The 144,179-nt window shown below is 39.6% G+C and overlaps 3 protein-coding genes and 1 pseudogene across 3 annotated transcripts in view; 1 reads left to right on the top strand and 3 right to left on the bottom strand.

Annotated features, from left to right (window-relative positions):
* Positions 1-36,809: 36,809 nt before the first annotated feature.
* LOC126473310 (protein disulfide-isomerase) lies at positions 36,810-67,000 on the bottom strand. Its single transcript, XM_050100287.1, has 10 exons — positions 66,754-67,000; positions 66,334-66,531; positions 59,154-59,287; positions 58,840-58,977; positions 49,600-49,830; positions 45,570-45,770; positions 39,627-39,797; positions 39,416-39,544; positions 39,044-39,133; positions 36,810-37,588 (listed from the first exon to the last, which is right to left on the bottom strand). Exons 1-10 carry the CDS (start codon positions 66,896-66,898, stop codon positions 37,538-37,540), a joined length of 1,488 nt encoding a protein of 495 aa, XP_049956244.1. The 5' UTR covers positions 66,899-67,000; the 3' UTR covers positions 36,810-37,537.
* Positions 67,001-67,045: 45 nt separating this feature from the next.
* On the top strand, positions 67,046-118,019 carry LOC126473311 (methyltransferase-like protein 22). The gene is made up of 6 exons (XM_050100289.1): positions 67,046-67,574; positions 67,726-67,866; positions 85,933-86,121; positions 102,849-103,016; positions 112,570-112,669; positions 113,384-118,019. Exons 1-6 carry the CDS (start codon positions 67,487-67,489, stop codon positions 113,571-113,573), a joined length of 876 nt encoding a protein of 291 aa, XP_049956246.1. The 5' UTR covers positions 67,046-67,486; the 3' UTR covers positions 113,574-118,019.
* Positions 118,020-126,833: 8,814 nt separating this feature from the next.
* Positions 126,834-144,179, bottom strand: part of LOC126473309 (polycomb protein suz12-B) — a 308,357-nt gene continuing 291,011 nt past the window's right edge. The window contains exons 11-12 of the mRNA XM_050100286.1: positions 143,363-143,756; positions 126,834-130,831 (exon numbers count right to left, since the gene is read on the bottom strand). Of these exons, the coding sequence (XP_049956243.1) occupies positions 130,280-130,831; positions 143,363-143,756 (946 nt within the window). The 3' untranslated portion in view covers positions 126,834-130,279. The remainder of the gene's footprint in view (positions 130,832-143,362; positions 143,757-144,179) is intronic.
* Positions 141,118-141,235, bottom strand: LOC126476228 (5S ribosomal RNA; annotated as a pseudogene).

Raw genomic sequence — 144,179 nt, 5'->3', positions numbered from 1 at the left:
TTCAGCAAATCACTCTCTAATTAATCAAGGTATTGTTTCTGACACTGGTGTGCAATCATAATTATCTTTACGAATAATTTCATTTTGATCTATTATGGATTTTTTATGGTATTAATCTACCTTACATGTTTCAAATCTTGCCATCTTGGGGCATTGTAACAAAGAACAAAATGAGAAATATTTTTACACACTGCTAGCTAATAGTGAACCCTCACACTTGTGGAATGATTTGAAGCAAAAAATGAATAATTATGAAAGACCAGATTTATTTTTAATATGCAAGATGCTGTGTACATTATCAGAAGAATATTCTTTGTCTAAAGCCTTTCAGATACATATGTCTAAAAGTGATAGAACAAATGGTACTCTGACAACACTACTGTGTGCTGGAAGAGTGTTTAATCAAATAAAGGGAAAAAAATGAGCAAGTCAAGCAGCACTTGTATTATGTTCAAAATCACAGAAGAAACATTATACAGAGTTCAAACAGAAGAAGAAAGTAATCTGCAGTTATTGCATGTGGTCAACACTGTCTAAAGTGGATAGCAGATGCAAGGCCACAAAAATCACTAGTAAGCTGTAATTCTCAAGTTGTCAATGTTTCTAATTAAAGAGGTGCTTTCTATGACATCAGCTGTATGTATTCAGACTCCAATACAGAAGGCTGGTGTGTGGAAACAGGAAATGGAACTGCAGATGTGGCAATTGGAAAAAGAACTGTGGTTACTAAAGAAGCAGTAAAATGGACATCGCCAGAAACTGACATGGTCTGTATCAAAAATTCAAATACTGCACTTATTGGTTCAAATACTGCAATATCACTATGAACCTTATGTGAAGGCAATTATCCACAAGAAGTTAAATCTATGTAGATCTGGACTGATATACATGTGAAGGTTTGTGTTCAAGGAAAAGCTCACAGGCTCCCTTTTGGCAGAAGAGAAGAAGCTACCCAAATGTCCAATAAGCTTGGAATATCTTGTAGTTGTTGCTCTAACAGACTGTAAACAGCCAGAAACATTCGAAGAAGCAACAAGATCAAATCAAATGATGAGCAGAAGGACATAATAGATAAAGAAATAAAAGCATTGCAAGATAATCATACTTGACTTTTAAAGGTCATCCTCCAGGAAACACACACATTCTTTGGGTTTAAAAATAGAAATGGTTTGGTTGATAAATTTAAGAGCTGACAATGAAGTTGCTGTGAAATTTAAAACTTTCCTGTTGCGTAGATGGAACAATAAGAGGGCTGCTTGACTTACTCAGAATCAGGGATTTCACTGATGAAGAAAACATTTCTTTGTTCATGAAGTAGTCACTACAGGTGAAATCAGTATATCAAGAGTGGATACAAAGAAACAGTTGGCATTGTTGGCAGTTAAGATTTAAGCTGTCACTCAGTAACATAGGATTTTGCAAGTTATTAACAACTGGAAGACTATTTATGTATAAAGACAGTAATTACTTTTGGATTAAAGGAGACCACTCAGTGAAAAGCAGATGTGATGAGTCATCAATAAGCACACCCAAAAAGAAAATAACTTTCTAACTCTCAAAGCAATACTTTTTTGAGCTAGTTTTCTTTCTTTTTGTGTGAGCTTATTGATGACCCAACATTTCTGCTTTCTGATGAGTGGTCCCCTTTTATCCAAAAGTATTTACTTTCAACCAGAACTTTCATACAACATTTATGTTTTAAGGCATGTATTTTATTTAATAACTAATAAAATTACAAATTATGTGCCTGTTGTTTACTTTGAGGTCCACAACTACTTTTTTTCTTGTTTTCCTTGTTATTATGTGCCTTGCTAAAAGAGTTTCAATTAAAGAGTTGCTGTTCACAAAAAGAAACGGAGTTCACTGTGGAAACACCTCCACAATCTCCATGTCATTTTTCATGTATATATGACCAAAAAACCAGCCTCCTTAGCCGAGGTTGCTAATGCATAATGCATAGCAGTGTGGTCACGTTTGACTCAGTGGTAAGCTTCTTTGAATCCTGATGGTGCATGAAATTTTCACTGCCAGTATTTGGCCAACAAGGGGAGGAGAGGCACTGGTGTGAAGTTCCTGGTTACCAGCCTTTGTGCCAATGTCCTGGATTCATTTCCAAACTTCTCTGCACTGGCTCAAAAAGTGAGGGTATGTGACACTGTTGATATTGATCCATCCATCAGACAGGCTGGTTAAGCTCAGTGGCCCCTTGGTGCTATTCACGAGGAGTAGGCTATGTGTTGGCACTGGGTTTCACGCTCTCCCTCCCTTCACTGTAACAATACAAACCCAACCCTACACTGTCTAAAACACTCATCACAGTCATATACACGACACAGATGCACACACAGGTCAGAGGAAGGCAACAGCTAATCATCTCCACTAGCACCTAGCCACAAGTGGCAGCTCAGGATTCCTGCATCTGCTCTCCTATGCTCTTGAGTATGGAACTTTGCATTGCATGACCAATTAGCACTGTCTTACAGTTATCACATCTACTTAAGTAAACTATGGAACCAAATTGGTAATTCACACCTTGCTCTAGAATATATTAACATTTAACTTAGCTTTGGAAGTTCAGGGTCTAAGGGGTGAACTTTTGCCACTGTTAGGCAGTTCTGTTTACATAATACTCATTTTTATATTTTGTTCTTAATTAATGTGTCCAGTGTTGCCAACAGTTGAAACATTTTATGTGGAGTAATGTAATAAAAAATCCTTAGGCAATCCAGACAGATTCACAAAAATTTCACACTTTGCTTTTTTTCATGTATGTTTAAGGTTACTAATGAGCATCTGAATGACTGCACTTTACATCCTATTCCATATATATTAAGACAAAAGCATGAGCACTGGAGCATGCAGACATTTGTTAAAGCAAATAATTTATGATAAAGGCTGCAGTTAAGTTTTTTCATCTGATGACTGTTTACATCCGAAATTTAAAGTTCTCCTTCAAATTAAGAGGGTTTTTTGCAGAATCACCTCTCTATTACCTATACATAAAATAATGGAATAATCAAAGCAAAAAAGTTTCAGAAATATTTTATAATTACATTCTTGTATTTCTTCTCCACAAATGTGATGTGACTTACCAAACGAAAGCGCTGGCACGTCGATAGACACACAAACAAACACAAACATACACACAAAATTCAAGCTTTCACAACAAACTGTTGCCTCATCAGGAAAGAGGGAAGGAGAGGGAAAGACGAAAGGATGTGGGTTTTAAGGGAGAGGGTAAGGAGTCATTCCAATCCCGGGAGCGGAAAGACTTACCTTAGGGGGAAAAAAGGACGGGTATACACTCGCACACACACACACATATCCATCCACACATATACAGACACAAGCAGACATATTTAAAGACAAAGAGTTTGGGCAGAGATGTCAGTCGAGGCGGAAGTGCAGAGGCAAAGATGTTGTTGAATGACAGGTGAGGTATGAGTGGCGGCAACTTGAAATTAGCGGAGATTGAGGCCTGGTGGATAACGGGAAGAGAGGATATATTGAAAAGCAAGTTCCCATCTCCGGAGTTCGGATAGGTTGGTGTTAGTGGGAAGTATCCAGATAACCCGGACGGTGTAACACTGTGCCAAGATGTGCTGGCCGTGCACCAAGGCATGTTTAGCCACAGGGTGATCCTCATTACCAACAAACACTGTCTGCCTGTGTCCATTCATGCGAATGGACAGTTTGTTGCTGGTCATTCCCACATAGAATGCGTCACAGTGTAGGCAGGTATTAGAAAAATCTTATAATTACACCCATATATTACTTCTCCACCCCATGAAACACAGGCCATAATGTAGGTGCCACCACACTGAAGGGGTGCCTGTGGAGAGGCCAGTCAAAGAAGGGCAGCAGCCTTTCCAGTAGTTTCAGGGACAACAGTCTGGATGATTGATTGATCTGTCCTTGTAACATCAGCCAACATGGCCTTGCTGTTCTGGTACTGTGAACATCTGAAAGCATGAGGGAACTACAGCCATTACTTTCTCCGAAGACGTGCAGCTTTGTTGTGCGGTTAAAAAATGGCATTGTCTTGGGTTAATATTCCATAGGTAAAATAGTCCCCCATTTGGATCTCCAGGTGGGAACTCCTCAAAAAGATGTAATCACCAGGAAAAACAAAACTGGCATTTCATGTATCAGAGCATGGAATGTTAGGTCCCTTAATCAGGTAAGTAGGTTAGAAAATTTAAAAAGGGAAATGGACAGGCTGAAGTCAGATTCAGTGGAAATTAGTAAAGTTACGTGGCAAGATGAACAAGGCTTCTGGTCACACGAGTACAGGGCTATAAACACAAACCCTAATAGAGGTAATGCAGAAATAAGTCTAATAATGAAATAAGAAAATAGGAATGCAGGTAAATTATTTGAACAGAAGAGTGAACACATTATTGTTGCCAAGATAGACACAAATCCAACACCCACCACACTCGTGCAAGTTTATATGCCAACTAGCTCCGCAGATTATAAAGAGATTGAAAGAATGTATGACAAGATAAAAGAAATTATTCAGATAGTTAAGGGAGAGGAAATTTTCATTATAATGGGCTACTGGAATTCGGTAATAGGAAGAGAAGGGACAACAGTATATGAACTGGTGAAAGAAATGAAAGAGGAAGCAGTTTGGCACAATTTTGCACAGAGGGTACCAACAACTGGTTTAAGGATGATGAAAGAAAATTGTATATGTGGAAGACACTTGGAGATACTGGAAGGTTTCAGATTTATTTATGATGGTACAGACTGAAATTTCAGAACCAGATTTTAACTGTAAGACATTTTCAGGGGCAGATCTTGACTCTGTCCATAATATATTGGTTATGAACTGTAGATTAAAACTTAAGAATCTGCAAAAAGGTAGCAAATTAAGGATATGGGACCTGGATAAGTTGAAAGAGCCAGATGTTGTTGAGAGTTTCAAAGGGAGCAGTAGGTAATTATTGAGTGAAACAGGGGAAAAGAATACAGTAGGTGACAAATTTGTAGCTTTGAGAGATGCAATAATGAAGGGAGCACAGTATCAAATAGGTAAAAAGATCAGGCCTAGTATGTCACGGGATATCATAGCAAACATTGAATTTAATTGATGTAAGGAGAAAATATAAAATGCAGCAAATGAAGCAGATGAAAGGGAATACAACCATCAAAAAATTACTGACAAAGTGCAAAATGACTAAGCAGAAATGGCTAGAGGACGAACGTAAGTCGATACAAGGATGAATAACTAGGGGACAAATAGATACTGCTACAGGAAAATAGAGGCCCTTGGAGAAAAGAGAAGCAGCTGTATGAACATCAAGAGCTCAGATGGAAAACAGTACTAAGCAAAGAAAGGAAAGATAAAAGGTGGAAGGAATATATATAGAGGGGCTATACAGGGGAAATGAACTTAAAAGTAATATTATAGAAAGGGAAGAGGTGGTAGATGAAGATGAAATGGGAGATAACTTTACAGTTCAGAAAGTCTTTTCTGGAGGCATTTGTCTGGAGTGCAACCTTGTACAGAAGTGGCTAGAAGCTCTAGGCATGTGGTGCAACACAAGAATGCTGGATGTATTAGTTGGGCACATTGCATGACTAATATGAAGGTACTTAACGGAATTGGAGAGAAAAGAAATTTGAGGCATAACTTGACTAAAAGAAGGGATCAGTTGATAGAATATTAGGAATCATCAATTTAGTATTGGAGGGAAGTGTGTGTGTGTGTGTGGAAGGGAGGGGGAGGGGGGGGGGGGGGAGGAAGTGCAGAGTGAGACCAAAAGATGAATACTGTAAGCAGGTGCAAATGGATGTGGGTTGTATTGTTTGAAAATGATGAGGCTTGCACAGGATAGAACTGCATCAAACCAGTCTTCGGACTAAAGAGAACAACAAGAACAACTACATTACGTCTCTACATAATCAATATTCAGATAAAAACATTTATTTCTCTTTAATGTGTAGACAAGTTCCCCTGTAAACATTCTGCCATCTGTGATTGTCACCAGCATCATAAGTTTATTGGAACCAAAGTATTGGCAGCCAAGCCATTTTTTACATGTGTAAAGAGGAGGGGCCTCACTCTAAACCAAGCCTGCGCTGCAGGCCAGATGTTCAAAAAGTTCAGATGAAACTGACACTAATTCTCATTTTGCTATGTTGTTGTTGTTGTGGTCTTCAGTCCAGAGACTGGTTTGATGCAGCACTCCATGCTACTCTATCCTGTGCAAGCTTCTTCATCTCCCAGTACTAACTGCAACCTACATCCTTCTGAATCTGCTTAGTGTATTCATCTCTTGGTCTCCCTCTACGATTTTTACCCTCCACGCTGCCCTCCAATGCTAAATTTGTGATCCCTTGATGCCTCAAAACATGTCCTACCAACCGATCCCTTCTTCTAGTCAAGTTGTGCCACAAACTTCTCTTCTCCCCAATCCTATTCAATACCTCCTCATTAGTTACGTGATCTACCCACCTTATCTTCAGCTTTCTTCTGTAGCACCACATTTCAAAAGCTTCTATTCTCTTCTTGTCCAAACTAGTTATTGTCCATGTTTCACTTCCATACATGGCTACACTCCATACAAATACTTTCAGAAACGACTTCCTGACACTTAAATCTATAGTCGACGTTAACAAATTTCTCTTCTTCAGAAACGATTTCCTTGCCATTGCCAGTCTACATTTTATATCCTCTCTACTTCGACCATCATGTTATTTTACTCCCTAAATAGCAAAACTCCTTTACTACTTTAAGTGTCTCATTTCCTAATCTAATTCCCCCAGCATCACCCGACTTAATTCGACTACATTCCATTATCCTCGTTTTGCTTTTGTTGATGTTCATCTTATACCCTCCTTTTCAAGACACTGTCCATTCCGTTCAACTGCTCTTCCAAGTCCTTTGCTGTCTCTGACAGAACTACAATGTCATCGGCGAACCTCAAAGTTTTTACTTCTTCTCCATGAATTTTAATACCTACTCCGAATTTTTCTTTTGTTTCCTTTACTGCTTGCTCAATATACAGATTGAATAACATCGGGGAGAGGCTACAACCCTGTCTCACTCCTTTCCCAACCACTGCTTCCCTTTCATGCCCCTCGACTCTTATAACTGCCTTCTGGTTTGTGTACAAATTGTAAATAGCCTTTCGCTCCCTGTATTTTACCCCTGCCACCTTCAGAATTTGAAAGAGAGTATTCCAGTTAACATTGTCAAAAGCTTTCTCTAAGTCTGAGTATAATACGGCACTGTTGTGCCAAAACAAGATACCGGTAGTCAAGGGACAGCAAGGGGCAGCATCACTTGTTCTGGATGATGGTTCTTGGTTTTCTTAGTATCTCTCAGTGGCTTTAGAAAATCAAAGATTGCTTCACTGCCCCCCCCCCTTCAAAAAAAAAAAAAAAAAAAAAAAAAAAAAAAAAAAAAAAAAAAAAAAATATAGTAGCCATAAATTTCTGGCTGAGGGTGGCACATTTTATTTGGTTTGTTAGGTGAGGCAATAAGACCCCCACATAACTTACTTTTTTGTGTTTACATTTGCATAAAAAACTATGCCTCATCACCATTCACATTTCTCTTCAGTTGATCTGCACTCTAATAGTACCACAGTACTGGTAACAGTCATCTGTCGAGTGTTGTGGTTCTAAGAAATGAATTTTGGAATCCAATGAAGACATGCAAAACACTCCATGAAATCTATGGAAAGTGGCCCTGCAAGCCGAGCGCCCCCCCCCTCCCCCCTCCCCCTGTTGAGGATTTTATTATGTAGATCCAAAGGATTCAATTATACTATTTATCTATTACAATTATAAAAAGGTTGTTTGTGTTGTTACCCCCGGATGATAATTACACGAAATATTTGTCAGGATTCATAAGCAGTGGGTCCTTGAGGTACAGAATACGTGAACACTGAGAAGTAAGTTTAAACAGTTTATTAAAAAAAGACTGATTATAAAACACACATGCTACATGCACCCATCATCACTGTGTCTGACATCCTAACACTGGCTAATTACAGTCGTATCAAAAGACTCCATGGTGAGCTGAGAAAAGAGACAAATTCACGCCCAAGGCCACGCTAGTTGTATGGTGTGCTGCGGACAGCACCCAGTGGCTTACTCCCTTGTGGCGTACTGTGGCTGGACACGCGTCTACTGACCAAGCAAATTGTCAGCATTCCAAGATAGGTCAGCTGGCGAGTGCGTGGTACGTATTGTACGGCTACGTGCAAACCTGTAGACCCTTACATGACTCTCCCCAGAGAAAAAGAGCAACCATGGGTTGCTCAAAATGACCTCCTGGGCATTATGAATTTATTTCACCATTCGTGGCATCAGACGGCATTGCAACATGTATTTCATTTGCAGACACAGTAATGTTCCGCACAGAGAAGTGAGCTTTCAGGATGACAGTTTCATACATGACAAATGCTGTTGACAAAAGACAAATTAATAAAAGCAATAAAAACACAATACTGACAATCAAGTATGCGTTAACATTACTGGATGAATCGAAGGACTTAATTCTATTTCCTGCTTCAATGAAGTGTAACTCATTATTGGAAGAAATTACATTTTCATGGATATGCTTAATTAGATTATTGTCTTCAGAAAAACTTGATAAAGAATGCTTTCCATATGTTAATATGTATGAATCATTGTAATAAACAAATAACATTCTCGTTAATGGCAAATGTCCAGTTGCATGAAATGTAGTTGGTGATACACTGGGCATGTCAAACAGTTCACATGATAAATCACAATCTGTGGCATTCAAGAATAATCCACTATTATTCAATTTGAGTGTAAAGGGTAGCTCAGGTGTATAACAATTTTTACATGTAAATGTGACATCAAGGGTGGAGTTAAATGAGAAAATTATACCTTCAGAATATCGTTTAAGAAATGGATGATAAAGATGCGTTAAAATTCTAGGGCAATCATCTCTTGGGGGATGATTCTTAAACAAATCTTTCTCACAGGTGTACACTTACTATCTAAGAATACTGCCAATTCAGGGCAAATTAACTTATGACTATGTTTACACATATTCAAATCATTTTCATTTAGGGACACAAAATATCTTCAATCCTTGCTGATCAGTAGATAATCATTTAGTACGTACTTTACATGAATACCTGCCTGTCTCCATTTCATGGGGTAAGTAAAAATCTTATACATTTCAAAATTATGCTTTGATCTAGCAATGGGTGAAGAAACAATAACAGTTAATTCATCTTCAATCATTAAAGAGTGTGTGGTCATTGACTTGTAGTAAGCATATAAATTGTAAGAGTTCACAGGGTAACTCACAGTATATGTCGCATCTATCTTTTGTTCAATTCATAGTAGGATCTATAAAAATTGTTCTGGGTGCAGTGGTACACTGCTCACACTATCATTTGAACTACTTTTCTAAGGCTGTTCTTAAGTTAAGGGCATCAGTCCCGCATTTGATAAACTATCAGTAATCCTTAACAAAAGAATGTGTAAACCTAAGTGTGCACTCACAGCATTTAATCCTTGGAATAGTTCTTGGATATTTGCATTTGTTTCATTACGAATTACATGGAAATGTGAGATAAATTACTTTACAATCTGTTCAATAACTGTGTGGTTAGTAATGGTTCTTTGCACATTCTTTAATATGATAATTTCATTAGAGAGGTTACTTGAATTTGTACTAGACTGTTGTACAAGACCTAATATTTTGCCTTTAACTTCCAGTAGATCTCGACTAGTTAAAGTACCAAATACAGTATGAAGGACACTCTCTCCAAAATCAAACCAGGCACATTTACACCTAATTAAAGTTTTGTGTGGCAAAAGCTTTAAAAATGCAGTAAATCTCTTTTTCATAATTAGCAAATGTAGGCTCTACCTGCATTTTGGCTGCGATCCAGTTATTATACCAGGATGTACCCATTTCCAGAATTGTATCATTACCCTTAACAAAACGAATTATATCAATTAGCTTCTTTACAGAATCGAACTGTTGCTGGCTTTCACTCAGATTGTACTTGATTACAAGTTTTGCAATACTTGTTGAAACTACAATCTCTAATTGTGGTTCAAACAAAACACCTGTACTCTGTGGTACTATTACTACAGCATTAGTAGAATAAAAATGAACATGGTTAATTAGTTCTAAATACTAGAGTTAACAATGACCATAAACTAAATGAACTGCTTGTGGTAACCTGTGGAATAAACGGTTTAGCTTCACTTGTGCACTCGTGTAATAGCCTCAGTACTAAATTTTCACAACACATTCACATAAGCACATGGCTGAAATAAACACACACATTGCACTCTCACACACTACACACGTTTATGCAGATTGTAGGGGTGTCTGGAACAGGATCGCTGGGAATGTGGCAATGCCTTGGCCTCAAGGTCTTGACTGCAACCTTGCGATTCTCACTGATTGGCTTTGAGAACAGCAGATTTGCCTCTTGATCAGTCCTCGTCGTCTTGCGATGCTACAGGAAATCTACCCAGAAATGGCTTTACATGATTGAAATGAACGACAATCAATGAAAGGGCAGTTGAAGCTTAAGAGTGCCTGGTGACACCACCTCCAAGATTGGATATGGTCCTTTCCAAAACTTCTTAAACTTTTTGACTTGACTCTTCTTTAACACCACATTGCTCAGATACACAAGATCTCCAACTCGATACTGTGGCACTGCTGCTTGGCGGTCATGTTGTCTTCCTTGCTGAAGAAAGGATTGATGATTTTGCTGTTTCACTCCCCTCTATGCTTCCTTTAGTTTGCGTGCTAGATCCCTTACGTGTTCATTGCTGATTCCAGCAGTCGATCGTGCTAAGTCCAAGGGTGAATGCATTCTTCTTCCATAGACGATCTCATATGGACTTAGGACAGCTGTGCATTTTGGCGTTGTAACAACTTACCAAGTACGGTAAACAGACGTCCCAATTGTCGTGTTTGCTGCCCATATAATGGCTAATCATTTTAATAATTGTGCTGTGGACTCGCTCGACTCTTCCATTTCCTTCAGGGTGTGCTGGAGTAGTCCTTAACTGAGTTATTTGCATGTCTGTTTAAGTAATTCACTCATAAAAATCGTTCCTTGGTCACTAATTATACTTAACGGTGATCCAAACTTAAGAATCCATTCTTTTACAAAAACTTTAGCTATAGTCTCAGCACTCTGATCAGATATTGGTATCATGAAAAGGTATCTAGAGAAATGATCTAATATTGTCAATATGTATTTGTTTTCATCTTTAGTCTTAGGCAACAGTCCTACAACATCTAGTCCTACTCTTTCAAATGATTCACTTGTCTCTGGCAGTTCCTGCAATGGTGCTCTACTTTTTCCTACATTATTCCGTCTGTTACAGGAATCACATTGTAAAACAAACTCAAAAATGTCAGCTTTATGATTTGGCCACCAAAACATTTGAACTCTTTTAATGTTGGTTGCCTTTTTAGCGCAATATCCTGATAATAAAGAATTGTGTTGTTCTCTCATGATTTGGTCTTTCATGCTTCCTGGAATAACTAGGCAGTTTCCTTTACTACTGATTTTGTACAATAATCCATCTATTTTGACAAAATTTTAATTATTTTTCCATAATTTGCATTGTGGATCTTCTTCTTGAGCTGCCTTTAACTCTTCTTCTCGACTTATTGTAACACAAACATTGACTTTTCGACTCACTGCATCAGCATTCCCATGTTGTTTACCAGGTCAGTGAATAACCTTAAATTGGTACTCACTCAGTCTTAATGCCCATCTTGTTAATCTCGAACTTGGATCCTTTAAGTTCAATAACCATTTAAGTGGGGCATGATCTGTAATAACTGTAAATTCTCTTCCTGTTAAGAAACATCTGTTATGCGTTATACCAAAAACCAAAGCACATAGCTCCTTCTCAGTAGTTCATTCTGCTTTGTTTGATTGTCTGGAAGCAAATGAGGTTGGATGTTCATGACCATCAACTTCTTGAGACAATATTGCACCTATGCCAAAATTAGATGCATCTGTCGAAAGAATAAAAGGTTTACTGAAATCTGGATAGGCTAATACTGGAGCCGTGGTTAGAGCAGTTTTAAGTTCTTCCATTGCCTTTTTTGCATTCTGTTGACCAATTAAATGTGGCTCCTTTCTTCAGTACGGTAACTGTGTCATTGGATATGCTATATTCGCATAACCGGCTATAAATTGTCTGTAGAAATTTGACAATCCCAAGAATGATTGTAGTTCTTTCAAATTCTGTGGTTCAGGAAAATTCTTTACATCTTCAATTAATTTTAGATCAGGTTGAACACCTTCACTAGTTATAACACAACCAAGATAGTTAACCTTACTTTGTGCAAAATGACATTTATCTATTGACAAAGACAGGTTTGCACTTCTTATACGCTCAAAAACAGCTTGTAGTCTCTCAGTATGCTGTTTCATGTTTTCACCAAAAATTATTACATCGTCAAAGTAAACAAGTGCTTGTGCCGGGGTGAACCCTCATAAAACTGAATGCATCAGGCGCTGAAATGTAGCTGGAGCATTACAAAGTCCAAATGGCATACAAAGATACTTGTATACTCCTGTTGCAGTTGCAATTGAAGTTTTTGCTTGATCATCTGGATGCACTGTCAACTGGTGATAACCACTTGTTAAATCACATTCTGAAAAGATTCTACATCTGCCCAAGTAATCCAAGATTTCCACTAAATTTGGTAAGGAGTAAATGTCGGGTGTGGTCACAGCATTCAAAGATCGGTAATCAACACAAAAACGGAACTGTAATTCTCCAGAAATTGGTTTCTTCTTTACAATTACAACAGGCGAACACCACTGAGGGTCTGAAGGATTGCTTGGTTTTATAAAGCCAGTTTCTAATTGTTCATTAACCATGTCTTCTACCAACTCTCTTTGACTAAATGGCATTTGGTAACATTTCTGTGTGACTGGGGCTGCATTCCCTGTATGAATACGATGCTGAACTAAATGAGTGACTGGTAAATTTGCACGTTCTCAGAATAAATCTGCATATTCCAACAAAACAGGTGCTACAATCTTCTGTTCATCAGCTGTCAAATGTTCTTCCAAATCTTGCGCTTCAGTTCATTATTCGTCACCTCGTTGCAATTTTGCGGTACAGTTAGCAAAATCTGTGTTTATAACTGCAGCGTTTGTTACTTCATTTGGAATACGTATTACGTCATTTTTACTTACGCTCGACATTTCAGCAACTTTCGTTCCTCGTGGCAAAACAACATCCTCATTGCATGTTTTGCCATGAATCGGATGGTTTGTATAAACACTTCTCACGAATAGTATATACGAAATGCTTGTAAGTAACTTCATAAAAAAATACTTTAATTTTGAATCTACTTTGCCAGAATGTACTAATGTCAAAAGAAGACATTGTAATCAAACCATGAAACGACGCGACGTAGTCATGTTTCAATTCATGAGGGTCAGCAACTTATAAAAAAAATCTGTCACCCGGGGTCCCAAGGTCGCGATGGCGGCGTCACTGTCCCGCCGAGATAATTTGTCCTTTTAGGACACGTGCTGTTTGATAACGTAATGTATATAAAAGGTGGTAATAATTTATTTAGTGCAGTCAGCAAAATGTCTTGGGTAAATCAGTATTTAAGCATGGGCAACCATGGCTCTATACAGTACGACAGAGGTGTTTTATATCCGGGACCTGAGGAAGACATTGAAATGGCGGAAAGAATTCCATTAACAAATGTTCATTATTGTCTTTCCTGCTCCCTTGGGAATTTGCTGAGACTGATCAATTTGAACATCAACTTGGACAGTTTGAACTGATGCATCGTTTGGGCTTTCCATTCCCACAACGTCAGTATTGCCGCTCCTTTGAGTACGATCTGAAGAACGATTTCCTAGGTTGTAGTTGCTACAGCCTAGTCTGATCTTTATGCAACAAATATCTCTGCCGCATGAGTGGACAAGAAATCAAAACCAAGTACACCGCTATAACGCACTTCATTGTTTGAAACTACTTGCACTCTTGCTGTGCATTTATCTTTATTTTCACCTTCATCTTGGCCTTGACCAAGAGTTAATTCTACATCAACTTCTCCGTAGTTACGTAGTTTTCCTCCATTTAACCCTCGCACTTTTAATAGCGGCAGTTTCAGTTTATCCCGTTTATCTATGCAACACCACATTAATGAGGTCCGTGTTCCTGTGTCAATAAGTAATTCAATTTTTCTCTCACGATATACAGCACCTATCACAAAGTCATTTGTGGTCTGATTTTCGCTAGAACTAACCGAACTAACCGGAATCACTGTCTCTGGCACGTGGCGAACCGAGTGGTACGGCCCCGTACTCGTTTAAAGATCTGGCAGATTGTCTGTTGTTCGCATTACCTTTCTTCTTGTTGCGACAATCTCTCGAAACGTGACCCTGCATCCCACAGTGATAGCAGATTCGATTCTCTTTACAATCCTTACGCTTGTGACTCAGCTTATTGCATCTGTAGCATTGTACTGTTATGTTGAAAACTCTGTGTTCTTGTTTCTGCATCTCATTCACCCCATCGACGCGCAAGTCGCCGAAGTGGCGTCAAATCGAAAGATTTGCACCAGGCGAACGGTCTACCCGACGGGAGGCCCTCGTCACACGACATTTCATTTCATCTCATTCAGCCGTCATAGTGCTTCAACGAAACCAACAGCTGATCCTATTGCTTCCTGAAACGTTTTACATCATGCCAATCTAACAAATGTTCAAATGCCTCTGAGCACTATGGGACTTAACTTCTGAGGTCATAAGTCCCCTAGAACTTAGAACTACTTAAACCTAACCAACCTAAGGACATCACACACATCCATGCCCGAGGCAGGATTCGAACCTGCGACCGTAGCGGTCGCGCGGTTCCAGACTGTAGCACCTAGAACCGCTCGGCCACGCCAATCTAACAGCTATGCTTACTTCCTCTCCGCACAACCCATGAATAAATGTGTTCAAAGCTCTTTGGTCGGCTTCGAACAACTGAATGCGATTTTCATTTTCATCTTCTACTAACTTGTACGTTTGAGCATTGATGTTTCGGATTCTGTCGGCAAACTGCTCGATAGATTCGTTTCGTCGCATTCGCAAACTGTAAAGCTGTAGGTTATTCAAAAGCCATAATAAGAATTGAGCTACAGGAATTGCTATAAGGTGATGTATGTGTAAGAAATATCTCGTTTCAATAAATTAGTCCGCAATGTAAAATCAAACAATGCCTTGATGCGTTTCCTCTGCTAGTCACCTTTGTAAGAATCACATATGCAACAGTTCAGCGGTCGATACAAACTGCCTCTAATTCAGTGCAATGATACACAACATTTTTTGTATTGTTTAGGCGCTTCAAATTTCGCTTGGTCACTCCAGATACTAAGTTCTCGTTAGGGCTGATCGCGCAAAAGGCAGGAAGGGCTGCACAAACCAGTGATATAAGTGATTAGTTCTACGTGCGACAAAAACGACTAACTTAAACAATTCAAAAAATAAATGCACTGAAGAAAGAAAGAAACTGGTATAGGCCTGCGTATTCAAACACAGATACGTAAACAGGCAGAATACGGCGCTGCGGTCGGCATCGCCTCTATATAAGACAACTAGTGTCTGGCGCAGTTGTTAGGTCGGTTACTGCTGCTACAATGGCATGTTATCAAGATTTCAGTGAGTTTGCACGAGCAATAGGACACAGCATCTCCGAGGTAGTGATGAAGGGGGATTTTCCCGTACGACCATTTCACGAGTGTACCGTGAATATAAGGAATCCGAAAAAAACATAAGATCTCCGACATTGCCGTGGCCAGATAAAGATCTTGCAAGAGTGGGACCAACGACAACTAAAGAGAACCGCTCAATGTGACGGAAGTGCAACCCTTCCCCAAACTGCCACAGTTCGCAATGCTGGGCCATTAACAAGTGTCATTGTGTGAGCCATTCAACGAAACATCATCGATATGGGTATTCAGCGCCGAAGGCCCACTCGTGTACCGTACCCTTGATGACTGCACAACACAAAGCTTTATGCTTCGCCCGGGCCCATCAACACCGACATTGGATTGTTGTTGATTGGAAATATGTTGCATGGTCGGACGAGTCTTGTTTCAAATTGTATCGAATGGATGGACTTGTACAGGTATGGAGACAACCTCATGCATCCATGGACACTGCACGTCAGCAAGGGACTGTTAAAGCTGGTGGAGGTTCTGTAATGGTGTGGTGGAAGTGCAGCTGGAGTGATACGGGACCCCTGATATGTCTAGATACGACAAGTGACACGTACGTAAGCATCCTGTCTGATCACCTGTAGCCATTCATGTCCATTGTGCATTCCGACGGACTTGGGCAATTCCAGCAGGACAGTGCGACACCCCACACGTCCACAATTGCTATACGGTGGCTCCATTCTGAGTTCAAACACTTCTGCTGGCCACCAAACTCCCCAGACATGAACATTATTGAGCATATCTGGGATGCCTTGAAACGTGCTGTTCAGAAGAGATCTCCACCCCCTCATAGTCTTACAGATTTATGGATGGCCCTGCAGGATTCATGGTGTTAAGTCCTCCTGCACTACTTCATATATTAGTGAAGTCCATGTTATGTTGCGTTGCAGCACTTCTGCATGTTCGTGGGGACACTATACGATATTAGGCAGGTGTACCAGTTTCTTTGGCTCTTCAGTGTATTTCCAGTGTGCCTTAGCAGCTAAAATTTTAATAGCGCATTTCTTTCATTATATTCTTCCAACATAAAAAAATTTCAGGGTGTGTTTCTACATCTACATCTATTCTCTGCATGGCAGAGGGCATGTTCTATTGTACCAGTTGTTAGGATTTCATCCTGTTCCATGCACGTATGGGGTGTGGGAAGAAAGATTGTTTCAAAGACTCTGTGTGTGCAGCAGTTCTTTCTAATTTTATCCTCGCGGTCCCTGTGTGAGCGACATGAAGGGTGTAGTAGTATGTCCGTAGAGTAATCATTTAAAGCCAGTTCTTGAAACTTTGTTAATAGCCTTTCTCAGGTTAGTTTGCGTCTGTCTTCAAGAATCTGCCATATCAATTTCTTCAGTATCTCTGTGACACTCTCTCTTGGATTAAACAATCCTGTGACCATTCATGCTGCCCTGCTCTGTATAAGTTCAATACCCCAATAGTCCTATCTGGTACAGGACACACACACTTGAGCAATGTTCTAAGATGGGTCACGCAAGTGATTTGTAAGCAATCTTTTTAGTAGACTGATTGCACTTCTCCAGTATTCTATCAATAAACTGAAGTCTACCACCTGCTTTACTTACAACTGAACCTATGTGATCATTACATTTCATATCCCTACAAAGTGTTACACCCAGGTATTTATATGAGTTGGCCAATTCCAACATTGACTCATTGATATTATAGTCATAGGATACTACATTTTTTTGTTTTGTGAAGTGCACAATTTTACATATCTGTACATTTAGAACAAGTTGCCAACCTCTGCACCATGTTCAAATCTTATCAAGATCTGACTGAATATTTATGCAGTTTCCCTCAGATAGTACTACATTACAGATGACTGCATTGTGTGCAAAATGCCTGATTTTATTATCAACATTTTCTGTAAGGTCATTAGTATACACCATAAACTGTAATGGTCTCAACACATTTCCCTGGGGCACACCCAAAGTTACTTCTACATCTGTCGACTCTTCATCCAAGATAACATGCTGCATCCTCCCTAATAAAAAGTCCTCAATCCAGTCGCAAATTTCTCTTAATACTCCATACGATTGTACTTTTGACAATGAGCATAGGTGTGGTACTGAGTCAAATGCTTTTTGGAAGTCAAGAAACACTGTATCTATCTGGTAGCCTTAATCCAAAGCTTCAATATGTCATGTGAGGAAAGTGCGAGTTGCATTTCATGTGACAGATGTTTTCAAAAACCATGCTGGTTGGCATTGAGCAAGTCATTCTGTTCAAGATACCTCATTATGTTTGAGCTCTGAATATGTCCTAAGATTCTACAACAAATTGATGTCAAGAACGTTGGACGGTAGTTTTGCGAATCACTTCTAGTACTTTTCTCATAGACAGGTGTGACCTGTGCCTTTTCCCAAGAACAGTGCATGGTTTTTTGTTCAAGGGATCTATGACAGACTGTAGTGAGAAGGAGAGCTAACTCAGCTACAAATTCAGTACAGAATCTGAAAGGGATTCCATCAGGGCCTTGAGCTTTGTGACATTTTAATGATTTCAGCTGTTTCTCAACGCCACTGACACTAATACTTAATTCTTCATCTTTTCAGTGCTATGATAATTAAATTTGTTCAATTCTTCTAGGTTTCCTTTGTAAAGGAACAATTCAAAATGGAGCTAAGCATTTCAGCTTTTGTTTTGCTACCCTCAATTTCAGTTCCTGTCTCATTCACTAAGGACTGGACACTACCTTTGGTGCCACTAACAGCCTTTACGTATGACCAGAATTTCTTTGGATTTTTGACGATATTCTGTTACGGTAGTTACTGAAGGCATCAAGCATCGCTCTCTTGGCAGCCAAATGTGTTTCATTTAGCATCTCTCTATCTATGGCTCTACACTTTGTTTTACACTTATGCAGTAATCTCCATCTCTTTAGAAGTTTCCTTACAGTAACTGTATACTATGGAGGCTTCCTCCTATTATGAACTGTTCTGCAGGCTACATATACTACACTCCTGGAAATGGAAAAAAGAACACATTGACACCGGTGTGTCAGACCCACCATACTTGCTCTGGACACTGCGAGAGGGCTGTACAAGCAATGATCACACGCACGGCACAGCGGACACACCAGGAACCGCGGTGTTGGCCGTCGAATGGCGCTAGCTGCGCAGCATTTGTGCACCGCCGCCGTCAGTGTCAGCCAGTTTGCCGTGGCATACGGAGCTCCATCGCAGTCTTTAACACTGGTAGCATGCCGCGACAGCGTGGACGTGAACCGTATGTGCAGTTGACGGACTTTGAGCGAGGGCGTATAGTGGGCATGCGGGAGGCCGGGTGGACGTACCGCCGAATTGCTCAACACGTGGGGCGTGAGGTCTCCACAGTACATCGATGTTGTCGCCAGTGGTCGGCGGAAGGTGCACGTGCCCGTCGACCTGGGACCGGACCGCAGCGACGCACGGATGCACGCCAAGACCGTAGGATCCTACGCAGTGCCGTAGGGGACCGCACCGCCACTTCCCAGCAAATTAGGGACACTGTTGCTCCTGGGGTATCGGCGAGGACCATTCACAACCGTCTCCATGAAGCTGGGCTACGGTCCCGCACACCGTTAGGCCGTCTTCCGCTCACGCCCCAACATCGTGCAGCCCGCCTCCAGTGGTGTCGCGACAGGCGTGAATGGAGGGACGAATGGAGACGTGTCGTCTTCAGCGATGAGAGTCGCTTCTGCCTTGGTGCCAATGATGGTCGTATGCGTGTTTGGCGCCGTGCAGGTGAGCGCCACAATCAGGACTGCATACGACCGAGGCACACAGGGCCAACACCCGGCATCATGGTGTGGGAAGCGATCTCCTACACTGGCCGTACACCACTGGTGATCGTCGAGGGGACACTGAATAGTGCACGGTACATCCAAACCGTCATCGAACCCATCGTTCTACCATTCCTAGACCGGCAAGGGAACTTGCTGTTCCAACAGGACAATGCACGTCCGCATGTATCCCGTGCCACCCAACGTGCTCTAGAAGGTGTAAGTCAACTACCCTGGCCAGCAAGATCTCCGGATCTGTCCCCCATTGAGCATGTTTGGGACTGGATGAAGCGTCGTCTCACGCGGTCTGCACGTCCAGCACGAACGCTGGTCCAACTGAGGCGCCAGGTGGAAATGGCATGGCAAGCCGTTCCACAGGACTACATCCAGCATCTCTACGATCGTCTCTATGGGAGAATAGCAGCCTGCATTGCTGCGAAAGGTGGATATACACTGTACTAGTGCCGACATTGTGCATGCTCTGTTGCCTGTGTCTATGTGCCTGTGGTTCTGTCAGTGTGATCATGTGATGTATCTGACCCCAGGAATGTGTCAATAAAGTTTCCCCTTCCTGGGACAATGAATTCACGGTGTTCTTATTTCAATTTCCAGGAGTGTATGTGATCAAAAGTATCTGGACACCTGGCTGCAAATAACTTATGAGTTCGTGGCGCCCCCCATCGGTAATGCTGGAGTTCAATACGGTGTTGGTGCACCCTTAGTCTTGATGACAGCTTCCACTCTCGCAGGCATACGTTCAATCAGGTGCTGGAAGGTTTCTTGGGGAATGGCAGCCCATTCTACACGGAGTCCTGCACTGAGGGAGGTATCGATGTCGGTCAGTGAGGCCTGGCATGAAGTCGGCGTTCCAAAACACCCCAAAGGTGTTCTATAAGATTCAGGTCAGAACTCTGTGCAGGTTAGTCCATTACAGGGATGTTACTGTCGTGTAACCACTCTGCCACAGGCCGTGCATTATGAACAGGTGCCCGATCAACAGTGGAAAGCAAGGTCTTTACTTTAAATCATCAGTGTATGCCTGTGCTATGATAATGCCATGCAAAACAACAATGGGTACAAGCCGACTCCATGAAAAACACGATCACACTATAACACCACCACCTCCGAATTTTACTGTTGGCACTACACACGCTCGCAGATGACATTCACCGGGCACTTGCCACACCCTGCCATCGGATAGCGACATCGTCTACCGTGATTCGTCACTCCGCACAATGTTTTTCTGCAGTTGAATCGTCCAAAGTTTACGCTTCTTACACCAAGCGAGGGGCATTGTTTGGCGTTTACCGGCGTGATGTGTGGCTTACGAGCAGCCGCTCGACCATGAAACCCAAGTTTTCTCACCTCCTGCCTGACTGTCATAGTACTCGCAGTGGATCCCGATGCAGTTTGGAGTTCCCATGCAATGGTCTGGGTAGATGTCTGCCTATTACACATTACGACCCTCTTCAACTGTCGGTGGTCTCTGTCAGTCAACAGACAAGGTCGGCCTGTATGCTTTTGTGCTGTACGTATCCCTTCATGTTTCAACTTCACTACCACATCGGAAACAATGAACCTAGGGATGTTTAGGAGTGTAGAAATGACACGTACAGATGTATGACACAGGTGACATCCAATCACTTGACCACGTTCAAAGTCCGTGAGTTCCACGGAGCGTCCCATTCAGCTCTCTCACGATGTCTAATGACTACTGAGGTCGCTGATATGGTTTATCTGGCAGTAGGTGGCAGCACAATGCACTTAATATGAAAAATTTATGTTTTTGGTGGTGTCCGGATACTTTTGGTCACATAGTGTATCTGTCCAGTGCGTGGTCAACTACTGTTTTAAACTTGAGCCAGAGATCCTCTACATGCTCCTGACCTGTGCTGAAAGTTTGAAGTTCCTCATTGAGATATGACATTGCTAATTTTTTATTTAGGTTACCCAACATATATATATTTTTCTGCTTGTTTTATTCACCCTTTGTACTTTTGTAATCAGTTGCCACAACCAGTTGTGATCTCTGATACCAATTTTGATGTAGACGTCCTCAAAGAGGTGAGGTTTATTTGTTGCCATTAGATTAAAAATATTTTCATTATGATTGGGGTTCCAATCTGTTCTAGGTAGTTTTCAGATAAGGCATTTAATAAAGTTTCACATGATGTCTCATCACATCCACCACTAATGAAATTATTTTCCCATTTAATTGGTGGATGATTAAAGTCTCCACCAATGATTATAGTATGATTTGGAACTTACGTATAAGTGAACTAAGGCTTTCTCTCAACTTTTCAGTTACGTCAGGAGAAGAGTCTGGTAAGTGATGGAAGGATCCAGTTATCATTTTATGCCCACCGTGATACCGAGTCTTGCCGAAACAATCTCACATACATCTTCAATTTCTATCTTGGAGGATTTGAGTTTCTCATCTACTGCAACAAATACACCACCCTCATTTCCCATATGCCTATCCTTTCGACATGCACTTAAATTTCCCCAAAAATGTCACTGCTGTTAATTTCAGGTTTTCACCAGCTTTCTGTACCTAGTATTATGTCAGCTTCACTGCATGAGCACCTCAAATTCTGGCACTTTGTTACGAATGCTTCAACAGTTTACCATTAGGATTTTAATACTCTCACCTGTGGGAGTCATTTCTTTTAATCTTACACTGATACTTATCGGTCTCCTACAAACATTGTTATTGGGATTGGATGGAGGTCACCTAATCTAAAAAACCCTTGTGTGCACCCCACACACAGTCAGCTACCTGAGTACCAGCTGCTGATGTGTAGTGAAACCTGACCTACTTAGTGGACCCTACAGTTGAGAACTGTAGCCTGTGCCTAGCTTGGCACAGAACTTTCAAAATCTCTGGTTGAGTCCCTCTACTCAACTCAGAACCAAAGAGCCACAATCAGTTCTGAGAAAAAGTTGCAAATTGTGAGCTTCATCGAAATGCCAAGCACAAGGCTGGTCTTCTCAACTTCTCTGGAAGTTGTTGGAATGAGTGAAGAATAATTTTGGAGCCCAAACGACAGGCATCACGCGTTCCAACATACGCCACAATCTGCAGTTGGTTGCACCCTATTCCCTCAAGGGATGCTGGATAGTCTCTTCAACATGTTGAATGAGGCCCCCAGGCATACACAATGGCTGCACCTGGTGTCCTTTCCTGTTATTTCCCTAGGTGAAAGATGTTGGACTGGACCACTCACTTGTCAGTACACCACAATGAAGAGTAAAACTAAGTAATGTTATTGATGTAAGGCCATAATGGTAGCTAAACCAGAAAAAGAGTATTTGATCTCTCATTCATGTTTAATTAAAGCATAAAACACAGTCCACAAACAATATCCTTAGTCTGGATTTCTTTTTTTTTTTCCTTTCTTTTTGTGTATGCAAACATGATAGTGGACACTGAATTCAAAATTGATGTATCTTATAGTTACAGAAGTTCTCAACGGCACACAAGACATCTATTTAATGCTGATGTGTGTTTCTAGACTGGCAGTTTCCTTCTTGCACCTGCAAAAGGTCACTGATTTGTGCTGACAAACACTGAATACGTTTGTAGATGGTAATTCCATGTCTATCCAACGTAGCACTTAACCCAACCCACTCAGATTTATTTCAAATTTGGTGCACCTAATGATACAGATGGTGGAAAACTATCAGCTGCACAGGTGTACAGCAGTTGGAAAGAAAGTTATAGGTCTGCAAAGTTTGGAAATTGTGTGAAATTTACAGGCCTCTATCTCAACATAAACGACTATAATTCTGGTTCTAACCCAGGTAAAGCAATGAAATTTGTTATCATTGAAAAAATTATGAGTAGAGCTTTACACTGGTACGCAACATGACGGGTTTCTAAGAATTTACATGTTCAAGATCTTGACCTTAATCTTTGACCTTGTGTATCTCAAAGCACCCCATCTTAATTTTTTTTTTAAATATTGTATTGCTCCAATATGTTACTATGCACATGGTAAATATCAGTACGGTACACCAAAGGCATCATGCACAAAATTTATTTGCTCTACATCAATACACTAACAAAATGCAGTACGCAGCTATATATATATGTATTTTCCAGAATAGCATTCAATAACAGTCACAATTATTCTGTCCAATTGGTGAACATTTCTTGCTGTGAACAGCCAGTCAGATTTTTTTCTTTCAACCAATCAGTAGCTTGTCTCATGGGTGTACTCAACCTGCAGTGTAAATTGCTGCAGTATTTAGTATAGTTTAAGTCAAAATTGTGTTGTTGCAAATCCATTTAAGAGGAATGTTCAGGAGTGGATAGCAAAAAAGTGTCCTGATGTACTGCTAGGTGGAAAAATTTGCAGCAAATGCAAAAAGCAAATGTCACAAAACCCATCAATCCCTGCAGGTGTTGGCTCAGTTGTGGTTGGTACTTCCAAGAAAATTTAAGTGAAGATGAAATAGCATCAGATCTGGCACTTGATTGTTTAAATAGTAGCCTTCAGTATTTAGGTGAAACTCCAGTGAAGAGAGAGGGGCCTCAGAGTGATAGAAAGCACCCAAAGCGAAAATTGAAGAAGGTTGCCTCAGTGTTGGAGGATATTTATGTGGCACAACTGGGAAAAGAAGTGTGTGAAACGGATGGAGAAAGAGAAGCTATAGCCCAGTTGAATGATAAGCTTCATAATTCAGACCGTATGTGTGACAAAACAAAAAATTTTGGCTGTACTTTCGAAGAGCTGGAGGGTAAGGAGAACTATGAAAGGATTTTCCACTTCAGATGACATGGTTCGAAGAACTAAACAGTTAGTAGCAGAACATGGTATACTAGTGACACCATACCCAATGCAAGGTGAGACATTCTTTGAGAAAACTGTTCAATGTGCAGGTGATTTTTACTGTGATGATCATGTGAGCTGTGTGATGCCAGACAGAAAAGACTACATGTTTGTTAAAGAAAATGTAATTAGAGTACATAAGCAGAAGCAGCTAGGGCACACAATCTTAAGAAATTATATGCATATTTCAGACACAGAGTGTTTCAAAAATGACCGGTATATTTGAAACGGCAATAAAAACTAAACGAGCAGCGATAGAAATACACCGTTTGTTGCAATATGCTTGGGACAACAGTACATTTTCAGGCGGACAAACTTTCGAAATTACAGTAGTTACAATTTTCAACAACAGATGGCGCTGCAAGTGATGTGAAAGATATAGAAGACAACGCAGTCTGTGGGTGCGCCATTCTGTACGTCGTCTTTCTGCTGTAAGCGTGTGCTGTTCACAACGTGCAAGTGTGCTGTAGACAACATGGTTTATTCCTTAGAACAGAGGATTTTTCTGGTGTTGGAATTCCACCGCCTAGAACACAGTGTTGTTGCAACAAGACGAAGTTTTCAACGGAGGTTTAATGTAACCAAAGGACCGAAAAGCGATACAATAAAGGATCTGTTTGAAAAATTTCAACGGACTGGGAATGTGACGGATGAACGTGCTGGAAAGGTAGGGCGACCGCGTACGGCAACCACAGAGGGCACCGCGGAGCTAGTGCAGCAGGTGATCCAACAGCGGCCTCGGGTTTCCGTTCGCCGTGTTGCAGCTGCGGTCCAAATGACGCCAACATCCACGTATCGTCTCATGCGCCAGAGTTTACACCTCTATCTATACAAAATTCAAACGCGGCAACCCCTCAGCGCCGCTACCATTGCTGCACAAGAGACATTCGCTAACGATATAGTGCACAGGATTGATGACGGCGATATGCATGTGGGCAGCATTTGGTTTACTGACGAAGCTTATTTTTACCTGGACGGCTTCGTCAAACAGAACTGGCGCATATGGGGAACCGAAAAGCCCCATGTTGCAGTCCCATCGTCCCTGCATCCTCAAAAAGTACTGGTTTGGGCCGCCATTTCTTCCAAAGGAATCATTGGCCCATTTTTCAGATCCGAAACGATTACCGCATCACGCTATCTGGACATTCTTCGTGAATTTGTGGCGGTACAAACTGCCTTAGATGACACTGCGAACACCTCGTGGTTTATGCAAGATGGTGCCCGGCCACATTGCACGGCCGACGTCTTTAATTTCCTGAATGAATATTTCGATGATCGTGTGATTGCTTTGGGCTATCTGAAACATACAGGAGGCGGCGTGGATTGGCCTCCCTATTCGCCAGACATGAACCCCTGTGACTTCTTTCTGTGGGGACACTTGAAAGACCAGGTGTACCGCCAGAATCCAGAAACAATTGAACAGCTGAAGCAGTACATCTCATCTGCATGTGAAGCCATTCCGCCAGACACGTTGTCAAAGGTTTCGGGTAATTTCATTCAGAGACTACGCCATATTATTGCTACGCATGGTGGATATGTGGAAAATATCGTACTATAGAGTTTCCCAGACCGCAGCGCCATCTGTTGTTGAAAATTGTAACTACTGTAATTTTGAAAGTTTGTCTGCCTGAAAATGTACTGTTGTCCCAAGCATATTGCAACAAACCGTGTATTTCTATCGCTGCTCGTTTAGTTTTTATTGCCGTTTCAAATATACCGGTCATTTTTGAAACACCCTGTACATACGAGGTAAGTATTGAATTCTCAAAATTTGAGTTGCAAACAAAACACTGTTCTTGCGAATGCCGGTGGAGCCCATGCTGTTTGTGTATTCCACACCAGAATTTTAAGTTAATGATTGAAGGGTGTAAATCAAAAGAACTAACAAAGTGTGAACACACATTATCATTATACAACATGTCTCTTAGGTGCATGTTGCTATCATCCAAGTGAGATCGGACTACTGATTACCTGCTTGAACTGTTTGGTACGAATTGCAATGGTGAAATTACATGCAAGTATTGGTTATAACAGGCATGGTAGTTCTAGAGACGGCAACAAAGTCAATGGATGATTTCATTAAGTTGTTTGTATCTCAAGTTTACAACAGCTCCTACACACATTGATTTATCATGCAGCAGCAGTCACAGCTGTTTTTAAGAACACTATGAAAGAAATCCAGTAAATGGATATCTCGTTTGTGATTTTGCAGATTGGTTGATTTGCAGGAGGGGACCGAACAGCGAGGTCATAGGTCCCATCAGATTAGGGAAGGAAATCAGTCATGGCCTTTCAGAGGAACCATCCCAGCATTTGCCTGAAGCAATTTAGTGAAATCACAGAAAACCTAAATCAGGATGGCCAGAGGCAGGTTTGAACTGTCGTCCTTTCAGATTTTGCAGAGAATTACTTCTTCACCAGTCATGATGAAGTTCAGGGATTTCACTGGAATAATTCACAGGTTACAATTCACTAATATGTTACTTAGTACCCACACAAAAATACTATGTGGAAATATCTGACTCCCTACAGCTTGTATTCTTTCCAGCAAAATTTTACATATTTCATAAAATCTCACTTTCCAACTCAAGCACACTTATTACTTTTGGTTGTGCTGCCCAATACAAAAATTAGAGTTTCAAGTACTATCATACCATCAGGAAGATTTTGATGTTAAAGCATAATGGCACTTTTTGCTAAATGACCTTGTGATGGGGTCTGCAGGGACTGTAGAGAGAGTAGCCACAATTGCCAGCCTCAACCAACCTCATGAAAACTATATTTTGACTCACAGTTGTTTCAGTGATGCAAAGAAAATGTTCCTTTGTGTGTCTTCCACTATACATCAACTCACCTTCGCGGTGAAGATGTTGACAAGCTAAAGCAATGTTTCAAGAATACAAGGACAATTCCAAATACCCAGAGGCTTCATTATGTAAGACCTATTAAAAAAAAAAATATAGTAAAAACAGACATTCTGCTTCTTTAGAAAGGACAGGAAAGTAGCTGAATTCTGTTCACAGCATGCACATTGCCTATATGCAGTCACTGGTGGGTTGCAAACGTGTGAAGTAACAAATAAGTACAGGTCAGCCTCTCGTATCCACTTGGACCACCTCCATTATTTGTTTTTTTTGCTAAACCTGACTTATGTTACGACAAGATGAGACATTCTTGCAATACTGGATCCAGTGACACCAGCTGGAAGGGCATACAGTCTCTCTGCATCAGATCTGGTGAATATTAACTATTCGATTGGAGTATGAGATTTTTCCATGTTTTATTGCCTTTTTTTTCAAGCAACACAGTAAATTGTAAACAATAAGGGTGTTTTTTTTTGTTTTTTTTTTGTTTTTTACAACACTTGTTATGAATAGCACTTTTCAATGATCTGTTTCATATTTATGTGCTGCCTTCTGCATTTTGGTGCTGTACTTACACACAGAAATTTGAGAATGATACCTTCGACATGCCATCTTGATATTTACCACATTTATAGCAATGCAATATTTGAAAAATTAAAAAGAATTAAAGATGGTGTTTTGAGATACATGATGTCAAAGGTGGCCAATGACCCTGAATGTGATAATTCTTAGAAACCAGACATATTGTACATCAATGTGAAGCTCTACTAATTAGCTTTTCAATTACACAAGTTTCATTGTTGTATCTCTATTAGAACCATAATTCTAGACCTTTATGTTCAGACATATTTAAATTTAACACAATTTCCTAACTTCACAGACTTGCAACTCTCCTCACAGTTGTCATATACCTCTGCGAAATGATAGTTTTCCCTCTTACATGTATCACTGGATACACCAAATTTGAAAGAAATCAGATGGTCAGTTTGAAAATGTCACTGTTCGGCACTGAATTGACATGAAATTACCCAGATATTGTCCACATAGCACTATCTTACAAACCAGATGAAGTTTGAGTTATCTAAACTGGTATTTCACACAGCAAACATGCCACAAATCAGTGTATACAAGACAACAGTATAACCCCAATTTCATGTCCCTGGAACTAACATTTTTCCACTGTTTACAACATTTTTTATCAGTTGCTTAAAATTCTCAAAGTTCAGAATGTTAATTCTCACTAACTTCTGCATTATAAATTTTCAACCACTTGCACTCAATAAAATGAAGTTGAGGGATAGTGAGATGGAGAGTAGCAACGTATTGCCTTTCAAATAATGTTCACAAACTTTTTCGATCCCTGGTCAACTTAGTTCTAAATCTGTTCAACCTGTTAAAAGTGGGACAATTTGTGCCTCTAGTTCTTGTGCCTCCTAACACTGGCAGACTAACAACTGCATGTGTTTAGTATTGTTCACAGTTGCATTATTGATTTACAGGTTTGCCATGATCAGTTTAGTCTGAACAAAGGGAAAGCTGGCAACGAACAGTAACAATGGTACCACCTCTTCCCAGTTATATACCCAGTAACTTCACAGATGTGATGGCTGTTGTGAAGAATGTATGAACTATATGCTAACTATTGGCATATTCTGTAAAGAAATTAGTTAATATGATTTTCAGGGATATGTTATCAAGTGGTGAATGGTACACAGTGTTCTGTAATATATAGAAATACCCGAGGTGTTGGTTAGAATGAGACCAACATATCTAAATTTTAGTGGCACATTAAGCTCTACCATGTCAAAGAATTATACTGGGTGTATCAAAAAGAATCATACGATTTGGCAGGTCTACATTTCTGAAACTAATAAACATATACACTAAATTTTGTTTTTTGATGAATGAGAAACTCCAAGTTTATTTTCATACCTGTTCACAGGCGTTCAATATGCCCCCTTGAGATCCACAGAATATGTCAATGTGGCATTCAAAGTTTCTCCACACTGGAGCGAGCATGTCTTGAGTGACAGCTTCCACAGCTGCTGTTATGCCATGTCTCAGTTCATTCATTGTTAATGGAGGCACAGTCTTTTACAAACCCCCAAACGAAATAATCACCTACAGTTAGGTCTGGTGACCTTTGAGGCCAGTAACGTAAGGCTGAATCATTTGGTCATGTGCGACCAATCCAGCAATCAGAAATCCTTTGATTTAAATACCCCCGCACTTCCAAATGCCAGTGTAGCAGTGCCCCATCCTGTTGGTAAATTAAGTCGCTTTGAGTCAGTCTCCAACTGTGGGAAAAGAAATTTCTCAAGCATATTGAGATATGTGCTCCATGTAAGTGTTCTCAGCAACAAAAAATGGACCATACACCTTTTCCTGTGAAACTGCACAAAACACAAATTTTGGAGACTCCCTCTCATGTTTTACAACATTATGTAACTGTTCTGTACCCCATATTCTCACATTCACTGTTCACATTTCCATGGAATGTTGCCTTATCACTAAATTTGGAAGAAAACTGTCATCCTCCAGTTTGCTGAGAATGAAATTACAGAACTCCACATGTTTGTCACCTTCATGAAGAGCTTGCAGTAGCTCAATTTTGTATCGTTTTGTGTGTAAATGTCGACAACACACGCCAAACTGACATTGGGGGCATGTTGAGCTGCAGATTTTTGGAGACTCCTTGTAGAACTATGGTGGATTCATTCAACGTCCGTGTCAGACACTCTGGGATGGCCCAGGGATTTGCTTTTACACAAACAACCAGTTTCTCTGAATTTTTCATACCTTTGTTTTTTTTTTTTTTTTTTTTTTTTTTGTGGTTTTAGGGCGCACAACTTCAATGGTCATTAGCACCCTGACTACTCTAAGAATGCACCGCGAGGCACAAGTTGACCACAACTAAAAGGGAAAACACGATAAAAGACAGACTGACAGGCATAGGATTAAAAAAACAGCATCATCAAATGTCCTTAGCGAGGTTTGTCAAATTGATAAAACGAAGAACACGAGCAGCTGCTCGTGGGTCATCCGCTAAAATGGCATCGAAAGTATTTGGCAGGTTAAAATCGAGGCGCAGTGTGTTAAGATCTGGACAGGACATTAAAATGTGTCTGACCGTCAGCAAGTGCCCACATGGGCAGAACAGCGCCGGCGCAGCCGTCAGCAGATGGCGTTGGCTGAATCGGCAGTGTCCAATTCTTAACCGGGCTAAAACGACCTCCTCCCGCCGAGAAGGGCGGGAGGAGGACGTCCAAGCCACGGGAAGAGGTTTTAAGGCCCGAAGCTTGTTGTCGGTAAGTGCAGCCCAATCGGCATGCCACAGAGATAAGATGCGCCGACATATCACCCTGCTAAAATCGGACGAGGGGACGCAACAAGAAGCTGTCCGAGGCTGGAGGACCGCAGCCTTGGCCGCGGCATCTGCAGCTTCGTTCCCAGGGATACCGACATGGCCAGGAACCCACATAAAGCTAACCGGAGAACCGACGTCCACCAGCTGCTGAAGAGAGCGTTGGATCCGGTGTACGAAAGGGTGAACCGGGTACGGATCACTGAGGCTCTGGATGGCGCTCAGGGAATCTGAGCAGATGACATAAGCAGAATGTCGGTGGCAGCAGATGTAAAGAACAGCCTGGTAGAGGGCAAAGAGCTCAGCTGTGAAGACCGAACAATGGCCATGGAGCCGGTATTTGAAACTTTGTGCCTCGACAATAAAGGAACACCCGACCCCGTCATTGGTCTTAGAGCCATCTGTATAAATGAAAGTCATGTCGATGAACTTCGAACGAAGATCCAAAAAACGGGAGTGGTAGACCGAACCGGGGGTGACCTCTTTTGGGAGCGAGCTGAGGTCAAGGTGAACGCGGACCTGAGCCTGGAGCCAAGGTGGCGTGCGGCTCTCGCCCACTCGAAAGGTTGCAGGGAGTGAAAAATTAAGGTGTTGAAGGAGGCGACGAAAGCGAACTCCAGGGGGTAGCAGGGCAGAGACATACAACCCGTATTGACGGTCAAGAGAGTCGTCAAAAAAGGAACGATAAGACGGATGGTCGGGCATTGACAGTAGCCGACAGGCATACCGACAAAGCAGTATATCGCGCCGGTAGGTGAGTGGCAATTCGCCAGCGTCAGCATGAAGACTCTCTACGGGACTGGTATAAAATGCTCCGATCGCAAGTCGTAAACCCCGATGTTGTATGGAGTTGAGGCGGCGTAAGATGGATGGCCGTGCAGAGGAGTATACGAAGCTCCCATAATCCAGCTTGGAGCGGACGATCGACCGATATAGACGAAGTAGGACGGTTCGATCCGCTCCCCACGACAGACCACTGAGAACACGGAGGACATTTAAAGAACGGGTACAACGGGCGGCCAAATATGACACATGTGGAGACCAGCTAAGTTTCCTGTCAAATGTAAGGCCTAAAAATTTGGTTGTCTCCACGATTGAGAGAGCAACGGGACCGAGTCGTAAGGACAGTGGGAGAAACTCTTTGTATCGCCAGAAGTTAATACAGACCGTCTTTTCGGCAGAAAAACGGAAGCCATTGGCGACACTCCAGGAGTAAAGACGGTCAAGAGAACGCTGAAGACAGCGCTCCAGGACATGTGTACACTGCGCGCTGCAATAGATGGTAAAATCGTCCACGAAAAGGGAGCCTGATACATCAGCTGGGAGGCAATCCATTATTGGATTGATCGCGATGGCGAAGAGAGCGACGCTCAAAACTGAGCCCTGTGGCACCCCATTCTCCTGGCGAAAGGTGTCTGACAGGACAGAACCCACACGTACCCTGAACTGTCGATCCATTAAAAAGGAACGAATAAAAAGAGGGAGGCGACCGCGAAGACCCCATGCATGCATGGTGCGGAGAATGCCCGCCTTCCAACAGGTGTCGTAAGCCTTCTCCAAATCAAAGAACACAGCCGCGGTCGGGCGCTTCCGCAAGAAGTTATTCATAATGAAGGTCAACAAGGTAACCAGATGGTCAACAGCAGAGCGGCGCCTACGAAATCCACATTGTACATTGGTAAGTAGGCGTCGAGACTCGAGCAGCCAAACCAATCGAGAGTTAACCATTCGCTCCATCACTTTACAGACACAGCTGGTAAGCGAGATAGGTCGATAACTGGAAGGCAAGTGCTTGTCCTTCCCCGGCTTAGGAATCGGGACAACAATAGACTCGCGCCAGCATGCGGGAACATGTCCCTCAATCCAGATGCGATTGTAAGTACGAAGAAGAAAACCTTTACCCGCAGGAGAAAGGTTCTTCAGCATCTGAATATGAATAGAATCTGGCCCTGGAGCAGAGGACCGTGATCGGCCAAGTGCGTTTTCGAGTTCCCGCATGGTGAATGGGGCATTATAACTTTCACAATTCGAGGAGCGGAAGTTAGGTGGCCTAGCCTCCTCTGCCTGTTTGCGGGGGAGGAAGGCAGGGTGGTAATGAGCGGAGCTCGAAACCTCTGCGAAAAAGCGGCCGAAGGCATTGGAGACAGCCTCAGGGGCCACAAGGACGTCATTCGCGACCTTCAAGCCAGAAACTGGTGAGTGGACCTTAGTGCCAGATAGCCGGCGCAGGCTACCCCAGACAACAGAAGAAGGAGTAAAACTGTTGAAGGTGCTTGTGAAAGCAGCCCAGCTGGCTTTCTTGCTTTCTTTGATAATACGACGACACTGAGCACGTAATCGTTTATAATTGATACAATTCGCCACTGTAGGGTGGCGTTTAAATGTGCGTAAAGCACGTCGACGAGCACGTAAAGCGTCTCTACATGCTGCGGTCCACCAGGGGACCGGTACGCGACGTGGAGAAGGAGGGTGAGGGATGGAATATTCAGCAGCAGCGAGAATGACTTCCGTGAGGTGTGCGACCCGACGATCGCAGCTTGTAAAGGTTTGATCCTGAAAGGTCGCCCTGGAAGAGAAGAGCCCCCAGTCTGCCTTGGAGATGGTCCAATTAGAGAAGCACGGAGAGGGGGTATGCTGCAGGAGATGGATAACACACGGGAAGTGGTCGCTCGAATATGTATCAGAAAGTGCATACCACTCAAACCGGCGTGCAAGTTGGGGAGTACATATAGAGAGGTCTAAATGGGAATAGGTGTGAGATGTGTCCGAAAGAAAAGTAGGGGCGCCAGTATTGAGGCAGACAAGATCGAGCTGGTTGAAAAGGTCTGCTAACAAGGAGCCCCTCGGGCAGGATGCTGGAGAGCCCCAAAGGGGATGGTGGGCATTGAAGTCTCCAGTTAACAAAAATGGTGCAGGTAGCTGAGCAATAAGTTGCATCACGTCTGCCCTGGTAACGGCAGATGACGATGGAGTGTAAACGGTACAAAAGGAAAACGTAAAAGTGGGGAGAGTAATGCGGATGGCAACTGCCTGCAGGACGGTGTGCAACGTGATGGGATCGTAGTAAATATCATCCCGGACCAGCAACATAACCCCTCCATGAGCTGGGATACCTACCACAGGGGGTAGGTCAAAACGCACAGAGGTGTAGTGTGCCAAGGCAATTTGATCGCATGGGCGTAGCTTCGTTTCCTGGAGGGTTACAACGAGCGGACGGTGCAAGCGGAGCAGCAACTTCAAGTCCTCTCGGTTGGAGCGAATGCTGCGAATATTCCAGTGAATAAGTGCCATCGTAAGAAAAGGAAGATGAGAGAAGTGGTCACCTCGAAGGCCGCTTAGGGCCTGGCTTCGAGCGAGCACTGCCGCCGCTATCAGTAGGCGGACAGTCATCGTCCATTGGGTCTATAGGGTCATCGGCCATCTCGGGAGGATGGCCGGGAGTGGGAGCTTCCTCCGCCAGTGAACGGCCAGATGTACGGCTACCAGCGGTGCGGCCAGGCGAAACGGATGACGGCCTGGGGCGGCAACCGCTGGGTGGCGCAGGAGAAGAAATGCGCTGTGGCGTAGAAGGAGAACTGTGCTTCCTATGCGCCTTTTTGGAAGGACGTGTAGTGGAAGTACCGGTCGAAGGCTGGGAGGTCGAGGTACGGAGGAAGTCTGCACGGGATGGTTCCTTCTTGAAGGCCCGTGCATCTGACTTCTGGGTCTTCGTCTTAGCAGAAGCTGAGGAAGGTGCTCGTGTCTGTGGGGTGATGGGAGGAAGAGGAGACGTCGACCGCGCGATCTTAGCACTGGCCGAACGGACGACCGTGGTGCTGAAGGTCAGATCGCATGTTTGGGTTGCTACCTCCCGGGTAGTCCGAGGAGAGGCGAGGCGAGGACAGTACTGTATTTCCCCGCTGGGAGCAGCGTGGGCTTCCTACTAGCCAATAGCTTGCGAGCAGCCGAGGTGGACACTTTCTCTTTGACCCGAATTTCTTGGATACAGCGTTCTTCCTTATAGACAGGACAGTCGCGGGAGGATGCGGCATGGTCACCCTGACAGTTCACACAACGAGGAGACGGAGGTGGACAGTTACCCTCATGGGCATCCCTGCCACAAATGACACATTTAGCCGCATTGGAACAAGACTGTCGAGTGTGATTGAAACGCTGACACTGGTAGCAGCGCGTAGGTGTCGGGACATAGGGGCGAACAGAAATAACCTCGTAGCCCGCCTTGATGCGCGATGGCAGCTTAACACTATCGAAGGTCAAGAAAATTGTCCGGGTCGGTACAAGGTCATTGTTGACCTTTTTCATGACCCTATGGACAGCCGTCACGCCCTGCTCAGCGAGGAATGATTGAAGCTCCTCGTCAGTCAATCCGTCGAGGGAGCTAGTATAGACTACACCACGAGACGAATTCAAAGTTCGGTGGGCCTCCACCCGGACAGGGAACGTGTACAGGAGGGTGGCCCGAAGCAGTTTTTGTGCCTGAAAGGCACTCTCAGTTTCTAGTAATAAGGTGCCGTTACGCAACCTAGTACAAGATTTGACAGATCCGGCTATGGCATCTACGCCCTTCTGAATAACGAAAGGGTTGACAGAGGAAAAATCCTTTCCGTCCTCAGATCGAGAAACTATGAGGAACTGTGGGGCAGGCGGTAGTACTTTTGTCACTGTTGGCTGGTCACGTTTCCGTTTTTGGGTCGAAGTCGAAAGAGATGGAGTAGAATCCATTGCGGAGGAATCCCCCATGATTGCCAGCGTCTCCGATGGCGCGCTCCTTCCTTGTGGGGACCCTCTCAGAGGGCGCTCCCGCCTTAGGTGAATGTTTACACCTCAGGTCACACCTCCCGAGAAACAGACGGAGGGACCAATCGGCATGGTCAGAAGGTATCAGCTCAGGCAATCACCCCTCCCCGGGCCTGGCCTTTACCAGGGGGTACGCGCGTGCCTTACATGTCTACCCAGGGCGGGGAATTACGCGTTACCCCGTCACCGGCTACGCGTGCGAACGCGTGGGTCGGCCTTCAGGCACGCACAGGGAGGAAGGAAGAAGAGGAAAAAGAAGAGAGAGAGGGAGAAAGAGGACAGACTGTCTCAAACGCCGAGGCGGAGACCAGAGAAGGCAAGGAGAAGAAGGCAATGAGAAAGCAAGGAGAAGAAGGCAATGACAAGGCAAGGAGAAGAAGGCAATGAGAAAAAGGCAATGAGAAAAAGGCAATGAGAAGGCAAGGAGAAGTCAAGGGAAAGAGTAAGGAAGACAGTGAGGTGTAGAAGAGCAAAGAAAGGAACCAACAAAAGGAAGGAAGAAACGAGAAGTGAAAAACCAAAAAGACCACGATGATAGGTCGTGGAACCGTCCGTCTCCGGACGCAGGCGCTAACTACCCCCGTGAGGGGGATGGACTCCTTTTAGTCGCCTCTTACGACAGGCAGGAATACCGCGGGCCTATTCTAATCCCCGGACCCGCAGGGGGGCCATACCTTTGTCTAATGCTCTGTGCTGTAGGAGGACCCACACCATACCTAGAACGTAAGTCACACTTAACAGTTATTATTGACCCACACAGCGCAAAACTGAAAAAACAAAACCCTTTCTGTTGTTCCGACACTATTTTTACTAGAACTGAAGTGGGCACACACTGCTGCTACCCAGCAGGGACCCTGTAACACACTTTAAAAATTTGCTCTTTCCAACAGTATGTTGTTCATGCACGTATCTTAAATAACATAGTTACGATTCTTTTGGATAAACCCTGTATTTAATTACCATCGCATAGCTACATACATTTTATAGAAAATAATTTGTCACTGTGTCTTACCTAATGTTGCCAGTCAACATCACCCATTGCCAACTGCTTTCTTATTCCACATTTTTCTTAATTAGTATATGACGGCACAAGTTTTACGATTTTGATGCAAATATACATAACCTACGTGCACATATATAATTGCTTTCAAATGTATTGTCAGAACTACAGGAAGTTCATTAGTAAAAACTTAAAAACTAATCCTGACCTTTTTGTGTGGAACTGTGGACTAAAAATGTTTTCATGAAATGTAAAACTTAAGAAATTACTGTCATTCGCATTTTCCTACTGTTCACACCATTTTTGTGAAGTCCCCTGAAAAGTGTAGAAGGGGGTTCCACTGTAAATTCCATCCATTGAAAGTGTAAAACAGATTTGGATATTTCTAAAAACAGTATATTTAAGTTAAATTGTGGACAGGTATTGCACAAAAAATAGATACAGCAATTCTCTGAAATTTCTTTTACTTGCATCATCAGTAACATGGAGCAATGGAAGAAATGAGTTAAGTATCTTAACAAATGTCCCATTTTCCAGCACGGCAAAGCACTATACTGGTTCATAGAATTTTTGCTGTATTAGAAATTTTTTTTTTGGCAAACTCATTTGTAACAAAAAATACTTTTCTTTAGTAATATCAAATAAATAACTGCATTCACTACACTACAAGATATAAAAATGTGAGCATTCTTACAAAGCAACAAGATAAATGCAATAAACAATAAATTAAACATTAAAAACAATGTTTATAAAACTTGGATGGAGCAAATTACTACAGAATTAGAAACTTTTGGCTTAAAAATAACACCAAAAGCATAAAATTTTGAAAAACTATTTCAGTGAATTGAGTCTTATGATCCAAATATTTGTGCTAAGTAGATCTGGAACCTTTTGTACATCATAGGAATGCTTGCAGCAACATAATGGAAGGCATACAACAGCTTTTATAGGGATGCTCCAACATTACCAACAAACTCATGAGAACTTTATAAAATATAATTAATTACTGTTAATTTGTTAGGAACATCCCAAAAGCTTATCCTCACAAAACTATTTTACAGAAAATATCAGAATATATCAGTCTCTTTTTAATCTTACACTGGAACAGAACTATTACAGATGCACATATCACATCCACTCAGTCATTCACAACACAAAAATATGCAGACTCATTTCTACAATTCATCTTTGCGTGGTAAATCGTCATCTTCATCCTCTTCTTCAGCCTGTAAGGAGTGAAAAGAAAAAAATATTAGAAACAATAAAAGGAAACCATACAGAAAAAATTTCCAACCTCAGCACCATCCAAAATTAAACAACTGGATGACATGTACAGATCCAGCCCATTATTTGAAGGCAACGAATTTTCTTAGAGAAGCAGAACTTTATTCTCATAAGGTAAGTCTTTCCGCTCCCGGGATTGGAATGACTCTTTACCCTCTCCCTTAAAACCCACATCCTTTCGTCTTTCCCTCTCCTTCCCTCTTTCCTGATGAGGCAACAGTTTGTTGCGAAAGCTTGGATTTTGTGTGTATGTTTGCGTGTCTGTCGACCTGCCAGCACTTTCATTTGGTAAGCCACATCATCTTTGTTTTTAGATATATTTTTCCTACGTGGAATGTTTCCCTCTATTATAACCAACAATTTTATCAGTCGCACCACAATTTACACACACTACTGTACCCTTCTGTTGATCATCACAAAAACAGTCAATTTTAACATTATGAATTTAATTCCATCACAAATTCACAACAGCTGCACATCTAGAATGGGGAAAGAACAAATCATATTGTCTCACTCTTGGAGGTTCTGATCACAGCTTTTGGAAAATGAAGTATTAAAAATTGTGGCATGAAGGTAATGCCCTACGTAAAAATAACGCAATCTCAACTGCCCGAGAGCAAATTTGGGTAAGAAATGGAAGTCTTCACGAATGCCTTGCTGAAGGTTTCGTTCAAGAAGTCATAAGGAGAAATTTAATATATGACAGTAAAGGGTTCTGGACTCCAAATTCTGATTTAACCCACAATTAGCAGGATGTTTACTGACAATCCAGATTACAGTAAATCTGTTAGTACCTTATATGTTTAGTCGTCCATATTTTTGATCTGCACATGCCAGTCATATTGAAATGTCAAGATTGATGAGCTTACAACTATTTAATATTTTTAACGTGTTCCTGTGGAATAACTTTCAAGTCATTCCTTCCCTTACATGCAAATTTTGCATGTGTACATAAGGTAGCATTAGACAACAACCATCTTTTACAATGATACACCCTGGGCATTAATTCTAGTACCCCTCTGACCAGTTCACACGGCGAAGATTACATTCACTTAATTAGCTGATCAGATTATTCTCAACTCATTTATCTAATATGTTATGTGACTATAGTAAAATAGATTTGCAATATTTCTGACATTTCATGTCAAACTAGATGCTGGTTTTTAATGGTTCACAAAGAAAGAGGGGGTTAATTCTAATAATACAGGTCAATATCAACCAAATATACAGCTCCGTTTAAAAGAACCTTTTATATTCAGCATATTTTCAGTCTATCATTCGAGATTTTTTCCAATTACATATAAAAATCAAATTATTTTTAAAAAAGACACCAAAACAAAAGAGTAAGTCATCTAAAAAAGTAATCACATGACGTACAACACAAATGGTAAGTTTACCTCATCAGGAGCAGCTTGTCCATAGGTACCGCCAGATTCCAAAAACTTTGTGAGTCCTTCCAGAGTTCTTTCACCGTTGTACTCTATGACCTACAAACAAAATCCAAACAGAATGAAATAAACTCATCACAATTATTTGATTTTGTGTGTGTGTGTGTGTGTGTGTGTGTGTGTGTGTGTGTGTGTGTGTGTGTATCAAATTACCCATTTAACCATTTCTTCAACTACAATATACAAAATATTTCAGTAGACAGATATGAATGAAGTTTCCTGCATTAAGTTGTTCAGCTTTGCTCTACATATGTCTTCTATTAATAACTGAAATCATTCTGTATGATTTTGTTAAATTTAAGAGATTGCACAAATAATTACCTTGTTTTCACCTTTCGTGTAAAGTTTCAGTGTAGGAAAACTCGTTATCTTCGTATGCTCTAGTTCATTTGCTGTAGCATCCATTTTTGCTATCACAACACTGTCACTGTCTTTAAATTTCTCACCAAGCTGCAAAGAAACATTAGATGTTGAGTCATCAACATTTTAATTTATTTTTAAAGAGTAAAAAATTTTCATAAACAAAGGTTACCTGATCATAAATAGGAGCAAGCTGTTTGCAGTGACCACACCATGGTGCATAGAATTCCACCAAGACATCTTTGGATTTATCAAATGCTATTTCATCAAAATTTGTAGAGACAAGAACCTTGACAGGTGTCTTGTCCCAATCATCAGGCAGTGTTTGAGAAAGCAGGTGTTGCTACAAACAAAACAAAATAAAATAATTACAAAAAAGAAAATAGATACATAAACACAGTTTGTGTTAACATTTTCCCAGATAGACCAAACTATTCATGTTTCTGTACATAAGCAGCTCAAACATTATCTGACTGACTAGCACAGATGTAAATCACATTTCTGTGGGACTGGACATTATGCCCCCGATAAGAGGCGAAGTCCCACAGTATTGGCTGTATTGCCATGGGAACTTTTTAGTTCCACTTGGATAATAGTTCATGGATTGCATCCATCCAAGGGACAGTATCATATGAACAGAAGCTCAAGTATTGCATACCTTGGTAATCCGCACTTGAGCCTCTTATTTCCAAAATTTGTAAATCTCTTAAAGTTGCAATGGTCAAACATTGTTTTTAGACAACACACCCTTTTTATATACAGGAAAAAAAGTTTTTCAAATCAGTTCATAAATGAGACGGATGAAGAACAGTACAATACAAACAAAAATTAACAACAGGAAAACAGCAAATGTTACACAGTAAAACTTCATCGAAGTGTAACGTGCATACTTCCGATGTCTGACCGAACTGTACATTTATTTTAGTCCCAAAGCATTCAATACATCTTTATATGCTAATTTTTTGTATAAAACAGAATTGCTGAACACAGAAACAGAATGCAAATTTTAAGATGATCTGTTAGATAATGGTTGTACCCGACAAGGTCAAGTATTCCAAATAAATGCTTTACTTGCATTACTTTCTACCAGTTTCAGTTGACTATTAGCACTTTAAGGGATAACATGATGTTGAACAAAAAGTGTGTGTCACTAACACTCAACAACAATTTAAGGTCATTGGGGAGAACAAGAAAGAAACACCCTGTGCACAAAATAAAGCTGCATTAAAAATTTAGTAAAACACAGACTTCTGATACCTTATGAAACAAGGATAAGATACAGGACAAGGAGAGAAAAGAATGGGCAAACAAAAAAGGCAAAGGTGAGATATGAAGAAACTAACAAGATAGTGCGGTAATGGTTCGTTAAGCGCCCGGGGGGGAGGGGGGGGGGGGGGGCTACTTTGCCTGGACCCATGTTACACAGTGAAGTTCCGGAAGTCACTACAGAGCTCGGAAATACAGTGTTTAAGGCATCTACAGGATAACTTGACAGTTACGAAGTGGGGGATAACTCTGTGTGGAATGAGATGTGTGGGGAAGCTAAAGATGTGCAGGAAAGCTTAGCAATAGAATGGAAGACAACACTGTAAACGCCAACTGCGAATGACCCAAAAGATGTGTTCAATACTGATAAAACAGGACTTTTATTGCAGATTGCCTTCAAAATCTCTAGCAATTTGGGATGAAAAGTATACTGGCAGAAAAACATCCACAGAAAGGCTTACTGTAACATTGTGTGGAAACACACTAGGTGAAATGGAGAAGCTACTGGTGACTGGTAAGGCAGCAAAATCACATTGTTTCAAAAACTTAAGATGGTAGTAAGCTTCCAGTAATATGGTAAAGAAATAAAAAGTCTGGATGGTGAGTGGTCTTACGGAAGAATTGCTGAGCTCTTTCAGTGGCAAAATGAAAACTGCAAAGTTCTCCTTTTCCTGGACAATGCAATCTGCCAACTAAGTTATCAACATGAGATTGGCTTGGTTCCATGTTCAACCAGCCACACACAACCCATGGACCAGAGGGTTAGTTACACATTCAAGTTCCATTATAGGCAATTGTTGATGCAGTCTCTTATACTTAGTGTTGAAGAAGCCAAATGTGCATTATGCTCTTGCATGGTAATTTTCTGTCCTGGATGCTGTAAATTAGATTGGCTTGGCAGTAAGAGAAATAAAGCCCAAAACCTACCAAGTGCTTCAACAAAGTGGGGTTTGGAGGTCAAGAACATGTTTCTGTGTCCACTGGAGCTCAAGAAAATGCAGTAGCAACTGCTGAATTAAAATGTGAAACATTACATTTAGTGCAGATGACTACAGTCTAAGAGATGACTTTCTGTCAACTTACTCCACTTTTACTTCAGCAACAGATTTAATAGAAACCCACAACACAGAAGATGATCAGGAAGAAATAAAGGATGAAGAGGAGAAAAATAATGTCCCTAGCAAAATTACTATGCCAGAAGAAGCTACTGCACGCATAAACAATATTACCCCAAGCTGTATGAACTATTGCATAGTGCAAAAGGAACTGCGAAGAAAAAAATCTGAATGGTAAATCCAAACAGGTTTCCATCCTTGATATGTGGTGGAAAAACTGAACTGTAAAAGAAATAAACATGGCAATAATATGTACATACATACAACAATAAATGAATTTAAAGTTATAGAGAAACTACAGAAATGCTGTATTATTTATCAATTAGTGTTCAGTTGTACAATACACTGTACAAGAACACCTACTGTGCATGAGTGGAAGTACTTAAATAAATGCATAATTAAAATTTGTACTTTTGTGCATGATACCTGACAAATTTTTATGTAGCCTAGTGGGTTTTGTGTAATCCAGAAACTTGTCCAATTTGGAAAATTATTTTAGTTCCATGCAATTCCAATTGGAGCACTTACTCTATAATCTTTATGACATTGGTCTTTCACTGGCAATAAAGGTTTTGTGAAACTTCTGTTTTGTTATGAACTGCTAGTTCATCTGCCAAGCACACATTGTACATGTGCCTGTGTCCTACATCAGACAGTTTAAGAAACTAACCAAATAGTATACAGGGTTTCTCAAAACCTACACTGCAACTTCAATTGGTAATAGCATCCAAACTCGTTAAAATAGTCACGCCACATATGGCTTATGTGACTAAGTTTTGATTGTATGTTTGCCAGGTTGTGAGTGAAGCATAATGACAATGGGCCAAGAAAAGGCTCAGTGTGTGGAACAGTTTATTATGACCAAATCAGGCACACAGGTTGAAAGGAACTTGGGAACACAGTACAGAAAGCAATGACCATTGTGGACATTGATACACCAGATGTAAAGGTACTTTATGCAGACAGGAAATGATGTGAAGCATCATACCAGATGACAAGCAACAACTGAAGCTGACACACAACAGACTGGCAGGTGTGGTCCAATAACCTGGCTTCCTAGGTCAGGTGACATTACACTGATGGACTTCTTTCTACGGGATTATGTCAAGGTCAGGGTCAGGGTCTACTGAACACCTGTCAAACCCACCAATGTTTTACAGATATAGATCATTATTGCCACTGCCAGAGCTGATGTTCCGTTGCACCAAGTGTGGATACAGCTCTATTACAGACTGGGTGTTCAGTGTGGCAAGGAAGACACACATGTTGAAATCAATTGAATGCCATAAAAACTGAGATATTGTATAACATAAGCCAGACTGTATCAATATCTTAATTAGTTTGGACACTATAACACAAAAGCACCATACCTTTTGAAAAATCTTACGTCAACTGTGAAATCACAAAAGTTACGGGCAACAGCTATGGAGTAATCCAGCGTGATACTAGTACAGGGGAATGCAGTTACAACTTCCAACCACTATGACCAATCTTTATACAGCTAAGAGTTATGATAGCCCATATTGGCTTCAGCTGTATCATTATGTAGATAATGTAGAACACCTTTGATATCACTTGTGGGCTCCAAACAATTGTAAAAAAATTAAACTAGACATCAAAGTTTCCTATTATCTACGAAACAGTACAGTTTCCCTGCAGTGTCATTGGAAATTTATTCCAGTAAGAAATATTAGGCAGCCACTGCCACTGGAAACTTTTAGGCTAAAGATTTAGAATGCCTAATTTTTTCTTCAATGATTTATCTTCTCAAGAGTAAAGCCATCAGGTTCTTCCTTACCATTAAATGGGCATTACATATAGTTCACATTACATTACATTATATTACATTACATTACACTACACTACAAAGAAGTCTTGCATTTAATATGGAATCCTTTACTCTAAAGTAACTATGAGGAATAGTGGAATAAGTAGTATGCATAGCACGAAAGAAACACGTTTGGAAATATGTTCAAATTATGGACGACAGAAACAAGTGAAAAAACTTTTCTGCAAATGGCATCAGTATTATATGTCCAATTAAAGAGATTATCCAAAATTATACCCAAGTTCTTTGAGAAGAACAGGAGAGACTGTTTGTGCAATTCTGAACTAATCCAAGTTTGACAGGATAGTTTACTTGGTACCTTTTGCATTTAGTTTAAGCCCCAGTTTCTGAACCCAGAAGACAGATGGCATTTAAATTGGAGGTCATAAATAGTCTCAATGTGACCTCACTGCTATCTACAGCATATTTCTGGCCATCATTTATCTTAAGTAGTGGAGTGTGAGGTGTGGTGTTGTGTTTACAACACATCTTTCCCGCTGAATTTGTATAATTATTCAGCCAGCTGATCATGAATATAACCAAGGGCTTTGAAAACAGTGAAGACAATGCTGATTGATGATTAATCACCAGATGATTTAGGGTTTCCACCCAAAAAGATAAATTTGCTTTTCCACCAAATGGGCTATGTCCTGTGCAGAATAAACGTTAAATAGGTTTGTGCTCTAGTATAAGCAGTGTGCCATGTCTGCCCACTCTACTTCCAACAGGATATTCGCTATCACTATCTGTATTTGGTCTATAACATCATAGACGACAACCACATCATTTGTATCACTATTTTAGAATTACCCAGCAAAATTAAGATATTCTTAGAACGAAAACCGTCTTAACACATTAAATTATATATAAAAACAAAGATGAGGTGACTTACTGAACGAAAGCGCTGGCAGGTCGATAGACACACAAACAAACACAACATACACACAAAATTCAAGCTTTCGTAACAAACTGTTGCCTCATCAGGAAAGAGGGAAGGAGGGAAGGAGAGGGGAAGACGAAAGGAAGTGGGTTTTAAGGGAGAGGGTAAGGAGTCATTCCAATCCCGGGAGCGGAAAGACTTACCTTATGGGACACGCACATATCCATGTGTGGATGGATATGTGCGTGTGTATACCTGTCCTTTTTTCCCCATAAGGTAAGTCTTTCCGCTCCCGGGATTGGAATGACTCCTTACCCTCTCCCTTAAAACCCACTTCCTTTCGTCTTCCCCTCTCCTTCCCTCTTTCCTGATGAGGCAACAGTTTGTTGCGAAAGCTTGAATTTTGTGTGTATGTTTGTGTTTGTTTGTGTGTCTATCGACCTGCCAGCGCTTTCGTTCGGTAAGTCACCTCATCTTTGTTTTTACATATAATTTTTCCCACGTGGAATGTTTCCTTCTATTATTTTAACACGTTAAATGTGTGATAAAACAATGGAAGGATCAGGTTGGAATATCTACAATATTACAAAAAGGATACATTGCTCCTCACCATAAAGACAACCCATTGAGTTTAAACAAGCAAACAAAAAGACTGTTACACATGTAGCTTTCATCCAGAGCCTTCATCAGAAAAGAAAATGCACATGTTCACAAAAGCAGGTACACCTCACACACAGAACCACTATCTCTGGCAGGCAGCCAAGCCACCAGAAAGGGTGCTTGAGATGTGCCTGTTTGTGCGAATGTGTGTGTTTTCTGACAGACTTTAGCTGAAAGCTAAACGTATAACAATATGCCTGTCTGGTACTCTGTGTGCCATCCTTACAGTGAGTATTCGTCCATCCTTTTCCTAAGACTGTAAATGTGTAATAATACAGCACACATGATTTTGTTTAAACATTAAAATTACAGTATTACCCTCACCAAAGAGGACATTTGACAAATTTTCATACTTAGCTAACTCACCTTCAGATTACCATCAAGGAAGCCCTGTACAAAGTTCTTTATGTTATCTGCAGTTATTTCTGGGTTTTCTGGCTTATATTTGGCCATGTCTTCCTCCAAACGGATAAGACGCATAGCAGGTACCTCTTCCTTCTTCATACCAAAAAATTCTAGGATTCTCTGATGATCTTCGTCATCAGAATTAATGGAAACAAACAGCAACTGGAAACAAGGAATATTTTATTAATGACATGGATTACATGTTTATCTTTCATTCTAAATTTTTTTCCCTTTACACAAGTTTAATGTTACAATGCATCACTTACAAAAAATAAATTTTGGTTATGCAGTAGCATTTATGTTTAGAAAACCTTTGTTCTCATTCCCAGAAACACTGCTAGAAGATACATTAACTTCAATCAAATTGGACTAACTGTATCACTGATGTAAATATGGTCAGGAGTAAACAACAATGACAAACACACATTCTCAGTGTTAGTGCTCCTATTAGGAACATACGGACAATAGCACAAAAGTAGAGTGGGCCCTTTTTTTAGTTATGTCTTGCTTCTTTCAATCATGACAGATCTGCCAGAGGAGGAACAGATAAATCCCTCAAGTTAGTTTGTCCCTGCCATCTGTTGATGGATCTGTGTACTTATAAAATAAGTGTTCTCCCTACTTGGTAAAATAGTAGGTCATGTCAACAACATAGAAAGTGCCAGATTCAGTTGGAGTATCAGCTTTTCCATTATTCTCGTGACCATAAAGATTAAAACTTAAATGTTACTTATTTGTATACCTACTTTTTGCAATAAAGTTCATGTGCAGGGGGGACAAGTGTACTTTAAGCATGCCACTTCATACTGAAATATTACTTGTACACTCCAGCAGAGGGCCATGGTGATAATGGAATATTTGAAATTGTGTTCATGCAGTGTTACTAAAGTGTCGACAGTAAGTATTTAGTGTCTTAGGTATGTCCCAGAAACGACACCATGAATAATATTTCCATTTAAAATTCATGTGACATTCACGTAGAAATAACTGAGCTCTTACATCTTGCCTCTTTCACTACAGAGAAGTGAGATAATACACAGCCAGGAGATACTGAGAGGCATAAAACACAAAAGAAAAAACAATATCTTGGGAAAGGCACTTACAACGAAGTGGCTTGACACAGTTCTCAAATGGGTTGGTGTAGAAACGAAACTGCATGGAAGGGGTCATCACAATTTTCACATTTAAGTTGAAAGGTATAAAGTCATTACTTTAAACCAACATATGGCACCAAGAATAAAAAAGTGTCTTTCACAAAGATTAAATAATTATGCATGATCTGTACTTAAGAAGTACAATTTGCAGAAGAATTTCATGCCATTATGAAATGAGCCTATAGACCATGTTTTAATGTAATTGGGTTCTAATCCTATCCAGCAAGTCTCACATGATCTAGGGTTCTGGGTGACCTTTCCAATTCCCTACATTTCCTAAACCTCACCAGTCATTTTCCTTCATCCTCTTCCTTCCCCTTCAACTCTTTTGCAAGAATGGAGCCAGCAGCTCCGAAAGCTTTCACATTTCTGTAATTTTTATGCATTATCTCCTCCCACCATGTGATGAGCAGATTCTTTTTATCAATCCAATGATATTATATTTTCAAAAACAGATTATTTTCTTTAGGACAATCTTGTAATGAGATTTTAACCTGGCTTTCCATATTCAATAACATCTGCTAAATGCGAAAAATAGAAAGTTTATAATTTTATTTTAAAAGATGGACAATGGAAAACACTGACATATGCTCATGAACAGCATTAGCAGAAGGCACAGCCAGAAAGTTTGCCTCTAAAATTAAGGTTCTCCGGAACTACTACTCTCCACTTTTTATTTGGAATTCACATTAACTTCCCATAGTATTGCAGTAAACGTGTGTATGATCTTTGAATCCATAACTGTGATTAGAAAACAGAAAATTCAAAATAGCTACAGTAGGGTGTTATTTTGTTATCAAAAAAGGTAAGGACTTTTGAACAACTACATGTGAGAATACACCATAGCCAAACGCTGCCATTAAAAAATAAAAAAAAATAAGAAACACACAATTCATATACTGGTAAGGCAAAACAGTGGGTTGAACTAACGTCAAAAGTGAAGCATTAACCATTTTTAATGGCAAGAATGGAGTTAACTTTCAGAGTTTTCTGTTCACAGGAAGCGAGTTACAGATTGACAAGTAAAATAGCTGCAAATTCAAAGGCTTCACGTAGAACATCCAGACACAATGGTAAAGAAATTCAAATACCATCAGGTTAATACTGAAAAGTATTGACTTTACTAGATGGATCACCGGGGACATGTGTTCATGTGTTTTGTCTGAGTCTATGGTGGTGTATCAAAGAAAGCTAAAAGAATCCTTTTATGCCCGGGAAGTATCATGCTTTCTAAGTGAATCTAATCTAACAGAATCAGGGTATATATGCGGACAACGAAAAAAATTCCCAGATTTTTCCCGGATTTCCCGGTTAAAAATACTCTTTCTCCCAGGGGAAAACAAACTTTTTTGTGTTAAGTGACAGTGTGTGTTCCCTTGGAACAACAAAACTTATCAATCCTTTGAATGGTTATTGATTTATACATGGGCGTAGAATTTCCTGGCACTTTAGAAAACTAAAGTCGGGGAAAAAGACGTTTTGGAAATATCTTTGATGTGCAGCAACTTGTACGCTGTATATTTTTGTATTATGAAAGTATACATTGTAATTCCACAAAATACCGCATGTTACTTTCCGAATCATTGAAATCAAGATTTCAATGCGCTTTTGTAAGCCACTCATAGCTCATGTCATGTAATCTCGCCAGCCGATGACAGCGGCTATTCAGAGCATAGGACATGTGATGTAGTCAGCCAATAGCAACATCACTTAAGCAGCACAAACACACAAACAGGGAAAGTTAATACTTTAACATACATAGTGTTGCTACAAGAAAAGCAAAGCTTTTACATATAATATTTGTCTCTAAGGTTAATAAGCTGCAACAGAAGCTAAGCTTTCACATATAATGTTTATCTTTTTTGCACATGTACTTTAAGATACATCACACAAATGTACCAGTAAAGTTTTTAATAATTAAATAAATGTCTCCTTCAGGGTTTGAAATTCTTCTAAATGGCTTGTCATCAAAGAGTTTATTTTTAAATGAGAGTCAAATGCTCTAATTTAAGAAAGTCATGGCACATTCTCGCACATAGTTCAACTTGGGAAATAGGAAATTTACTTTGAAAGTAACACTTTTCAAAGCACCATTCGCAATATTTTCCTGCGACCTGTTAGAAACAGGCTCGTTTCAGCAGATGCCAGAGAGCGCAGGTAACAGGTATCATTTCACTTGGGCAGCTACCATGACGTAAGAAGCCTGTATGTACATTCATGTAAAAAATTAAAAGATAACTGGCTATGGCAAGGAAAGAGTTTCTGAAGAGAAATTTGTTAATATCAAGTATAGATTTAAGTGTCAAAGTCACTTCTGAATTTATTTGTACGGAGAGTAGCCATGTATGGTAGTGAAACATGGATGATAACTAGTTAAGACAAGAAGAGAATAGAAGCTTTCTGTAACGAATAGAATTAGGGAGAAGAGGAATTTTTAGCACAACTTGACTAGAAGAAGGCATCAGTTGGTAGGACATGTTGTGAGGTATCAAGGGATCACCAATTTAGTATTGGAGGGAAGCGTGTAGGGAGACCGTGGGATGAATGCACTACGCAGATTCAGAAGGATGTAGGTTGCAGTAGTTATTCGGAGATGAGGCTTGCACAGGATAGAGCAGCATGGAGAGCTGCATTAAACCAGTCTCTGGACTGAAAACAACAACAACAAATATAATTAACTGATGTTTTTGTATGTACTATTTTATTTTTTCCAACAAAGTGAAGCACAAAAGGGCATTTTTCTCAGAAATCAGAATAAGGCGATAGCCCACGTTATTACTCAAGTATCTGTAAATAAGTAAGAAAATTTAGTTCAGTATAAGATATGCAGAAATTACCTTTTCCCGGAAGTCCTTGGCAGATTCACGAGCAGCATCCAAGTATTTATCAAAATGTCCAGCCTCCTTCGATAAGAATATGAGAAGATGGCTCTTAATTTCACCACCAAAAATTTTCTGGGCAGTATCATGATTGAATTCCACTACTAGTGGAAGAGACTGAGCTGCCACAAATTTCTTTATGGCTTGTTCTGTTACCTCACCATCCATGACAGCTTTGCCTTCATCAAACTGAAAAAGGTACGATTTTTCATTAGCGAACAATGAAAACTTTCTTTTACCATAGGTGAAAACTGACAATTGCTACAACAGAAGTTGTCACACGTACTTCAAGTCAAACACGTAAATTGTTGAGAAGAAATGTATTTTGCTTTATCAACTTTAAAGGAAAAAACTGCTTTAAAGAGCTTTTCAATGAGTAGTTTGAAGAAACATCTTACATATTTTTAACAGCACATCTATAATAAAAATATACCTTTTATTTTTTATAATATTGTCATCAATTGCACTGTATTCGGAAAATACCTCGGAAGATCTACATCTATGTACATACTCTGCAAGCCACAATATGGGGTATGGCAAAGGCACTCTCAAACAGAGCAAGGGAAAAATGTCAATATGCTTCCGTACATGCCCTGATTTCTTACCTTGTCTTCGCAGTGCTTACACAAGATGTATGTTGGTAGCAGCAGAACCGTTATGTAGCCTGTCACAAATGTCAATAGTGTATCACAAAAAGAATGTCTACTCCCCTCCAGGTATTATCATTTTAGTTCATGGAGTGTTTCTTTAATACCTGCATGTTAACTGAATCTACCAGTAACAAATCTAGTAGCACACCTCTGAACTGCTTTGATTTCCTCCTATCATTTAAAGCAGAAAAGGGTCTACTACACATGGGTTCTAAAATGCACACCTTGCGAGCTATGTGCACTTGTTCAGTAGGGCTGATGTTTTTTCCAGTAGCAAAAATGAATAAGTGCTCATAGTTCTTAAGATACGAGTTTTAGAGACTAAATCTACTACACTGTTTTTGCTTCAAATAATCGTTCCAGTCACATCCTTGAATACTGATCATTCTTCAGAGAGACTCTGTAGATGAGCTACATCTGGCTAGAATCCTCCCAATAAACCAACAGCAATCTTTTGTCTTCTCTACAAAATTTCATTTCAATTTGTAATGTTACACCTAGATATTTAATCGACATGATTTGTCAAGCAGCACGTTACTAATACTGTATCCAAGTTTGCTTTCCAACTAACCTTCAATTATCTACATTTTCCCACATTCAGAGCAGCCAGCCATTCATTTCTTAAACTAGATATTCTGTCCAAGTCATCCTGCAGTCAAATGTAACACTCTTCCTGCAGTCAAATGTAGCACTGTCTCTTACATTACAGCATCACAAGTAAACAGTTGTGGACTGCTGCTCACCCTTATCTGTCAGACCATTTGTGTACAAAAACAAGAATGGTCTATCACACATCCCTGAAGCACTCTTGACTATACCCTCACCTCTGATGACCACTCAGCACCATGTACAACACACTATGTTACACTAACTTAACGAGTCTCTAAGCCACTCACATCTAAGAACCTGTCTCGTGTACTTTGATCCTTATGAACAGTCTGCAGTGTGCACTGTGTCAAACTTCTTTCCAGAAATCTAGGAATACAGAATTTGCCTCTTGCCCTTCAGAAATTGTTTGCAGGTAATCACGTGAGAAGGGGCAAGGTCAGTTTTACCAGAGTGACATTTTCTAAATCTGCGCTATTGTGGACAGAAGCTCTTCTGTATCAACGCAATCTACTAAACTGAAACTTTGAATTTGCAGTAGATTTTATGTATATTGGTCTACAACTAAACTGGCCAGAGATCTCGCTTGCAGCTGCAAATCTGCACCTGCAGTAGGCAGAGTGAGTGGGAAGTGAGTAAGTGCTCCTCTAGCCAAACAGCTGGCCTCTTCATTTCCCAGGACACCCATATGACTTGGGACCCAGATTAAAACCAATGAGAAGGCAGCATAACAATGGTCAGCAGAAAGGTCATGAACAGCTAAGACCGAAGTGAAGCAAGAGTATCATTGGTCAGCAGCCTGCAGACTGCTCACTGAATCAGTACATATTAAAACATCATCATAGGAGACAGGTTTAATACAATGGAGGGCTCTGGTAACAGCTATTAACTCTAACACACTGCAAATGGCATTAGAACTGTTGGTGCAAAAACATCCTGGAACTCTTAAGAACTAAGGTCAGAGAGGCTGAAAGGTCACGAGATGGGTAGTTGGGTTGGGGGGCCGACAGCTTAGGACCTTCGAAGAGAGTAGTGCTAATCCATGGCCTGGGCACCATCCAAGGGGAAGAGCGTGAGGAAACACAGGGAATACAGTCCATGGAAGGGAGATGGAGATCTGGGCAGGGGGAAGCAAAGTGCATTCCAACTAGTACCCCCCCCCCCCTCCCCCCAAGGGCAGGGGTATGTGGTATGTTCAAGGAATTGTCAAATGGTGATTGAATAGGAGACCAAGAGGTGGTACCATCAAATCTCGAGAGGGAAGATCCCCACTTTGGCAAGGAGACTATGGGACTAGTCCAGAAAGCACCAGTGGCCAGACACATGCCTCCGTGGTGGAAAGGGTCTAACAGTTTAAAATCTGAAGGAGCTACTGAGCCATATACCTGGTAAACATAGTCCAATTGGGAAAAAAACCAGGGCTCCATAAACATGGATACAAGTAGCATGATCTGCACCCCAAGATGTTGACAACCATCAAGATGAAAACTGATGAATAAAAGTCTGTAGGGGCCTCGAATGGCCTCAGTCATGGAAGGTAAGTAAAATGTGGTGATGCCAAAGCTGTGTTGTGCATCTTACACAGGTAAAAAAAAAAAAAAAAAAAAAAAAAAAAAAAAAAAAAAAAAAAAAAAAAAAAAAAAAAATTGCAATATGATGGCATTTAGGAAAATGCCTGTCAGACTGCTGCTTCTTATCTAAGAAGCTGGATGGCCGTGGCTCGACCCTCCTAGAAACCACATTGATAGGGGTACAAAATGCCCCAAGATTCGAGAACCTAGCACAATCTACAGGCAACCATCTTACAGAGCATCTTACAGAGTACACTGGTCAGGCTAATCATCCAGTAACTGTCTAGAGATGTTGAGCTCTTGTGTAGTTTAAGGATTGGGACAACTATACATCTTGCCATTGCAAGAGGAAGACCCCTTTGAGCCAAAGGCAATTGAAGACCAAGTAGATGTTGCCGTATCTGATTGCGAACTGAATATGAATGTGGGGCTGCATCAGGGGACGAAGCAAGAACACGAAGTAGTTACTGTCAGTGAAGGTTTCATTATAGGATTCATCATGGTAGGGACTGAAACTTAAGATAATGTCTTCAACTTGTCGCTTCTACAGTAGAAAGGTATCCAGATAGGAAAAGGACACCAATACTGTCGCAAAGAGGGTCACAAAGTGTTCCGCAAGAACCAATGCATATGAACAAAGATCACTGTAGGACAACAGCTGTTTATCATTGGCAGACCATAAGACCACGAAGTTCAGCCCAATGTCTTGGTCCAACTTTTCATCAGCTGACAGTGGAAAGAGGCGGCTTTAGAAAGGGAATTGCAGTTCCAACAGTGTGAATGATCGTTTCAGATGCCTTGCACAACCTCATCAATACAACACAACAGATGTGGCAAATGTAACAACAGATGCATACAAAGGCCAACTGGTTCTGAAGTGCCCAAATGGTTGTCAGCCTGGCAGTGGCAAGGAAACTACAGTATCATCAAGAAGTGGTCACTGTCACAAAGGTTATCATTTAATGATCACTGTAGCAATGCCACAAAATTTGGGGAGATCATTCAATCTATAGCTGAAAAGATGTCATGAGGAACAATGAACTGATGAGGAGAACCATCACTGAGGAGCCACAGATAATGGTATGTGACACTACCAGATTAGATAGCCCCTGCTGAACAATGTGGTACTCTCCCCAGGGAGTGGTGTGTATTAACTCTTTCCATCCCAGTGATGCCATATGGCATTATCATATTTAACTTTTTTCCAAGGCCAAACTATTTGTCCAAAGATTAAAAACAAGTGTGCAGGGCTTTCTAAAGTTCATTGTTCTTAGGTTGGCTACCGTGAATTCGTGAAAACAGAGAGCACCAGGCTACAATGCCTTGACAAAAGTATTGTTGCATGGTGTCTACGGTACAGTGCACCCAGCTGAACTTTCAAAATATTATATTAAGGCAAAGGAAGCAAACTAATATAAAAGTTTCACTAATAAATTATTGTTGAAAGTGTAATTAACTAGTAAACACTTTGAAAATAATGCTAGTTACGGTAATTTTCTGCTTGGAAGTCACAAACCTGTGTGATTACTTTTGGCATCATTGGGCATTGGTTATGTTACCAATGTAGTACATGCAATAACTTCGACTAAAGTTTACCATAATGTGAAACTAATATTTTCAAGTTTCTTTTGAAGCTTTATTATACTAACTAATATTAATATATTAAAATTTTTACTGATATAATTTACCAGTTTTTTGCTGCTTTAGTAAAAAATTCCTGGTTTGTTTACCAGATGATTCGCAATCATAAATCATTATCAGAAGAAGAAATATTGCTGCTTCTCAAAGGTGATTTATCTGATTTGGACCTTGATACGTCTGATGTGGAGGAAGAGATTGAAAATGCTCGGCAGCATGACCCTACTACACTGGATATACAGTTTCTTCAAGGAATGGACCTTGATATGGTTGAAATTCTGGACCCTCAAGCCAATGATGAAAATGTGTTCCCTTAGCTTCAAGATTACTTGCTGAGCCAAACCTTGCACCAAGTCATTCAGCTCAGAAAATTCAGTGTGATACACACCGGGATCTTCGGTGGAGAATGAAAGACATTGAAGAACTGGACACATCATGTAATGCAGTTTTTTCTGACCCTCCAGGAGATGAACTGACCTTGGCAGTATTTCAGACCAATGTGTAGTGATGACATTATCCAAAACCTAGTCCAGTAATCTAATCTATACTGCACACAGAAAACATGTGCATCTTTAGATACAAATGTTCGTGAAATAGAAAAGTATATAGGGATAAACATCTGAGCAGGTGTTGTGAAAATGCCTAGTTACAGAATGTACTGGGCAGAGGCTACAAGATTTTCTCCAATAGCTGACTCAATGCCTAGAAATAGGTTTGATAAGCTAAGAAATTATTTACATGTGAATGACAACACTAAAACGAAACAAAGAGAGGATCCTGGTTATGACAAGCTGTTCAAGGTGAGACCATTTGTTGACAAAATCAAACAATGTTTTTCTATTATTGAACCTGAGGAATATCATTCATCCCTGAAACAGTATGTAAAAAGCAAACCACACAAGTGGTGTACGAAAGTTTTTGCCCGTGCTGGTTCTAGTGTAATTGTGTATGATTTTGAAATATACCGAGGGAAAGGAACTGTACATAATGATACTGGTCTTGGTATAAGTGGTGATATTGTGATAAGGCTTGTGGAAGGACTGCTAAAATATAAAAATTTTAAAGTGTTTACAGACAATTGGTTCACCTCTTACAATCTTATTTCTGCCCTGAAAAACTATGGCATTTTGGCTGTTGGAACTGTTAGACCCACAAGACTTCCAGGCTGCAATCTAAAAGCAGACAGTGAGCTGAAAAAGCAGGAACGAGGATCATATGATTATCGAACTGAAACAGAAAGGAATATCATAGTGCTGAAGTGGTATGATAACAAGTCTGTCATTCTTGCATCGTCATACAAAGGAGTAAGTCCAGTAGAACCAGTGAAACGTTGGTCAGTGGGAGAACAAAAACATATTGATGTTCCAAGGCCAGACATTGTTAGAGAATATAACTGTTTGATGGGAGGAGTTGATCTGCACGACATGCTGGTTGCTTTGTATAGGAGTAATATTGGTGTGGAAAGATTTTATTTAAGGATCGTATTCCACCTCCTTGACATGTGTGTTGTGAATGCGTGGCTCCTATACTGCCGACATTGCAGACAAAGAGGAATTACCTCTGATGTAGCTCATGGACTACTAAAAGCAGGAGATATTTTGGTAAGAAGAAGAGGACGGCCATCAGATGACAGTCCATCACCTACAGTTGTGAAGAAACGAGCCCCATTGGTTTCCAGCCCAGTTGATGTAAGGTACGACAACATTGGACACTGGCCACAGCATGTAGAAAACAGATGTAAATTGTGCATTACAGCATATTCTCGAACAAAATGCATCAAATTTAATAAACCTCTTTGCTTTACCAAAGACAGGAACTGTTTCTCAAATTTTCATGTAAAGTAACAATCATGCTGTAAAAAAAAACAGCAAATTGTCCTGAAATGCAAGTTGCATTATTGTATGTACTAATTTTTCTTTAATAAGCTGCATCAAATTGTGTAATTAAAATATTCATTCAAGTTCCATTACCAAGCACTGTGCCATCCCAACCACCTGACTGAAGAAAACAAATCCTGCCCAATGATGCCATATGGAGTCATCCCAAATTTCCCTCCAAAAACAAAAAATAACAAAATTTCTTATAAATATAAACTATTCCAGTCATTATGAAGGGAAATATGTAAAAAAATATTTTTTTCCCCACAAGTAAATAAAAGCTGGGCTGGAAAGGGCTAATATCCCTAAGCAGGAAAAAAGGGAAGAGTAGAAGGATGTTGGGTTAATATGGTCAATTCAAATAATTAAGTGACTTACCTGGGTATGGGTAAACATTGCAAATAATCAATTGCTGAGGTCATGTGCAGGAACACCGTTACTGCCTCCAACAAGGTACGGAGGGGAATTCAATCACTGACTTCACCTGTATGAACCAACGTACAGACCCCTCCAGATACCCTCTCAATAACAGCATGGTTCCAACAGAACATACGACGGACACAAAGCATCTGGGAATGGTCATCAGTTAAGTGCATTTCTTGGGGAGCAATGCAAACTGCAGAAGAGGAAGTAAGATGGTGTAGTTCTGGCAGGTGACAGTAGTACTCATGACACTTCCAAAATTATTTATGACTAGTGGGCAGGTTATATGTCAAGGGGCCAGGAGGACCAGTCATGCAACAGGATCATCCACTAGGATGGAAAAACATCCACAAACATCAGTTCAAAATCTGTAAATGTAGGCAGATATGGTACAGCCAGACCCACCAGAGGAGCCTTCTCTTAATTCTTATTCTTCTTTCCCTTCATACTTTGGTGGGTAAGGTTCATTCAAAGGGCTAACCACACTGAGCGATGGGACAGATGAAGAGCGGACAATCCTGGGATCCACAGGCCGCGCCTCTTGCACCCACTGTTGGTGCTGGGCCTCTGTTCCAGGTGTTGCAACTGAAAGGCATCCTGAGAGGGAGCCCTGTCACCCATACACACTAAAGAAGAACACTTCTCCACCCAGGAGCAGGAAGTGTTCTCATAGGAGGTACCATGGGAGAGGAAGGTGATGGGAGACCTGGTTTGAGGAAAGCAGATGTAGGGAGGCGATGATGATGATGATTGTGTAATTGACTGCCATATTCCAAAGGATGTACATGTTCATCTTTCTTCTGTGTTCCAGTATGTGACAAACAGCGAACAAATTTTTATTCCTGGATCTTCTGTTCTTTCTTGAAAACTGGACAAACTGGTGAATGTGGAGAGTGATGTTCCACACAGTTTACATTGAAAGGTCAGTGTCCAGAGGACTATGTGTGGGGTGATCATCCACAGTTGCCACATTTTGGGTCCGTTGTGCAGCAGGATAGCATATGCTTAATTCATAAAGTATTGTAAGCAGTTTCCTATGTTGAGGGACTGCTTCACTTCAGGATTCTACCAATAAAGTGCAATCTAGAATTCACCTTATCCGTTACTTGTGTAATCTGATCGTTCCATTTGAGATCATTTCAAATAGTCACACCCAGATACTTGACAGATGTTACTGCTTCCAAAGACTGGGCATTTATTTTGTACTCTTACATTAATGGGGATTTTCACTTTGTTATATGTAGTAGGTTGCACTTACTAATATCAAGAAATGAGTACCTGTCATTACACCACACATTTATTTTCTGCAAATCCTCATTGATTTGTTCACCACTTTCATGTGACACTACTTTCCTATAAACTACAGCATCCTTGGCGGACAGTCTAATGCCGCTGTCAATACCATCAACCAGATCATTTATGTAAATCGTAAAAAAGCAATGGATCTATTACGCTGCCCTGGAGCACACCTGATGTTACACTTGTTTCTATTAAAGTCTCCCCATTCAGGATGACCTACTGCTTTCTATCAGAAAACTTTCTATTCAACCACATATGTCATGCAGATCGACCGTAAGCAGATCCATGCACATTCGATGCCAAGAAGACCATACAATGAAAAGACAGACTGAAAAGGAATAGATGTATAGACTTGCAGCATAGCACAGAAAGAGAAGTAGCACTGCAATAGGTGACCAAGCATGTACTCACAAAAGACGACTAGAGCCCCATGGGGGTCTATAAACATCCTTGCGAACTGCAATGAATGTTGCCCACCCCCTCCCCTCCATGATGTCTCACCTGTCTTTTTTAATTACATTTCAGTCTTTGTTAAATATTTTGAAGCCTTCTGCAGTGAGTTTCATCCAGCTCTCACTTTAGGCTATAATTTGAATGCAGCAGCTTTCCTGAATGGTGGTAAAATCTTGACTTTCAAACATCATACTATTTATTTTACAATCTGAATACCGACTGGCAAACATTTATCAGATGGGCATTCGACATGTACTTTGTTATCTGAGTAGCTGCTTTGTAATTTTAGCACCTATGGTTATCAAAGGGAATGCTACAATTCTGCCAACGCCCCCCCCCCCCCCCCCCTCACCCATGCAAATACAGGTACAGAAATCTGCAGCCAAGGCCCATTGCATTGATAATTTCTGGTTGAGAATTCTGCATTAAGTGCAGAATGAGATTATACAACATTTCATTTTTATCTCCAGCAAGCTAAACGAAGGACATGAAATAATGGTTACAAATAAACAGTTGTCACATGTACTTCACATCAACATGTAATGATGACTTTAGAAGAAACACGTATTTTACTTTACCAACTTAAAAGGAAAAAACCTGCTATAAATGAACAGATTTTCAACGAGAAGTTGGAATAAAAATACTTAACGTATTTTTAACATTACGTTTTTTAAAGCTTACCTTCTTAAAAAGTATAATATTGCCATCACTTGCACTGTATTCAGAAAATACATCATCAGATGATGATATGCCAATAGGATGATCATCAATTGTTGCAGCAGCTTCCAGGAATACTTTCGCTGCTGACGAGCCCTGGTCCTGAAACAAGCAGCACTTCAGTTAACAACTATACCATGATCAGTAACATAAAATTCTTTTAATTCTTAAATCAGTTCTTCTTAGAGGACAATTTTAACCTTTTCACAGATAATCAACTAAGACTGGTCATCATTTGTGACTCAGCAAAAAATTAGAAGTAATCACCCACAATTTACCTTGAAGAATCCCACAACAACAACATTATCACCATCAATGAATGACTTTGCCTCCTCCACAGATCCAAGTTCCTTAGCTACAGGTCCAGTTTTCTTTAACAACCAATTAACAATATCATCAGATGTTCGTCCACCTAAAAAAGAAAGTAAGATTAACATACTGGCATCCAAAACAATTTGTCAGAATACTTCACATCTTGCGTAAAAATCTCTATTAGCCTGTATGTAAATGTAGTACAGGTAATATCTAATAAAACTGATCAGACTGATGTGAACAATGCATTTTAGATGTTAACAGCTACATTGAGAGTGCACTACCACAGAACAAGTACACTGTTGCCACCTGACTTTCATGAAGCGCATTTCAATATCCTGTTCAATCTCTCACAGATGACAGGGATATAACTGTCATATATATAATGTCAAATTTATACAATGTGTTCTGTGATACTTCATAGAAGTATCGCACACAATGAATTAATTTGTGATACTTTCTTAATATCTCACATTTCCAGTGAAGGGAAATTGCACAAAATAAATATGCAACTTTGTATCCAGTGCATCCTATTCCACCCATCCCAAGCTGGCATATCAATTCAGTATTAGTTTGAGAATACATCTAATGGATACTGACAAGTAATAGTTCTACTCAAAGCCATATCCCATGCAATCTTAACACTTTCACCATTTGCCTTTTCTCCTTGCAACTGAAAATGGTTGGTGCCTCAAGTTATGAAAGCTTTCAGTATTATTTGTTACCACTCAACATTTTAAAAAAAAAAAAAAAAAAAAAAAGCATGTCAATCTTTGCAACATGATAGCAAATCACTTGTACAAATAAACAGCAATTACTCTCTCTCAGTTAAGTACTTTGAAGGCGATTAGTATTTGTTATGGAGTCATACCATATAAAGTGAGTCAATTTTAGTATAGTACTCATCCTCCCTGAGCACCTCTAATTTGAGTGACATTTTCCCCATGTTTCCCTACTGAATACAAATAAGCCGTGCAATAACAAAGTTTTTAGGAGGCTTTCAGCAGAAAACTGCAACACATTATTTGCACTCTGACTTCTGAATAGTTTAGAGAAAGCTTAAAATTGAAATTAGTACAATGTAAGCACAACATTTTCATTAATGAACAACTTTTTATGCTCTTCACACAGTTACAAACCCAAGGCTGTGTCATCCCCATTTTCATGCTTCAAACAAGGTCAAATTTGGGGAAAAAACTAATCTACGTCTACAAGATTTTCTGCAATTCACAATTAGATGACCGACAGGGTTAACTGAACCATCTTCGAGCTATTTCTCTACCATTCCAAACTAACAGCACACAGGAAGGAAAGAACAAAAAATCTTTCTGTGCAAGCTCTGATTTCTCTTATTTCATTATGATGATCATTTATCCTATATAGGTGGGCACAAAGAAAATATTTTCGAACTCTGAGGAGGAAGGCTGGTGATTGAAGTTTTGTGAGATGATCCTGCCACAACACAAAACGCCTCTGCTTTAGTGACATCTGTAGATAGCACTCATAACGTTGAGAGACTAAACGGCTGGTTATGTTTCAGAGTAACACTTTTCTGTACCCATGTCACCGTTTGTCAATCTTTTTCTTTGAGGTTCATTATGAGCACTTGCTTTCATCCACTCTCTCTTTTCCATTTGGTGAGTCCTCTTTTCAATTCTCCATTTTTCTTTGTATTCTTCTTCTATCCTCCTCATACAGTGCGATTGCAGTGTCATATGCTGCTCATGAGAAGCAAAACTGAAATAAGAAAATTCCATAGAGAGGTGAATGTGGCATGGAAGCCTTTTGGTAGTAAAACAAGCTTAATAAAGATGAGACAGGGATTATAATGAGTGAAGAGAAGGGAATATGCGAAAGATGCTGCAGGTTTCTTTATAGTCTCCTCAATTCTAGAACAACAATACCAGGGAATCCAATAGAAACAAATGGGGAAGAGGACCCAGACAGTAACACTGCCCCACCAAATATGAAAACGAAAACTGCCATGAAGAAACTGAAAAACAAGGCGGCAGGGACAGATGGTATTCTACCAGAACTGTTTACGCAAGGAGGCAGAAAGCTGGAACGAAGCCTTCTGAAAATGGTCACCAGAATATGGGAGGGGGGGGTGGGGGAAAGAGGAGAAAATGCCCAACAATAGAAAGAGGGTATCCTATGTCCCATATATAAGAAAGGAGATCAGATAGAGTGTGGCAATTACAGAGGGATCACACTACTGCATCTGGGATATAAAATATTCTTTAATATACCATTGGAAAGAATCCTCCCAATCATACAGAGGGAGACGGGGCTGTACCAATGCGGATTTCTCCCCAGGAAGTCAACTATACATCAAATATTCACCTTAAGACAAATTCTGGGGGAAAGAAACGAATACGGGATTGGCCTGCATCACCTCTTTATAGATTTCAAAGCAGCTTATGATAGCATAAATAGAGAGCAGTTATATCAGGCTCTAGATGAACTGAGAATTTCAAGAAAGTTGGTATGGCTGGTGAGAATGACAATGAGCAAAACACAAGGTAGTATAAGAATAAGAGGAATAACGTCCAATACATTGCGTTTTAAAAACAGAGCAACAAGGGGATGCATTGGCATGTCTTCTCTTTAATGCCACCCTGGAGAGGGTGATAAACACAAACATTCTGAATAGGGGAACAATCTCCCATAAATCAGTGCAGATACTGGCCTATGTGGATGGCATAGATATAGCAGCAAGAACCCAAAAACCAATGGAAGAGACATTTATGGCTCTCAAACAGGCTAGTAGGAACTTGGGATTAATTATTAATGAACAAAAAACAAAATATAAATGGCAGCTGGAAAAGCACAGAGAAAATGCCAAATGCAATAACTATGGGTAATTATACGTTTGAGAAAGTTGAACATTTCAAGTATTTGGCTCAACAGTTACCCATCTAAATGATACCTCCTATGAAATTAAGCAGAGATTAATACTAGTCAACAGAGCCTGTTCTGCCCTAACAAAGACTTCTATCCTCAAGGCTCCTGACTTGTACCAGTAAACTATCTATAAATCACTTATACGACCAGTGCTTACATATGCCTCTGAAACCTGGACATTAACAACTAATGATATTGAAATACTTGATGCATTTGAAATAAAGGTACTTAGACGAATTATCGGCCCAATCTGTGAAAGAGGAAGATGGAGTAGGAGATACAACCACGAGATGTATATCATATACAAAGACCAACCCATCAAATGGATAGTGAAATCATTCAGACTGAGGTGGGCAGGACATGTGGCTCACATGAATGATACAGAAGTACCAAACAGAATAATACAAGGAAAGCTGGGGGGGGGGGGGGGGGCAGAGAGGACATGGTTGACCAAGAGCCAGACAGGAAGGTGGGCTATAGAAACTGGAGAATATTAACTGGAAAGTATTGGCAAAGGACCTCGAGCTGTAGAGCCAAGAAAGAAAAAGAATTCATAATGTTCAAACAAAGTATATGTTAAAATATGCTACAGCAAATTTGTTAGTGATGCGTCTGTAATTCATCACATTAATCCTATTTCCTTTGTTGGGTACTGGTGTGGCCTCTGCAACTTTCCATTCTTAAGGCATAGACCTTTCGACAAGCAATCAGTTGTAAATGATTGAAGTATGGAGCCATTGTATGAGCATACTCAAAGGAACACAAGTGGTATACAATCAGGACCAGAGGCCTTTGGTAACATCACCACTGTCATCGCATAGTGATGGTACAAATTGCATCTTGCCACTGGTGTACTTCACATACAACCAGAATCTCTCCAGGTTTTCTGCCAGATTTTGAAACAAAAGTTTGATTGCAAAAACAAAAGCATCTCGAATTGTAGTTCACAAGTTTTCAAATCAATTTTTGTACAAAAGTATACTGAAAGCGCCTCATTAGTTCTACAGAGAATTTACTCTATTAATTCCAGCCAAATACAACATTTATTTGTAAGTAAGTAATTAAGATGTAAATATGCCATAAAAACTTTGCATGAAATTTGTACATAAGCTTGTGTCTTATTGATACACACCATCACAACCACCACCAATTTCCTTTGGTGAAGATTTTGTTTTTTTTTTTGGAGACCATCTGGAGGTGTTTAAAATATTTGTTTGCCAAATAGTGTCAAATGTTCATAAATGTTACATTTAATATTCAATCTGTTATTTTTTGGTGTTTTAATTGTGTATATTTGCCAATATTTTTACTTTTTACCTCTCCTAATCATAACCATAAAGTCAATGTGGCACTAAATTTGGGATGAAAATAATTCAGAAAAGCCAACAGGTTACTATACATTACATGTTTTAAATTGTTTGTAGCTACAATCAGCAACTAAAACAATGTACATGTTAAATGTGTGTCTAAACAACTGTGTGGATATGTCTTAGTAAGTCAGTACAAATCATCTGAGTGCCTGTTTAATACAGCCAAGGAATTAGAAGTCCAAGGACACACTGAGTAATTTGTTTACAGGCTTTGCTGTCAAGCCTACAATAAAAATAGAACTGTTTTGTTTAGTAAGCAGCTTCAAGGTGTATTAGCATGAATATTTTTAATTAAAATTTCTTCGTGCAGGACAGATCTAGATTCGGCCCTCACCAATGCGCATGGTTCAAAATGCCTTCATGCCTTTATTAATTGTGGAGATTATAATGATGGTTATGTTTTGAACAGACTAAACTACTTTGTTATGAGTACCACAATTCACAATGAATTAATGAAAGAAATGAGATGATGAGAGGAAGTGTCAGCTACAGGATCCGTGATCATGTCACCGTGGTTGAAAATTTACTTGATAGACACAGTTAAAGTGAGAAAACCCAAGAAGCTGCAACTGTAACTGGTCACTAAAACACCAAGTTGGGCCATTATACTCAGTACAACTACAATGGTGCGAAACTAAAATGGGATGAGAAAAAGACTGTACAAACTGCAGAGCTAATTAGCTTAAACAGACAGAATTCATACCAGTTTAAAAATATACATCAGTGCATAGAAAGAAAGTAACTGAACGAATTCCAACCTGACCAACAAAGACTACTGAAACTACACCAGTTAGAACCTGAAACAGATTCAGTTGTTTATCACTAAGCCTTGTGTCCGGCAGTTCTTGCAAATGTATTGTTGCAATATGTATGGAAGGAAAAAAACCATCTCATTAAAAAGCGGCTGATGTTAAATTTATGTACTATTGCTATGTAAAGAACGTAAGTTCTAAAGATTTTTGTATAGTTTGTCACAATGGGATTCACAAAAAACCAAATAACTGGCCAAGGAGTTTCTAAGTTCTCCTGTAAACAGAAAGTCTCAATTATTTCACTGTGTTGAAGGAAAAACTTTGAGATCCTTCAGATGTCGAAATTTGCAAATGTTAACATCTGCTCCAAAGATGGTCATCACAATAGGTGGCTTTTGAATTAACAGTTTCAACCAGCATGGTAAAAAAATAGACCTAAGATGGTAGGTGATTATATTAGCAATGCAAGCTCTTTCTGATAACAAGCATAACTTTACACTGCTGCAAGGATGACACATTTAGATGGAATAAAAATGCAGTAAGTGGGCTTATCTGTAAAACCAAAAACTTTTGGGAAAGGCTATACTCGTATCAACTTCTGTGCTATACGCAGGAGTCTGTATGGGTTGAGTGGTTACCTTTCGCTTATTTTACATATAACAGATTAAAGAATTAACTACTATACACACATCTTTAGAGATCTCTTACAGAATATCCTAAAATAACCCTTTCCAAATTAACAGTATTATTTTCCAGCACATTTTTCCATATTACCTATAAGGTCACAAATACAAGACCTATTCTAGTACAAAAAGTCTGTTCCCTACAATGAAACAAAAATATACATGATTAATTTTTAAGAATATATCAAAATATGAACAAATCTGACAGAAAAATTTGATGGTCTATTTACATAGTAACAAATTCTAGAACACAAAAGTGCTGCAGATTGGTAGAATTAATAGGGAACTTATCAGTAAAATAACTACAGGCCATGTAAAGGACTTTCTTTGTCTAAAAAGTCACGGCAGTCAAAAAATGCTTGAAAGATTGCCACAATTCCCGAACTCAAACTTTGGCACAAATACAGTGAATGACAGCCTCGACATTTTAACAGTGTTGTGCATTCTTTCCTCTTCATTACATTACTAGTTTCAGTTTTAAGCTGTCTTAAATTATGCCAAAAATGTCTTGGGCCTCACAGAACTTCTCGGAGTCTCCTATTAAAACCAAACCTCTGAGCAATACTTTATTATCAGAGGTCAAGTGGGGACCACTGGTCGAGTTAATTTGGAATGACCCTATAAAGTCTTAGTGTGTCAAGTGCATTTGTTGATTAATAAATCCTGTTTTGTGATTTATTTTGTGATAAATTGCACTTTGTTTCCTTCAACCATCCTCTTCCATGTGTAAAGGAGCACCTCCCCTCTCCCAAACTCAAATACTGATGTCACACTTGCAGACATGGCCTGAAATTGATATGTAGCCTCAACACTTTCAAAGAAGGCACATTTTTATCTATTCCTACTTTCCAGCAGGTACATTGTTTGGAAAAATGTTGGACCAAGATTAGCTGTTCATTACAGTGTATGCTTTCCAAAGTCTGTGGAACATCCATTTTGCACACCCAGTTTATTGTTGTGAAGAAAATTGATACCAATTTTCATCTGCCTACACTCCTTACTTGTTTTACTGAATTCTTATTCTAACCTGCTGAATTACACATAAAAAAATCCTGTAAAACATAATCTTTGAGAAAATTTACTACTTATATTGCATCAATCCAACTTTAATATCTTCAGCTAAATTCCCTGAGACATGTTTGACTCGAGAAACGTAGATGAAAAGAATCCAAGATTAACAGCAGTTAACAAGTTTTCCCATTTTCGCTCTATTTGCCACGTGAGTCACAAACATTTATGCAAAACGGTCATGCAAAACCAAGACATTAAATTTTCTTTAGGAAAAGATGTTCGCACAACATCTCAATATGTCACACTGCTCACAAATTGTACAATTTTCTAAAACTACACATAAATAGTCTGTCAGAAAGGATATCACTGGTGATGCGAACATAAAACCCGCGTCCACGAAATAGAGTAAACTTCAATATTACTAACCTGTGTAGTCAACAGGTGATCCTTTACGGAAGAACTTCAGCGTTGGGTAGCCTCTAACACCATGTTTCTCCGCTAAATCGGTTTCTTCTGTGGCATCTACCTTAGCTAACTTGATAGCCGATTGCTTTTCTTCCAACTTCTTCGCTGCTTTTGCATATTCAGGTGCAAGAGACTTACAGTGTCCACACCACGGAGCATCTGCAACAAACATTAGTCGCATTACCCACCAATTTGTGTCGGTGCCATTTGCAGCAAACGCAAATAGACAAATGAATATGCACCCTTTTTACAAACACTAAAATTATTTTACTGATGTTGGGGGCTTACTGAAACTTGGTAGCTACTTTCAACGTTGAAATGGTTGGAACTTCCACGTAATCATTACCCCACAACACGTAAACAAGTAGCAATAATACTTACAGAATTCTACAAGTATAAATTCCGTATCAGAAATTGCCGCCTCAAAATTATCTTTATTAAGGACTAAAACGCCCTCATCAGTTTTAATATCCGCGCTGCTCCACACACTACCAACCAGGCACACAATAAAACACAGCTTCAACATCTTGCCTCCGTTTCCCACTCACGCAGTCCTAACAGTACAGTGCAGTTCTGAACTTAACAAGAGTGAGAAACGAAGATGAAACGTGGCTGCAAAGATGCTTCGGCGGCATCGACTCGTGGTGAAACGTCATTGGCCGAAGTACGCCATGTGATAACGTTTGCGTCTGGTGGTCAGAAGAAAGATTAAACCTGTTATGAATAAGCGTCAGAAATTTATTTCTGTCATTTGACGAAGAGAAAGTAGTTTTCGTTTGTTCAAACTTGCAAAACTAAGCTTACTCTTATTTTAAGCAAAATTTCACATTCCCGTTAGTTCCTGTTCCATCTGATGTAATTTCCTGTTGGCACAAATAAACATGTCAATGCCAAAAATTATTTTTAATTTGGCACAGAAACATGCTTGCCCCATTATTAAGTACAATAAAGATTCTCTTACTGTGCCATAATAGCTAAAGAAGTCTAACTTGTAATAAGCTTATCATAGTTGAGTGTACGTGTTTGTTGCGGCTGTCACTTGGAAGTTATACACCTTTTCCAAAAAAAATCTGTCATAGGAGCCTGCTAATAGTGTAGGACATAGAATTTCCAGATGTGTGACGATGAGTTCAAAATTTCGTCAGAAATTCATCTACAAAGCGAAGTGGACCGTACTGCCAATCCTTCATTGTCACAAGAAAGTTAGCGTGTTTGCGAATTAAATTATTATTAAATCAAAATAAAATTGCCCATGCAATGTATTTGAAAATTTCAAAAGTCATTGGGTGAACTGTTTTTACCTTTATGCCCATGTTACATGCCTGCCGCTAATTGTTGCAAATATTTGCACAGATGTGGTCACAAGATTCACCTTCAGACTGTCAAAAGATCTCTCATTCATTGAAGGACATAAAGATGCAGAGGTGGACGAAGACGGTGACTTCATTTTGCAAAGGCGGGATAGCACATCACAAGATGGCTTTTTATTAATTGGTAATCTGCTGTTTATAAAAGCATTTCTTTTGTTGCCAGTATGATTTCTGCAAAGGCTTATCTACATTTATGTATTTTCTATTGGCAGTGATTTTAAGTGAATACATTAGTTGCCTCATTCTGGCAGACCTGTTGTGCAATGGGTGCTGATTTTTTGTGAAGTCAACGGAACTAGTTTACTGATAACCATCTGTTACAAATTGCTTTTATTCAGCAGCTCCTAATTTTATAATTATAGTTCAAAAATAGTAAGGGGAAAACTTTTCATCCTCTGCACTAGGCCTATTATGTGCCTTCATCCATTTACCCATTGTGTACCATAAGTCCAGTCATGAAGGAGACCCTAGAGGAATGTGGAGTGAATCAAGTTATACAACAGGTAGAACCAAAGTGTGTAAAGTGTACTAACAATCAATAATACTTGTGCCAGTGTATTCAGATTTACAACCATGTCAATAATGGGTGGGTCCCTCTCATCCTTGTTTAATTGTCCCCAAAATATCCCTCTTTCCTACACAAAGAAGAAACTAGTAATCCAAAAAGGAGAGTCAGAATCTGTACTTACTTGCATGTTTACTGGGAGTACTAAACATGTCACTTCCTAGCAGTAAGTCCTGGCTAGCACCTATCTCATAATTTTGTAATGTATAATTTGATTCATTCTACATCCCTAAGGACTCTCCTTCATGATGGGATTTTCTGAGCACGATGTGTGAATGAATGTTTGTCTGCTTGAGTGATACGAGTGAAACTGATTGCTGTTAATTTTACTTAAACTTGTTTTTAGTTTTAGAAGAGTGAATTTCATTTGAAGTAATTTAGAACTCCTGAGAACAGCTGCTTATTGTAGTATGTAGAGGGGTGGAGTGGTGGAGGGAGAGGTGGGGGGGGGGGGGGGAGGGAGGGAGAGAGAGAGAGAGAGATCTGGGAAAATAATTAATTATAAAGTGTGGCTGTTGGAGACATCCAACATATAGAAGTGGATATCTTGGACATTAATGATGCAGTGTTAGCATAGATATGAGTCTTCAATCCGCCAAATGGTAATAATAGCTGGCAATATAATATGAAGGATAAGATGGCGGTTGTACAGATAGGAGACATGTCCGGTGCGACACAATTACACAAATTTATAGGAAGTGGGAGCTGATGTAGAAAGTTACTGTTAGTACTTTATATGAAATTTATTAGCTTAAAGAGAGAATGAGTCATATGAAAGTAAAGTAATTACATGAAAGCAAAGCAAACTTTTGCTAAGGGGACAGGAAATGTTCATGTAAGGATAGAATAACTGAGAGGTGTGTTCAGACTCTGGGAAAATGATATTTAACAAAAGAATATGACTGATTCTTGTAGCTAGCCACCCAGTTCAACAGAAGAAACTTATTTATAAAAATTAGTATGGATTTTGGAAACTTCGGTTACAGTAAGCTCAGCATCCTTTTTCGCTGTACTGCATTATCAAAACTGCAGATGAAGCTATTCTAGTGTGTCTTAATTTTACTAGGTGTTTTTGTGGTGCCTCCATTTTCTTTGGTAAACAATGTGTATTCCTATCAAGTAGCTGTCATTAATGTGGTTTACTGGCCAATGTATTTAGTACAACACATTCAATGAAAGTAGATATGTACACCCAGTTCACAGGTAGCCTCATATATGAAAATTTGTTGCTGTTTATGTTAGCAGAAGAGAGATTGCACTTCACCATTTAGGTGTCCTAAGTCATGATGTTGATTAGCTTATAATGATAAAGACAACTAGGGTGATAAAAGAATAGACTGAATCTTAAAAAATTAGAGAGAGACAGTGGTGGTGTATCCATTTGGATAAATATTATCAGAGAGTTACTGTTTGGCTGTAATGAGAATGTTTTATAAACTAATTAACAAAAACATTCAGACATACTGCATGTTGCGAAAACAAAAATAAATGTAATTACTTCAACAAATGCTCACACAACAACATTTTTTGTCAGTGATATCTGTTTGGAATAGTCGTGCAATGCGTTCCTTTTAAATGGTTTTTAAGTATTCATTTGTAAATCTTGTAGCTGATCAGATTGACACGGTAGATAGAATATCTGCAAGGAACTCCACCGTGACAGTGATTGTGATTTGATCAGATCATGAGAGACTATTACAATAATGCTGAATTACTGGAAATGACAGTATTTAGGAGCATATAGGATATAGGCAAAAAAAAAAAAAAACCACTGTCCGTGTTTTATATGTTGCCCAGAATGGTCATTTTAGAGGAGGGAGTCCCCTGTTCACAGATGCATAGTTTCGATAGTGTATAGCTTTAAAGTTTGAGAACAAGGCAGTGAAGTTGCTTCAGATTGTGTTTGGTATCATAATTAGTTATGTAACCCATTAGCCAACACTGGATTGCACATGCAGAGCGCTTAATATGTTGAATAAGACAGCAAATTGATCATTTTTCAAGACCGAACCTAAGTCCAGTTCGAGGACTGTAAGCTGTAGAAATTAGAGACTGTTTTGGAATGGTGATTGTGTTCCACATTTCATTAAGAAATCCACCAACAGCGTCACACTATGCAGTGCATCACAAAAGGAGTTCCAAATTTTGATCTCTGACTTGATTGCAGAGTGTGCAACAGCAGAGTAGTGACTGATGCACATGATGGAATAAATGCTGTTGTGCCCACAGTATTTCAACACAGTGCGGCTCAGATAATGAAAGTCCTCTGATGTTACAGGAGTAGTCTCCTCCTCCTCCCCCCCCCCCCCTCTACCAGTCCATCAGTTTGGGTATGTGGACTCCAACTGTATAACACATTTACATTAAAATGATCTAGACCACAATCTTTTGTGGCTACATTATCTGACAAATCAATAATGGTATCAATCCAATAGGACAGGAAGGACATTTATCTAGAAAAATTCGCTAGATCAGTCCTGTTAGTGTGGTTGGAATTAGGTATTGTCCAGTGATCTGATCACAAATTATTTCAGCCCATATGTTCACTCTGAATCTGTATTGATTACCTCTGACCACTTGTGCATGTTTTTCTCGACACACTAGCATGGTCAATACTGGTGAGTACCTGGTGAATACTGGTGGACAGTTCCTCCTTGAAGTGTTCCTAAACGTTCTCTTGAAAGGGAACCATTCAAACCAAGCATGGAGAGCCAGCATCCAGTTCTGGTACCTAATATGAGGCAGAAATGCAGAGTAACTGATACATTGATCAGAAGACAATAAGTAGTGCTGTAGAAGAATGCTGAAGATTAAATGGGTAGGACAAATGAGAAGTTACTGAATAGAATTGGAGGAAAATAGAAATTTATAGCCCAACTTGACTAAAAGACAGGATCAGTTATAGGACACATCCGAAGACATCAGGGAATTGGCAGTTTGGTAATGGAAAGAAGTGTTGGGGTAAAAATTGTAGAGGGATACCAAGGCTTGAATACAGTAAGGAAGCTCAAATGTATCTAGTTTGTGGTAGTTATGGTGAGATGAGGAGGTTTACACAGGATGAATTAGCATAGAGAGCTATATCAAACTATTTTTTTAATGGAAGACCACGACAACAACAACAATCAGGAGGTCTATTATATGTACAATTAAGTTCTTAGTACCATAAATTTTATTGTATGTACAGTAAGGTGTAAGAAACCCTGAAAATGCACTTGGCTGTACATACGTGCTACAATTTTGGAAACAACTCCAGATGGAAAAATACAATACCTACTTGCAATTTTCCAGTCTCTTGTATTTTTCTCACACTTGCTGAAAATGTCAGAGTGTTTATGGTGGGAAGCCTTTCCGAATACAACTTTACAGCAGCATTTGCCATTGATGTCAACTATGGCACTTGTAACAGCATTCTGGTCATTTCGTTACTTGGTTATACTGGTATGGTGCAGTACTGTCAACAGTGTTGCGACACTGTGGCTGTTAGATACAGGGTACATGCTCAGAATGGACAAGATTTGGGGCAGGAAATCGACTGTAGCCTTTTCAAAGCAACCACCCAACCATTCAACTTAAATGAACATCAAAAAAGTAATTCTGGATGACCAGGATCCTGGTCGTCTCCATTGGAAGTCTAGCATCTTTATTCCTGTGCCTGATTCATTCTGTGAAGACAATGGGAAGGGAATAAGTGCTGCCATGTTTTCAGGTGTATTTGCATTAAGAGGCATAAATTATGGGTGAGATGTTTTACAGACAGCACTCAACATTTATGTACTGTGCGTAAAATGTTATCCCCGATGTTATTCAATATGTGTACTGAGCAAGCGGTAAAGGAAAAAAAGTGAAATTTTGGAAAGGAATTAAAGTTCAGGAGGAAGAAATAAAGACTTTAATGACATTGTAATTCTGCCAGGGACAGAAAAGGACAAAGAGTAATTTAATGTAATGAATAGAGTCTGGAAAAGAGATTGTAAGGTGAGCATCAGTAAAAGTAAAAAAAAGGTAATTGAATGTAGTTGAATTAAATTGGGCAATGCTGTGGGTGATTAGATTAAGAAATGAGATAATAAAAATATTGTAGCAGAAGAGTTTTGCTATTTGGACAGCAAGATAGCTGATAATGACCAAAGTAGAGAGGATATAAAATACAGACTGGCTATAGCAAGGAAAGCATTTCTGAAAAAGAGGAATTTGTTAACATCTGATATAAATTTAAGTGAGAGGTCCCATTCTTCCAACATTTAGGAGAAACACAGTGGTGTTACCCCTGTTACTGCTGTTACTTGTTACTCGTGATGCGGGGAACCATCGGGTATGACTTCTGGTCTTGATTGGTTGTGATTGAGGAAACACTAACAACACAGCAGTATATCATGGGCACTCTGTGTCCTCGTATGTTACCTCTCATGCTCTCATGTGACAGTATCATTGTGTCATTTTTCAACAGGATAGTGCTTGTCCACACTGGGTACATCTCTCTATGGACTGCCTACATGATGTGAAGGTACTCCCATAGTCAGCGGGATCCTCAGGGATTTCTCTTCAACCAGATGTACCCTATACTGAACAAAATGTTTTCATGCTTCCAGCCACGTCAATCGCTTAAAAAGTCACAAGCTTTCAACCTAGCACTCCATGGCCATTGTCAAGTGGAATGACTGCTAATGGGGTGCTGGTACACCCTTATAAACTCTAGCTGCCAGCTGTGATGTCAGTGTTGCTCATGGTATCATCATATATGGGCATACGTTGACTCCAAGTTCAATGTGTCCGCTTCATCTCATATTCGCTGGATCTCTCACCAAGATGAGCTGCAGCCTGCCATCTTTATTAAGGGTGGTATAAGTGATTTTTATTTCAATGGCTTTTTTAATTGTACAGTCCGAGAAGCCTTTAGTGTGAGTTGTGACAGAGGTTTTATCAGATTTGATCCACTGATTGTTTCCTAGTGTGCTCAGCTAAAGCAGATTTTTTCAGGATACAGTATGCACTGTTTGTCCATCATAAGTTTGAGCATCACAAGAAGGAGCATGAGAGGTCTTATCTCCTATGCTATTCCAATAAATCCGCTTTAGCTTAACAAGCTCTAGAACATGGTCACAAGATCAAATTTGATGAAACCTCTGTCGTGACTGACACTGATGGGTTCTGGGTCCGTGTAATTAAAGCCATCAAAACAAAAATCACCAGTAACACACTAAATAGAGATGGTAGCCTGGAGTTCATCGTAGCATGGGATCTGGCGATCGCAAGGTTGGAGCTAGTGCATTGAACTTGGATTCAACCTATGCCCATACATGGTGATACTGTGATGTCACAACCAGCAGCTATAGTATGTAAGAGTGTACGAGCAACCCATCAGCAGTCATTCTACGTGACAGTGATCAAGGAGTGCTTGGCCGAAAGCTCATGACGTACTGCCACAAGACTCCTCTATTGATTAAAATACGCAAAGCAAAAGAAGAAACCATGATGATGAGGTAGAACTCAGGCCGTTGCTAATTAGAGTATGTATAAATCACAAGAGTGCAGTGAAAGGCTACTTCATAAAAAGCTGGGAGCAAGATGGCAGAGAATAGTAGGAATAGCAGTTGGAACTAAAAAAATTACATTACATATTGCATCTTTCACAATCACAGCCATGTCGTCAGAAAAAATATATGTATATTTTAATTATCTGTAATATTTAGTGGCATAGTATTGATATCTGAAAAGAAGAAACAGTGCAAGAGGAATAAACCTGGCAGTAACTTCTGCAATGTATGGCTTCATTAATATGAATATTTGTCCCCCTTTTTATATTAAATGGACCTTCTTCTTTTTCCTGGCCTGCATCCCACTTCGTCATGTGGTTGGCATGTTAGTTTTTGGATTTGGCAATGTTAGTGGTAGAGGATTACATGGGCAAACATTTTCTAAATGTTTGTGAGTCATGTAACCGAGGTGAGACATGGTCGGGTGTGGGAGACTGTCTAAAAACCACATCCGGACCAGGTGGTACACTGGTCTTCATTGTTAATCTACTGGGCAGATTTGATCCGGGTCCAGCACACCTTGCTGAATCCTGGAAGTTGCGTGCTAACATGCTTGGCCATCCAAGTGGGTCATTGTATCACAGGGACCATGCAATCAAATTATTTTGTTAAATGAAGAATATGCATATTGTACAAAACTACTTATTTAGTTTTGCAAGTACCTCACATACAAAAGAATAAACTGTTTTACTGATTCTTTCTTAAAACCAAACAATGATTCTGGTAGTTATCTGGTCTGAGTTGTGGTGTTATGCTTATTTTTATGTGCTAGTTTTTCAACAGCATAACCTGCGAAAGGCCTCGATGCAATACCTATCCCTGACATCCTGCCACTACCACTTATTCTAGCCCTGTCACTGTCATTTCCCACCCTTTGAAATCAGGGCCACCTGTGAAAGCAACCATGTAGTCTTCCAACTCAGCTGCAAACGCTGTGTGGCATTCTAAGTAGCCACGACTACTATCAAGCTGGTCTGTCTGCATGAATGCCCACCGCTAAACTGTGGCCAATGAGCATCAGAACCATCCAGCTGCCAAGCACGCCATGTGACAAAGAATACTTGTCTTAAGTGGCTGCTTCATAGCTCATGTCATTTGGATCCTTCCCACCAGCAGCAGCTTTTCTGACCTGCACAGGTGGGAAATCTCACAGCAACATATCACCCATTCCCAAACTGACCTGGGCTCAGCCTTCACTAGTCTCCAAGCTATCCCATTGCTCGCATGCGTTCCAGCCCTACATATGCCTCCTTCCCTCCCCCATCTCATTCCTTTCTCTAGTTTTACCCCTCCGCGCAGCACATATCTCCTGATGCTGAACCTAGCAGCCCACCATCCTATCCCTACAGGCTCCTGCACTACAACATTTTTCCCCATCCATACCTTGTGTGTGTGTGCACGTGTATGTGCATGCATGTGTGTGTTTTTAGTCTGAAGAAGGACTTTGGTACGTGGTGAATAGCAATCTACCCTAGTTTATATTCTTACTTTGAAACTAGTTGAGCTTAAAAGTTCTGCATCTTTACATGTATCCATAAATGTTTGATTTAGTGTGCATTTTGTCCCAATGCTATTTTCACAACATCTGTGTAGCTGCCATTTTCTTCTGAGTGCTCCCTACTTTTGTCATATAGTACACGATTTCAGCTACTAGAAGTTCAATTAATTTAACAATTAAATCTTGTTGGCTTCATGTCTTGTAGTAAATTCATATTCATTATTGTCCCATTTAAAAAAAAAGGGTCATGCAAAGATAGTCAAGTAAAGATATGTATTTATTTATTGATCCTCTGAATCCTTCCTGTAGAAGACATGCGCATAGTGATATATTAAAGGCGTGCTATGATTTTGGACAAGTCATGGTGTGATGTAATTTTTTTTACTTGAAACTGCAAAATGGCTAACATTTGTAAATGATAAACTATGTTTGTGTCCATAAATTAAGCTTAATCAAGAAAAGAGAGGATGCGTCCAGATTAAGATGTTGGAAGGGTTGCAGACACGACAGATATTAATTATAAAACTTGTGGCATATTACAGTGCATAAATAATGTAATTAAATGTGTTACAAAACCAAAGATACCCATTTAAAAATATAACAGAACTAATAAATCTCTTCCACAACAATGAAACAGTTAACAGTTACTCAGACTGTCATATTTCTGTGGGGTAAGAAGGCTTGCCCTTTATGAGGTAGTTGGATTACTCTATATTTGCAGTCAGATCCAATTCTGAAAAAGAGTTGCGTAAAAGTCTGGAAGAGTCCTTGATGGCACGTGGCAGGCTGCATTTTTTCTCATTGTAAAGGGGCTCTGTAAGATTTATATCCAGAAACCACACTAACCAGTCCACACAATGGTTACCGTAGCATCGTCCATAAACAACCCAGTGAAGAGACATATTATTGATAATGGGGTAAGGTAACTGACTCTGCTTTTATAAAGTTACAGTATTTCTTCTCTACTGTACATTAACAGTAATCTTCTGACCACTAGTGAAGTTTTATATGCCCATCCAACATGACACGTCCCCACACCAGGCTCCACAAGCACCAAATTTGTCTCTTTTTCTGATATTCCTGTGATTGTGCAGGCTAAAACTTTCTCAAATGTTGGTTGGTTAGCTGCTTTTTCATCCACAAATTACACATCTCAGCTTAAGAGAACTATAAAATATAATTGAAAGTTAACAAACATGCTGGCTTATACTTACTTAGAGGTATGTTAATTCCGAAAACTAATGTTATGTCATTTGTGTACATCTCATCACAGATCATTGTACACATTGCGCTCATGTAATACACTACACACACATTTCTTTGGCTGACATCAGAACCATGATGATAATGCTGCCTCATCATTACATTCATTGTACATTCTCATTTTCGGTCTGAGGAGCTCAGTCAGTATCCCTTTACATTACATCTACAGTCTGCAATTCACCATGAAGTGCATGGCAGAGGGTACGTCCCATTGTACCAGTTATTAGGGTTTCTTCTCCTTCCATTCACATATGGGGCACGTGAAGAATGATTGTTTGAATGTCTCTGAGCATGTTGTAATTATTACAATCTTGTCCTTATAGTCCCTATGTGAGCGATACATAGGAGGTTGTAGTATACTCCTAGAGTCATAATTTAAAGCTGGTTCTTGAAAATTGTAAAAGACTTTTACAGGATGGTTTACATCTATCTTCAGGAATCTGCCAGTTTAGTTTCGTTAGGATCTCTGTGACACTCTCCCGTGGGTCAAACAAACCTGAGACCATTTGTGCTGACCTTCTTTGTATACATTCAATATTCCCTGTTAGTCTTATTTGGTATGGGTCCCACACACTTCAGCAATATTCTATAATAGGTCACAAAAGTGATTTGTAAGCAATCACCTTTGTAGACTGATTACACTTCCCCAGTATTCTTCCAATAAAATGAAGTCTGCACCTGCTTTATCCATGACTGAGCCTGTGCGCTCATTCCATTTCATATCTCTATAAAGTGTTACACGAGATATTTGTACGAGTGGCCAATTCCAGCTGTGACTCATTGATATTATAGTTACAGGATACTATGTTATTTCATTTTGTGGAGTGCACAGTTTTATATTTCTGAACATTTAAGGCAAGCAGCCTATCTTTGCACCACTTTGAAGTCTTATCAAGATCTGACTTAATATTTATGCATATTCATTCAGACAGTACTTCATTATAGATAACTGCATCATCTGCAAAAAGATTCAGGGTACTATTAATATTGTCCACAAGATTATTAATACACAACATGAGCAACAAGAGTCCCAACATACTTTTCTGAAGCCCACTTGAAGTTACTTCTACATCTGATGATGACTTTCCATCCAAGATAAAATTCTGAGTCCTGCCTACCAAAAAGTCATCAATCCAGTCACAAATTTCACTGATACACCATATGATTGTAATATCAATGAGTCAAATGCTTTTCGGTAATGAAATGCCACTTCAGCCAGACTGCCTTGACCCAAAGCTTTCAGTATGTCCTATGAGAAAAGTGTGAGTTGGGTTTCATATGATCAGTGTTTTCAGAATCCTTGCTGGTTTACATGGAAGAGGTCATTCTGTTCTAGATACCTCATTATGTTTCAGCTCAGAACATGTTCTAAGATTCTACGACAAATAAATGTCAGATATTGGACGGTGGTTTTGTGGATCACTTCTACTATTCTTCTTGTAGACATGTGTGACCTGTCCTTTCTTCCTACTGCTGGGCACAGTTTTTTGTTCGAGGGATCTACATGGCAGATTATAGCTAGAAGAGCAGCTAACTCAGCGACAAATTCAGTATAGAATGTGATAGAGATTCCATTGGGCCCTTGTCATGAAATACATGTTGAGCTTAGGGAGATGAAAGAGTGTTAGCATTTTCAATCACAGATCTAGAGCATAAAATTTACCATTAACATGCATTATATTGTGGAGTTACAAAGGTGTTTTATTTTTGAATTTTTACCAGGCTTAACATGTTTCTGCCGACCTAAATTGTGTTATTGTGTAATCCTTTGCTGTATAGTATATATTATTTAAGCACTGTGCATTAACTGCCCTTTTGCATATTGATTTCAGTTATCTGTTTTTTTTCCTTGCGAAATTTATTGTACTGTTTGATTCCCTGATATAAAATGCTATTTTGAGATTTTTCTTTAATTTTTCCTGAAATGAGTGAATTAAGTTTGGATTTTATTAATGGATTAGTGGATATACTCAGAGAGTGCAGGTAGACTTCTTAAACAGGTTTTTACGATGAACCTGGTTATTATTTCGTTATTAAGTTACAAGGTCACAATGGTCTAGGGGCTCTGGCACAGTAGCTCAGCATGTTCGGCAAGGGGACTGGCTACGCACTGTAATAAAAAAAACTGAGTGAAGTTTGCATTGATGTTGTTTGAGAGGTGTTATGTGGCATCCGCACAGAACTGGTGACAAAATATGATGAACACACAGGTAGATAGGTGGGGGTGGGGGTGGGGGGGGGATGGAAGAGGGGAAGAATTTATAATCTTTGAGTGTTAAAGAAAATGACCTGAGTTTGATCCCAGGTACTGTTTAAATTCTGGATTAAAATCGTCAGCAATGGCAACTGAAGCTTATGGTATTAGGAGTCATGATGATCACTCAATTGGCAAAAGATTCTTGATTAGTCCCTCATTTTGATCTCCTGGAGGGTCTGCCAAGGGAGAGGTGACCATGAGAAAAAGACTTAATAACCAACCAAAGTAGTTTAAATAAAGAAGTAACATACAACTATTGTGCCGAAACATATTTTTCAAACATATTTAAAATCTGTAAATCATTGGCACCTTAAATTACCTTACATACACACATGCTTACAAATAAACTACTGCTTGGTAAAAACTCTTGCCTTTCACTTATGTTTAGTGTCTTTTGAAGTGTGTTGGTAGTTCATTGCTCTTTTGCCACAGCCATTTTGTTGCAGTTGTCGTCAGTTTTTCACGTATATTGCGAAACTTTAGATTGGGTGTCTCTCCTACGAGTCATCAGATACATTTTCCCTGGTGTTTCAGTAGATGTTTTCAATTTCGTTTTTACATTGTGTAGCTGGAGTCAGACCAAACAAATATGTTCACCACATCTTTCATGCAACACCCAGTATTGACATAAAATGCCAGTTTGTTTCCTGTTACAAACAAAATTATTTCTAAAGAGGAATTTTATGTGCCCATTTGATGGAGTGGTCCCAGATTAGTCTCGTGCTATATTTGTTTTATTTATAGGCCCTATGTATTAACAGAGACAGTAAAACTTGAAGAATAACCAGTACTCCTGCAGGGACAGAACTGCCCTGGCTCACTCAGTCTGCTTCCACCAAGCGTGCAGCGCTACTGAGTTGTTGCTGGATTGCTGTTTATTCTTCATGTTTTACTGTCCCTGTTAATTAATATCAGTGAAATGAATATCACACTAGACTAATCTGGGACCAGTCTATTGAAAATGCACATAAAGCTGCACTTTAAAAATAATTTTGTTTGTAATGGGAAACAAACTGACACTTTCTGTCAATACTGGCTTCACATGAAAAACATGGAGAGCACTATTTGTTTGCGCTGACTCCTGCTATACGATGCAAAAACAAAACTGCAAATATCTGCTGCAACATCAGAGAAAATGCTCCTGATGACTCTTAGAAGAAACACCCTGTATATTTCATATTAACTGTGAGATATATGGTTCAAAAACTGTTACTAATGCAAGACAAACCGTTAACACTGCAGTGAAATGTGATGGTGAAACTGCAAATCATCTCAACAAAAATATCTATAGAATTGTGCATCAAGAACTTAAGAAATCTGGTATGAAGTAAATAACTGGTCATGTCCCATGTAGGTGAGAGCATTGAATGCATCTGCAACACTGATTTATGTTGATCTTGTAATTTATCCCCATTGTGCAGTTTTGAGTAAACCAGAACAGTAGTTACAGCTGAGACATCAGTAGACCTGATATACATAATTCATGCTGCATCTAATCAAATAACAATAATGCTGGCTGCAGTTAGTTAATTCTTGTGGGGTTTCTTACAATATGACATGTACCATAGTACTTCTCATTTATTATCTCTAGTACTGAGTGTATACAGTCCAACCATGCTGATTTATATTTTTCACAATTTCCTCAGCAATTTTGGTCAAATTCTAGAATGTTTCTTTTAACAAATGCCATGGATTGTTCCCTTGTTTATCAATCCGATGCTTCATCTGTTATAACATTGGTATTGATGAAACATTAAACTCTAATCTTTGTTTTTCCGTTGTATTACTGTGGTGAAGGGAGATATACAGAGTGTCTATAATTAAAGTTTTAACTTTAAAACCACTGTAGTAATAACACCACTGGTCAGAATGATGTCAAACTGCAGTGGAATATTATCAGATAAGGGAGGAAAACATATGGCAGAAGAAAAATAAACAGTTACAAAATGTAGCAATAGATGGTGCTGTAAGCATCATAATTTAATAGTGGTCGACTACAAATGACAAATGAATTATGCAACAATGCCTACACTGTACATTTGATGCTAAACAAACTGTACTACTCAGTGTATAGGTGTGATACTGTTAGTTACGTAAGCCCATCCATCACGGCAAGGTCATATCACATCGGACAGGAAAAATCGGCTTTTAATTGTCCTGAGGCCAAAAACCGCATAAAAAGTGTGAATCAAAATCATATTGGATTATTAATTTTCGTGTGACTGGCGCAACACATGTTCAATGTGCTGGCCATCGTTTTCTGCAAAAAGTTGAAATCGAGAAACAGCATGTTCCACATCTGATCAAGGTGTTCCCGCAGTCACGTTCAGAATGTGTTGCACAATGCATGACTTCAGTGCATCTAAGTTTGCAGTTGAAACACTGAACACTACATCTTTCAGATAGCCCCACAGGCAGCAGTCACACGGATTCAGATCAGGTGATTGGGATGGCCAGGCTGTAGGGAAATGGTGGCTGATAATTCTAGCATTTCCGAAATGGCACTTCAGCAGCTGCTTAACTGGATTTGAAATGTGCGGAGGTCTGCCATCTTGCATAAAAATGATCACATCCAAACTGCTGGAGAGCTGGAATGACATGGTTGTGCAAAAGACACTCATAGCTCTTACCAGTGATGGTACAGGTAACAGGACCGGAAGCACCTGTCTCTTCAAAAAATATGGCCCTACGGTAAATGGTGCGGTAAACCCACACCACAGAGTGACCTTTTCAGGATGGAGTGATACTGGTTGATTTGCGTGTGGATTTTCCATTGCCCATATTTGACAATTCTGTGCATTGACATATCTTGTCAGATGGAAGCGGGCTTCGTCTGTCCACAAAATCTTCTGCAGCCAATCATTGTCCACTTTAATGCAAGCAAGAAATTCTAAACCAAATGTCTCTCTTGTTGGCAGGTCAACAGGAAGCGACTCGTGCACGTGGATAATTTTGAATGGATTGCAAAGAAGTATGTTTCGTAGCCCCCCCCCCCCCCCATGAACCACGGACCTTGCCGTTGGTGGGGAGGCTTGCGTGCCTCAGCGATACAGATAGCCGTACCGTAGGTGCAACCACAATGGAGGGGTATCTGTTGAGAGGCCAGACAAACACATGGTTCCTGAAGAGGGGCAGCAGCCTTTTCAGTAGTTGCAGGGGCAACGGTCTGGATGATTGACTGATCTGGCCTTGTAGCACTAACCAAAACAGCCTTGCTGTGCTGGTACTGCGAACAGTTGAAAGCAAGGGGAAACTACAGCCGTAATTTTTCCCGAGGGCATGCAGCTTTACTGTATGGTTTATGATGATGGCGTCCTCTTGGGTAAAATATTCCGGAGGTAAAATAGTCCCCCATTCGGATCTCCGGGCGGGGACTACTCAAGAGGACATCATCATCATGAGAAAGAAAACTGGCATTCTACGGATTGGAGCATGGAATGTCAGATCCCTTTATCGGGCAGGTAGGTTAGAAAATTTAAAAAGGGAAATGGATAGGTTAAAGTTAGATATAGTGGGAATTAGTGAAGTTCGGTGGAAGGAGGAACAAGACTTTTGGTCAGGTGAATGCAAAGTCAAATAGGGGTAATGCAGGAGTAGGTTTAATAATGAATAAAAAACAGCATAGTGAACGCATTATTGTGGCCAAGATAGACACAAAGCCCATGCCTACTACAGTAGTACAAGTTTATATGCCAACTAGCTCTGCAGATGACGAAGAAATTGAAGAAATGTATGATGAAATAAAAGAAATTATTCAGGTAGTGAAGGGAGACGAAAATGTAATAGTCATGGGTGACTGGAATTCGGTAGTAGGAAAAGGGAGAGTGGGAAACGTAGTAGGTGAATATGGTTGGGGCTAAGAAATGAAAGAGGAAGCTGCCTGGTAGAATTTTGAACAGAGCACAACTTAATCATAGCTAACACTAGGTTCAAGAATCATAAAAGAAGGTTGTATACATGGAAGAAGCCTGGAGATACTGACAGATTTCAGATAGATTATATAATGGTAAGACAGAGATTTAGGGACCAGGTTTTAAATTGTAACACACTTCCAGGGGCAGATGTGGACTCTGACCACAATCTATTAGTTATGAACTGTAGATTAAAACTGAAGAAACTGCAAAAAGGTGGGAATTTAAGGAGATGGGACCTGGATAAGCTGACTAAACCAGAGGTTGTACAGAGTTTCAGGGAGAGCGTAAGGGAACAAATGGCAGGAATGGGGGAAAGAAATACAGTAGAAGAAGAATGGGTAGCTTTGAGGGATGAAGTAGTGAAGGCAGCAGAGGATCAAGTAGGTAAAAAGACGAGGGCTAGTAGAAATCCTTGGGTAACAGAAGAAATATTGAATTTAATTGATGAAAGGAGAAAATATAAAAATGCAGTAAATGAAGCAGGCAAAAGGAATACAAACGTCTCAAAAATGAGATCGACAGGAAGTGCAAAATGGCTAAGCGGGGATGGCTAGAGGATAAGTGTAAGGATGTAGAGGCTTATCTCACTAGGGGTAAGATAGATACTGCCTACAGGAAAATTAAAGAGACCTTTGGAGAAAAGAGAACCACTTGTATGAATATCAAGAGCTCAGATGGAAACCCAGTTCTAAGCAAAGAAGGGAAAGCAGAAAGGTGGAAGGAGTATATAGAGGGTCTATACAAGGGCGATGTACTTGAGGACAATATTATGGAAATGGAAGAGGATGCAGATGAAGATGAAATGGGAGATATGATACTGCATGAAGAGTTTGACAGAGCACTGAAAGACCTGAGTCGAAACAAGGTCCCGGGAGTAGACAACATTCCATTAGAACTACTGACAGCCTTGGGAGAGCCAGTCCTGACAAAACTCTACCTTCTGGTGAGCAAGATGTATGAGAGAAGGTGAAATACCTTCAGACTTCAAGAAGAATATAATAATTCCAATCCCAAAGAAAGCAGGTGTTGACAGATGTGAAAATTACCGAACTATCAATTTAATAAGTCACAGCTGCAAAATACTAACATGAATTCTATACAGACGAATGGAAAAACTAGTAGAAGCTGACCTTGGGGAAGATCAGTTTGGTTTCCGTAGAAATATTGGAACACGTGAGGCAATACTGACCCTACAGCTTATCTTAGAAGCTAGATTAAGGAAAGGCAAACCTACGTTTATAGCATTTGTAGACTTAGAGAAAGCTTTTGACAATGTTGACTGGAATACTCTCTTTCAAATTCTGAAGGTGGCAGGGGTAAAATACAGGGAGCGAAAGGCCATTTACAATTTGTATAGAAACCAAATGGCAGTTATAAGAGTTGAGGGGCATGAAAGGGAAGCAGTGGTTGGGAAAGGAGTGAGACAGGGTTGTAGCCTCTCCCCGATGTTATTCAATCTGTATATTGAGCATGGAAACAAAAGAAAAATTCGGAGTAGGTATTAAAATCCATGGAGAAGAAATAAAAACTTTGAGGTTCGCTGATGACATTGTAATTCTGTCAGAGACAGCAAAGGACTTGGAAGAGCAGTTGAACGGAATGGATAGTGTCTTGAAGGGAGGATATAAGATGAACATCAACAAAAGCAAAACGAGGATAATGGAATGTAGTCGAATTAAGTCGGGTGATGTTGAGGGTATTAGATTAGGAAATGAGACACTTAAAGTAGTAAAGGAGTTTTGCTATTTGGAGAGCAAAATAACTGATGATTGTTGAAGTAGAGAGGATATAAAATGTAGACTGGCAATGGCAAGGAAAGCATTTCTGAAGAAGAGAAATTTGTTAACAGCGAGTATTGATTGAAGTGTGAGGAAGTCGTTTCTGAAAGTATTTGTATGGAGTGTAGCCATGTATGGAAGTGAAACATGGATGATAAATAGTTTAGACAAGAAGAGAATAGAAGCTTTTGAAATGTGGTGCTACAGAAGAATGCTGAAGATTAGATGGGTAGATCACATAACTAATGAGGAGGTGTTGAATAGGATTGGGGAGAAGAGAAGTTTGTGGCACAACTTGACTAGAAGAAGGGATCGGTTGGTAGGACATGTTCTGAGGCATCAAGGGATCACCAATTTAGTATTGGAGTGCAGCGTGGAGGGTAAAAATCGTAGAGGGAGACCAGGAGATGAATACACCAAGCAGATTCAGAAGGATGTAGGTTGCAGTAGGTACTGGGAGATGAAGAAGCTTGTGCAGGATAGAGTAGCATGGAGAGCTGCATCAAACCAGTCTCAGGACTGAAGACCACAACAACAACATGTTTCGTAGGATCTTATGCACCGTGCTCATGTGTATGTTCAATGTTCGGGCAATTCTCCGTTCACTAAACAGTTGCATACTACCATTTGTCTTCTCCTGCATTGCTGTGGCCCTCCCTCTACCAAGTTGCACACGAAACAACCTGCCTTTTCAAATTTCTGAATCATTGGCTCCAGATCCACAACAGTCATCAGACCAATGCCTCTTTTTAAACCCTTCAGTGTCTGGAACTTCTGTGTAGCGATGTGTGTACAGTCATCATTCTTGTAATACAGCTGTACAAGCAGAGTGTGATCCTGCATTGAGACAGTCATGGTGAACGTCGGAGACACGAAAGGAGGAAAAACTGTGTACCTGGTGTGCTTACACCTACTTCAGTGGGTCATGCACATGACAGGTCTTTTCATTTAGGTATTCTGACACATATTGATCAATTTTCACACTATTTTTTTTTTTTTCTTCTGCCATATGTTTTCCGCCTTCTCCAATAGTATACTGTTGCAATTTGACATCAGTCTGGCCAGTGGTAATATTCATACAGCATTTTGAAAGTTTAAATATAATCAGCCTGTATAGGCAATGGCTGTCGGATAACTGGATTTGTAACAAGACAGTGAAGTCTCTGTTACTTATGACATGGTCTTCTACAACTGAAAATTCAATTCTTAAAAGTTGAAAGAAGAGTGAATGGCAATACACACTAAAATGAGACTAAGAGGATGTAATGGGGTTAAATATAATTAAAATTTGCGTTTACATGCTTTTTTCGTATCCCAATTACATTTATCAGAACTTCTTGGTTTTTCTATCTACAAACTTCCAGTTATGGTTTTGCAGAACAGAAATCATCAACACCATTGGAACTAGTCGGCCTTCAAGTGTGGCGAGGTGCCCTACTGCTGTCTGATTTTCTCCTGCACAATGGCAAAACATTGTTGAGTGGACACACAGTGCTGGAGTTGGGAGCTGGAGCTGGTCTCTCAAGTATTGTGGCGGCCATGTTTGCCCATGAAGTTGTATCTACAGGTATGCTGTTATTAGAAAAGCTTTTAGCACTCTTATTGTTGTGTTATTTAAACCATCATCTATTAATCTGACACTGCACTGTAGATGTAGAATAACATGTAAAGATGCCAACAATCAAGTAGCTGTCTCAGTTGTTTCAACAGGTAATAATAAGCTAAGCTAAAAAAAGTGTATTTTATTTCCTCAAATTTAATTTAATTTTGTGTTTTGTTAAATAATGCTTAATATAACTGAAAATATCTCAGTCATCAAACATAATCATGAAATTCTAATTTCATTGTGGAAATAATTAAAGAAATTGAAAAGGAAAGGAAGTGGAATGGTTAGACAGTTTTTAAGATGGATGTTTAGTATGCAAATATTACTATAAAAGTTTTTATTTTATTGTATTCTCTGAAAATAATTTACATCACACACTGAGAATTTCTTCCACATTCAACCCACTTACCACTATACTTTTTTAAAGTGTCTTTTGACAGCTGGCTACATTCATCCTCCCATTCCTCCCAGACATCTTCATCCATAAGAAACTGGAATCTTTCCACCTTGTGGAAGCAAGACAAAAATCAAAGTAATCAAATTCAGGACACTAAAGAAGATTCCCAAGAAACCTGAAGTTTACTGCAGCTAAATAATCAAAACAAATTTTTGATAAATGTCCCATTGTACGATTATTAAGCGAGCAGCTGTTGGGTCTCTATCTTGAATGGACGGATTCAGCTATCTACATCTACATCCATACTCTGCAAGCTACCTGACAGTGTGTGGCGGAGGGTACCTTGAGTACCACTATCGGTTCTGCCTTCTGTTCCAGTCTCGTATTGTTCATGGAAAGAAGGATTGTCGGTATGCCTCTGTGTGGGCTCTAATCTCTCTGATTTTATCCTCATGGTCTCTTCACAAGATATACGTAGGAGGGAGCAATATACTGCTTGACTCCTCGGTGAAGGTACTTCTATGAAGCGAGGCATTTACCTGTGCTTGGTTGTTAAGAGTCAAGTACTGCACATATAACACAACACTTGTGATGAAGAAATCACATTACATTTGATTGGCGATATAATTGTTCTTTTTATTTTTTTTATTTTTAACGCTGATCAGTGTGAGTGTCTCCACAGCCAAGGGTGGTAATGCACACTAGTGCAGTGATGCTTTACTCAGATGTTCACTAGTGCAAATCCTGTAGCATTTGGCTGGCAGGGAGAACAGTGATGGTAGCATAAAGTTCCTGATCACCAGTTTTTGTGCAATGTCCTGGATACCCTAATCTCTCCACAGTGTCTCATGAAGAGAGGGCATGTGTCACCATTGATTGTGATCCATGTGTCAGAATCTTAAGCTCAGTGGTCTCCTTGGTACAATTCGAGAGGAATAGGCTATGTGCCAGCAGCAGGTTTTGCAAACCCAACAGTAGGGGAGAGTGGGGCACATTGAACCATAAAAAATATTTCTCCATGTTACTCATCCAATAATTTTATTGCAGAGTTGTGATTTACAGATGTTACTGTTTAATCATTCTAGTATCAAATGACCTTATATGATTGCATTGTCATTAATTGTTTTTAGCTGCATGCCTTTGGAGAAAATTTGGTAAATGGTTCATTTGCCCCACATGTGGGGTACAATGAATCACTTTAAACAGGTTCATTGAAAGAACCTATTTAGCATACAGAGTAAGTGTAAATGTATGTTAAATGTAATGTTTACATATATTCCATGTGTGAATCATATAATTAAATCTGTAGGCACACAATCATGTAACTTATTTTGGAATTACCAAACATCAGTGGACTCGAAGCTGATTCCAAAGTTGAAATATGATTTTTGTCTCTTTGTCACACCGTCAGTAGCAGGTCTGGGGAGCACGTGATGTATGTTGCTAGCTGGAACAAAAACTTCATCCTTTACCTGAGGAAAATAACACTTTCCTCCCATTTTTTCACTTTTTCTCAAAAATGATACCTGCTAGCCTCCTGCATCATCCCTCAGTTTCAAAATCTTTCCCACATAGTAAACTGGTGTTTTGTTTTTCAGTTCAAATTTGGTGAAAACGAAATCATCTGTTTCTGGTAATTTGTTCAAGTCTTCAAAGTTGTACTCAGATTCACCAGACACATCCATGTTGGCATCGCTCTCTTCATAATGCGCCTCACTAATGTTGTCATCTGATTCCTGCTAATAAAGCTTCCAGTTGATCTTTTTAGTGGGATGTTTTGTGGCTTGCAACAAATCTTTCTCCGGTGTATCAGTTGCAATTAAGCTTCGTCCTCTCTTACATTTTTTGCTCTTCTTTCTGCTCTTTTCTTTTGGATATCCTCGAATTATTTCAGGAGAAACTCCATTAGGAAAAGCTGTTTGGGTGTTAAGCACTGCAGATGGTCCTGCTTGCTGCAGATCTTGTGAGTGGGTGAAATCGACTGAGGCTTGTCCTGCAGATTGTGCATCCTTGATCTGATGGAGAGAATTAACATCTGAAGTTGTTCTGTTTGCCTCCACCACCCTGACTGTTATTTCGCTGACCATAAAGTCTTCGTCAGTGAAAATGTCTTCATCAGATGGAAATATTCCACATTTCTTGAAATCCGAACATATGTTAGTGGATGTCATTGATCTGTCATGAGCAATTTTGACACGCGCAGCTACATCATAAATAGTGAGAGGAGTGCCTTTCCTGTGTAGGAGTTTTGAATTTAATGTTGAGTAATAAGTTCCCTTGAATGAAGAGAACATTCCTACATCTAGAGGCTGCATTTTGGTTTGAGGTGTGTGGGGATATAGTTAGCATAACCATTCCATTGGCTTTTGCTACATCTATTACCTCAGTTGCAAATTGGCTTTCATGATTGGCTAAAATTAGAAGCACAGGATTGTCTTTGCTACTACTAGATTTGTGGATGAAATGTTTCATGACATCCACAAAAAGTTCGCTATTCATCCAGCCAATCTTTGTTGCTAACCCCAGGGTGCCTGTTGGTGCATTACTTATCATATGTTGTTTAAAATGTACTCAAGGAAATATCATTGCTGGGAGCAGGAAAGTTCCACCTGCACTGATTATGCAACAGGTGGTCACTAAGACACCATGTTCTCCACTAGTAGCTTGAGAAATCTGTTCACTTCCCCTTGTGCCACTACCTTTGGAAGCCTATCTGGTGCAGTTGAGGTACTGGTTTCATCCAGATTGAAAACCCTTGTACCATCAGCGAAAGTAGGGCATCTCTGGTAAAGGTCTTTCAAGTTTTTGAAGAAATTCGAAACAGTATACCGATTAAAAGACGTTGCTCTGGATAAGCTGCAGCCCTCTGGGGTTTGGATACTTAAACTGGGATTTCATTTCATGAACCCATAGAACCAGTCTACACCAGTCATTCCTTCCATCCAGTTCTCAGGACATTTCAGACCGTTTTTCAAAGCCAGCTAAGTGCCTGCATGTTTTAGTGTCAATACCAAAGCATACTCCACTAATTCTTTCTCCTGCTCCACAGAAAATATCTTACAATTGTCATAGTTTGGTGTCAATCTTTCACTGGAACCACATTTAATGTTTTGAACATATCATTGAAGAGTAGGATAAGGTATTGAATGAGATTTAGCTGCTTGGCGAACTGCCATGGCCTTATTAAGAACATCTTGTACAGCTTCTTGCATAACATCGTGGTCAGTTTTACCGCTGTCCGTCTTCCTGCGGTATGAACAAACCATCTTCAAACCTGATAATATAAAACAGGACTCTGGAACATCTGTAATTTAAAAGCCTTAAATACCTACACATATGTTTTTACCCATGCTAAGGAAACAAAGTATAGAGTGCTTGTATTGGAGAATTAAAAGATTCCTGGGGCACAGTGGACCACCCTGGGGCACAATGAACCATGGCTCATTGTGCCCCAGGAGAGCTTGGTTCAATGTGCCCCAACAGTACATATTACAAACAAAGCTCATGTGAGGTTGTGTATGAACATTGTTAATATTTGAAGATCTATATCATTAAAATACAGCATTGATAATGTTACAATGACTTACTTTCTCTAAAATTTGGTGACAAAGGACTGAACAAAATTCAATCAATCTACGTCTCCAAAAATTACTTCACTGTCGCAAAACTAACGTATCACCAGTACAACACCAATGGCGGGAACTAGATCCTGCAGAAAACAAATGGCAGTTGGTAGAGCAGTACTGACAACATACGCACAGAGGAAGAAATAATTTACCACCTTATACTAAAATTATGCTACCTGATTCATTGTGCCCCATGTTTCAGAGTGCCCCACTCTCCCCTACTCTGTAAAAGCACACGTTTCTGTCATTTACACGGCACAGACACACAGTAGAAACTTTGTAGCAGGCTGCTGGAAGGCAATGGTGAGCCATCTTCACTAGGACCTTGCTTAAAATGATGATGCAAGATTCCTGTATCTGCTCCCTTCCCACTCATTCCCTGAGTTGGGGACTGCTTTGACTAACAGTTGCAGCATCATTGTCAAACAAGGATTACGCAAGTACTCATCAGTCCATACAGTGTGCTACACACAATTCTGACAATTCATAAAAGGGTGCATTTCCTTGCTGAATATTTTGGTTTCCTGTGGTGTGCTGCAAGTGAAGAAACAAATGTTCACGATTAGACATGGAGCATGTTTTACTTCCCCTTACTTGTGAAGATAATATTGTGTTAACAACTTGATGCTTATTAGAATAAAAGCCTGCCCTAAGTAATTGAACATATCAATTATTACAACATTATAGATATGTCATTTTGCACCAAGAGAAAGAACCAGCCAAAAAATTCATTTCTGCAATGTAAATCAAACCACCTTTCTGGGGCAGTAAGTGGTGGTCTCATAATGGTGGATGGCTTAGTTACAATGTAGATGTACCTTCTGACTCTGCATACTTGAAGTCCAGGCAATTAACCTACCTGCCCTTACCTGTGATGCACTTGTTCTTACTGTCCACTCCCATATGTGAAACTGATTGAAATTTGCATGAACACATGAATACTCCAGAAAGGGTCAGTGTGCCATTAAACAAAGAGCAAACTAATCTGGTAAAATCAAATATATCTTTGAGGCCCATTTGTCTTCCACTTAAGTTGGTGTACATATGTTACAACATTTAAGCAAAGCTGACCATAGTATTCGTTAGAATTCAGGGTGCTTGCATGACTGAAATTATTTCTGATTGACAAGAAAAACTCTGACCTTCTGAATTAACTATTCACACATTACATTATAATCATTTTACTGCTCTGCCACATGGGATTTAAACACAAACCACCATGATAGTTTTGTGATCTGCCATCAATAACTTAAATGATTTCTTGAAGTCACAAAATATGCTAACCTCACATTTCGACCACACAGCTGTTGGCAATGCAGTATATATTCAAAATTAGTTAATACAAAATGAACAAACACAAAGCTTACGGTGTAACTGTAGAGGTTTGCCATCTACCATAGGTCCAACATCAGCCAAGCCCTGACGTATTCTCTTCTACACAATCGTCTGTCACTCATGATTATAATTTTTTAGGCCACTGTTCTGTTAGACAAACCACTTTATTAATTTTCCTATCAATATTGTAGTGTTCTAAATTGGTTCCTTGAATGAAAACTCTTCACAGGACTATCTGAAATAGTTGGTGAATGATGCAACCAGCAACAAATGATTCTCTCATCACTGTTAGTCTCAAAAAATGTGCTCTTTAGAGGGACTACTTTTCTTTTATCGGTTGTCTGTGCTATGCAGTTGTCCAACTGGTTGTTGCTAAAGGTTGTCTGTGCTCATAAATTGCATTTAACTTTTAGTTTGTGCCCTTAATATTCTTAAGCCAGCTTCCTAAAAACCTTCCATCGCCATGCTCTACTCCCCATCATGATGACTTGGAATCCTTGGATGCTCTATTGTCTCAGCATATGACAATGGTTACCTTTTCAAGTTCTGCCATGAATTCTGATTTCAGTACTTAATTAAAATTGAAATATCTCATGATTCATGACTCTGATCACCATGCTGTTAACACCAAATGTTCTTTAATAAATGACCACATCCATACAATACATCTTTTGTTCCAACCTCTTTCTCCAGTTACTCAAGTCTTATGCTTACAGTAACAAGTACATTGGCAATAAGTGAGGGTAGCAATTGTACATGTTACTGCAACATCTCACCCCAACCCCTTCGGTTTCGAAACTCCCAGGGTTTTGAACAGCAATGCCTGTAACTTCATTTTCTGATCAATCTTCAAATTTTTACCATGAAATTATATACCTTTACAAGTTTCCTACTAATTTCTTAACAGGGAACTTTATCATTTTCACTGTGCCAACAGATTTTAATACAGTAAACCAAAATTTATATGTACAAAAAAAGTTTTACATTCTTATGTAGTAGCCACAAACACAAACATAATAAAATATTCACTGATTTGCCTTAGTAAACCCTCTTTAGGATTTTTATTCTCCATTTTCTCATTTACGCCTTTGGTTACACTCTTTCGTATTCAAATAAAGAGATATGTAAACAGGCAAAACACGGCGCTGTGGTCGGCAGTGCCTGTATGAGGCAACAAGTATCTGGCATAGTTAGATCGGTTATTGCTGCTACATTGGATGGTTATCAAGATTTAAGTGAGTTTTAACATGTTGTTATAGTTGGCACATGAGCGACGGGACACAGCATCTCTAAGGTAGTGATGAAGCAGAGATCTTCCTGTACAACACTTTCACGAATGTACCGCAAATATTAGGAATCCAGTAAAACATCAAATCTCTGACATCGCTGCGGCCAAAAAAAATCCTGCTAAAACGGGACCAGTGTCAACTGAACAGAATTGTTCAACGTGACGGAAATACAACCCTTCCACAGATTGCTGCAGATTTTAATGCTGGGCCATCAACAAGTGTCAGCATGCAAACCATTCAACGAAACTTCATCGATATGGACTTTCGGAGCTGAAGGCCCACTTGTGTACTGTGCAACACAAAGCTGTATGCCTCATCTGTGCCCATCAACACCGACAGTGTACTATTGATGACTGGAAACATGTTGTCTGGTCGGACGAGTTTCGTTTCAACTTGTATTGAGCGGATGGACATGTACAGGTATGGAGACATCCTCATGAATCCATGGACTGTTCAAGCTGCTGGAGGCTCTGTAATGCTGTGGTCCATGTGCAGTTGGAGTGATATGGGACCCCTGATATGTCAAGATATGACGCTGATAGGTGACATGTACGTAGGCATCCTGTCTGATCACCTGCATCCATTCATGCCCATTGTGCATTCCAACGAACTTGGGCAATTCCAGCAGGACAATGCAACACCCCACACATCCAGAATTGCTACAGAGTGGCTCCAGGAACACTCTTCTGAGTTTAAACAGTTTAAATACTTGCACTGGCCACCAAACTCCCCAGACATGAACATTATTGAGCATATCTGGGATGCCTTTCAATGTGCTGTTCAGAAGAGATCTCCACCCCCTTGTATTCTTATGGAGTTACGGGCAGCCCTGCAGTATTCATGGTGTCAGTTCCCTCCAGCACTGCTTCATACATTAGTTGAGTCCATACCACGTCATTTTGCAGCAATTCTACGTGCTCATGGGGGCCCTGCATGATATTAGGAAGGTGTACCAGTTTCTTTGGCTCTTCAGTGTAACTCACAGAATACTACTTTCACACACTTGTATGCTGTTTAGAGACAGATGACGTTAGGTTCTCCATTGGCTCCACTTCCTATGGTAATGAAGGCCCTGGACAGTTCATGGAGAGAGAGCAGAATGCTACTGCTCTCTGCCTTGTAATAATGTCATTCCCTGTCTTGTGTTGCCACAGTCTACTACTCCTATCAAACTTCTTTCTTTCACAACTGTGTATTAGGTTCACAAATTTCAAAAATTGGCATTGCAGTGGTGCCTGAAGGCCACAAATGACCTCTCCACATTCCAAATGTTTGTTTCCACTTTGTTTCTCCGATTGCTTTGCCAATATATCATTGCTGTTGTTTTTGTTGCCACCGTAAAAGCTTTGAAGGCTTTAAATGATCTCTTTACCAACTTTTTACCTGACAGTGAAACATAAATATCAAGTCAAGGACTTTTCCAATGTTCACACAAATAAACACCATAAATCTTTGCCTCTTTAGCTTTAAATCTAGTCCAATGATCATGGCTACTAAGTGTCTTTTACCGATCTCTTTGCTATAAGACTTGTATAATTTTTTACTGTGTCACTCTTGGCTGCTTAGCCTCCGCTTTTCTATCTTAGTATTATTAGTTATGTAAATACCTTCTTAGTGAAGGCTTTGGGCCTTTACTGTAACTTCACTTCCCATCTTAGTTTATTCATCAGTTTTAACACAACATTTTAACTTAAATCTTTCCATATTCTTTCATTTTACGTAATTCCAACCCTATTCATAGCACAGGATCCTTTGGCATTGCTACCATTATCTCTCTTTAGTTTGACCTGTCCTCCTAATTACTCCTCACTTATGCTCATTTAATTGCTTGTGCGTTTTATGTCTTACATTTTTATAGACTCAGCACTCTTCACTGTTTGGCTTACCTTAAGGCTCTATATTAACCAAACACTGTACATTTAAAAAGAAACTAAAAGAAAGAAAACATTAGAGAAAGAAAAGGAAGCTTAAGTGCAGACAGTCACTCCATTGTGAAATTTCTTGAAGACCAGGAACTCACTCACACCTTTTTACATCAGGATAAGGCTTCCTCCACCAAAATCTCTTCTCATATCTCTGACACAAAATTTAGTGGTTTCCACTTCTCCCACAGATTTACTCCTGCTATCAGCCATTTCTTTTCCCTCTACTCTCAACCTTTGCTCATTAATTATTTTACTTCTCTGGTCTCCATCCATTTCTTCTGGATATGTAACATCCAAGGTTCTCCCATCCTTACCCTTTCACTTTACAGAAAGTGTCGCATCCCGGCACAGACTAGCTTTGGATGAAGGTGTGAGCTGCATGGTGCAATCAGGATGTTGATGACAATCGACAATGAGTTACCTGTAATGGAGCGAGAGGAAGCAAGTCCCCTAGGGATCTTAGCGCAAGTGATTTTGGAATGGAGAGGAGAAATTGTTGGCACTGTAGGAAATGAATAAGAATGCCATCACTTAAAGTATTCAGTTTAAGAACAATTTATTTCCCAGTGATTCAACTTCATTCAGAGAGGTGTCTTGCAGTGACTTTATATCTTTACAAATCAATGAACACACCATACCACTCTATTTGATAGTCTTTCCCATCAACTCTTGATTGCTGAGTTCCATATTAGACTGCCAGAGACCAGCACTGCTTGTAACTCATTCCAACAGTACACAGTCGAATACTTTAACCACAATGGGAGACAAGTGCAAGACAGTGCTTGTTCCTTTTGTAGTAATCTAACACAAGGAAAATGTCAACTGTTACTTGTTGAGATTATACGCAATCATTTGCAGTAGGAGACAAGTGTAACGTAGCAGTTGTTACTCTTTATATTCTGACACACAGAAAATATCAATTGTTAAACATTGTTACTTCTAGAGACAAACACTAGAGAACTTTTTCTGTTCTAATAGGCAGAAAACTCAAGATAAGATTATTATATATGCATGTAATATTTTTTTGTGTTATCTGAGTGATCCCTCATTGTCTATAATGTATTGTTTAACAGATTCTTCTTAACTTTCTTTTGAAATAAGTTTATTTAGTGATCTCTTTAATCCTCTTGGGCAATTTATTCAACAGTATTATTCCTTGGTAGAAATACTGTTTTGTGATTTACATCTCATGCTGCTGATGTTTTGTTTGCAAGTATCTTTGTGTGTTCACACCACTTCAACTGAGAAACAACAGTCATTCCCAAAAATTTTGTGTTTATTACACAGTCTCTGGAGGTGACATATGTATTCAGAGGATTTATGCACATGACTGTATTATTTTACACTAATACGAATACCTATTTCTACCCCTTATTTTTTCTGTTCTTTTTGCTTTGTGTATTTCATTTTAAAAAAATTAAAAGAATTATTTTATGGGATATTCTGATCTTGTGAAAGTGTCCATCTGAAGATGGAAGCTTGCCCTTCTGAAACACATCAGTTTTATTGTGGTCGTATGCAGTGGGACAGAAATTTTCTCTTAAACAGTTAAATTAAACTTGTGATCTTGCTTCCATGTAGTCGTGTAAAATTTGATGTTTTGTAATGCTTCAGTAATGGCAGTATTGCCCTAGAACCAGCAATATTTTATATGAGTTAGTTATCTGCTGTTGTAATAATGATTATCAAGCAAAATTATATCTGAAACTGTCAGCCATGAAATTTTCTAAACCATTGGGAGAAAGGAGATGGATTGGAACACTATTAACTACCAGACTGGGAGAAAGGAGATGCGTTTAATGGCCAGTCAACTATTGGATTTATTGCTTACATCAATTACCAACTTTGATAATTTCTTCACATTTATAGGATCAATCACATAGCTGTTATTACGAATATTTTAAGTGCACAGATATTCCATGAAACAACAATAATTTTTAATTTAGTGTTTCTTTGTATGCTCCCATGTTTAACTGGTAAGTTTTACTATAATGAATCCAGCCATTAAAGTTGCAATGTAGATGCTGATTTTATCACGGGAGGTCAAAACATAATGTCACTTTTTTAAATTGTTACATGCATGTAACAATATAAAATATATCCCTACATTCTCTATACACCCTTCCATTTTTAATGTGCTTTTTCCATCAAATGTGCAGTTTCTATGGCTTCTGTTAAAAAGAGCTGTAGATATATTCATATCCAGTTAAGCTCTGGTGTTGCTGCATGTAGCCCCATGTTCTTCTCTAAAACCAAGTCAACAACACTAACAAAACAAAATATCTAGTCCATTTGGAAAATACTCAAGGTTTTGATCTTCAGTTTCCACTAGTTTAGCATACTTTAATCTAGCAGCACATGACCTTGCATTGACCTCCAGGACAAGGCCACTTTAAATCCATTTCTGATGTTTTTTATTGCTATACACTATCTGACCAAAAGCATCCAGACATCTATTAGTGGGCATTAATATGGGGTGTGTTCACCCTTTGCCATTATGATGACTTGCACTCTGCTGTGGGCACTTTTAGTGAGATGTGTCTGAATATCTGTGGAGGAATGGCAGCCCATTCTTCCTCAAGACCCAGAACCAAAGAAGATAGTGATGTTGAACACTGGGGCCTGGAGAAAGATGACATTCTAACTCACCTCAAATTTGTTCCACTGTGTTCAGCTTAGGACTGTTACTGTCCACAGACCACTGTGCCCCAGACACTGCTTTATGACATGTGCATTGTCATGGGGATACAACATTGTCTCTGAACTGTTCCTCTACTGTACCCAGTGCACAGCGCTGTTAAATAGGTTCACATCCTTCTATATTTAACCATTTCCTTAAGTTCAATTAGGGTACTATACCTCAACCACAAAAGACACATCCCTATCATAACACCACCTCCTATGTACTTCACTATTAGCACTACACATGATGCCAGACCCTTCCATCGGATTACCACAGGGTGTAGTGTGATTTGTCACTCAAAGTCACTCATTTCCAGTCATCCACTGTCCAGTAAAGGTTTACTTAGCATTGACTACAGAAATGTGTGGCTAATGAGGAACTGCTCGAATGTTGTATCCTATTCTTCCTATGCACAGTCATTGTGCTAGCTGTATGAGGAGCTGCTCGAATGTTGTATCTCGTTCTTCCTATGCACAGTCATTGTGCTAGCTGAACTGCAGGTAGTGTGTGGTTACTTTTTTTTTTCCAACCGACCTCTGCAATGCCCAAGAGTAGGTACATGAGGTCTACCTGGTCTTAGTTTAGCTGTGTGTGTCCCTGTGGATTCCCACTTCATTATCCCAACACCAACATTTAACTTCAACAGTTTTAGAAGGCTTGAAATGTTTCTGTTGGATCTGTTACTGAGGCAACTTCCAATGATTAGCCCATGTTCAAAATCACTGACTGATCCAGTCTGCTGTTATTGCTTTCTACTAACAACACATACTCCCTCTCTCATGACATGTGGTCTGTTCTGCGATACATAGGGGTGCCCGGATACTTTTGATGGTTTTGTCTTTCCTCCTCCACTTCTTGCTTGATTGTTTTGTTTGACAAGAATATAATGGGAGACCCGTAATTCACTGCTTGGTGTAGTGAATTAGAGAACTATATCTTGGTTGTTATAATCTTGCTGTTATTGGTGAAGCAATACTTAAACTGGGAAGTTCTGACTGCTAACCATAAGGTCCTATACAGTGTGAATATTTCCTTGTGTTATATTTACCTGTAGCTGCCATGATTACTTTTCCACAGGCTGCTGCCCCATTGAAGCCATTTTTTATGTCTTGTATGCATTCTTGATCATAATACGCAGTTAGTTAGGATAAATGACACATCGCCTTATAGTAAGAATACTCCTTAGTGGAAATCAGTTAGAATAATCAATGATCTGGGATAATTTTTTTTAAGATTAGTTTACAAGAGATGGAGTGGTGTGCTGGCCACATGCCCCTCCGTATCTGCATCCAGTGACACCCACGGGCTGAGGATGACACAGCGGCCCGTCGGTACCATTGGGCCTTCATGGCCTATTAGGGAGGAGTTTTTACGAGAGATGACCTGGGGTGACATTTATAATAAACCAAAGCCTAACAGGAAGTTTAATCTATTCTGTGATAAATTCATATCATTATTAGAAAATAGCTTTCCGCATAATCTAATCAGAAAGGACACTAAACAGCCATGTAAAAATTTTTGTGAAAGAAAAAGGGAAATGTGTCTGTTGTAAAAAACGTGTAGAGATCCTGCAGTAGTTGCGCACTACAAAAACTACTCAAAATTACTAAGAAAGCCTGTTAAAAATCAAGGAATATGCACATAATATCAGAAACTAGTAATTGCGACAATAGGCTTAAGGCTATATGGAATGTATTGAAATGAGAGACAGGATAACATCACTAATGAACTGAGTGGAAGGGCTATAAAAGATGAGTCACAGGTAGCAAATATATTGAATAATTATTCCTTACACACAGTAGAAAATATAGGGACAAACAGTTCAAGGGAAAAGTTACACCAGTATGTTGAAAGAGTAACTCTCATTATATTCAGTCATATGAATATATCACCAACTTCTCTCTCTGAAATTAGGAAAATTATACAGTTTCTCAAAAATAAAAGCTCATTTGACTTCCAATAGAGTACTAAAAATTCGTTGCCATTTAATAAGTTTTATCTTAACTATCTAATTGCTCACTCACCCAAGGCATTTTTCCAGAGAGACTGAAATATGCTGTTGTTAAACCCCTCTTTAAGAAAGGTGGTAAGAGAAATGTCAGCAATTACCAGCTGTTTTACTGCTGATGTCATTTTCCAAAATCTTTGAGGTGATGTTTCCTAGAATAGAATCTCACCTTAGTAACAATACTATCCTCAGCAAATCACAGTTTGGGTTTCAGAAGAGTTGCTCTACTGAGAACATCAAGTACGTGTTCACTCACAAAATTTTACAAGCATTAAATAGCAAAGTGGCACCAGTTGTATCTTCTGTGACCTATCTAAGGCATTTGACTGTGTGAATCACAGTAGTCTCCTAGATAAATTGAAGTTTTATGAGATTGATGGTATAGCCAACCAATGGACAATGTCATGTCTAACCATAAGAATGCAGGAATCTCTAGTTAGTAATTCAACCAATATAGTCCAGGGACGTAGTGCTGACTCAGGAAAAATTATCTATGGGGTTCCTTAAGGCTCAGTCTTAGGTCCACTGTTGTTCCTCATATAAGTAAATGATCTTCTGTCTACTATACACCAAGCAGAATTAGTTCTTTTTGCAGCTGAACTAGTACTGTAATTGCTCCAAGCATAATGTACAAAAATAGGAGAGATGATAAACAATGTTCTTAAAAGTAACATTGACTGGTTTTGTGCAAATGGTCTTACCCTAAATTTTAAAAAGACACAACATATTGAGTTCTGCACTTCTAGGGGTACTACGTCAGTGATAAGTGTAACACATGGTGAGGAAATAATAAATAGAGTGGAAACTTCAAAATTCTTAGGTGTCCATATTGATGAAAATTTAAACTGCAAAAAGCACATTTTTGGACTCCTAAAACAACTTAGTTCAGCTACATTTGCACTCAGAATCATTGCAGATGTTGCGAAGAGACAATTCACTGTGAGTTGACATATGTGGATGTTTTCATTCAGTAATTTCATATTGAATAATGTTCTGGGGTAACTTATCTTTAAGAAAGAAAATTTTCATTGCTCAAAAACATACTGTAGGAATAATATGTAGTGATCACCTATGATCATCTGATAGACATCTATTTAAGGAGTTGGGCATTCTTACTACTGCTTCACAGCATATTTATTCTCTCCTGAAGTTTGTTGTAAAAATCCACCACAGTTCTAAAGGAACAATGATGTACATAATTACAACACCAGATGGAAAAATTACATTCATTACTCCATGTTAAGGTTGTGTAAAAGGGGTGTACAATGTTGTAACAAAAATTTTTGATCACTTACCTGATGATATAAAATGCTTGACAGACAGCAGAGTAAAATTTGAAAACAAACTGAACAAGTGTCTAATTGACAACTCCCTGTATTGTAATATGTAAAAGCTCTTGGGTAGGAATTACTAACTCACATCTGTATATTTGTAAAGGTTATTAATGTTTATCATGAAGCCATGTTTACAAATTAATTTGCAATGTGAATGTAAAATGACTTGTTCCAGATTATGATTTATTGTACAAAATGATTCATGGAACATGAAACTAATTAACTTCACCAGGTCACAGAACTGTGTATGTAGTATGCTAGATTATAAGCTGAGCTGCTATATACAAGTTCTTATTTATAAATCTATCAAGCACTCAGTGTCTCCACTGTTGAATGAATGGTTGTCTTTACTCATCACATTGTCTATGTTATACTCAGGATATTCCAGTGTAGTACTGAGATCCAATTATAATTTACTAATTTGAATTCTTTGCATAAAAACACCACACTAAACAGGCTATTATTTTGCTGTTACATAATCATTTTCAATTCAGGTGTTTTTCAAAGGACACTATGTTTTCATGTTGCATTTAACTAAATTAATACACTCCTGGAAATTGAAATAAGAACACCGTGAATTCATTGTCCCAGGAAGGGGAAACTTTATTGACACATTCCTGGGGTCAGATACATCACATGATCACACTGACAGAACCACAGGCACATAGACACAGGCAACAGAGCATGCACAATGTCGGCACTAGTACAGTGTATATCCACCAATCGCAGCAATGCAGGCTGCTATTCTCCCATGGAGATGATCGTAGAGATGCTGGATGTAGTCCTGTGGAATGGCTTGCCATGCCATTTCCACCTGGCGCCTCAGTTGGACCAGCGTTCGTGCTGGACGTGCAGACCGCGTGAGACGACGCTTCATCCAGTCCCAAACATGCTCAATGGGGGACAGATCCGGAGATCTTGCTGGCCAGGGTAGTTGACTTACACCTTCTAGAGCACATTGGGTGGCACGGGATACATGTGGACGTGCATTGTCCTGTTGGAACAGCAAGTTCCCTTGCCGGTCTAGGAATGGTAGAACGATGGGTTCGATGACGGTTTGGATGTACCGTGCACTATTCAGTGTCCCCTCGACGATCACCAGTGGTGTACGGCCAGTGTAGGAGATCGCTCCCCACACCATGATGCCGGATGTTGGCCCTGTGTGCCTCGGTCGTATGCAGTCCTGATTGTGGCGCTCACCTGCACGGCGCCAAACACGCATACGACCATCATTGGCACCAAGGCAGAAGCGACTCTCATCGCTGAAGACGACACGTCTCCATTCGTCCCTCCATTCACGCCTGTCGCGACACCACTGGAGGCGGGCTGCACGATGTTGGGGCGTGAGCGGAAGACGGCCTAACGGTGTGCAGGACCGTAGCCCAGCTTCATGGAGACGGTTGCGAATGGTCCTCGCCGATACCCCAGGAGCAACAGTGTCCCTAATTTGCTGGGAAGTGGCGGTGCGGTCCCCTACGGCACTGCGTAGGATCCTACGGTCTTGGCGTGCATCCGTGCGTCGCTGCGGTCCGGTCCCAGGTCGACGGGCACGTGCACCTTCCGCCGACCACTGGCGACAACATCGATGTACTGTGGAGACCTCACGCCCCACGTGTTGAGCAATTCGGCGGTACGTCCACCCGGCCTCCCGCATGCCCACTATACGCCCTCGCTCAAAGTCCGTCAACTGCACATACGGTTCACGTCCACGCTGTCGCGCCATGCTACCAGTGTTAAAGACTGCGATGGAGCTCCGTATGCCACGGCAAACTGGCTGACACTGACGGCGGCGGTGCACAAATGCTGCGCAGCTAGCGCCATTCGACGGCCAACACCGCGGTTCCTGGTGTGTCCGCTGTGCCGTGCGTGTGATCATTGCTTGTACAGCCCTCTCGCAGTGTCCGGAGCAAGTATGGTGGGTCTGACACACCGGTGTCAATGTCTTCTTTTTTCCATTTCCAGGAGTGTATATTTTTTATTTTTGTTTCTGTTAACAAACCAGAAACATATCATTTCAGTATACCATTTAGGTATTATTTTGCACCCAGTTTATCCTGAATTGTTATTTTCATCTGTGTTTTACTTAATTAGATATTGACACAGAAGAAATCCTTGAATTAATATGGGCTAACAAAGAGCGCAACAAGAAATGGATAAAATCAAAATTTTCTGTTATGGGATTTGACTTTTTTGCTAAGAAATGGAGTAGTGAACTGGAAGAAAAATTAAGAGAAGTGACAACCATTTTGGCAGCTGATGGTAAGTAAAAATAAATGAATTTACTAAAAATGATACTATATAGATGATACAAAATGCTTGATATGCTTTCTTAATTATGTTGTGGTTAAAAGTAAAATCAATTGTCTTTAAGTTCAAAAAGTGTTTTATTGGAAAATAATTATGTTCTGACACAGTATTAAAAGGCTTATTTGAAGTACATGACAGACAAACATTACATGTATATTGAAGGGGAGAAAAAAATAGATACTCATGGGTTTTGTAGTCAGTTATATTTTCTTTTTTCGGGGACTAGAGAGGAAAAAGTACAAAGGGAAAATTGTACAAATCAAATATCTCAAGGACAAAATATGTTATTTAGAAGCTTAAACAAATCAAAGTTAGGAAAGGCAACTGCTCGCCAGCAGGTTAATGAATGTGTGTAGACGCAAGTAATGGTTTCCAAAATGTTCGTAATATCATTAAAGCTTGAATAGAGAGTAACGCTACATAGAGTATCAGTTTATTGATTTGTCATATCCAGTGAGGCAGGTCTCTGTTAAAATTTTGTTCTTTGGCAGACAACACTATTTATTAATTTCCCAATTCACATTCATCTGTCATTCACTAATCATTACATCTACATCTACATTTACATCTTCATCTACATCCATACTCTGCAAAACACTGTAGTCCATTGTAGAGCATATTTCTCATTGCACCATGTATTAGGATTTCTTATCATTCCATTTGTGTGTGAATCACAGGAAGAATGCTTAAATACCACTGTGCATGTGGTAATTAGTCTAATCTTGTCTTCACAGTCCATACAGAGCAGCAGTATGTTCCTAAATTCCCCACTTAATAATGATTCTTGAAACTTTGTAAATATGTTTCCATGGAATAGTTACCTTCTATTTACAAATACCTGCTAGTTCAGGTTTTCAGCATTTCTGTGACTCACTCCCACAGGTCAGACAAACCTGTCACCATTCACACTGCCCTTCTTTGTGTACTGCCAGTATCTCCTGTTAGTCTATTTGGTACCGATCCCACACACTTGATCAATATTCTGCAATAGCTCACATGAGTGTTTTGTTAGCATTCTCCTTTGTAGGCTGAGAGCATTTCCTAGTGTCCTAATGATGAGCTGAAATCTACCATCCAGTTTACCTACAATTGACTCTATGTGATCATTCCATTTCATATCCTGACAAACTGTTACTGCCTGATATGTGTATGGTTTCCTACTTCCAACTGTGATTCACTTATGTGGTCATTGAATACTATGTTTTGCCATTGGTGTCATGAACACTCTGTAGCTGACATTATGATCATGATGTAATACCCAAGAAGTGTTAAAAAGGTAAAACTGTCATCAAACTGAAGGTCTGACACTACAATGCGTTTCTAGACATGGTTCTATTGGAAGTTATATATCTGTACTTGCATTCCTCTGACCTTTGAACTGACTTATTCAGCCAGTTTAGGGGACCTGTAATGGACTCCACACTGTGGTGCAAGTCAAAATTTTTCATGTAATCTAATGTTGCCAGAGTTGAAAGTGATAAGTGACGATTAAAAGTTCTGGGATTGGTTGGGAAATGAATCTCAGACCTATCAATCCATAGCCATCAATGTTACAGATACTAAAATAAAATTCTTATACACATTGTGATGTGCCCATCTAAAATTCTACATTTGTTGTGTGATGGTAAATCAGTGAAGTATGGTTTCAGTCATCTTATCAAGTTTCATAATAAATTTAAATGAAACTTCAAAACTCAAATTTCACTGTGTCAGCTTGAAGGAAATTTGTGGCATCAGTTGAATGCAAGCTTGCACTATATCTTTATTCTAAAAATAACCATTGATCACCTCTCGTAATTCAGATTACACAATCGTGTTCAGTAATGTTAAAATTATTTGCATGGCAGATGTTAAATACTTTACTCAGCCAAATATGGCATGCAACTAACCGGCCATAATTAACCGTAGTGGTCATTTTTTACAATAAAATCATTCAAAAACAGTATTTTGGTTTCTGACATGTGATATCACATTATTAACAAAAATATCTTGGGCTTCTTTCTTTTGTTCCAGACTTCCCCCACTATAGAGGAGCATAGGTGCTAGGTGCTGCACTCAGGGCATGCTCCTCTTTGCATCATATGAATAAATAAAATTTTCATTTGGTAGATAAAATATTATGACATTTTCTTTATCAAGCAGGTCTGCTTCACAAAAATACTATTTCAAACTTAAATTATTGATTTGATGCCTAATTTGATTGTATAATATCACAAGTATTATCATAAAATATGCAACTGCTATGAGATAATTTTTCAGTGTGTTGTTTCTTCACATTGTCTCTTTCTTGATGGCAAGTCTGTTTCTGTTTTTATCTACAACACAAATGTTCGCTAGCATTTATGAAATCGGGTGGTGTGACATCTTGGTACCATTGTTTGATTATTTATGATGTGCTTCACTTGCTTTTCATTGCAGCCAGTCCCTTTCATAATTTTGACAGTTAAATGTAACTGTCTTCTTAAGGATTCAATACTCCTGTGTTGCATCTATGTTTCATTGGCCAACCTAACTTATTTATGCTTGGAGTTTAGTTTTTACAATTATCTATCAGTTGCCACATTTTGCCTTGATTTAGCTTTTCCTTGTGGATACATTATTATTATTATTATTAACCCGTGTAGTGAACTGTTGCATAGATTATAGGTTCTTTAAAAAATGACTAATGTTTTTTGATGTAACTGATACCCATTGAAGTGTGGAATCAATTTTGCTATTCTAAATGGAAATGGATTTTTCCCACACTGGTTAGGAAACACTGTTTATGGTCAGTCATACGTGGTGTAACACAGAGACTGGTAGAACAAACAGGCAGTTCCTAACATCAGTGATGGCAGAGTTCACACAGTGAATGAATAACCAACAACAAATCCAAGACATAGCAAAGTTATCGTAGCTATACAAGTCCAAGGGGGAATGCATATCACAAACGTAAAACAAGCAAGGTCAAAATTCTGCTGTTAAATTGCATGTAACTAAATGTTTCAAAGGTAAGCAGGAGACTAATTGGCAAGTGCTGGGCCGCACTATTTACTCGCAGTCTCAGATGAGTGGGTGGCTCTGTGTGACATGCTTGCTGAAGTGGTGCCTCATGGGGGAGCAACCAGCAACTTGAGTATGTAGCCCGAGTATCTCTGACTTGTTCCCCATATTTATGCTGGGGCTGGGTTGGGAATCCAAATCACTTTTGACTACTAAATCCTTCCCCTCTCTAATCAGCATGTAAGGCCAGAAGTGGCCCGACCTATGCTAGCTTCATCGAGAGAGAGAGAGATAGAGAGAGAGAGAGACGCTGGAAGCCCTGCCAGAGACCCCTGGGGATGGTCATCGTCGTGATCGGCTGGGACAGATGCTGGCACATGTAATGGGATTATCGACCAATTAGTGGGTTCTTGGGTGCAGCTTAGTCCTGCCTGCAGGAGACTGTGTGCCAGCTATGTAGAAGATGGGGACAGCAATTTGGCCTCCATCGGCACCCGAGTATGAAAACAAACCATCTCTATCGATTATGTGGTGAGGAGATTACTTGTGTTGGCAAGAACAGAAAGTGGCTGCATCTCCATTGGCTCCCTGTGGTTGCTTAACATGAGGGCAGAGGTTGTAGTGGTAGTACATAAGCTTGTCCCTGGCATGGTTGTGTAGGTCATGCCCTATCAGCAGTTGAGGGGACGTGGGAGGGCAGTACACCTTACTTCAGCCGGAGCTTATCTCGATGATAATAACATGAGTTCACTTGGGGTCCTGGCCAAAAGTGCAAGCCCAGTCATGGGAGCCCATGATATGCTGTGTGCATGAGCGGTGGTTCCATGGAGCTGGGCACAGCACAGTGAGGTGTATGCAGGGTCTGTGCCCTTGTAGAATTATGACCAAGGAAGCTGGTGAGTGCTTCCCTGGAGTCAGCTGTTGTCATTATTTTACACATCTGCTTTTTGAAGGTCCTGACCATCTGTTTGGCCTCCAAATTGGATGTGGGGTGGAAAGGGATAGTAGTCAGGTGCTTAACACAATTGCCTTTACAAAAATCCCAAAACATAGATGCTGTGAATTTAGGAACGTTGTTGGCAACCAGTCTGGACAGTACCCCCTCTATTCCAGATGTGATGGACAGAGCACGGGTAGCAGTTGCTGTGGTGGTAGTAGCTATCCATCTACATAAGGAAGTTTAGAGAGGGCATCGATAACTAACAAGCATGTTCCTCCCTGGAAAGGTCTGGCAAAATCAGCATGCTCTCTTTGCCAGGGCTAGTCAAAGTGTCGCTAAGGGTTGAAATCCTTAGCTGCGGTTGATTGATTGTGGACACAGGCCTGGTAGTTTTGTACAATGTGTTCTACAGCTGCTTTGACACAAGCTGTAGCAAAAAATAGATGTGCCATTCTGGATTGGTGGCTTTAAGCAGGTGCTCTGGTCAACCCTGCCATACAGCAGACAACACTGTATGGAGTAGTGGATTATGACCCACTTCTGCTGTTTCAGCCTGTCAAACTCTGCATCTGGGCCACACAGCAAGCGGAAAAGTGCATCAGCATTTGAGTGCTGCATGGTGGACCAATAATGGATTGCGTGGTTATAGTTACTTAGGAGCAATGCCATCCATTGCAGTCATTGTGCCACCATATTGGAAAATTTTGAATGGAGACTAAATAGCAAAATGAGGGGCTTGTGATTGGTGATCAAGTGGAGCTTAGTACCAACGAGATACATGTGAAACTTCCTGATGCTAATATTTCCTCTGTGCCACATCTAATGTTTTAGATGCAGTTATAATGGGCTGTTCTGTCCCATCAACATATCTGTGGCACAAGCATCAGCACCCTAATCTGACACATCAGTGGCAAGCATTAAATGTTTGTTGAGATGGAACATCGCTAAACATGGGCCAAGCTAAGGCACCTTTTAAGTTATAAGTAAGCCTTCTAGCATGCCTCTGGCCACATAAATTTAACAAATATGAAATCTGGGATGAATTGGGAATAAACTTTTCAAAATAATTTCTTTTCCTGGGGAACAAATGTAGTTCTTTGAGGTTCTTAGGAGCTGGTAAGTTAGTGACTGCATCCACGTGATCCTGTGTGGACATGAGGCCTTCTTTACTTAATATGTGCCTAAGTACTTGACACTCACTTAAAGAAACTACATTTATCAAATTGACAACACAAACCATCGACATGGAGCCACTCAAACATCTGTAGATTGTGAAGGTGTTGCTCCTGCATGGCTCCAGTGAATATTTAACACAGTTGGGGATATCTTGGTTGAGCTGCTTAAGCTATTGCTGAAATATCACAGGAGTGCTTGCAACCCACAGTGACAATCTGTTATAACAATACATGCCAAGTGCCATATTAATCACTAAAAATTGTTTCGTCTGACCATCTACAGGCAATGAAAGTAGGTGACAGTGACACCTGTTTCTGACAAATAATGATCCCCAGCCAATTTTGCCAGCAATTCCAAGGAACTGGATACAGATCGACATTTCCTTGAGCATTAATAGTGGACTTAAATTCACCACAAGTTCCAAGTTATCCGTTTGGTTTCTTAACAATGAACATAAGTGTAGCCCACTGGCTAGACGATACTAACTCCCATACATTGCAATCTTTCTGGGTCTCCTTTAACTTGCTCCCATACAGCAAAAGGCATCAGACAAGCCCTACAAAACCTACGCGCTGCTGATTGCTTTAAGGATACATGGGCATGGAACCCTGTTCCACAACCTAATGTAGGTTCTAACAGTTGCTTAAATTGCATACATAGTGCATCAAGTTCTATAGATGGTACTACAGATGAAACTATATTCACTAGTCCTGCATTTGAAAAAAAAAAAGAAAAGAAAAGAAACACACAAAAATGTCTAAGACAAAAGTATTAATTGTCACGCAAGATATGACTACTATCAAGGTTAGCTGCAAAGCTAAATTTTTATATTTAGTGTGGACTACAGTTTGACCTGTATAACAGGGTGGTGATGTACAATGTACATCAGCACCCTACACAGAGAGGACCTCAGCTGTGGAGAACCAGCTTCACAGTAAGTGTCCTCATTAATCAGAGACACAGCCGCACCTGTCTCCAACTGGAAATCTGCAGTTGCCCTATTAATGTCTAGTTACAACATGAGATGCTGCATCCAGCCTGCTGCTGATGGATGATGTTTGCTGGTGCACACCGGCCGAGGCAGACACTCGCTAGGTGCCCAAGTTTTCAGTATGTAAAACAAGTGAAGTCACGAAAAGAGCGGTGATGCTGTTGATGCTGTGGGCGATGATCTGGCCATGATCTGATGGCATGAACTTTTCTAGGACTCTCTAACAATGATGGGGAGGAGACTCTTGTATGAACCTTTGCTCACTGTCAGTGAACGAAGTACTTCTGTTTTCGCGTATCTACTGGCAATGAGGGTGGTGGATCACAATCTACTGCACTAACTACTGTACTAATTACTGAATCCCATGTCGCCAGACTACCAGGTGCGTGGTAAATGGGATGATGATGATGATGATGATGATTACAAGTCGCCAGTTGATTGTACAGCACAAATGTGACTAACAGTAGTACAAAGTTGACTACAGAGGAATCATGAAACATAGCTTATGCTGATGCAGTTACTTTGTGAGCTTTGGCAATTTTTAGCAAATCACTCAGATTGGGTTAGATGACTCCAAATATTCACACTAACTTCTCTATCAGAAGGAGACATACAGTAACATCATGGATTGAGGATTTCACATATGATGTGCCACACTGTTTGCAGGGAAAACCACATTTGCATGTGAAGCCTTGCAATTCAGCAGCCCGTGCTGTGTAGGATTGCTTACATTGCTTGACACATTGATTACACTGGAGCCTGGTTGTAGCAACTTGGGTGTGGTAAACATAATAGACAGTAAACCATAAACCTCAGAAAACTCAAACTACTGGGGCTTGATAGGTGCATAGTTTCTGCAATATTTCGTACAGTTTATTGCTGGGAGACAGTGAAACTACACAGTGATGTTCAGGATCAGTTATTTGGCTTGGCTTGCAGTGAAGAACAAAATGACTTAAATAGACCTCCTAACTCTCAATCATCTTGCTGAAGGAAGTGAATGATGGAGGAGGAGGTGATGAAACTGCAACTGCCAACTGTTGTTGGTTTTGCAGCAGCTGTAACAGCAATTTCTGCTGTTGCTGCTGGAAATGTCTCTGTTTCTCTTGCCGTTGCTGTTGTTGCAGTTGTTTTTGCTGTTCCAACTACAACTACTGCTGCCAAAGCTTTAAAAACTCAGGCTCTATGGTTCACTGGAATAGTGGCATGGTGAAAAAGTTCTTGTCACCAGTATTTTCAGGCAGTATTGTATCAGTGGACAGCTCCACATGATATGCTTGCTGCAGCAGCCCTCGTGGCTACGTACTGTATGTAACCTGAGTATCCTCAGTCTGTTCTCCATTTCAGTACCTGGCCTGGGCAAGGAATCCAAATTGCTGTCGAATACTAAACTTTTAGTGACCAAACACAGAATAGTTTTGTTAGATGCCAGTTCTTCAGCTGGAGACAAAACAATTACAGCGAATGATGTTCCACAGTAGACACACACATCCTCCAGGGAGTACCCTGGCCTTTAGTCTCGTTCAAGACAGTGCTTTCATGTGATCTCCAAGTGGTAATTAGTGTTCCACAGTAGACACATATCTTTCAGAGATAATCTGTGGCCTTCAGTCCCACTCAAGAAAAATCTGTCATGTGATCTCCAAGTCATGCTGTAGATTCTCCTGTATGGATAATATGTATTTTAAATGCATAGGGATTTCATATTGCAAGGCAGTAATGGACACTCATCATCATCATCATCATCATCATCATCATCATCATGGACCTGTATTGCAAATTCATATGGGTGAACCACATGGTCTATGATATTTCTCTGATGGCTTGTTTAGTGCATTGTAGTCAAGGACGGTAATTTCACCTCATCATTTGGAACATTACCTAACTAAATAAACTGCTCTACAAAAGAACCTGACAATATGGTCACACACCAATAAAATTTTTATTGGAGATTTTATGTGCCTTGTTTGAAACCATGTGTGGGTGTTGGTTTTCACAATCTTTGTCATCTTCAGTAGTATTTTTCCAGTTATGTGGCTTCATCATCATGTTGTTTTATGGACTAAACTTTCAGCCACTGTTGTCAGTGGCTTACATGAGGGTGTTGTATTTACTGGTAAATAAATTGGTCTACGAAACAAAAAATGAAATAACACACTGGCAAAAGTTTTATTGAAGGTGTAGTGTCTTGTTTGATATCATACCAAAATAATGTGAGAACTGGTAACTCCAAGTTTAAGTAAGGATGTACTGACTTTTTTTTAGTTCATATGGTATTGTCCCATGGTAATATGTCATTATCATTTTACTGCTCCCTATCTGTCCAGCCTCACTAATACCCAAGATTTGGAAGCTGTCATTACTGAATCTGAATAATAATTGAATGGAGTTCCACATCCATATAAAGATTTGACTTTGTTGAGTCCAATGCCAAGTGAAGTTATGTTGCTGTATGGCCTTTTGGATGTGTTTTAATTTTGGAACTCAACATTTTCATGCTGTTCATATTTACTTTGCTGTTTCTTATTGCTGTTTTTATGGCAAATGATTTCTTTGTAAGACAAGGTGATAGCCCTATGCCCAACCCACTATTCAAACTTGGGACTGACATCTATGACCGAGAAAATCAGTCCATTCATTATATGTATATGTTGTGTATCTGCGTACAAATAGTTGTTTTTCTCTCGCTCTATTTGCATGTGGAACAGGAAAGAAAATGGCTATTAAGCAGTACAGTGTACCCGCTTTCCACGAACCCTACAGTGGTTTGTGGAGTATCTGTGTAGATGTAAATTAGAATCTTCATAAGGATATCTTTTTTATGTTTTCATCAATGGAATTCCACAATGGAAGGTTGTTGTCCTGGACTAACAGTGCCGTCAAGGCTCTTGTGCACAAATCAGCCATGTGTTATGTGGAACCCATGACTTGCTCTCTTCATAATTTACAGACCAAAATATCCACAATATGATTTATTATGAAAGTTTGTAATATTTTCTTGTGAAACTACTACAGATGTAGAAAGGGTATCAGGAGAATTGGGCAGCTCCATAAGGCCAGTGGTACACTTAAAACTGAACAGACCACCAAAACAACCACGAACCCAATATATGAAAACAATAAACAAATGCAAAAACTGGCTGTAACATCAGAGACTTTGATAGACCTAAATTCAGATGGGTACAACAATCAAATAATTTGTATAATGCACCAATGTATCAAGATGAGTCAAAAAGTATGTTGTCTGGACCCTTAGTTGTGAGAAAATAGAATAAATACATTTACTAATTTCATTAATATTGTATCATGTTTTTAAATATATTGTTTATGAAATATATGTTGTGCAAAAGCAATAAATATGTCAGGTATTATTTTTTGCTGCTTTTACTGAATTAATGTTTTTTATTTATTTTCAGTAATTTATGACAATGATTTGACACAAGCGTTTGTTGACTGTCTTGCTAAGCTCTTGGTAGTTCCACCAGCAAAGACTGTGTATGTGGCTCTAGAGAAAAGGTGGGTAATGTAGAAATGCAGATATATTGTTCTCTAAATTTTATTTTATTTACTCTTTTCTGTTCAGAACATGTATTACAAAATGTGTGGGGGTGGCGGGATGGGTGGACGCACGCATATACAACAGCAACGTTTCACAGTTCAGCAACTGTTTGTTTGTTACTTATTGCTACACTTATTAAAAAGATAAATAATTACTTAAATTTTCACATATGCCAGTCCTGTGTCACAAGCACATGTCAGTATAAGGCAAGCACTTTAGCTTATCTCCTGCCTGTGATTTCAATTACTGGTTACTGAATATAAAGCATTTATGAAAGTTTTTTTCGGTTGCCAACTGAGGAACTGCATTATCATGAAGCAACATTTTGAGAAGTTTCTTACTTTCTTGCTTAGGCAAAGTAACAGAAGGCAATGAGTAGGAAACTTGTTGAAATGTTGCTTCAAGACACTGTTGTTATTTGGCTGACAACCAAGGAAAATTTAATGAGAAGTATCACTCTAGAAAAACCAACATTTTCAAGTTACAAAAATTGCTTTTGTAGGTATTGGCTATTTTCTGTCAATGAAAGGCATCTCCTAACAGCTATAGTTAACTGTTTTTCATAAATGCACAAACTGAAATTTGTACATTTGCTTGTCTGTAATTGCAAATATATTTGTTTTTCAAATATTTTTATTTTAACTGTTTTTATTTATTTGTTTTTGATACAGATTTGTGTTCACTGTGGCTGATCTGGACTGTGTAGCACCATGCTATGAACACTTTCTGCAATGCTTATCAAACATTCAGCGTAAGCCTCCTGGTTCTAACTGGACTGTGGAGCAACTGGCTATAGATTTTCCTCAATATTTTAATTATGAACGTGTTAAAGAACTTGTATTGTGGAAAATAAGCTCATAGGAAATATTTGTTGTATCATAGAGTAGTTCAGCTTTTCTGACAAAGATGAATGAAACAGATGAATACTGAACAGCACAACACACGCACACACCTAATGGAGTCACTTTAAAGGTGTAATAAGATGTGATACTGACCAGTAACCTGCCTGTATCTACTGGTGTATTCAGCATTTTTGAAATATATTCTTTGTTCTTGAATGCTCAGAGTGAAGTTGAAGTAATGAAATACCAGATGATACAGGATTTGGAGATAGCAAAAATAATGAGAAAATTTAACAACACATAATTGGACAGTTGGAAACTTTATTTGTTTCTATAGAGATTATGATGCTGTGGATGTGATTCAGAGAACATACATTTTGATCAGAATTCATGTTTTACCACACCATTCTGCAGTTAGATTAAAAATACATATTATGTGGCATTTCTAAAGACTCGTAATAGAAGATGTATTAGGAATAGACTTTGCTGATAAATAAGAGTTACTGCATTTGGAAAAATGTAGGCTAACTTTATTATTCAACTTGGTTTTTCTTTTCAGTATAACAGTGACAGGTTACTTGGGCAAACAAAGCAATCAGGTTTACAAAGTTTTGCCATGTGCATGTTTCTTTCCTCCAGCACTCCAAATGCAAGATCTTCCTCTTTAGTTCGAACTTGCCTCCCACAGCTCTCTTAAATTATCTTGCACTAATCTCTTCTGTTCGTATCTATTTCCTATGTTTCTCTGATCTCCTCACTCTCCTCCCCTGGTAGCTGAGTGGTCAGCACGACAGAATGTCAATCCTAAGGGCCCAGGTTTGATTCCTGGCTGGGTCAGAGATTTTCTCCGCTCAGGAACTGGGTGTTGTGTTGTCCTAGTCGTCATCATTTCATCCCCATCGACGTGCAAGTACGGAAGTGGCGTCAAATCAAAAGACTTGCACCCAGCGAATGGTCTACCCGACGGGAGGCCCTAGTCACACAACACTTACATTTTTACATCTCCTCACTTCCTTCTCTCCTACTCACTTGAAATTTCACATACTACTCCATGCATTCACTTACATGTTTGTTCTGTACATTCTCTTTCCTTCATTTGACTTCCTCTCTCAATTTATTTTTGGTCATTACGTCTTTTTTGACAAATGCTTAAGTTGTTTCTGCCTTGTGTCATCATTTCTGTGCTATCTTCTCTTTATAAGCATTGTGTTACCCTCTTGGTGTAGTTGCCTTTGTTGGGTATCTGAATAACTTGTCTTTATCCATACAAGATTTTAAAATCTCCAGTTGCTTTGCCCCCATCTTCTTCCTAGCACCAGAAAAACAGATTTCTTTCCAGACGACTGACTTTTGTATAGTTTTAATGTAATTATTAGCCCTTGTTTTTTTGTAACATTGAAACAATATAGAAATTTTATCAACTTTTATCTTGATTTGCATGAAAGATTTTCATCTGTTTCTCACTTCCTTTCCCTTCTCCTAGTTAAGTTCCACAGTATAAAGAGGAATGGATCATAAGTAATCAAATCCATTATGGATAGCACTGTGATCATATATATGTTGCTACACTTGTCAGATTTTCTTCTAGTTTACAGTTGTTTTAAGATTCATTAACAGTAGCTCTTCAGCTTACCAACCTATTTCTGTAAATACATTGCAGTCATGCTCCTAGCTATCTGGCTGGCATATTCAATACAAATCCTTCACATACTACGCTTTCCTTCCATTGTGCTTTTTAATATTGTAATCCTATGTCTCAGGATGTTCTCCATCAAGACATGCTTTCTTCTTTTTGTGGTGTTGCACAATTCTGGTATGTTACTGACTTTTTGTATGACTGCTTGATTGATTTTCTCCTCTCTGCCCATGTTATTCTTAACCATTTCCTATAGCTTTCAACAGACTACTTCAATTTACATTTTCAGTATATCTCATTGTATATGTCAAAAGTATGTTTCAGACTATAGTCGTCATCAATTGCTTTTTCAGTGTCAGTTTGACATCATTTGATGTGGAGAGGCCTTTTCTGTTGTAAAATGTTGCCTACTGCTAACTTATCCATACTTCATAAGCAGTTGATATTCCAACATTTCGTCTGGTATTCTTATTCAACAAATAATCAACCTTACTGCTGCACTTGTCACAACTTACTGGTCTGTGTCTTATTCAGTTTCATATTGAAGAGGGCTGGAAGAGTAATTTTCATGACTTCCAGTATGAGTATACTATTTATTCACTATAGAGTGAGGTGGAACAATGGTTAAGAAAATGGAGTCAGGATTTTTGTGAGTTCTCTGTCATATAAGGCAAATGCTGGGATGGTTCCTTTGAAAAGGCTTGGCTTCCTCACTCTTCCCCAGTCTGAGCTTGTGCTCCATCTTCAATGACTTCACTGTCAGTGGGATTGATGTTGTTGTTGTCTTCAGTCCGAAGACTGGATTGATGCAGCTCTCCATACTGCTCAATCCTGTGTGAGCTTCTTTATCTCTTGAGTAACTCCTGTAACCTACATCCTTCTGAATCTGCTTACTGTATTCATCTTATGGTCTCCGTCTATGATTTTTACCTCCCACACTTCAATGGGATATTAAACCTTATTCTTAATTCCTTATAATTATATTTACTTTAAGTCATTAGCTGCACTACAAATTGCATAATATCCACATTTTTGTCTTAATCTTAGTTTCTTTTCACTCATTCTTTCAACACTGAACAAAATGAATGACAGTTAACATCTGCTGTCAGATTTCCATTTCCTCGCTGTAGCAACTTCTCTTTATAATAATTTAACAACACTCTTCTATCTTTGTAATTAAAAATACAGAGAATACTTGGCAGAGAGGTGATGGATGATACCAGGTGGCACAGAGAGAGGCCAAGAATGATGATGCAGATACAGTGTAACTAAATGTGCATTTAATCAAGATTTGCACATACCAATGCCTAGAAAGGTAGGAGTGCTACTGGGAAACTCCAAGAAGTTTATCTTCATTCATACCACAGAAGACTTTTTCACTTTAAGTTGATAAGACAATGAGGCACTGAAAGAAAAGTGCACAACTCGGGTAACAATGAACATCAGTTATTAAGTTTTGTAGTTGATATTTAATGTTGGCCCATACATAAAGAGGATATAACAGATTACATAGCAAAAAATCTGGCATGTTGTTAAATAAAGAAAAATAACAGTAGCAGGAAAAAATTATATAACTTTCAAGGAAGCAAAATTGAAAAATTGCAGCAGAACATGTGAACTTAATACTGCTAGAACTATCAAGCAAATTACTCTAGCTCAGTTAAATGGTAGAAGCTTGACAAACATACCCATACAATGGAAGAAAGGTTCTTTACTGAGAAGTTATATTGGGCCAAACCTATGACATGGATCAAGAAGGAGAGCAGACGTGTTCAAATGTCAGATATAGACAGTACTAAAATTTAAAATAGCAGCTACCAGATGCATTTTGTGTGTAGTTCTCCAGAAGGAATTCCGGTTAAGTGTAATTTAGGGTAAGTAAAGGCACAAGTCTATGAGAAAACTTGTACCATTTGAAAGGATCACTAAAAGAGAGAAATATGGAGCACGAAATTGTGAGAGAAAACAAAAGTAAATGTCAGGAGACTGTGTGAAACTAGAAAGAGAATTGAAGTGCCATCTAAGAGGTCAATAGACTATTGGATCAGGAAAAATAGTAATGTTTCACAATGTTCTTTTTCATTTTGATTACATAGTAACATTTAGTCCCCATTGGCTGTCATTATTGATTCTTTCCAGCACGCCACTGAATGCCAACACAGTTCTGTAACAACAGTTCCTCGTCATCAGTGAGACACTGAACATAAAATATGGATTTTTTTCTGATTTAACATCTACTATTCTTGACTTGCTGTTGGTTTCACATTTTGCCTCTGTTTTAAACAACTCCGTGATATTGTATGTTGAAACATTTGTATGCCTTTAAAAAAATCCTTTTGTCATAAATGTTTTGAAGTGATCTTAACTTGTATTGTGTTTAATGTGGTGTGCCTTAATGAATTTTTTTTGTTTAGTATTGGTGCTGATTGTTTAATGGAGTGTTTTCCAAATCATACTTATTTCTCACTAAAATGACAGAAAGTGATGTGTGGTGTGCTTGAGCTCTGAATAGAATTGCTTTCAACTCAGGATACTGCTTAATAGGTTCCATATGTTGCAATTCATTTGAAATACTAACTCTATCTTAATTTCAACTGTTACGTGGAATTTGATAAACATATTTAAATCATTGCAGATAGATTACATAATTTTCATATAATCTACTTTTTCATAATGAGTGTGTGTGTATTACGAGAGAAACATCACAAAAGTTGCAACTTACAGTGTTTGTCATGATAAAGACAGGACTACAAATCAGTCATGTCATATGAAATGTGTATAGTACAATAAGGAAAACAGTATTATACAAGCATCTGCATTTTGCTTTAAGACAGAGTTTTATTAACCTGTATGATCTGTACAATACTATTTTTGTGTAATTTGCTGAAAAAGAGCTGTTTAACAATTTGTTTTGTTAAAGCTAGCTGGTCTAGCTTTTGAAATATATTTATTTTTGTACATTCTTGTGTGTAAGTATACTCTGTCATGTTAATGATGTTAAATAATATACATAATAAGAAAAGTTTCAAACTTGCTTCACATCAGTCCATAGCTGGAGTTCAAAGATGTTTTACAAGTTACAGTCAGAATACCTTTATTGAAATCCTAACATCCTGTACTATTTACAGATGTCATGGGACACCTAATGTACATCATTAATGTAGTAAGCTGTAAAAATGTCATACACCAACCATAATTTGACTCCTTCACACGCCCCTCCTCCTCTCCCACACAAAACTGCTACTATGTTAATGGAACATGCTGTTTAAAGAAACAGAGAAATGGAAGAGAAGCCAAAGAACACAAAATACTTTTAGTACAAGCTTGTTTGTTAGATGAGTGCAGAAAGTTTCTGGCTATATCAGTATCATTTTGCATGTCCTTCACCAAGATTATTTGTAATTTGCTCAAATGCAGGTGCGTTACTTGCTGCCTGTTGGCTACAGCATGCCCCTCGTACTGCTCTAACCATGTAAGGATGACAGTTAAAAAGTTATATATGTAAGGAGTCAAGACCAATCTATGTTTTCCCCATCAATCTGATGATTCCTTCAGTACCATATGCTGTCTTATGAAATTTGGAAGCCACTTTTACTCCTATTATGGAGCAGAAGGTTGTTAGCTACAGATTTATTGGTAATGGTGTCACAGTTGGTGTTACTCGGATATCGAAGGCAACATAATACCACTTCACTGCCTCCCCTGAAGATGCTTTACCTATATGGGAGACCAATCTCAGCCCTGCTTTCCAATTACCTGTAAGAGTGACTTGAACACAATACCTTTGATTCTATCCAGAGGAAGCTACAGAAGTATGCCTTTCAATTAACTGTTTTGACATCTTAGTGGCAAATTAGGATAGTTCAGCATTTTGAAACATTTACCCCATTGTAGCGTGAAACCCATTATGAGCACACAGTTGAAGCTAATGGAGGGGAGGTGGGGCACAGTGCATCGAAGTGTGTGATTGAACATTCTTCATCATTTCATTGCCCCTGATGTTTTTACGTACTTAAGTGAGATACTACCATCAGGCTTCTGACTGTGAGCTAAACTGTACTTACTGTTCACTGCCACAGCCATATAATACTGTGTGTATGCCTTGTGTGTGCACTCTTAGGATGGCCAAGAAATACACTACTGGACATTAAAATTGCTACACCAAGAAAAAAATGCAGATGCTAAACAAGTATTCATTGGACAAATATATTATACTAGAACTGACATGTGATTACATTTTCACGCAATTTGGGTACATAGATCCTGAGAAATCAGTACCCAGAACAACCAGCTCTGGCCGTAATAACGGCCTTGATACACCTGGGCATTGAGTCAAACAGAGCTTGGATGGCGTGTACAGGTACAGCTGCCCATGCAGCTTCAACATGATACCACAGTTCATCAAGAGTAGTGACTGGCGTATTGTGACTAGCCAGTTGCTCGGCCACCATTAACCAGATGTTTTCAATCGGTGAGAGATCTGGAGAATGTGCTGGCCAGGGCAGCAGTCGAACATTTTCTGTATCCAGAAATGGCCGTACAGGACCTGCAACATGTGGTCGTGCATTATCATGCTGAAATGTAGGGTTTCGCAGGGATCGAATGAAGAGTAGAGCCATGGGTTGTAACACATCTGAAATGTAAGTCCACTGTTCAAAGTGCCATCAATGTGAACAAGAGGAGACCGAGACGTGTAACCAAGGGCACCCCATACCATCACGCCGGGTGATACGCCAGTATGGCGATGACGAATACACACTTCCAATGTGTGTTCACCCCGATGTCGCCAAACATGGATGCGACCATCATGATGCTGTAAACAGAACCTGGATTCATCCGAAAAAATGACATTCTGCCATTCGTGCACCCAGGTTCGTCGTTGAGTAAACCATCGCAGGTGTTCCTGTCTGTGATGCAGTGTCAAGGGTAACCGCAGCCATGGTCTCCGAGCTGATAGTCTATGCTGCTGCAAACGTCATTGAACTGTTCATGCATATGGTTGTCGTCTTGCAAATGTCCCCATCTGTTGACTCAGGGATCAAGACGTGGCTGCATGATCCATTCCAGTCATGCAGATAAGATGCCTGTCATCTCGACTGCTAGTGATACGAGGCCGTTGGGATCCAGCACGGCGTTCTGTATTACCCTCCTGAACCCACCGATTCAATATTCTGCTAACAGTCATTGGATCTCAACCAACATGAGCAGCAATGTCGTGATACGATAAACTGCAATCGCGATAGGCTACAATCAGACCTTTATCAAAGTCAGGAACATGATGTACGCATTTCTCCTCCTTACACGAGGCATCACGGCGACGTTTCACCAGGCAACGCCAGTCAACTGCTGTTTGTGTATGAGAAATCGGTTGTAAACTTTCCTCATGTCAGCATGTTGTTGGTGTTGCCACCGGTGCCAACTTTGTGTGAATGCTCTGAAAAGCTAATCATTTGCATATCACAGCATCTTCTTCCTGTCAGTTAAATTTCGCGTCTGTAGCACGTCGTCTTCGTGGTATAGCAATTTTAATGGCCAGTAGTGTATATCTAACCATTATCCCAATAGAGGACAGTTGTAGCCTGAAGATAGGAATGTACTTTTTGTGTTAAGTTGCTACAATCAAGTGGCAGCGTAGTTTTTGTGGTCATTGTTATCAAATACCACAGAAGAAAATTGACTTACAAGCTATTTAAAAAATAAAATACAGAGATGTAGACACACTTGATATGCGTCTTGTTATGTTGTTGATGTTGATGTTTTTCAACCTGTCAGAGGTTTGCTGAGAATTACACCGGTTTTGTAAAAGAAAGAAGTAATGAATAAACTTCTTTTGTTTTGTTTTGAAAATACTTTCATGTGTGAAAATGTGCATTTCATTCATTTCAATACTTTTGTTCATTCTCTGTTCTCAGTATGTAAATTCCATTATTACATATGTGGTATTCAACAGTGCAAAGCCAAGTCTACGGAAGAAGTATGGAATACATTTTATGCTGACATAATCTGACCTTTTTGGCAAACAGAAATGTCTTAAGTAGGAATCAGTATGGATTATGAAAACTGCATTCTTATGAAACTGAACTGTCTGTCCACGAGCTCCAGAGCGCATTAGGTAACAATACCCACGTTGACGACCTGCACCTTGACTTCCAGAAGCTCTGCACTGGACTGCAAATTACAGACTTACAGAATATCAGAGCAGCTCTGCGGTTGGCTTAAGGTCTTCCTGGAAGAGTGCAGTTCATATGTCCTCCTTTATGAGTTAATACCAGATGTATAAGTAATTTTGGAGGTACCCCAAGGGAGTGCTGCAGAGCCATTGCTGTTCATTATATACGCTGCCAGGAAAAAAAAATGCAGCACCTGCAGATACTTCTATTTGTGACTGAGGGCAATGTACTGAAGAACGTTACATCAGTGTTTACATCATTTGCAGGCTAATAATTACAGCTAATACAAGTTGTATATTTTTAAGTTAATTAGCCCTCCAAGTACATGTGGCAAGAGCAAAGCGTTAATTGTTATATTCCCTTGGGCAGCAGCAGACCAAGTGTTGAAGTGTGGACACAAAACAGTTTATACTGACAGGCATAGTCCACTTAGTGGTGCAGTAATGACCATATAAAAAACTTCAGGTAGTAAATTATGTGACGTGTTTGTGGAAAGACTGTCAATGCAGGGGGGGGGGGGGGGGGGATAAAAATATCTGCATTATGCCCTTTATATATGACAAGACCTTCAGACCACATCTTATACCGTAAAGGAGTGTCCCAGTGGTAACATTAATACACAATGTTTAAAAAAAAAATAAACACCACCCCTTCCCCTGGTGGCAACATAGGTGTGTATTCTCACATGTAAATGATCATAAATGTGCTGAACGGCTTTCTGCAATAGTGGTCTCTGCAGGCTCTTGAGAACAAGTAAGCTCCCACTTCATCATGTTCAACTGGCAAGAGATCTGGTGATCTTGCTGGCCAGAGCACTTTTTTTTCCTTGGATGATAGCCACTGCTGCCCACATAATACATTGATTTTGACATGCACCTGTAGTACACTGACGTCCAGAACCTGGTCTATGTGTGGGGGAATGTTCCGCAGACAACTGCTGAAAGCAGCGACACACCAGCGATACACTGTGCCCAAAATGTGCAGCAATTCATCAATACGTCCATAGTTTCCTGCAGGCCCACAATGTCTGCTCAGACAGCAGAAGATTGTTCAACAGGAGCATGTACTTGTTGGTGGGGCATATTTGTACCCTCGAATTAATGCTGTAAACTCTGTTCACCTTTAAATTCCGCACAGTTACTGGTTACTGCCTGCAGAGTAGAAACAAACAGGCCTCCTGAGTACCATCTGATTGCCAATAACCACGACAAATTAATCAGTAATACTACGACCTTTAGGGTGTGTAGTTGTCCCCCCCCCCCCCCCCCGTCCCCAATGTGTATGTAAATGATTTCGCGTATAACACAATAAGCTCTATGAAACTGTTCACGGATGATGCTGCTGAACACAGTAAAGTCACTACAACCCAAAACTGGAAAGACCTGCAGGTAAATAGGTGGAAAGATCTATTACACTATTGGTGATAAATCAAGGGAAACAGTAACAGCTGTAGTATAACGGTTCAGAGCAACCTCTAATGGAATGACCACATAAAACTAGTTGTAGGAAATCCAGATGGCGGACTGAGATTCATTGGGAGAATTTTGAGGAAATGTAATTCACCCATAAAACAGGTAGCTTACAAAACCCATTATCTGGCCAATTATTGTGTACTGCCCATCAATAAGGGATGCTTAACAATGAGGATTAATATGAGAGATAGAGAAAGTACAAAGAGTGGCCCAATGCATAATTGGCTCATTTAGCAGGTGTGAGAGCATCACAGTTATGCTCATCAAACTCCAGGGGCAAATAGGAAATATATTGAGTACCATGTAAAAATTCTCTCTCAAAATTCTGAGAGCATATATTCCAAGGGTCAGGCAACATAATTCCTCCTCTGCCATAAATCATGATGGGAGTATCAGAAAATGTGAGCTTGACATGACCATTTTCTTGGAAGTTCTTCATGAACAAACCACTTGTGCTGGTTTTGGTTCCTCTTGGAAAACCCTAACAGTTGATTATCGATCAGTTTCTGGCTTGTACAAATGTATCTAGATTTAATCTCATATTACGATGTTGTGTCTGAATGTTGTATTTCCTCAGTTGAATTTTTGACCATTTCCTTACACCAACTGACAAGCCTGTTCTTGAGCTTGGACGACTGTCGGCATCCACTGAGAACAACCATTTTTCACAGCTAATTGTTCATGCAAAATCGAATGTACTACAGTCTTTGATATTTCTAATGCTGATTTTCTTCAATTGTGTTGCACACAGCTTCAATACTTTTTGGAAAACAACCTATTTGGGTACCTTTCCAGAGAATTCACCTTTGACTGAAGCACACAATGACAAAATTTCACAGACCAGTACTTATTTTAAGGTGCTCAATTACCAAAAATTCAGTGAATCAGTTTGAGGCATTTTTGCCAAGTTGGGCTGTGATAGTTATCAAAAGCACTACAACAGCTGTGAGCTATGTGGACGAAAGTGATAGCATCTTCCAGAAAGACAACTGTCCATGTCACAAGGCCAGAATCGTACTACAGTTATATGAGGGGCACGGTAGTGAACTCACATTAATGTCTTGACCACGAAACACATCTCATCTGAATACAATTAAACACATTTAGGACTCTTTAACAGTGCCAGCCCCATGTCGCCAAACTTCTGGCCCTTAATTTGTGGGGTTTAACATGACGTGCATAGACATCTGGCAATGCATACTACCAGAAACCTACCAAGTATTTGTCAAATTGAGGCCACACAGAATCATTGATGTAATAAAAGTTCATCTTACAAAATCTGACTGACTGACTGTCACTTAAGCCTAAGGCAATCACAAGGAATTCATCATAAAGTTTTAATTATCACCTTTAAAAAATGAGATGTAACCTTGAAACTTTGTGTAGGCATTTGTCTTTTTCTACATATTCATCATTCAGGTGATAAATTTTTTCCCAATGATTGACGACTCTGCAGAGACCTTGCTTGTAAATGTCTGCATTTTGGTTATTTAGGAAACATTCTGAACTGAAAATCACATCGGCATCTACATCCACATACATGGTCCACAAGTCACAGTACACTGCATACCGGAGATTACTCTGTACCACTATTCATAATTTCCTTTCCAGTTCCACTTACAAACACATCCAGGGAAATGTCTTCATATGAGCCCCAATTTCTTATGTTTATGGTTCCTACATGAAATGTATGTTGGTGGCAGTAGGGTCATTTTACAGCCAGTTTCAAATGCCAGTTCTCTAAATTTTCTCAATAGTGTTCCTCCAAAAGAATGTCACCTTCCTTCCCAGGATTCCCATTCAAATTCCTGAAGCACCTCCATAACGCTTGCATGTTGTTCGAACCTACCAGTAACAAATCAGGCAGCTCACCTCTGAATTGCTTCTAAATCTTCATTTAATCTGATGTTGTATGGATGACAAACACTTGAGCAGCACTCAAGAATAGTTTGCACTATTGTCCTGTATGTGGTATCCTTTACAGATGAACCAGGCTTCACCAAAATTCTGCCAATAAACTGAAATTGACTGTTTGCCTCCCCTACCACAATCCATACACACTCTTTCCGTTTCACATTACTTTGCAACAGTACGAGCAGAAATTTAAACAATGTGACTGTGTCAAGCAGGACACTACTAATGCTGTATCCAAACATTACAGGTTTATTTTTCTTACTCGTCTGAAGTCATCTTGTGTCGTCCTACAGTCATTCCACTTTGACACCTTCCTGTACGTTACAGCATCATCAGCAAATAATGACAGATTACGGCCCATCCTGTCCACCAGATAATTTATGTATAGAGGAACCTTCTCTGGGGCACTCTTGATGATACACTTATATTTTGTAGGTAGGTAGGTAGTTAGTGTTTAACGTCCCGTTGACAACGAGGTCATTAGAGACGGAGCGCAAGCTCGGGTTAGGGAAGGATTGGGAAGGAAATCGGCCGTGCCCTTTCAAAGGAACCATCCCGGCATTTGCCTGAAACGATTTAGGGAAATCACGGAAAACCTAAATCAGGATGGTTGGAGACGGGATTGAACCGTCGTCCTCCCGAATGCGAGTCCAGTGTGCTAACCACTGCGCCACCTCGCTCGGTTTCTATTTTGTGAACACTTGCCAACATACTGGATTCTGTTACTTAAGATATCTTTGAGCCACTTACATACCTGGGAATTTATTCCATGCGCTCGTACCTTCATTAACAGTGTGCAATGGGGCACCACATCAAATGCTTCCAGGAATCTAGAAATGTGGAATCTGCCTGTTATCCATCTATATTTCATAGTATATCATGCAAGAAATGGGCAAGGCGAGTTTTGCAAGAGCAATGCTCCCTACAATCGTACTGATTTGTGGACATAAGCTTCTCAGTTTCAAGACAATTTATTATATTCAAACTGAGAATACGTTCAAGGATTCTGCAGCAAACTGATGTTAGGGAAATCCAAAAATGCCTGTTACACAATAGTTTCTCTATCTGGAGAAAGAGGAAGTGGCCACTGGTTGCGATGTCAGAATATAAGGATGAGGCAAAATTTGATAAGCCAATGAAGCACCCCGTGGAACTGTGTCCTGAGCAGTATGAACTACGACTTCATCATGGTGTACGATCATCACCTTGACAACTTCCCACAGTCTTGTCAGAGGATTTAGGCTGAATGCTCCCGAGATGTTTTGCCCCTTTACGAGTGTAATCTGTTAGCAGCACACCATGACAGTCTCAAAATCACTCAGTGTCACCTTACACAATTATGGCTGGATCTTTGCCCTTCTTGGAAGTGATAATCCACGTTTTGCCTGCCTGCTTTGCTCATTTATTTTGCAGTCATGATAATACACCTAGCTGTTATCTGTAGTGACTAGGCAGCTGAGTAAGTCATCTAGATTTGCCTTACACAGCTCCAACAGTTCTGCTGCCTCGGTTCAGCGAGATTTTTGAACTGGTATGATCAGTCGTGGAACTCGGTGTTCAAATTTTGTGCAAGAAGTTGAAAACTGACCCGACTGATTTTCACCTTCCGTACTATCAACTCTATTGTGATATGCTGGTCTTCACACACCAGGTCTGACACATCATTCTTTGTCATTCCAATTCGTTTGACCGCACTGGAAACATGTGTCGCCTAATCACTGTGTAATATTATAGCACACTGTTGCCCTGCTCTTCCACCAACTCAGCACAAATTGTCCCCATTTACAAAAAAAGAGAGAAACTGAATTACCACATGACAACCCACTATCAGTGGGCAGCACCATTTTGTATTTGGCTCTTCTAGCAGTGTTTTACAGTACTATAACGTGGAGATTTCAGTGTGTAGTAGAGTGCAGATATGTATCTGCAAACAAACTAATTATGTTAACAATATTTTCAACATGATAATTAAAACTGTATGACTAAACCCCGTATTGTGTAAATTGGGACATATTAAAATGCTATCAAGTATTTGCAAAAGATGAAGATGACTTAAAGGGTTACTTCAGTAATGAATTAAAGACATCTGTACAAATTCTTTTATTTTTTCACTCTCTCATGTAATATGTAGACATATATCATTTAAAAGTAAACATGAACCAGTAGCCCTAAGGACAAATATAAATTACAAAACACTCGTCATGTATACCACAAACTGCAGTTTTACATCATTACACTAATGGCAGTGTGGAACCCTGATAATTATTATTAATATTAATAATTAGAATTATCATTCCTTATTTTCTATAAGGTGTCAAATATTCATTACATTTTATTTGACTGAACACTTTTCAAGGAATGCTGTGTACGCAAATCGTCAACAACGTGGCTTTTCAGTAGATAAACAAGAAATTAAAATTGAGGAAGATATTATATGGTCAGCAGCCTGTTAATTAAATACTCCTTAGCATCAATTTTCCAACGGCATATTTCGAGAAAGAATTGAACTACATAGCCCGTCAGTCAGTGACAGCTTGTGTTAACACTGATTTGTATCTAAGTTAACCACAGAGATACAGCTCTCAAACAGCGTCAATTGTAAGTTAGTGAAATTAAAAAACTCTGTAACTGCATTGCATTATCAATCAGAATGAGAGTTTGTCCAAAAAATTTGAAAACCAATTATTCTTTGTAATATTTCTCATCTGAACCTTCAGCATAGGAAAGTAGATATTTTCACGATTTAAATGTTGTGATGCACAATTCTCACTTCTGAATGCAAGCTAAAAACCATGTTCACTATAAAACTTAAATTCTGAACTGTAGAGGTATTTCATTAACCATGCATTATATTTATGTACAGAGCTTTATGGGGAGTTTTATAAATAACCTCTATAAATTATTACCAAGGTACACCTTCAACGTACTGTCACATATTGACTGCAACAGTAAGCCAGTGAAAAATATACAAGGTAAAAAGGTACAGTTTCACAACTTTTGAATGTGAAAGTACTTCTATAAGCAGACAGTAAACAAATGCTATTAGAGGAATGTGACTGGCATGGTCATCACCCTCCAATACTAGTGTTTAGAGAGATGTCTAAAACAAACAAGAACAGGGTACTGTAAAGGAAAATTGGATAAGTTTAACCAGATTGTGTTCAACACTATACACACATTCTGAAATGTTTCACCCTTCATTTTATTTCTAGTTTGTTTTTACGCTATTTCTTTGGTCTGTCATATCCTTGTAATCCCAACCCCTACACTTTTTTCACCTACTGTGACTTTTCACATCAGTTCTCACTACTTAATTGTAAATAATTAAATGTGTTTCCCTTTGTAATGGTATAACATACAGCTCTGTCTAGTAATATGAAATATCAGGAGTCTGAACACACGAGATCAACTACATACTGCATAACAGGAAAAAAACAGGCTAGTGACCTTACTTTCATTAGACAAAACTGCAGTGTTTCTTTTTTCCAGTTTAAGAAACTGTCAATGTCTTGTACATTATTACTTTTTAAGTAACAGGTTTCTAGCAAAGAATGACAAAGCACACTACTCCTGCCATCACATTTAAGAAATTTATTATTTAAATAACAGCACTGGATGACAGTGGGGTGAAAGTTGTACAGGTGGGTTCATAAGGAGAAGGGAAACAACATACACCTGCTCTTTCATTTCCTTGTGGAATGCTTATTTTATTGTTACATAGAGAGTACATTAATAAGTTTTACTGACGCTAAAGTAATTCATACTATTCAAAGAAAATTTTAACACAGTTTTCTCTTCCATCATCAGAAAGTGAGTTTTGCACTATACAATTAGCACAGGTTGCTGACCACTAATTTGTAACAGATACAACAAATTTACAATTTATTTATACACATTTATTTATTTTATGTTCTCTTACCTTATACAGCTCTCTTTCATAAGCAATTATGTACATATTACAAAAGTGTCACCATCTGATTTGCAGCACACATCTATTTAAAAACTACTCACAGTCAAGTACAGAAACATTGTAAAATTTATTTCACTTTCAAATCAACACCATACATCACAAACAGGCAGTGAACGCTGTAATGGAACAAGCACCATCACACAGCAGGCCGTAGCCATTCCTAGAAACAGGGAATGAGAGGAAAGCATTCCAGTGACTAGATTACTGGAGAAAGAATTGCTGTTTAATAGCACAATGTTTCTCAGTGGGAAACGACATAAATGGCAGTGTAAAAATGAGATCACATTTCAGCACGCACCAGGACAGAAATGTGGATGATTATTGAATTCAATTCATGATAATATTTTATTAGATGGACACAAAGCATGAAATAGAGCTAAAAAAAAAATCACAAAATATCAAGACCAAAAAAAATCAGATATGCTAAGTATACAAATATACAATATAGTAACACTGCAAATACAGCAGACTAACATCTTTCTTGTATAATTATTCAAAAAAAATTGAAAAAGATTAAAATCAACAAATATTACATCATCATCATCAAAATTTTTCGAAAGTGTGCATTAAACTGAAATGCATCTATGAGACAGAATCTGTGGAACCCAGATTTGCAAAAGGAAATTAAAAGTTAATTGGTCAAATCAGTTTAAAAAATTACAAATTCATAAGCAGAAACCAGACACTGACTGGTCACAGCTATTAAAAAATTAAAGAAAAATTGTCTCATTAGATGTTATCTCTGTATAAATTTTTCATACTGCTAAAGTAACTTCAGTAACTGATCAGTGATATTACCTTGGTACACCTTTGCCAGTAATATGACAACTGCATTCAGACCTTGTCATCAAAATAATTTTCTAAACAATATTTAATTACTTTTGATTATAGATTTCTTGGCAATTTTTCCCATTGCGTGCCAATTAAGTTAGAAGCAACCTTCCCAAAGCGCTTGAGAGGCTACTTCAGAACAATTAAATAAATAGATTTTTCCTCAAGCAACATTCAATCACACAGCATAACTGCTAATGCATTTCAACAGCTGTAATTACTAAATTTCTTAAAAATGAAAATGATATATAAAATATATTCTACTGACACTCAGTTTCAAAATGGAAGTAACACTTAAAAACAATGATGAAAATCATGGCAGTGATGTTACTCAGACTTCCTATTTTTCTTTTCTTTTAGGGAGCGTGACAGTAAAATCTGGGTTCCACTGAGATGTATATATTTGTGTGTAACAGATTTATCACTGTACTAAACATATGACCCACACCTGCTGACAAATGCTCGCTGAAAAGTGTGATACTCAGTGAACCCCAATAAAACACGTCGACAGAATGATGTGATGCCAAAAATGTTACACAGACTAGCACTGCACATAAACTGCCACAGCGAAGTTCACCAGACAGGAATAGTGGCACATAAGACTGGCAAAACCACACATGTGCACATTTCATCACAAATGGCAAACCATCTTTCAGTATGTCTCATGAGCTTTCCACCCCTTCAGAACAGCCTGCATACAGTTCTAGGAGTTCTTGGCACATTCAGTTCTGGCTAACTGCATAGATGGTTTTGTGTGTCACCAGCAGCCTGTTGCAATTTCCTGCGCTGCTGCTGGGCAGGTGTTGGAGAAGCAGCATCCCCAACTGGTGACTGGCCATTGTGCGTGGTTAAAATGTTTCCATTTGCTACTGAAAGACCGAGCGACTTCCGACGAGCTGGTGGAGGTGGCGGGGGAGGGTGAGGTTCACAGCCTGACTGTGGCTGTTGTTGCACCTTCCCTGGAGACCTTCTGCGCTCTCGTTCGGGGGCAGGGCCAACAGATTTTCTCCTCTGTGGCAGCTGGTGTGCAGGTGTAGGAGTAGAGCTGTCGGCAGCAGACTTGCGACGTGGAAGTGTCGAGGCAGATGGTGACTGCTCTGATCGCCGCTGACGTGGGCCATCGGCTGCTTGCAGTTGTGAAGTGCCATTTGTAGAAGCACTGTGGCTGCCATTTGTAGCAGACATTACTGTTCTGTTTCCACCATTGGGACCAGGACCCTGTTGTTGGCCAGGTGCTGGGCAGCCAGCAGGAGGTGATTTGCGCCTAGGAACACACTCACCACCCTGTCAAAAGATCAATACACTGTAATTGCTGTATGTATGTATGTATGCCACCTATTTAAAACTATGTTTTTTTTCCCTTTTGTGTACTTCTGGTTCATGTATAGAACAAATACATACACACTTACATATAAACATACTAGTTTCCATTCCAGCATACACTGAGGAGACAAAAGTCATGGGATAGTGATGTGCACATATACAGATGGTGGTAGTATCGCATACACAAGGTATAAAAGGGCAGTGCATTGGGGGGGGGGGGGGGGGGGAAAGCTGTCATTTGCACTCAGCTGCTTCATGGGAAAAGATTTCAGACACGATTATAGCCGCACGACAAGAATTGACAGACTGGATGCAAAATGGTAGTTGGAGCTATACACACGGGATATTCCATTTCAGAAATCGTTAGGTAATTTAATACTCTGATATCCACAGTGTGAAGACTGTGCCGAAAATACAAAATTTCAAGAATTACCTCCCACCATGGGCAACGGAGTAGCCAATGACCCTCACTTAACGACTGAAAGCAGCAGTGTTTGTGTAGAGTTGTCAGTGATAACAGACAAGGAAATTTGTGTCAAATAACTGCAGAGGTCAATGTGGAATGTACGATGAATGTATCCGTTAGAGCAGTGTGGTGTAGCTTGGTGTTAATGGACTATGGTAGCAGACGACCAATACGAGTACCTTTGTTAACAGAATGACATCACTTGCAGGGCCTCTCCTGGGCTCATGACCATATCGGTTGGACCTTAGATGACTGGCAAACTGTGGCCTGGTCAGACGAGTCCCAATTTCAGTTGGTAAGAGCTGATGGTAGGGTTTGAATGTGGCCCAGACCCCACGAAGCCATGGATTCAAGCTGTCAACAAGGCACTGTGCAAGTGGTGTTGGCTCCCTGATGTTGTGGCTGTGTTTACACAAAATGAAACGGATCCTTTGATTCAAATGAAACAATCATTGACAGGAAATGGTTATGTTCAGCAACTTTGAGGCCCTTTCCAGTCATTTGTGATGGAATTTTCATGCGTGACAATGCCCCATGTCACCAGGCCACAAATAGTTGCGACTGGTTTGAAGAACATTCTGGACAAGACGAGAAAATGATCTGGCAGCCCAGATTGCCTGACATGAAACCCATTGAACATTTATGGAACATAATCAACATGCTAGTTGATGCACAAAATCCTGCACCGGCAACACATTTGCAATTATGGATGGCTATATGGGCAGCATGGACCAATATTTCTGTAGGTGATTTCAGACGACACGTCGAGTCCAAGCCATGTGCAGCTGCTGCACCTCGCCAGGCAAAAGAAAGTCTGACATGATATCAGGAGGTATCCCGTGACTTTTGTCACCTCATTGTAATTAAATGAATGAAGAAAACTGACTAGTTAATCGTGGCTTATAGGAAACGGTTATGGCTAAAACAGGCACTAAAAATTAACATCTTTAAACCACAAACAGCTGTGCCACAACATAATTTAATGCTATCGCATTTTATTCCCTTTAGCCACTGACACAGAGGTCATATTAAATAAAAATTAAATGAGACAAACAGTTAAAAATTTAAAAACTGCAGCAATGGAAAATCCAGGATGGAACATAACACTATAACTTTAAAAAAATGAATACACATGTACCACATGAAGTAGTTTTTTCATCGATTGAATGTTCCGCAGTCAACCACCTGTTGTGCAAGGAGCACATAGTTACCTTGGACAGTAAGTTTGTTTCTGCTGGCCATGCTAACTAGGGAAGAGAAAGACAGGGACATTATTTTGACAACTATGTTAGATTTACACAGTTTGCGGCACAGATTACACAATTTCAAAAACCACCAGTAACAATGTTCATCAATACACTTTTTTTTGCAAAATACAGTAACTCACATAGCTTTAATAGGCTGTCAAAATTCTCCATTTCGTATGTTGAAAATGGATTTTGTCTAAAGCCTTTTCTTATTAGAAGAAGCATCAACAGCAGGGGAAACACAAATACAAAGAGCTCTGTGCACTTTAAATTAAAAAACTATTTTCATCAGCATCTTATCCATGCACTAACTACCTGCTTATTCTATTGTTGCACCAGAAACTATCCTATTTTGTGGCAGGATGGAAAATTCTTGTTTCTAACAATCCACTCGAGAATGAGCTGAGCATATCCCCTGGCATACAGATGTTTAGACCAAGCTGAAGTCCTTTTACTTTCACCAAGGCAAGTAAAATATCTTGCAGAAAATATAACAGACATTTACAACAGCAAGACTTGGTCTCCAAAGTGCCTATCTGAATACTAGTGTTAGCAATAAGAGATTGAAAATATTTATAGAACAAGATAAAATAATTGGATACATAAAAAATCTAGCAAACCACACAGTGCCAGGAGAAAAATTAAGGAAAAGTGCAAGCTTGCAGAGCCAGAAGGCGGAAGGGTTGAAGAGGAAGGAGGAAGGAAGAGGAATGGGAGAGTTACGGAAAAATCGCACAGCCCCTCACATCAAAGGACGCTTACTAGAAAGGATGGGAAGGAAACACTGATTGCTGGGGACTGCACTGGTTGAGTTTTGAAAAGCTGAGACCTTAAAGGTGGAATATACGGTAATAAGCAACACAGAGATTACTAACAAACACTATGCCAGAGGTAATAAGAATGGAAACCTAAGGGCATTGTGTGTGGAAGACAAGGAAAGAAAGGGACGGGTCAGAAAATGAAAGATATAGAAAACTAAAACGAAATGAAAAAAAGGCATAGTTACTGGTAAGAAATGCTGTGATCAAAGAAATTAATATAAATTAAGGCCAGGGAGTTGGCAAGAACCAAGGACATGTTGTAATGCCAGTTCCCACCTGCATAGTTCAGAGAAAGTGGTGCCAGGGGGGTGGGGGGTGAACACAGATGACATGGGTGATGAAACATGTATCAAGGTCAAAACCGATAAAGTTGCACAGCATGCTCTGTAATAGGACACTGTATGTTGCAACCACATCCTTCGTCTATGCCCACTCAGCCTATCTGATAACTCAGTGATAGACATACTGCAGTGCTTACATAACTGCTGGTACACAACATGTGACAGCAGTTCACAGGTGGCTCTCCCTTTGACAGTACATGTTTTGCCAATTAAAGGACTGGTATAGTAGGTGGCAGGACAAAATTGTGTCTTTGGAAAGCAAATCTTGGTGCTGACCGAGTGAGCCCATTGGCTGCATTTGGCTAGCCTCAGTTCTGCAGCTCGTAATGCTTCCCGGTGGCAAACAGTGAAATCTTCCATTCGCCTTTAGGACAAGGAGCTGTTTGATTCATTTCGTGTGAAATGCAAAATTTCATGTTAATTATTGAAATTTTTAATCTCGTGTACATAGCCACAGTCTTCACATCACAATGTGTTAGAGTGCCTAGGCCACTTACGCAGTTTTTAGTACCTACAGTTTACAGTCATGAATGACTTTACAAAAAATTTCTCAGGAATAGATATGTTCTCACTAGACTATCAGTAGTTTTTCCTGAAAAAAGTGTTCCAGTTCTTATTATCTTAACTGATTAACACTATAGATTTCTAATACAGAGGACTAAGCAGACCGGTTGGTCCCATCCCATGTTTATTGCCAATGGCTGCACAAACCTGACAGACAATGGTTTCCTTCATTAACTCTGAGCTGAATTTGATCTTTAACTAACTCTTTCGAGACATTTATATCCAATTACATCAATTTATGAGTAGCTTTGAATTTTTATGGACATTACTTTCAGTCAATTGAATCTATCACTAACAAAAAGACTTGTAATTATATTTCACGTATCTGGAAGTGCAGTAGAATTTATTAATGGTTTGCACTGGAGTGGAGAATCAGCTGACATGCTTTGTGATATAGGCTAGTTAGCTTAATAATTCAGTTAGTAAAGCAAGATCTATGCAACAACAGTGTTTGTTTAGTTCTCTCAGTGTATGAAATATTTTGAAAATTGGGCAAACAGATTTATAATAGTAGTGGCCTAGGAAGTTTTGTTGCTAAAGATGTTTCAGAAGAAGAAATTGCCAATAGCATGCAAAGTATGCAGCAGGAATTCATGATTATTGATTACGAGGACTACTTTAGTACCATACAACAGTGTGGGTTTAGAATAAAAACTGCCCATGCTTTGCCGATGAAAATTAGTTACAGAAATAAAGTAAACTGCCAAAGTACATGTTTTTTATATGAGAACCATGACAGAGTAGGTGACACAGTAGGTTCTCAACTGAAGTAAAGAAAAAGAGTTGGCCTTTTGTAAGTATTGTTAGTTTTTACGAAAATTTTTATTATCAAGCCTGTATCTTTGACAATTTGGTGATATAAGCTTTTATTACTGCCATATGTTGCAGGGCACAAACTGCAAATATATTTTTATGTTTTTCAAATGAGAGCTGTAGTAACATTAACAAACAAACACACAATAACCAACACATGGGAGCAGTGCACACAGAACTACTGTCAGTAAGCTTTTGCTGTCAGTGACCAGAAATCACTATGAGCTGCAGACCCAAGGCCAGTTGAGTGCATCCTATCAGCACCAAGATTTGCTGTCTCTAGACACAAGTATAGGAGAGTGCGTAGTGCAAGCCATATAGCAGAGACAGCCACAGAGGTAGGAGTCATGGGGTAGGGAAATAGGTGCAGGAGGTATTCTTGGTGTCGTGGGTAAAATGTCAGACAGAATGGACCTCATTTCACGGCATGACTTTAGGAAGTCGTAGCCTTGTCGATGTAGCTGATTAATACAATCAACACAAGGACAGCACGGAGTCACAAGAGATGTCAGGGTGTGTACACACACAACAAAAATAAAAAAAAATTAAAGAATTCCAGGTCTTCCAGTTAAAAAACACACTTCTTCCCACTAGAAAATAATCTTCTTCCAAGGTGAAAATACACTTTTTCCATGATAAGCAACAGTGTACTTCCCCTCAGAGCTGTAAAAATACCAATTCTTTGAATGGTAAAGGTTCTATACACCACCGTAGAACTTTCTGGCACTTTAGAAAATGAAACTCGGTGAAGAAATAAATGTGTTTTGGGAAGATCTTCGATATGCAGCAACATGTACACTGCATATTTTCGTATTACAAAATTATAAATCTGAATTCCACCAAACACACCACATTAGTTTCCAAAGCAGTGAAATAGAGATCGCAATGTGCTTTTGTAGAAAATCATAGCTCATGACATGATCTCACCGACCAATGGCAGCAGATTTTCAGAGCATAAGACACGTGATGTAGTCAACCAATAACATCATCACTGTATAGCAGAGTGAACACACAAATAGAAAAAGTTAACATTTTAAATTAACATACATCGTGTAGCTACAAGAAAAGCTGAGCTTTCATACATAATATTGGTCTCTGTAGCGTGTGTTACACTTTAAGATACATCACACAAATGTGTCACAAAAATTTCAAACAATGGCATTAATGTCACGTCCTCTGGGCTTGAAATTGTTCCAAGTGGCTGGACCTAAAAGTGTTAAGTTTTAAATGAGAGTCAAATGCTCTGTGATGTAACAAATTCATTGTACATTCTAACACATAACACAATCCATCCTGTATAAAAGGAAACTTCCTTCGAAAATAACGCTTTTCAAAGAACCATTCGGAATATTTTCTCACAACCTCTTGGACGTGGGTTCATTTCAGCAGCTGTTAGAGCGCGTCAGAAAATAGGTGTTACCATGCATGGGCAGCTATGACGACGTAGGATGCCAATATGCTCATACATACACACACACACACACACACACACACACACACACACACACATTAAGAGATCTAACATGATGTCATAAAAGAAATAGGACATCAGAAGATACTCCAAGAGCATAGGAATTTCATAAACCATACTAAAATGCATAATTTGGCTTAAAGAACACATTCATATGTCCAAATTCACAATGAAGTAGGCCCAAACATGATAGTAAGCTTCTCCGTGTGCTTTTCGGGATTCAAATTTTCTTGGAGTACTAATACCATATTGTCTCATGTTTGGTTCTTTATCAGGGCATAATGACATACATGATAGAAGATGAAAATGTGCGCTTGAGATTCAGCAAATAGTTGAAACTAGCAAATAGTGTGCAATGAAACACTTTGTTTCTTATAAATTGATTGCATCTGCAGAGAAGATTAATAAAAGCCACATTTATATTAAGCAAAACAACAAAAATAATTTCATTGTTGAGTAAGGCAAATTGATGCTCGACTGCCAAAAATGTGGACACAAAATAAAATCTTAATTCACTTGGTAGCTCCAGGCCACAGAAACATGTGAACTGTAAATGAAGAGGAAACAAACATCACTAAATGCAAACACAGGTCACTATCCCCCTCTCCACAACAACCCATAGCGCTCTGTGAATGTGTGAATCTGGCACCTTGGGTGCACCAGAAAATTTTTTCTGGGTAGCACAACTGCTTCTTGCTACTGCTGCACCCACACTTCAAGTAGCTAGAAACAGGAGAAGGTACTGCTCATACGCAACTCAACTGCACATGATCGTCCTGGCGACTGCTCAAAACGAACTTAATGTAGACAGTTGTGATGTCATGCTCATCGGAAGCAGTTTGCTGTTATGAAGTATTCCATAGTCTTCGTCCTAAAATCTTTAACACATTTATTGACATTTTATTGCTGCAGTATTATTTTGCAGTAGCAGGATACAGTAAAATTCTTTGTTAGACTATCAGTTCTTCTTACCAGTAAAAATTACAAAAACTTAAGATTAAAACAATGAACAATTTCTGGAATTCCAAAAAATTCCCAGGTTCTTCCTGGTTTTCTCCCAGATAAAAAGATACCTAGATTTTTCCCAGATTGCCTGGTTGTACCTGAGTGTATACAAGCCGGATATACTTCTAGGTAATTTTTTGGTGGGATCAGCAGTATCAGGATTGAATGTGATGGCCCGGGAAATCTGTTGTTGTTGTCATCGTTGTCGTCTTCTTCTTCTTCTTCTTCTTCTTCTTCTTCAGTCCAGAGATTGGTTTGATGCACCTCTCCATGCTACTCCATCTTGTGCAAGCTTCTTAATTTCCCACTATCTACTGCAGCCTACATCCTTCTGAATCTGTTTAGTGTATTCATCTCTCGGTCTTTCTCTATGATTTTTACCCTCCACACTGCCCTCCAATACTAAATTGGTGATCCCTTGATATGTCCTACCAACCGATCACTTCTTCCTAGTCAAGTTGTGCCTCAAATTTCTCTTATCCCCAATTCTATTCAATACTTCCTCATTAGTTATGTGATCTACCCATCTCATCTTCAGCATTCTTCTGTGGCACCACATTTTGAAAGCTTCTATTCTCTTCTTGTCTAAACTATTTATCGACACGTTTCACTTCCATACATGGCTACACTCCATACAAATACTTTCAGAAACGACTTCCTGACACTGAAATCTATATGCGACGTTAATAAATTTCTCTTCCTCAGAAACGCTTTTCTTGCCATTGCCAGTCTACATTTTATATCTTCTCTACTTCGACCATCATCAGTTATTTTGCTCCCCAAATAGCAAAACTCATTTACTACTTTAAGCGTCTCATTTCCTAATCTAATTCCCTCAGCATCACCCGATTTAATTCGACTACATTCCATTATCCTCATTTTGGTTTTGTTGATGTTCATCTTATATCCTCCTTTCAACACACTGTCCATTCCGTTCAGCTGCTCTTCCAAGTCGTTTGCTGTCTCTGACAGAATTACAGTGTCATCGGCGAACCTCAAAGTCTTTATTTCTTCCCCATGAATTTTAATTCCTACTCCAAATTTTTCTTTTGTTTCGTTTACTGCTTGTTCAATATACAGATTGAAACTGCTTGTTCAATATACAGATTGAATAACACCAGGGGTAGGCTACAACCCTGTCTCACTCCCTTCCCAACCACTGCTTTCCTTTCATGCCCCTCAACTCTTATAACTGCCATTTGATTTCTATACAAATTGTAAATAGCCTTTCACTCCCTCTATTTTACCCCTGCCACCTTCAGAATTTGAAAGAGGATATTCCAGTCAACATTGTCAAAAGCTTTCTCTAAGTCTACAAATGCTAGAAACATAAGTTCGCCTTTCCTTACTCTGTCTTCTAAGATAAGCTGTAGGGTCAGTATTGCCTCACATGTTCCAAAATTTCTATGGAATCCAAACTGATCTTCCCCGAGGTCGGCTTCTACCAGTTTTTCCATTCATCCGTAAAGAATTTGTGTTAGTATTTTGCAGCCGTGGCTTATTAAACTGATAGTTTGATAATTTTCACATCTGTCAACACCCGCTTTCTTTGGGATTGGAATTATTATATTCTTCTTGAGGTCTGAGGGTATTTCACCTGTCTCATACATCTTCCTCACCAGATGGTAGAGTTTTGTCAGGGCTGGCTCCCCCAAGGCTATCAGTAGCTATAATGGAATGTTGTCTACTCCCGGGGCCTTGTTTCGACTTAGGTCTTTCAGTGCCCTGTCAAACTCTTCACGCAGTATCATACCTCCCATTTCATCTTCATCTGCATCCTCTTCCATTTCCATAATATTGTCCTCAAGAATATCGCCCTTGTATAGACCCTCTATATACTCCTTCCACCTTTCTGCTTTCCCTTTGCTTAGAACTGGGTCTCCTTTCATCAATTAAATTCAATATTTCTTCTGTTACCCAAGGATTTCTATTAGTCTTAGTCTTTTTACCTACTTGATCCTCTGCTGCCTTCACTATTTCACCTATCAAGGCTATCCATTCTGATTCTACTGTATTTCTTTCCCCCATTCTTGTCAATCGTTCCCTAGTGCTCTCCCTGAAACTCTCTACAACCTCTGGTTCTGTCAGTTTATCCACGTCCCATCTCCTTAAATTCCCACCTTTTTGCAGATTCTTCAGTTTTAATCTACAGTTCATAACCAATAGATTGTGGTCAAAGTCCACAACTGCCCCTGGAAATGTCTTACAATTTAAAACCTGGTTCCTCTATCTCTGTCTTACCATTATGTAATCTACCTGAAACCTTCCAGTATCTCCAGGGTTCTTCCATGTATACAACCTTCTTTTATGATTCTTGAACCACGTGTTAGCTATGATTAAGGTATCCTCTGTGAAAATTCTACCAGGTGGCTTCCTCTTTCATTCCTTACCCCCATTCCATATTCACCTACTATGTTTCCTTCTCTTCCTTTTCCTACTATCGAATTCCAGTCACCCATGACTATTAAATTTTCCATCTCCCTTCACTATCTGAATAATTTCTTTTATCTCATCATACATTTCATCAATCTCTTCGTCATCTGCAGAGCTAGTTGGCACATAAACATGTGCTACTGCGGTAGGCATGGGCTTCGTATCTATCTTGGCCACAATAATGCGTTCACTAAGCAGTTTGTAGTAGCTTACCCGCATTCCTATTTTTGTATTCATTATTGAACCTACTCCTGCATTACCCCTATTTGATTTTGTATTTATAATCCTGTATTCACTTGACCAGAAGTATTCTTCCTCCTGCCACCGAACTTCACTAGTTCCCAATATATCTAACTTTAACCTATCCATTTCCCTTTTTAAATTTTCTAATCTACCTGCCTGATAAAGGGATCTGACATTTCACGCTCCGATCCGTAGAACACCAGTTTTCTTTCTCCTGATAACAACGTCCTCCTGAGTAGTCCCAGCCCGGAGATCCGAATGGGGAACTATTTTACCTCCGGAATATTTTACCAAAGAGGATGCCCTCATCATTTAACCACACAGTAAAGCTGCATGCCCTCGGTATGGTGGTATATTGCTGTAAAGAATCTATATCTGAACAAAAATATTTGCCTTGAATGCCAAGCCTTTATGGGAGTGAACACCTGACATGGAAAGGATGGCAACTGTCAAAATGTAGGTTCTGTTGTTTATTAGTAGGTTTAATGTGAACAGGAAGTACGTAGCTGATCCACCAGTGAGAATGAGATCAACATCAAGAAAAGAGGGATAGGAGTCTGTATAGGACCATATGAGATTTAATTTGGAGAAAATATTTATTGGGGGGGGGGGGGGGGGGGAAGGGGGGGGGGGGGGAACTCCTTAACAGGCCATGAAGGCCCAATGGTACCGACTGGCCGCTGTGTCATCCTCAGCCCATAGGTGTCATTGGATGAGGATATTGAGGGGCATGTGGTCAGCACAACACTCTCTCGGCTGTATGTCAGTTTCAGAGACCGGAGCCGCTACTTCTCAATCATGTAGCTCCTCAGTTTGCATCACAAGGGCTGAGTGCACCCTGCCTGCCAACAGCACTCGGGATACCAGATGCTTACCCATCCAAGTGCTAGCCCAGCCCAACAGCACTTAACTTCGGCGATCCGAAGGGAACCGGTGTTACCACTGTGGCAAAGCCATTGGCGAGAAGATTTAGTGATACCCAAAATTTTAACAGATCAGCCTCACCTTGGGGCCATATGTCATCAATATATCTAAAACAAATCAGCGGCTGAAGGCTAATGGATCCCAATAAAGCACTTTCCAAGCGACACATGAAAATCTAGATGTAGGAAGGAGCCATCCTGGTCCCCATGGCCAGTTATGGCTCAGCAGTTGGTTGTTAAGTATAAAGTTGATTAAGATGAGCAGGAAGGATGTCATATGTTTGGGATCATGTGGGCACTGGTTGAGGTTATATTCAGCAGCAGACAGACCACAAACATGGGGATTTATGATATAGAGGGAGGTGGCCTCAATAGTGACAAGCAAGGTGTGTGGAGGGAGGGGGATGGCACAGGAAATGCTGGTATCTTTACCATACCTTCTAAGCTGTGTTACTGCAAATGCTAACGCTATTCTTGAATCTGAAAATTACAACAAGAATTCTCTATCAGACGCGATCCTTTTCTTCTTTGATGTACTATCAGCGAAATTTCAAGTGTTTTTGTATTGCAGCAACCTGTATGTCTAACTATGTAACTGCCCATCCTGCGAATCACCACCTTTAACACAGTCATCTGTTGTCATTTTAGCGTTGTGCTAAAAGAGCTAAGTCAACGTGTGTGCCTGATAGGTATGCACTCTATTTCATTTACATGTCGTTCAAATATGAAACAAATTACACACAAAATACAGTAGGTACAAAAAAATGTACGTATATATTAAATTGTTATGAACTGATAAATTCAGAAAAATGATCCTTGCATTATCTGATGGTGAATAGTATTATTACTATTATTATTATTACAACCATAACTATTTGGAATCAAAGAACAGTTCCAGTTGCACTTTTATTTTGTATCACAAAATAGGCAGCCTGTCTAAATACCTCCACTGCACTTGGCTCTTAACCTCTTGAAAATGGCCTTCGTGGCTGAAAACAAGTCGTGATGATAAAAAACGGAAGTGCACTTTGTGCAGCTTTTTGATTCCAAGTAATTACTACAGTTCCCGGACCCTGCCCCAACATGTTCTACATACTGGACAAGAAATTTATTATTATTTTTATTATTAATGTAAACTATATAAATAACACCTAAGAATCAATACGAAATGACAACCAGAAATAATGCATCATCTAATAATATGATAGTTCTTTAGCACAATAATAACAATCTGTGATTTTAAAACTAAATATTGCAGATAGAGAAATGCCATTGTAGAAATGTAGAAACAAGTTTGCTGGGGCCACTTTAAATTAGGTAGCACTGCAGATGGCTAAAATTGAACAGACAAAGTAACCAGAAAACATAAAACTAATAATTTGTTTTTCAGTCCTTCCATTCTATTTCCACTACGCATTTCATTTCAATAGTTATCTCAACATTATTTCACTGTCAAACTTGGAAAATCCAGGATGGAATATAAAAATATTATGAGAAGAATAGTTGCTACTCACCATATACTGTAGATGCTGAGTCGCAGATAGGCACAACAAAAAGACTGTCACGAAATAAGCATTTGGCCAACTTGGCCTTTGTCAAAAATAGACAAAACACACACACACACACACACACACACACACACACACACACACACACACGACCACAGTCTCTGGCAGCTTAGTCTGGGCTCAGCTGCTGGAGACTGTGACCATGTTTGGGCAAGTTGCATTTGCATGCGTATGCATGTATGTGTGTGCTGTCTATTTTTGACAAAGGCCTTGTTGGCCGAAAGCTTATTTTGTGACAGTCTTCTTCTTGTACTTATCTGCGACTCAGCATCTCTGCTATATGATGTGTAGCAATTATCCTTTTCATAATATTGTTACATTATTTCATTGTGTTTTGAATAAGCGAATTTGTATTTTCATGAATTTTTACAGTTTTTCTGTAATTTGAAGCAGTGGACAAAAACAAAACTACCAGTGATGGCTTCTGTCATCAACTTGTTTCTTCATCTAGTTTATTTTATTGACTTAACGTGCAACAGGCAGATAATGTGAATGTATATTGAAGATACAGAACTCTTTTTCATCACTGGACTATAGCAAATGTAGTTAGGACACTGTAAAAACAAACGTGATTAAACAAATTTCAGTTCTCCTCACCTGGTGTGGGCTCGCTATGCCACCTTGCAGCTGCTGGTGTGAAGAGACTGAAGAGCCTGACTGTGATGATGCAGGAGCTGTAGCAGTTTTCGGTGGTGATTTTCGGCGTGGAGTTGGAGGAGCTTCACCACCAGCTGCTCCTTGAAGCTCCCACATTTTGCGTTGTGTCTGCCATGACTCTTGTAATATATTGCGTACGTCACCACTTTCACTAATAAGTTCTTGTAAGCGCTGGATGGTTGTATAGTGTGTAACAGGACTCACCAGACCAAAGTCAAACAAGCTACACATGTGAAGCACAAAATTGCGATATAAATTCTTCTGCAACAGCTCCTTTCCCTTAGCTTGCAAAAACATTGTACAAGCCAACGGAATCTGGCAGTCACCAACATATCTGTAAAATAAAAAGCAAAAGGGAGTCATTTGATTGTGACCTCATCAGCAAATTTAGGTACAAGGTCAAATTCATCACAAAAGCTTTAGATTTAAAAATTATACATCAGTATTGTAAAATATCAATAATATATAAACTTAATGACGCACAGCAAGTGGTTGGTGACCTGACAGCTGTCTTCATGAGGTGTGAAAAAATTGGTAGAAAAGCTTACTGAACGATTAGATCTATACATCATAATGAAACTTAAAGAGTTTAGTGTCTAGCTGACATTGAGGTTCCTACAAATAAAGCACTAGCTCAATTGAACGTGGAAGGGAAAGGACAACAGCTGCTGTCTCATTGAATAACTTGTTCACACACTCTGCTACAGAGATATTAGAATGCCAAAGGAAAGGGGGAACGGGCAAATTGCATTCCAGT

Source organism: Schistocerca serialis, chromosome 4, assembly GCF_023864345.2.
Source record: "Schistocerca serialis cubense isolate TAMUIC-IGC-003099 chromosome 4, iqSchSeri2.2, whole genome shotgun sequence".
NCBI classification, from domain to species: Eukaryota; Metazoa; Arthropoda; class Insecta; order Orthoptera; family Acrididae; genus Schistocerca; species Schistocerca serialis.
The sequence above is the reverse complement of the archived record's forward strand: the minus strand, read 5'-3'. Positions and strand labels throughout refer to the sequence as shown.

What these genes read in the sequence shown, in the direction of transcription:
- LOC126473311 (XM_050100289.1), top strand. Translation starts at nt 67,487, where the DNA reads ATGTGTGACGATGAGTTCAAAATTTCGTCAGAAATTCATCTACAAAGC. An exon ending in CCATGAAGTTGTATCTACAG is followed by an intron (nt 86,122 to 102,848) that starts GTATGCTGTTAT and finishes TTACTTAATTAG; the next exon opens with ATATTGACACAGAAGAAATC. An exon ending in TATGTGGCTCTAGAGAAAAG is followed by an intron (nt 112,670 to 113,383) that starts GTGGGTAATGTA and finishes TTTTTGATACAG; the next exon opens with ATTTGTGTTCACTGTGGCTG.
- LOC126473310 (XM_050100287.1), bottom strand. Translation starts at nt 66,898, where the DNA reads ATGTTGAAGCTGTGTTTTATTGTGTGCCTGGTTGGTAGTGTGTGGAGC. An exon ending in TTGTTGTGGGATTCTTCAAG is followed by an intron (nt 58,978 to 59,153) that starts GTAAATTGTGGG and finishes TGCTTGTTTCAG; the next exon opens with GACCAGGGCTCGTCAGCAGC. An exon ending in CCAAGGACTTCCGGGAAAAG is followed by an intron (nt 45,771 to 49,599) that starts GTAATTTCTGCA and finishes CCTTGTTTCCAG; the next exon opens with TTGCTGTTTGTTTCCATTAA.